The sequence below is a fragment of the Malania oleifera genome, chromosome 2, assembly GCF_029873635.1.
Source record: "Malania oleifera isolate guangnan ecotype guangnan chromosome 2, ASM2987363v1, whole genome shotgun sequence".
Lineage (NCBI taxonomy): Eukaryota > Viridiplantae > Streptophyta > Magnoliopsida > Santalales > Ximeniaceae > Malania > Malania oleifera.
This window is the reverse complement of record NC_080418.1, coordinates 133,820,097-133,964,275: the sequence shown is the minus strand read 5'-3', so window position 1 is coordinate 133,964,275 and position 144,179 is coordinate 133,820,097. Positions and strand designations below refer to the sequence as shown.

At 37.3% G+C, this 144,179-nt stretch overlaps 3 protein-coding genes and 1 non-coding gene across 4 annotated transcripts; 2 read left to right on the top strand and 2 right to left on the bottom strand.

Moving 5' to 3' along the window:
• Positions 1-26,247: 26,247 nt before the first annotated feature.
• Positions 26,248-26,320, bottom strand: TRNAA-UGC (transfer RNA alanine (anticodon UGC)). The gene has a single exon. It is a non-coding gene; the product is annotated as a tRNA-Ala (tRNA).
• A 33-nt stretch (positions 26,321-26,353) lies between these two features.
• On the top strand, positions 26,354-39,351 carry LOC131149267 (uncharacterized). The gene is made up of 13 exons (XM_058099570.1): positions 26,354-26,567; positions 26,676-26,771; positions 26,951-27,028; positions 34,805-34,885; positions 34,967-35,186; positions 35,286-35,344; positions 37,502-37,551; positions 37,653-37,740; positions 37,845-38,105; positions 38,206-38,298; positions 38,440-38,544; positions 38,741-38,857; positions 38,973-39,351. The coding sequence occupies exons 1-13, from the start codon at positions 26,502-26,504 to the stop codon at positions 39,042-39,044; spliced, it is 1,386 nt and encodes a 461-aa protein (XP_057955553.1). The 5' UTR covers positions 26,354-26,501; the 3' UTR covers positions 39,045-39,351.
• Positions 39,352-43,958: 4,607 nt separating this feature from the next.
• Positions 43,959-137,940, bottom strand: LOC131149407 (protein DGS1, mitochondrial). Its single transcript, XM_058099831.1, has 14 exons — positions 137,656-137,940; positions 133,549-133,663; positions 132,629-132,829; positions 131,638-131,775; positions 131,395-131,556; positions 104,943-105,137; positions 96,932-97,032; positions 81,694-81,783; positions 53,856-53,928; positions 53,751-53,779; positions 53,530-53,653; positions 51,691-51,801; positions 44,456-44,556; positions 43,959-44,358 (listed from the first exon to the last, which is right to left on the bottom strand). Exons 1-14 carry the CDS (start codon positions 137,871-137,873, stop codon positions 44,238-44,240), a joined length of 1,779 nt encoding a protein of 592 aa, XP_057955814.1. The 5' UTR covers positions 137,874-137,940; the 3' UTR covers positions 43,959-44,237.
• On the top strand, positions 137,876-139,811 carry LOC131149408 (pentatricopeptide repeat-containing protein At4g14170). Its single transcript, XM_058099832.1, has one exon. The coding sequence runs from the start codon at positions 137,876-137,878 to the stop codon at positions 139,616-139,618; it is 1,743 nt and encodes a 580-aa protein (XP_057955815.1). The 3' UTR covers positions 139,619-139,811.
• The last annotated feature ends 4,368 nt before the right edge of the window (positions 139,812-144,179 follow it).

The window sequence follows — 144,179 nt, the reverse complement described above, 5'->3', positions numbered from 1 at the left end:
TAGTGTGTAGGAAGTGTTAATACCTTCCCCTTGCATAACTGAACTCCTGATCCTAACTCCGATAAATGTAGATTGAAACTACTTGTTCCTTAGCCTAAGATTAGTATATAAACCAATCAATGAGTAGTAATTAAGTAAATAACAGGTTAGTGGTGGCTCTATTGAACCTTTATTATTATTATTACCCTTCGCCATTCTGAATCATCCTCCGGAAGATTGTGACATCATGTATTTTCATATTTTTACGATCTTATCATTCAATGATTTCATCTCTTTAAATATTTAGTGGTGGCTCTATTGAATGGGATACAAAGTCCCTATAAAAAATGCAAAGCATTACACTCAAGAGGCAAGCCAACTCATCCCCTCATAAAACGTTTACAAGAAACAAGCATCAAGAGCCAAGCTAGGCCATCAACACAACAGATTCTCAAATTCTAAAAGGCCTGAAAAAACTAATAAATATGAGTACATTTCATATTTGTCATAAACAATTCTATATGTATGGGTTTGAATTATCTTAACCAAGCTCTCTAGTTCTATTACCTTGCCTTCAAACTTCCTTTTATTTCTGAAATGCCATGGGAGGTAGACTGTAGTAGCCACAGAAATATTTTTTCCATAGGATTTTATACCTGTGCCATTTGCTTCCTTATGCAACCATTTTAAAGCTGCTTTCAGTGTAGACATATCCTTTGTTAGCCCCAACCAAAATCTGATTGAATCCCACACCTGTTTGTTCACTCTGCATTTAAAGAATAGGTGGTCAATAGTTTCAATTTCAGCACTGCAGTATACACAATTTTCATCAACACCATCCCCTTCCAGTTTATCAATAGTGAATAGCTTCCCTTTAATACCCAGCCACAGGGTAAAAGTATGTTTAGGTAAGCTCCCACACTTCCACACCTCCTTATGCCATACAACTCTGCTACCTTTATTTCTCCGAAAATTGTAAATTTTAGAGGTATAGATCCGCCCATCCACTGCCTACTGGTTTAGCATTCTCACAGCTGCATCTTGACCCCCACAAGCTTGTAAGAGCTGATTCTTGAGGTAAATGATCTTTTTAAACAAAGGCGAGTCTTTATGTTTTGGAGACACATCCCAAATACTAGCATCCTTCAGATAAATTTGGTTAACCCATTTAGACCAAAGAGAATCCTTTTTTTCATGAACATTCCACAAGGCTCTTGATAATAAGGCCTTGTTCCAGATTTTTATATCGAACACCCCCAAGCCTCCTTCAGATTTTGGTAGAAATATATCCTTCCAGGCCACAAGTGGCTTTTTCCTACCTCCCCATAGAAAGGTTCTACATAGTTTCACTACATGCTCTAACACTGTGACAGGGATAGGGAAGATAGCAAGCCAAAAACATTCAACTCCTTGAATTACAGATTTTATTAACTCCAACTTTCTAGCATATGAAATTGTATGTCCAAGCCATCCACTAAATAGACTAGAGATTTTGTTTATCAAAGGAGAGTAGTCAATCTTATTCAGTCTAGAAGCCACTAAAGGGATCCCCAAGTACCTAAAGGGAAACTCTTCATTTTGGAACCCTGTGGATCTTCTAATTTCCTCTAAGTCATGAGCCTTTATACCAGCAAACAATAAGTTAGATTTCTGGTTGTATGTAGAGAGGCCTGAACTGACTGAAAACTTTTCTAAGTAGCTCATAAGAAACCTAACAGAACTAGGGTCTCCTCTTGAAAAGAGAATCAAGTCATCTGCAAAGGCAAGATAAGTGATATTCAGTTGATCACAACTTGGATGATATATGAACTCAAAGTTTTCCTTAAGAGTTAATAGCAACCTTGACAAATATTCCATAAAAATCACAAATAATAGAGGAGATATTGGGTTCCCTCGTTTGAGACCCTTCCTGCCTTTAAAAAAACCATGAAATCCCCCTTTGATAGAAAGAGAATATAAAGTGGAGGTCACACATTCCATAATCCAACCTACCATTGTATTAGGGAATTTTAGGAGCTCTGGCACTTCCTTCAGGAACTTCCAAAAGTCATAAGCCTTCTTTAGATCGATTTTCATCATGCATCTCGGAGATACTCTTTTTCTTGCATACTTCCTCACTATTTCCTAAACTAGATAGATATTTTCGACCATGCTCCTTTGCTGAACAAAAGCTGATTAAGCTGGATTGACAATATCCACTAGACATGGTTTAATTCTAGCAGCAATCACTTTTGTTATTACTTTATACATTACATTACAACAAGCAATAGGTCTGTAATCTTGCACAGAAGCAGCATGATTCGTGTAACGACCTGCTTAATTTTTACATTTTTTTTCATAATATAATAAAATCAATATCACAAAACTCAACAGATCATAATCCACCTAAACCCATGGGTATCAGGGATATATCAGAACACATAACAGAAGCCTAAGTAGCAGGAAACATATAATCATATACATCTCATTCTACCATACATCACAATACCAGAGTTACTACGACTACTATATTTATATACACACAGTCCACAACCCAAAAAATATCTTAGGGTCATCCCACAAAATACATCCAACCCTATCAAAACACTTACCTTTCTGGAAAGGCAGATTAATCGTACTAGATCAACGAGGCTTTACCCGCTCTCCTATCAGGGGCTCCTGAAATATTTATGAAATTTGGGGTGAGACACCTCACAGTAAGGGAAATAAACTAACACTAGTATGTGGCAACATGAACATTTCTGTGATATATATACATAATCATGAACATAACCAGTAAAACTGTATGTATATTTCTGGGAAAACAAGTATAATCAAAACATGGCAAAACATAATGGTTTTCATAACATAATGCATCTCATATAAATAATAATACAAAACAAACATCCTTGGAAGGTTAGCTAGCTATTGTCATGTATTACCCCCACATGATTAGGTTATGTGATCCGAAGATGGGACCTGATAATGGTTGGTCGACCACTGTCAAGTCAAAAGTACAGTCTGTAAGTCCGATGGGTCTGCCAGACCTGATCCATACACTAGGGGCGCTCACACACTTCTTAAAACCACATTGATCATCCAATCTCACACCACTCCGTACAGCGGCGTTAACACAGATATCATGATCATGGACACATAGCAGCAGTACCGTGCAAGTGCTAGCCTAGACCAAGCCAACCAGGTTCTGATATCATATAACATATACTGAAACTGTGAGACATGGATATTTCATATAATTAATTATCAAATCAATCATATCATTTTACATATATACGTATATCATGAAAATCATCAGCCCGTATGCCGATATTTCACATTTTACCATAACTCGGCCTGTACGCCGGCAAATCATATCCATAACTTAGCCCGTACACTGGCAAATCACATCCATAACTCGGCCCATACGCTGACAAATCATATACATAACTCAGCCCATACGCTGGCAAATCACATCCATAGCTCGGCCCGTACGCCGACAAATCATATACATAGCTCAACCCATACGCCGACAAATCATACACATAGTTCGGCCCGTACGCCGACAAATATATCAAAATCTTGGCCCATACGCCGGTTTTCCTTTATAAAAATCCGTATCATTAACACATTCTCAGAAAACAATTATTTATTATCATTTCTACTTATGCCACACGAAATTGGTTTTTCATATATCTAACATACCATCATTTTCAGTAGTATTTTCCAAATATAAATCATATATAAATATATTTATTTTCTTGAAATCAAATGCTATAATATTATAAATACTTTTCATAAAATACTAACTTAATTTATCCCCTTACCTGAGTCCTGAGAAACCCCTAAGAGAAATACTCTTGCACCAGCAGGGTTCCCCGCTTAACACCCTGAAAACAACATTTCCTAGAACTAAAGTTCAGTATTTCTACGCATACTACGCTTTCTATAACTGTCAAGAAACCAAATACTGGGTAGAAATCCTTACCCTAGATTTGTGATGGTTTCTAACTCAGCCCCACCGATGATTCGCCCTGGTAAACTTGGAAAGAACTTCGTCAAAAGCGTCGTGGTGACTTCAGATCATCGAACCGACGAGAATCCGGCCTGAGATTGTAGAGAGAAGGTAGGAGGGGCGTAGAGGAGAGAGAAAGTGTGAGAATTTATGAGTTTTGTGCATTTAGACGAAGTTTTAGGCTATTTATACTAGGGGGATTCATCGACGAGCCACGTCACCTCGTCTACGAGTCCTTTAGAAAGTTCGTCGACGAACTTGAACCCTCGTCGACGAATTTCAGACTTCCAAAAATCCTCTCTTGATGTCTTCTCGTCAACGAGATCCTAAAGAACCCTCGTCGACAAAACCCCTATGTTCGTCGACGAGGCCTGGAAAATTTCTTGGGATTATCCAAAATGCAACGTCATCGACGAACGCTGAAGTCGGCTGCCCCCTTCTGTTCCTGTTTCCATTCCCATTTCTTTTATTATTTAAATACCATTATTCTTAGGGTCATTACATTCTCTCCTCTTTATTAAATTTTGTCCTCAAAATTTACTATTACATATACCTGCAAAAGAAATATTATCTAACTACTTACATTTTACCTGTTTAAACTTCTTGGAATAGATGTGGATGCTTCTGCTTCATCTGCTCCTCGGATTCCCAAGAAGCCTCTTCAACTGTATAATTCCTCGACAAAACTTTTACCTAAGGAATCTCCTTGTGACGTAACTCCTGCACTTTCCTATCCAGAATCTGTACTAGTACCTCCTCATACACTAGTGAATCACTGAACTCTAATTCACCATAACTGATTATATGAGAAGGATTTGAAACGTATTTCCTCAACATGGACACATGGAATAGTCGTGAATCCTAGACAACATAGGTGGCAAAGCTAGAATCTCAAATGGACCGATAAACTTAGGACTAAGTTTATCCTTCTTGCCGAACCTCATAACCCCTTTCAATGGAGTTATCTTAAAAAACACACGATTATCCACTTCAAATTCCAAATTCTTGTGGCGATTATTAGTATAACTTTTCTGTCGGCTCTGAGCTGCACTGATTCTATCTCTGATAAGTCGAACTTTATCACACACTTGCTGTATTAGCTCTGGTCCCACAACTCGCCACTCACCCATCTCATCCCAAAATAAAGAGAAGGACATCTCTTACCATATAGAGCCTCAAATGGTGTCATGCTAATACTAGTCTAATAACTGTTATTATATGCAAACTCTACCAACGACATGAACTAAATCCAACTACCCCCAAAATCCAATACGCACGCACGTAGCATATCCTCTAATATCTGTATCGTCCTCTCAGTCTGCCCATCTGATTGAGGATGGAACGTTGTGCTAAACGATAACTGAGACCCTAGAGTTTCCTGCAAGCTCTTCCAAAAACGTGACGTAAAATACGGGTCTAAATCTAACACAATCGATACTGGCACCCCATAAGAATGAACTATCTCCTGAATGTAGATCTCCGCTAAATGGTTAAGGGAGTAGCTAATCTTGATAGGTAAAAAGTGGGCAGTTTTAGTCAAACGGTCAACAATCACCCAGATGATATTCTGGTCATGTAACGCCATTGCAGTCCTGACACGAAGTCCATAGATATATGATCGCACTTCCACTCTGGGATAAATAGTGGCTGCAACTGCCTTGCCGGCCTCTAGTGCTTAGCTTTTACCTGCTGGCATGTCAGACACTGGGCTACATACTCAGCGATCTCTCTCTTCATACCACTCCACCAGTACAACTCTCGCAGATCCCTGTACATCTTCGTACTACTGGGATGAACTGTATACAAAGATCTGAGCCTCCTCTAAAATTGTATTTCTGATCTCAGTATCGACAGGAACGCATAATCTAGAACGGAACCGCAAAGCTCCGTTATCTGCAACACTAAATTCCTCCCCCTGACCACTATGTACTCTATCTATCACCTCTACTAACTCTGGGTCTTCCTTATAGGCGGCTTTAATCATCTCTTGCAGAATAGGGTGAACCACTAAACTGGCAATGCGAGCCTGAGAACCACTTTCAACTAATTCGATGCCAAGTCTCTCCAGATCCATCATGATCGGATACTGGATCTCCATAGTCGCCAACATTGCTTCCCTGGACTTCCTGCTCAACGCATCAACTACCACGTTTGCTTTCCCTAGGTGATAATTGATGGTACAATCAAAATCCTTAATTAACTCCAACCACCTTCTCTGCCTCATATTTAGTTCCTTTTGAGTGAAAAAGTACTTCAAACTTTTATGGTCGGAGAAGATCTCACACCGCTCGCCATACATGTAATGCCTCCAAATCTTCAATGCGTGTATTACTGCAGTCAATTCAAGATCATGAGTAGGGTAGTTCTTTTCATATTCTTTCAACTGTCTGGATGCATACGCCACCACCCTGTCATGCTGCATTAATACACAACCAAGTCCTTTCAAGGACGCATCACTGTAAATGACATAGCCCTCACCCCCTGACGGGATAACCAATACTGGTGCTGTGACTAATCTTTGCTTCAGTTCTTGAAAACTCTGCTCACAGCTGTCGTCCCACTCAAATATGACATTCTTCCTCGTCTGTTGTGTCAAAGGTCCTGAAAAATCTGAGAATCCCTCAACGAAACGGCGGTAATACCTTGCTAGTCCCAAGAAACTCTTGATCTCCTAGACATTCCTCGGTCTAACCCAATTCACTACAACCTAAACCTTACTAAAATCCACAGAAATACCATCTCCAAACACAACATGCCCCAAGAACACGACCTTCTCAAGCTAGAATTCACATTTACTGAACTTGGTGTACGACTTCTTTTCCCGTAGCATCTGGAGAACCTGCCTCAAGTGCGTCTCATGCTCCTCATAGCTCATTGAATAAACCAGTACATCATCAATAAAAACAACAACAAACTGGTCTAGGTATTGGTGGAAGACTTTGTTCATTAAATCCATAAATATAACAGGAGCATTTGTTAGACCAAACGACATAACAAGGAACTCGTAATGCCCGTACCTAGTCCCGAAGGCCATCTTCGAAACGTCTTCTGCTTTTATTTTCACTTGATGATAACCAGATCTGAGGTCAATCTTCGAATACACCTGTGTACCCTGGAGCTAGTCAAACAAATCATCTATATGGGGTAGAGGATATTTATTCATAATTGTCACTTTTTTAATTTCCCTATAATCTATACACATTCTCATCGACCTGTCTTTCTTCTTCACGAATAATACTAGAGCTTTCCACGGAAATACACTAGGTCGTATAAAACCCTTATCAAGCAAATCTTGCAACTGATCCTTTTATTATGTCAATTCTAATGGCGCCATTCGATAAGATACTTTGGAAATCGACGCTGTACCTAGAAGTAGGTCAATAAAGAAATCTACCTCACGATCGGGTGGTAAGCCTGTTAATTCATCTGGAAACACATCAATAAACTCCTTTACTACTGGCGTACTGGCAAGTTTCAATTCATTTTTTGACATCTCCATCACAACTGCCACAACCCTTGACAACCACTCAGCAGTAGTCTCCTAGCCTAGATAACTGAAACTAGTTGAGGCGAGGATTGCACATGCGACCCTACAAACTTATATTCCACTCGTCCCGAAGGTCTGAATATCACTTCTCGTGCTCAGAAATTTATGCTGGTTAAATTAGGTGCTAGCCAATCAATGCCAAATATAACATCAAACCTGTGCATGTCCAACACTTATCAAATCAGTAGACAGAATTTCCCATTGAATATCAACTGAACAATCCCGAAGTATCTTACTACATCTCACTACAGATCTAGTCGGTGTAGACACTAACAATTCAACATCTAATGGTTGTATTTTAGCCCCACATAATTTAACACACCCCGAAGACACGAACGAGTGTGTAGCTTCTGAATCAAACAATTCAATAAATTTAAAAAAAAAAAACATAATAATCATACCTGTCATCACGTCACCTGCCATCTCACTCTCACTTGGCGTCAATGTAAATACCCTGGCTGGAGCCATATTCCTCTGCTGGCCCCCACATGGCACCTGATAACCTCCCCAGTATGGTCTGGGAGCTGGAACTACATTTGGTGGGGTAGGGCAGTCTCGCACCATGTGTCCCGGTCTACCGCAGCAATAGCAGACCATACCCCCAACTCGACACTCCCCAGTGCCTCCTACCACAAGTCTGACAGACTGGAGGACCCTGCACTGCCTGAACCTCACGTCCTCCAGTCTCATGTCTCCGCCCTCTGTCATGGTTTCCTCTCCTCCACTGACCCGGTCTATGACCCTACTGATAACCTATGGATGCAGATCTCTTTCTCTGTCCCTGCTCCTCTGCATCCAGCCGCTCACCAATCTCTGCCAAGGCTGCCTTATCAACTAACACAGCAAAGTCCTGGATCCACAGCACCACCACCTACTTGAATATACTCCGTCTCAAGCCTCTTTCAAACTGCTTCGCCTTCTTCATTTCAACAGGAACAATATACGGGGCCAAACGAGAAAGCTCGATGAAACCCGCTACATACTGCTGGACGAATAAATGTCCCTGCTTCAGACTCAGGAACTCTTCTACTTTAGTCTCCCTAACTGTAGTTAGAAAATTTCTATCAAAGAACAATTCTTTAAACCAGTCCCATGTCAGGGCTATCGAGGTCACCCTCTGCTACTCCAATAGTCTCACCGTAGTCCACCACCTCTCGGCCTCTCCTATCAGTCTATAGGTGGCGAAGAGGACCTTCTATTCTTTCGTACACTGTAACATCGCCAAAACTTTCTCAGTTTCTTGCATCCAGTTCTTAGCGGCTGCAGGATCGACTCCTCCTGAAAAGGCCAGAGGATTCATTTTCGTAAACTTCTCGATAGTGCACCCATGGCCAATTGACGGATCACTCTGCTCCCTTGAGCTCCTAGCGATCTCAGCCATAACCTGCTGAACCATGTTATGTAATATCGCATCAGAGTCGGTCCCAGCTGCACCTGATGGCCCTGCTTCATCATTACCACTTGCATAGGCACTATTTCCTCCTGGATCCATCCTGAAAATAACAAACGCAACTTAGAAATCATATCCTTATAATTTACCCGCCTAACCTCACCACTTATCTTAACATTCCCAACTTATTCCTAACCCCAGTCCTACATTTAAGGAACACAACCCGACAATAACTTACTATAGTTTTCCTAAAATCACCACCCCAGGAAAAACACAGAAACTACCACGGAACTCCTGCCTCTAGTCTGTAGAACAACCTTAAATCATTTCCTATACTCTTGTTTCCGCTGCATTCTAAAGTTTACAGAACCTAACAACCTAGGTTCTGATACCAAACTGTCACGACCTACTTAATTTTCACATTTTTTTTTATAATATAATAAAATCAATATCACAAAACTCAGCAAATCATAATCCACCTGGACCTATGGGTACCAGGGATACATCAGAACACATAACAGAAGCTTAAACAAAAGGAAACATACAATCACATACATCTCATTATACCATACATCACAATACCAAAATTACTACAACCACTGTATTTATATACACACAATACACAACCCAAAAGATATCTTAGGGTCATCCCACAAAATACATCCTACCCTATCAAAACACTTACCCTTCTAGAATAGCAGATCAACCGTACTAGATCAGCGGGGTTTTACCCGCTCTCCTATTAGGGGCTCCTAAAATGTTTATGAAATTCGGGGTGAGACACCTCTCAGTAAGGAAAATAAACTAATACTAGTGTGGGGCAACATGAACATTTCTGTAATATATATACATAATCATGAACATAACCAGTAAAATTGTATGTATATTTCTGGGAAAACAAGTATAATCAAAACATGGCAAAACATAATGGTTTCCATAACATAATTTATCTCATATAAATAATAATACAAAACAAACATCCCTAGAAGGTTAGCTGGCTATTGTCATATATTACCCTCACATGACTGGGTTGTGTGGCCCAAAGACGGGACCTGACAATGATTGGCCGACCATTGCCAAGTCAAAAGTACAGTCTATAAGTCCGATGGGTCTGCCAGACCTGGTCCGTACACCAGGGGTGCTCACACACTTCTTAAAACCACATTGACCATCCAATCTCGCACCACTCCGTATAGCGGCATTAACACAAATATTATGATCATGATGACCATGAACACATAGCAGCGATACCGTGCAAGTGCTAGCATAAACCAAGTCAACTAGGTTCTAATATCATATGACATATACTGAAACTGTGATATATGAATATTTCATATCATTAATTATCAAATCAATCATATCATTTTGCATATATACATATATCATGAAAATCATCGGCCCGTACGCCGGCAAATCATATACATAACTCAGCCCGTACGCTGGCAAATCACATCCATAGCTCGGCATGTACGCCGACAAATCATATACATAGTTCAGCCCGTACGCTGGCAAATCATACACATAACTCGGCCCGTACGCCTACAAATATATCAAAATCTCGGCCCATACGCCGATTTTCCTTTATAAAAATCCGTATCATTAACACATTCCTAGAAAACAGTTTTTCATTATCATTTCTACTTATGCCACACGAAATAAGTTTTTCATATATCTAACATACCATCATTTTCAGCAGTATATCCCAAATATAAATCATATATAATTATATTTATTTCCTTGAAATCAAATGCTATAATATTATACGTATTTTTTATAAAATACTAGCTTAATTTATTCCCTTACTTGAGTCCTGAGAAGCTCCTAAGAGAAATACTCTTGCACCTGCAGGGTTCCCCACTTAACACCCTAAAAACGACATTTTTCAGAACTAAAGTTCAGTATTTCTACGCATACTACCCTTTCTACAACTGTCAAGAAACCAAATATTAGGTAGAAAGTCTTACCCTAAATTTGGGATGGTTTCCAACTCTACCCCACCGATGATCCGCCTCGGTAAATTTGGACAGAACTTCGCCAGGAGCGTCGTGGTGGCTTCAGATCGTCGAACCGACGAGAATCCGGCCCGAGATCGTAGAGAGAAGGTAGGAGGGACGTAGAGGAAAGAGAGAGTGAGAATTTATGAGTTTTGTGCGTTTAGATGAAATTTTAGGCTATTTATACTAGGGGGATTCATCGACGAGTCCTTCAGAAAGTTTGTCGATGAACTTGAACCCTCGTCGACAAATTTCAGACTTTCAAAAATCTTCTCTCGGTATCTTCTTGTTGACGAGGCCTGGAAAATTTCTTGGGATTATCCCATCTAAAATGCAACATCGTCGACGAACGCTGAAGTCGACTGCCCCCTTCTGTTTCTATTTCCATTCCCCTTTCTTTTATTATTTAAATACTATTATTCTTCGAGTCGTTACAATTAGATTTTAGGATCAAAGCTATAACAGTATGGTTGATCTGTTGGTATTTATGTGTGCAATGCCCACCTTTCACGAGTTAATTGGCACAATTACCCGACGTATGGCTCAGAAGAGGTTGAAGCGGTAGACTGCAATGGTACTATGAAGATAGAAGACGTTCTCCTCTGAGACACAGGGGTCCGGGGGCAGCGCCCTGGTGGGGGATTGCCCTCCCAAGACGACAAGGTCCAGGGACTGCCAGTAGGCCCCGGTGAGAAAGTATGACCTATCTAGTGTGAACGGTGGGTACGATATGTCAAAGATGGCAATTAATGTCAAAGACGGCCACTAATGTCAATGTCAACCATGGTAGATAAGCTACCACCACCTGCCATGATAGGTAAGCCACCTATGTGCTTCTTCCACAGACCAGAGGCTATAAATAAGACCCCCGCACCGGAGCACTACACACATCTCGACTGCAAGATTGTGTCCTCTTCTGGTTTTTCTATTTGTTGTCCTTCCGCCATTGAAACTCATTTAGTGAGTGCATGGTTGGACAAATTGTTGTAATCCCATTGTTATAATAAAACTTTGTGTTATCTCTTCAATCGTTTCTTCAAAGCAGATCTTGATGTTGTTATTTTATACTATTTCAGTAGTTTGTCTGATTGAAAAAATTCTTTGACAACAAGAGTGAATTCCTTCCCAATAATGCCCCATGATTTTTTGAAGAAGCAGGCTGTAAAACCATCTGGGCCAGTGGATTTCATGTCATCAATACCAAACAAAGCTAGCTTTATTTCTTCATCTGAAATGGGGGAAGTCATTAGGGCCCTCTGATCTTCATTCAAAGTCTTTCCTTTTGCAACAATTCTTGGGCCAACATAATCTGTTTCCATTTCCCTACTCAACATGAAACGCCCCGAACCCGCCAAGTGGGGCCCAAAGGTTACATGTTTCCTTCACATATTCTTACCATAAACTACAATCACGCAGCAAAAATAAATACACAATCTCAATTTAAATACTAGAGTCTATCTATAAACCCCAAAACAACTACATCCATCTATTTATATTACATCTTAGTATTTAAAAACATAAACTAAACAAATATTGTTCTTACAATCACTCTAAAATTTACCAAAAATACTACCCAAAGTTCTAAACTCGATCACCTGATGAACCTAAAAATATAATCATTTGCTAGGGTGAAACACATCTCAGTAAGGAAGAATAAATCATAACAGTGTGTGGTAGAGAGTTTAAATAAATACAAAATATAATCATTTAATATTCATCATCAATAGAGGAAGCATATACAAATTACATTCACACATACATAATTATTTTTAGTGATAGCTCCTGAGAATAAAAAGATTACCCGCCCATACAAATAGCTTCCATCTGCTCTAATACTAATATCATGGCACTCACCTTTCTCATCAAACTCTCGGTTTATGTATATAGACAAAATCTCCGAGAATAAGGAAGATTACTCGTTCATACAAGTAACTTTTCTCTACTCTTGTACCAATCTAAAAATTATCAGGACACTCGCCTTTCTCAGCAAGCCCTCGGACGGAGAGTTTTACTTTACCATAAATATACATACAATTAAATTCACATTCCATATATCCTATCATAACACATTCTACGTCAATTATTCATATAGGAAAGTACAATCCACACAGGACTCACATTCACATAGAAAACATGGTCCACACAAGACTCACATCCACACAGGATTCTGCACAAGTTCTTCCCTGCCAACCATCACTGTCATATTTTCACCCTGACCTATCCATAATATATTAGTAGAATAACCTGCTCAAGTCTGTCAAAGTTCTACCCCAATATATAATGACAATAGAACGAACTACTCAAGCCTGCCAACGTTATATCGTGATTATATCTAGGCAATATAACAAACTCCTCAGGTCTGCTAACGTTATATTGTGATACACACGGATAACCACACAAAATGACTCATTCACACACATCAAATTATTCATCACACAGTAATCACAAGTAGCCAGTAATCGCAACCAATCTATGTTCACAAATAAACTATACCCACGTTCAACCAATATTTACAAACAGTCAGTACTTATTAGCAATTAATATTCACAACAGCCAGTATTCGCAACCAGTTAAATTATGAAAGTTATATTCATGCCTCACAATTTTTCTCATGTATAATATATATCAAAATCATTATTTTTCAAATGCCTAACTATTCAAAAAATCATACCTACATATATAAATTTGTATAATCGAATTTAACCGGTTCAAACTTAATAAAACCTGCTATAATTAATTTCCCTTACCTGATTTTTGAAAAATCTGCTAAAATTCTAACCACACCCGAGGCGTTCAAAACTCCAACCCTGAAATTACATTATCCCTAATAAAATCAACTCAAACCCAATATAAGAATCATTTACTACCTTTCCTAGGCTAGCATACTCCAAATACACATATAAATCCCAAAATATCTCACTTACCCTGATTTTGGGATAATATCTCGAAACCCCAAATTGAAAATTTGCTCCACTTAAATTGCAAAGAATCTTTCCAAGGAACTCATGGTGGTTCCTAGTCATCAATTCGGGCTGAATTGGGTCCGAAATCGAAGAGAGAAGGTGAAGGAGCTGTAGCTAGAGAGAGAGTGGCACGAGGAGAGAGAAATTCTCGCTTAAAATGAAAGCCACCTTTTTATAGGCAGGGCTTCGTCGATGAGACACATGGATTCGTCGACGAGCCCAAGAAGACCGTTCGTTGACGAAGCCGTGAGTTTGTCAACGAATCTCAGAAATACCTAAACCTCCCTTGGTAAATCTTCGTCAACGAGACACGTGCCTTCGTCGACGGGTCACAAAAGGATGTTCATCAACAAAGCCAGTTGGTCCGTCGACAAATCCCCGTTGACTCTCTTTTAAAAATCCTTTTCCTTTTTCCTTCTTTCTTTTCCCTTTTCTTTTATTTATTTTTATTTTATTTTCTGGGTTTGGGTTATTACACAGCAGCTCCTTATAAAATCTTAGGAATTCTTCTACAACCTGCTGTTGGGAGATTGTCTGTTCACCATTGTTTTTAGTAATAGCTGTTATGCAGTTCCTGCTTTTGTTTATCCTCATCAAAGCATGAAAAAATGAAGAGCTTTTATCACATTCCTCAAGGAATTTAGCTTTGGCAAATGGCAAGCTGAGCAAGGAATAATCTATTAGCCTCAGCTAATCTTGTAGCTTCTACCTTCTTAGATGTCAACCTTCTTTGTATGTTCTCATCATTAGGGGAGTCATGGAGAAGTTACTGGAGTTCCATAAGTTCTGACATGGCATAATCTGTTCTGGAAGATATGTGAGAGAAATGTAGAGAGTTCAAGTTTCTCAAGCGGCTTTTTAGAGCCTGTAGTTTCTTTGCAAACCTGAACTGACAGCAGCCTTTAATTCTAATTTCCCATCCCATCCTGACCACCTCCTGGTAATTATTGTGATTTGTCCACATGTTAAAAAATTTAAATGGTCTCCTTCCAAGATTATCTTCCTCAAACATACATACAGCATGGTCAGAAATCCACCCAGGAAATTGGAAGACAGCATGTGCTTTAAACCCTGCCTGAATTCAATATGAATTGACCACTGCCCTATCAATTTTACACCAAACCTTGCCATTCAACCAGGTGAGGAAACATCCAGAAGAATTTAAATCCGTCAGGCCAGCTTCAGAAAAACGGTCACAATGTCTTTCACTTCATAATTTGTTACTGTCAGCCCATTCTTTTTCTCATCATCCGTCATAACACAGTTAAAATATCCCACTACTAACCAGGGATCAGTATGCTCAGTACTGAATTCAGCAATGTCCTGCCATAAAGGTCTCCTAGCTACAATAGAATTGAAGACATATACAAAACTCACAGAAAACTTTTTAGTAACAGAGCATTTTACAAAACAATGTATTACCTGAGCATTTTTCCCAACTGTCTGAAGCTGAACTTTTTGAGGGTTCCAGAAAATTAAAATTCTTCCTGCTCTGTGACAGTCAAAATTATTGTCCTGTTTCCACATTCTAAATTTTTTAAACATCAGATCCTCAAGAGTAGTTTCTGACATTTTAGTTTCCAGTATGCCAACAACATCCAATCTATTTCTTCTAATGAGATCCAATACCCCATTTTGCTTCAGGGGTTTATTAAAACCCCTGATGTTCCAACAAGAGCTATCTTCATTTAGCTTTAGAAGGGGGCTTTAACCCCTTTCCAAACACTAGAAGATTAAATTGTGGACCCTTACCTTTCTTCTTCTTCTTCACTGGAATGAACTCTTGAACCTTCTCCTTCCCTTTATCTTTCAGCTTCGAAGTTCCTACTTGGGCTGTTCTGTTATTGGCCACTTCAACCCCAGCTACCATTACCCTACCCACTGCATCTTCCTCAACTGGTAACTCAGTCTGTTTATCAAGCTGGGTATTTAATGAGTCATTCACCTGGGGTTGTAGGTCATTTGAGTCCCCTCCACACTCTGAGTTTGAGACTTTGTCATCTCCCAAGCCATCACCTTCAGGATGAACTGCAAGATGAGCTGCAGGTTTACATACATCTAACCCATCCCCAGTGTCATTCGATCCTCCCACCCTTTTTCCAGTATGTAGTTGGGTATGAGCCACCTCCTGACTACAATTTTCACCTTGGCCTGCATCCCCAATTATCTCAGCAAGGTCAACATGAACCTTCTTACCAGAAGATTTTCCAGTTACTTTCACTGGTCGATATTCCATCCTAGGAGCTTTAGTAACATGTTTGCCCCCTGAAACACCTTTAAAGCAGAAGGCCTCAGAGTGTCTGATGGTTTTGCATTTATTTTAGTATCTTGGAAGGCCTTCATACACTACCTCCTGCATAATAAATTCATCATCGGGAAGCCAAACTTTAATGCAGTGCTTAATCTCCTTAGCTATATCGACTTCGACCATTACTCTAGCATAAGAGACCCTATCCTGGTTCATGGTAAGCTTATCCATGTACATAGGACAACCAATTTCGAAGCAAATCCTAGCAACTGCCATAGGAGTCCAGAGCTCAAAAGGAAGGTCCCTCAATTGCACCCAAACTAAAATGATGGTCCTATGTGCATGACCGAATTGAAAATACTAGGGCATTTTCTTCAAAATAAGGGATCTTCCATAGATGGAGTAGGGGCCATTCTGGAGGATGGAGTCAAGATCTTCTTCCTTCTGGAATTTAAATATTAACTAGCCCCTGTCATGTTGGATGGAGTCAACCTTAACTTTCCATGATTGCATAAGGGTGTTGAAGGCAGCTTTGCCAGGAAATTTCTCAGTGAAGTAGCCCACCAAATGTTTGCTAGAAATACTCACTGAATCTTTCATCTCAGAGACTGGGATGCAAGCTCCATCACCATTAGGGGGAAGAGCTGGTAATGATCCACAATTCACAGGATTCCTGTTGTTGGCAAACAGTTCGGTCCAAGGCACCCTCTTGTTGTTTCTGATAATCGTTCTACCTTCTCGGTTCTCTGGATGAGAGTGAACATCTTCCCCCAGTTCAACCATATTTTCAATTGTCTGTACTTTGTCCCTAACCGATGCTACAACGTTACTCGGGTCTTCAATGTCCAGTTCTTTTGGATCCGAGGGATCCCCATCTCCCCATAACTTCCTAATCCCTTCAAAATGTTCAGGAATTTCTCCTTCACTTTGCGAATCACTGCTTTCTGTTAACCCCATTTCTTCCAAAGTTCTACATTTCACCATCGTTGGGTCCTCTTTCATCATCATACCCATCTGATTACAGCAGATGGAGACTTCCTTCGAGCAACTCGGTTCAAGACTCATCTTTGTACCCAACAGGTTCTAGACACTATCTCGAGATTCCGAAGGAATCTCGAGAACTTTCGAAGCACACAGAGATTTACCCATTACCTCTGCCGAAAACCTTTCAAACTCCGCCAGAATCTCTTTTTGCTTCTTGTTGACCCATTGATCTCTATTTCCTCCTTTAATCACTATAAATCTCAAAGCATATTCGACTTTTTCCTTCAAATCAGCCTTCATTACAGCTTTGCCTAAGTCCTAGCTGCAGATTTGAGACCCATTCAGCGCACCCAGAGATTCAAAAATCAAATCTGCAGTGGGCGGGAAACTATGAACCGAGCCGAAATTCATTCGACTTCAACTCGAAGCAAGCAACGAACCCACAGCCCACTCCAGTTGATCAAATCCAGCCCTGAAACCCAGAATCAGCGATGAATCAGAGGTTGACGAAGAGAAATTAGCACATAGGCATGCACCTCTCTAGAGAGAGGTGAGAGCTTCTCTCTCTAACATGCCTTTTCCCACCATTTACTCCTTTAGTCAGCACACAAAAGATGCGCCTTTGGAGTGTTTCATCTCTTTATATTTGAAACAACATCTCATGCATAGAATGTCGTTTACAACATTCTAAATTAAGGAAATCTCCAAAGCCCTAATTGCATCTAGGGTTTATAGTTGGAAGAAGTTAAAGGAATGATCCTCTCCTCCCTAATTACATGCGTAGACACCCATTTTGTTTGGAATTTATATAACATAATTTGGATTTTTAGGTTTAATTTCAGTGCTCATTTGGCTCTTCTCCTAATCCAATTTTGAATTTATACATAGGTATGTAAAAGTTCATTAATACAATGAAAATTAAAAAAAGTACATGAAAAAATTGAATATATGGAAATAAAAAAAGAATTTTACATGGAAAATAAAAAAATAAAAATAAACAGAAAATTTTAAAAGGGATCTAGCACCTAAACACACACACAAAAGAATTTAAGTTAAAAAATAAGAATTAAAAATTAATTAATTTATAAATTTATTTGAATAATCTAAAATTGATTAATCAATTTAATTAAAAAATTAATTTTAAATTTGATCGACATCAAATTTAAATTAAGGTTCTTTTCTTAGCCTATAGATAGAGAGATTCAAAGAGTTGTCGGGGAGGGGGGGGGGGAGAACAATTGGGAAACAATTGGGGGGAAATTGAAGAGAGGAATTGCTTATAGAAAAAATTGGAGAAAGAATTGTGAGGAAAATTTGAGTGATTGAGAATGAGGAAGAGAAGACAGATTTAAGACCAAAAGGTTTGAATTACAAAAAGTGGGGAAAGCTTGGTAGTGGAAGTTTAGAAGAGTTCGAGCGAAGGAAAAGTAAGTTAGCAAATTGGAGAGTTCGGAAACAAAAGTTGATTCTCAATTAAATTAATTAGTGTAATTTTTGTTTCAATTTCTCACATGTTTTTAATTATTTAATTTCAAAATCAAGATTCTATAATTTGAGTTTTAGTTTGAACAAACAACTAAATAAAGTTCAATAAACCCAAAAATTTTGCTGAAGTTCCCCAAACATACTTGGTAATTTGATCAAAATTTGGATTCATAAAAAAGCCCAAATCTGAATACCCCTTGATCTGACATGGAGACTTGGATCAATTTGACCTGGTTCCGACACCATGTGTAACAACCTGTTATTTAAATGGGTTTTTTTTTTTATACTATAATATTAAAAATGTTCCGATACCATACTGGATTAAATTCAATCATCAACCCAAACAGCAAGAAGTAGAAATCAAACAAACATAATCATACGTAGTTATATACCATACTAGAGTGTTAATTTGTTTCCCAAAATATACATGTACAACTGTTCCCCAAGATACCCTCAACTGGGCTTGGGCTATACAAAAATACTCCAAAAACATACTCACTATCTACTGACAGGGCAGTACAACAACCCCTCTATCTGCGAGCCTGATCTGCTCGCCTACCTGGGTCACCTGAAAAATGTTAAATTAATTGGGATGAGTTAACGCTCAATAAGACGAAATATGTTATTACTAGTGTGTGGCAAATGAGTTACAATATTATGAAAATCTATTTCTATAAAATCATGTATAACTGAATCTGTAAATACAATACAAGTAATAAAAACCACCACCATTTTCGTGTTGCTTAATGTAACACCCCAACCCCGGAGGGTTTGAGATATTTACTTTTTACTATTAATTTACAGCGGAAGTAAATAAACTCAATTATTATTAAACTAGAGCACTAATTATCCATATTACAATCATTTATTTCAAAAGAATAAAAATTACACAAGCATAAATATTTGGCATCATACTAATATTTCTAAACAATCTTTATTTTTCTATCCCCACCCGCATGTTTGTTAAGCCTGATTTCCAACATGCTCTTCAGAATTATTTGAAATAAAAATATGATTGGAGTGAGACGGCGCTTAATAAGTAAATAAGATTATTATTAGTGTATGGCCAAAAATGAGCTTTTTAAAAATTTCATAAAACAATATTTAATACTACAACTTCAAAACTGCTTCTAGAATAAATATAAATTTAAAAATTACTACATAAAACTTTTACCATCAATTACAACAGTAAAATTTTATAATCATATATTATAACTATTAAATTAAACTTTTAACTTTAAAACTATAAAAATATTTAATGATAAACATACATACACTTATACATATATGTTTTCCTTAGATCGTCATTTAAGCACCAGAATGATCCTTTTCATATAAACTTACACTTTTCCTTCAAATCATCAGTAATTTTGTACACGTAATTAAATATGTATAAACATATATTGTAAAAACCACCCTTAGGCCCATTTGTCATAAGTCATGTTTACCCCCATGACTGGGTTGTGCGGTTTGAAGACTAAATTTAACTGGCTGGCCGACCAAATTAAATCAACGTACGTAAACATTAAGTAAGATTTTCCTTATTAAGTCCTAGTCTGGAACCAAGTGTGCACTCAGGAAAAATCTACTAACATAAATAACCACTCTGTAAACAGTGTGAGTACATTCTGATCCGTATAAACTTTAAGCTGCGGTACTGAACATCTGTAACTTTGAACTTTCGTTGTCATAAGAGGTTTTAAAATCATCTTATTATAATTTATGTAATTTAAAATAATATCGTGAAAATCTCATATGTACTCATATTTTCATAAAAAATGCAACGTAAAAATAAACTCATGTCATACAATTTTTGTGTTAAAAATATATATAATTTTTTTTTTGAATAAAAAGAAATGCTGAAAATTTACCCGAGTGAATTAGAACATTTCTTAACCCAAAAATAAATGTAAGTATATTAAAAATAGAATTTGTATAATTAAATATATGTAAAAATAAACTCATGAAAATTTTATGGAACTAACTAATATAATTGAAATTTACTTACAAAATAAACTAGGGTATGAATTTTTTTAAATAAAAAAAAACTAACATAATCAAATTTACTTACAAATAAATTCAGGTATAAAATTTAAATAAAAATCCTAACATAATTAAATTTATTTACCTTCTTCTTTTACCTTGTGCTATGAACACTATAACTATCTCTAAGAAATGAGATCGGAAAGAGTAGGTGAGTGAGAACTTACTCAAAAATTCTCTCCACCACAAATTCTTTCACTCACTAATCATTCTCTTTCTTAGAAAATTGTCGTGAAAAAATGAAGGTTGAGAGCTCCCTATTTATAGGAAAATTTTGGGGAAAAAATGAAATTTATAAAAGTGTGGGGAGATTGGTGAAATTATAATTTTTTAAAATTAATGAATGGGTAAGGTATGAGTTGAGTATGGGATGGGGATGGAGGCCATCTGGAGTGCTTGCCACCATTTAAATAAATTTCTAATTACTTACTTAATTAATTAATTAATTAGTTAATTAATTATTTTTTTATTTTATTTTTTTTATCATTATTATCATTGTTATTACTTTTAAACTATTTTTAGTATTTATTTATTTTATTATTTATTTTTAAAAAAGAATTAAATTTGAATTTTGAAAACTCATGTGGGCCCCACATGGTCTTGTGGGCCCCACACAACTTCGAGACCCAAGTGGATCCTACGTAACTCCAATAATCCTCATACGATTATATGAGCCCTACACAGTTTCGAGACTCATGTAAACCTCCACACGGTTTCGGGACTCATGTGGGCCCCACACAGTCTTATGGGCCCCGCATAGGATACTTATATTATTATTATTTTATCATATATTTCTGCAAATTATGTCAGTCAAAACATTATTTTATGTACTTATTTACGTGTACAAACAGTGTCTATCCTGTTTATCCTATGAAATTCCATTTTGACCAGGTCGACCTCTAGGGAGCGACTAAACCGCAATGGTCTCTGAGTACTTGCTAAGACAAGGTCTTTCTTAGATATCAAATATGGAATCAAGGATCCTATAGAAAAACACTTCTGTATTGATATTAACTCAATGACCATTTTTATTATTTTATTATTATTGTGCTTTAATCATATATATATTTTTGGGTCATCACACTTAACATATCAATATGTTAGGTTACTATTCAAAATACTTCTAATGTACATAAGTATATTCTCTGTCTCTGTAAATCTGTATATACGTAATAGTAACTGAAAACTTTCCCTGTGGATAACTGTGTGTCATGATTTAACCCCTCCTGGTAGGGTTGTGCGGCTCATAGGCAGGATTTACACTGGCTGGCCGACCAGGGTAAGTCACTATACTCCCTCGGTCTGATCTGCCCCCCTCCACCCATATCTGATGGGGAGCGTGTTCACATCAAGGCACTATATGATCGACCTACTACCACGTATTATCTGAATAGGTGGTTGTACTCTGTAAACTATATGTAGCTACGGTATCGTGGTCTGTAAACTGTATGGTCCAACAGGGTCTAATACTATATATATACATATATACTCTTTTATTGCTTTCATCATGTTTCCAAAATTACCATAACGCTATCTTACTATACTGTAAATACTGTAATCTCTATATATTGTATCTGTAGCATCTCGATGCTATCTCTGTAGAACTGTCTATATGCTCTATCTGTACACTCTGTATGTTATGGTAATAGAAAACATGACATACTATAAACATGTATATACTGTTCTAAATAAAGTTGTGATATACTGATCTGAGTACAACTGTATAATCATAATACTTTGTAAGTACTGTAAAGCATAGCCACTGTATATATATATATATTCTGTAAAACATGGCATAGGAAAATACTGTAAAACATATTTCTGTACTATGTCTATATTCTCAAGCCACACAGTAATCTTAAAACATATTAATCATACTTAAATAAACTGTATAAATCTCCGCTGTGATTATTACTCTGGTATAACATTTATAACTTATACTAAAATCATACTTAAATAACCTAGCATAACATATTTTCCTTACCTGACTACTGGAAAGCCCCTATGGTATACTGGCCTAACACCCACAAGGCTTCCTATACAACACCCTGAAAACAACATTTGCCAGAACAGAATATCAGTATTTCTTTGCCTACACAATTTCCTATAACTGCTAGAAAGCAAAAAACTGAATAAAAGACCTTACCCTGGATTTGGGATGAATTTCAACTTCGTTTCACCAAAGATTCGCTCTGGCATACTCGAAGAGAACTCTGCCAGGAACGTCATGGTGGCTTCAGATCGTCGATTCGGCAACTGATGGGGCCGAAATCGAAGAGAGAAGTGGGAGAGACCGTAGAAGAGAGAGAGAAGCGCTGAAATTGGATAAAAATTCGAGTTTTCACTATTTATAGGGCCAGATTCGTTAACGAGACATGTCACCTCATCGACGAGTCCTTAAGTAATTTCGTCGACAAACCTTACCTCCTCGTTGACAAAATTCAGACACCCAAAACCTCTCTCGGCATCTTCTCGTCGACGAATCTTGTCTTCGTCGACGAGGTCCTCTTATGCCTTCGTCGACAAATCCCCTGTGTTCGTCGACGAGGCCCTTGAAAAATTCTCTTCCTCTTTATTATTCAAATAATATTATTATTCGGGTTGTTACACCATGGATCTAAAGACCTAGGATCCAGGCCTACTTTAACCTGGATTCGTTGATCTATTGATCTGAGCCCATTTGACTTAAAACCCAAGAGCTCAATTAATTAACCCAAAGATGGTGGCCCCATTTGGGTCTGGCTTAGCCCAACTTCGTCCTAGTCCAACTAGTTTAAACCCAACCAGTTATTAATTAAGTTTAACCAAATCTTGCCCTAGTTTAAATAATCAAATTTGGGTTCACACTTATTTGTTTCTCATGAAGTCAAGAGAAATTAAATAGATAAAATAGGAAAAGGGGTTTACCATAGGATTCAAATTTAGGTTTGGAAAATGGGGATCAATTTGCTTTTTTCTTCTTCTTCTATTTGTTGAATATGCAAAATAAAAAGAGAGTAAAGTTGAGAGAATGAAAATGAAAGAAATTAAAATGGAGAAATCAAAAAGAAGAAAATGATGGAAAATAAAGATGAGAGAGAACTGTGAAACATGAGTCCGGAGATAAAAACAGAAAAAAAGAGGCATAGGTTCGAAGATGATGAGAGAGAGATTTGTGAATTGAGAAGGTGAGATTGAAGAAAGATGAGAGAGATATGTGAGGAGAAGAGTAGGGGAAATTATTAGGTTAACCAAGTTATATTTTAAACAAGCGATCATACTATTGAGCCTAAAATGATTTTGAGTTATTTTATGGAATAATGACTTAATATCAATAATATGTAATTCACAATTATTCAAATACTATGATATGATTGGTTGTCTAAAATATAACATAATTATAGATTGACTAACTTAATAATTTTTTCTTTTAGTTACAAACTACTCCAATTCTAACATATGGACATGTAAAGGGGAGGGAATGAGAAAAAAGTTTAATAAATAAAATTAAAAAAAAAAATTGTGGGGCTCGCATGAGACTAAAAAGAAAGGAATTTAAAAAATGAATTGAAAATGATTAAAAAATTAGTGGGGCCCTGTGCCTATGCTAAGATAAAGGAGAGGAGAAAAAGTAAATATAAATGTTAGAAAAAACTTGTGGGCTTGCATGGGCCCCTTCCATTGTGCTAGAGAGAGAGAGAGAGAGAGAGAGAGAGAGAGAGAGAGAGAGAGAGGGACAAAAGCTTTAAACAAAAAAAAAAATTGGTGCAAAAAGTAAATAAATAAAAACCTAATGTCACATGTTAGCACTAGATTTGGTGCTATGGTTCAAGATTTTTAGGGGAGAAAGTAGGAAAGAGATTCTTTCCGGCATGAGCCTCACTCAAGAGCAAAACTCCATTTGTGCTCACTCTCTTATGTTATGCTTCATGGTTGGGTAAGCTGGTCCATTGCAAATCAAAATTTTGTTAAATAATTAAATAAATAATATGTTGATTATAATGACACACAATTTAAGATTCATGTTTCTTATGTTTTGTAAAAAAACAAGAAACTAATTCATCAAAGAAAACTTCTTACATTAATTTTTATTTATTAATTTATTATTTATGATATTAATATATCAATAATATAAATATATTTGCAAGCATCATTTTTTTTAAAAAAAGAAACATTAATAGTCACTAAAAACCCTCAAATATAAATTAATTCATTACTTACTTGAACCCCCATCTTCATCTTCCAAGTGCAACTCTTTTATGAGGAAGACCCTGGTAATAGTGTCCCTAGACATCAATTTATTAGAGTCTCCCTCCACTATCTTGGCGAGTCATTGGAAATAAATCACCATGCTTAGCTCTTTCTCTCTCTCTGGCTTTCGGGAAACGACATATGACTTCTTCAATAACGTGGTATTCAATAATCAATTTTTAAAAATCTTTTCATAGTCTCAACATACTAGTTTTTAGATTATGACCAAAATAGTCCTTATTGGAGACATCTAGTAAAACCAATTTATCTTGGTCTACCTAAGCTTAGGAACAACACCATTTAAACAGAGCTAAGGGTGCAAGCCTCTTTAACATTGTAGATCAATATGGTGGTTTGGAAGAAGGGGGTTTGAGATGGAAGGGGAGTATGCAATGAAATTTGGATTCAAAGGTGTACAATGTGTTAAAGATGAGTCATGCGAGGCATGTGTGGTATGCGACAGTAGGCATAAAAATCCAGACATTGCAAAATTTGGAAAACACAAAGATCAGTGGAAGCAACAAATAAGGTATAAAAAAGACTACATGTGAGGGGTAATTAATTCAGCATGAATATTACTAATTGGATTATGTTCGGGTTGGATAACCTATTGGATTTGAGTTTTCTTGATGATTTTTTGTTTTTTGTTTTTAACTAGTTAGTGTATGTGCGGTGCACGAGAAATTATGTATTTTTGTGCTCCAAAATTTTCATGGAGATTCCCCGAGGGACACTATGCCTAAGATCATGTTCTTTGCGCCACACCTTCTTGGAGAGTTAAACCAATAAAGAATGACATATTTTGTATGTAGACAAATATATTTTTTAAAACAGATTGTAAAAACAAGTTTATTTCTATTGTCAGTTTTCTATCTATGTCACAAATTTTCAGTTATTTGTCAAAAAATTGAAAACTAGATTTTATGGTTTCAATTTATTTTAGCAACTTATTGACAGAAATTTTAATATTCAAAAATAGGTTTTTTAGATTAAATTATTTATCTTATACGTTTTTAAATTAAAATTAAATGATAATATGAATATAAATACAATTAAATAAAAAAATATGCATAAATTATAATAAAACAAATTAAAAAATATTTTTACTATTTTTCAATTGTCATGTCCAATAAAATTTATATTGTAAAGTAAATTTTGAAAGTAAAACAATTAGATAAAATAATCATAATAAAATTTATTTTTATTATAGTAATTTTTTCGTGTATATTATTTATAATTTTATTAATTTTAAATTATATTTTTATAAATATTTTGATTTAAATAACGATAACCAAAAGATTGAAAATAAAAATCACGTTATAATGGAGATGCAGGGGCCAAATAACGATAATGGCAGCAACCAAAAAGTGTGAAAATCAAATTCATGTTATAATGGAGATGCACGGGATCGAACCCTGCACCTCTCGCATGCAAAGCGAGCGCTCTACCATTTGAGCTACATCCCCGCGTTGGTTGCTGAAATAAAGTTTATATAACAGAAAGAAACTCCATTCCTTTCGGCAGAGGAACGAGACGACCCTGCCGAGCTTGGGATTGCTAAAAACCTCTCCGGCTTACGGCTCTCCTTCGAGCTGTCTACTTCCCTCTGCAGTCCTCCCACTTCTTCTATCTTCAGTTCGGTCTCTAATGGATTTCCAGGTGGTCGTCTTGGCTGGAGGCACTTCCAAGAAACTCGCTCCTCTCGTCTCCAAGGTTCCCCTACTCCTTCCCTTCGCTTCGCTCAATTATGCAATCCCATCTTCATTGCACATTCTCCTCTCAAATTCCTCCGCTTTGTATTTTTTTTTTTTTTCACTGCAGGAAGTTCCCAAGGCATTGCTTCCCGTGGCCAACCGCCCCGTCCTCTCTTATGTTCTCGAGCTTTTGGAGCTCAGCAACCTTAAAGACATTATTGTGGTTAGCTCCTCTTTCTCCATCTGCCCCGTTCTGCCCAAATTTTTAGTATACAGTTGCATTTGCATTCCAATGTATCCATGCCCATACTTGCTCTTTCTATTTTTTTTTTTAAAATTATTTTTAAAATTTTTCTTGGTGTGATTTAGGGTTTTTAATTTGCTTACTAACATGGGTTGTAGGTGGTTGAAGGGGAAGGTGCAGTTTTACGTGTAGGCGGTTGGATTCCAGCGGCATATGCTGATCGTTTGCATGTGGAGGTAACAGGCTCGCTAAACTTGATGAGTATGAGGCAATTTTAACATGGTTAATTGATGCATAAGTTGAGAAAGAATTCTTGGAAAACAAAATGGCTCTCTTATCATTTTGCAAGTATTTTGATATTTTCTTTACTTATAAGAGTTAAAAATGAAAGTTTTGGTCTTTAAAAGAATGAAATTTTGGAACTGCTACCCAATGCGTGCCTAGGGAAGGTAATATCCAACATATTGTGTTTTGCCCCACTTTTATGCATCGTTAGACTGTTATGGTTTTTCATTTTGGGAATGACAAGCCTTGCACTTGAATCACAAAAGAGAGACTTTTGGAGACATTTACTTGGGATTGAACTGAAAGATGAAAGAGTATTCATTGTTTCTTTGGCTTTAGGCTGAGCTGAAGTGATTGCGGAGAGCAGCTTCTCTTCTAATCTTGTATGAAGCATTGTTGCCTCTAGAGGTTGGTTGTCTCCATATTGGATGCCAATAGTTGTTGGACCTTTCTGGGACATTTGTCAAGCACTTAAAAGAAACATATGTGATACTTGCATATAGCTAGTTTGACTTTGAAGATGAATAAAATATTTTTAACTATTAAATAAATATTTAATCAGCTAAATTATTAAACAAACCAACACTAGTGAAGAAATCAAACATCCTTTAAAATGATTACACTTTTATCTGAATATTTTTTATCATATAAGCCTTTGATTCTTGTTATATGTATTTGAATCGAATATGGTAAACTATTCATGTCTATGTTAAAAAAATATGCATTTAATTATAAACATATCCTAGCCACACCATATCTTAAATTTTCAAGAATTTACATATATGTGCATTTTCCTGCATGTAGCTTATGCCCTTGTATCCATATCTATGCTTTATATCTACTAATGGAGTATGGATTTGAATGATTTATCACTGTCTCTGGTTTTTTGAAGGACTTGTCTGAGGTGTTCCTTAATTCTTTGGCTTTTAGGGCTTGTCAGTCATTGATTGTTAAATCAGTGATATGCCTCTCTAGTTGTTTTGAATGTGATCCTCTGAGCAACCACTGCAACCCATTTTGGTGACCTTGACCTATTAAGCGTCACTGTTTACATTACCTTGTTTCTAAGGTGATACCTAACATTGACATCTTTCATAGTAGCGAGAAAGAATAAAGTACTAGGCTGTTCATTTGGATTCTCACATTCTAATTGCTTTCTCCTTCTTCCCATTGGTGTATAGCCAAAATCGCTGAAAGTTTTCTCATAGGCGAACCTCACATTTCCAAGTTGTCTACTTGCCGTTATATACAAGCTTGAAAGGTTCTTGGTTCTATTATGACATGATCTCAATCCCGTGGTTACATTCTATTGGGTTGGTTGTATGTGAGTTTGAGTTATTCATGCAATAGTTTATAACACGGGATTTTAAAAAGGAAATCATGTGGCTGGTGATAAAACTATAAGTTTTATTTATTTATTTATTTTTTCCAAAACATTCTACGCATGTGGGACTTGTTATTGTGATGCTCAGATGCCCCCTTCATGATCTAAGTTTTAGAAGCTTCTAAGAATTAGTGCTTCCTTTTAAGATATAGACATGTAACACTCATTTTAGGATTTTTTAATCCTTCAAGAAACCCAGTTGAAGTTTTTTCCTTCTTGGTGGTGACGTGGTGTATTGTTTGTTTGAAGTCAAACAGTGGCACTCATTTAAGGATTTTTTAATCCTTCAGAAATCTGGTGGAAGTTTTTCTTCCTCGTTGATGTACTATTTGAATGGATTCAATTTGGAGCATGATTTCATTTTTGATAAATGATTTTGTGTTAAATATAGACCCTTGGTTTGAATGTAATATTGGATTGTAATGTTATGTGTAGTTTGTTTTGATGTCTCAGTTTTGTCAATAGTCTTAGTTAGGTTGCCATGCTTCTACAATGCCTCAATTTTAGGTTATGTTTTTGATTGTGGTAGTTTGGAATTCTAATAGGGCTTGAGTAGACACAAATCTTTGATGAAACACAAAGATGCTATACATTGTTACAAAGATGCTATACATCTGCCTTCGAGCTTTTGGTGAATCCACTAAATTATCTTCATTTGGTTTTGAAGAAATAATCATTTATTGCATTTGTTAAAAAGGAGGATAGTTCTGGTTGGGATGTACTTGGAGCCTAAGACTGAAGTGAAGGCTGCCATGAGATAGAAAAGTTTACTAGAAACCAAGATTTTAAATTTGCCCTAAGATAGAAAGGTTTACTAGAAACCAAGATTTTAAAGTTGGCCTAAGATAGAAAGGTTTACTAGAAAGCAACTTTTTAAATTTGGCCTAGCCCAAAGACACTTAATAGCTCACTTCACTTTCAGCCTTTCCAATGAATTTTCCTTTCCTTCAAACTCTCTAGCATTCCTTTCCCTCCTATAATCCAAAACAGGGCTAGAGGAATGGCATTTGGCTGGTCTTTAAGCCTTATCGCACTTCTGGATCCCCATCTAGCTTGAGGCTATCATCCACTCCTATCCTCAACCAGCCAATCCATTCCTAGTGCAGTAGAGGCCAAAGATCAAAGTACTCTTACCCATTTGTAGTATAAGAGAAGATGGTTTATAACTTCACAGTTTCTCTTGCATAAGAAACACCTATTAACTGTACAAACACCTCTTAACATTGAATTATCAGTGCCAAATTCAATGGTTAGGATTCTTTCCTAGGTAGCGTCCACACAAATGAAGCCACCTTTGTTGAAACTTTTGTTTCTTTCTGAAGGAAAAAGTTTGCTTGTCCTACCTTCCCTTCCCTTCTTTCAATACATGAGTTCTAGGACTTCACTGAAAAACTTTAATTTTTTGAATGAACCTGCACAATTTGTTCCCTCCCATTCACCTGTCATTGAGAGACTCTGAGTATTCCTCCTTTGCTGCATCTCTAAAATTCCTTCTCAACCATAAGGCCCACCTTGTTTAATCTTCTTGGACTTGGTCTCCAAACAGCCGCTTACCATTGTATAATTATCTATAGAGCCTAAACATCTTTTGAAATTGACAATTTTTAGGGTATTTGATCCAGACAAAACATCATGCCAAAGGAGCATTTGAAGATCATCGCCAATTTCAAAAGAAACATCGTTGTAAAACTCTTCTCAACTCCGAACCATTCCTAGCTACTATGCAATTTTGGCTTAATAGTTCCCAATGTAACAATTTTGGATCCTTTCTGAATTTGTTATACATTTTTTTTTTCCCTTTTAGGTTTTTGAATGTCGTGTAAGTTTTTTGTGCTTGGTTGACTTCCCCTCAAAAAAGAAAGAAAAAGGGGGGGGGGGGGGGTGGGGAAGAAGCCTTGCCTTGGCTAGTTGGATCTATTTAATTGGCAGGGACAAAACACTTCCAAAAAACAAATTTTCATTAACTTGTGGTCAACCTAGCAAATCTAGGTTTAACTTGGCTGAACTTGACTGATCGAATGGATGGGTTAAGTTCACCTAGAAAGCTCATTAAAAAATAAAAAAAATAATGTGGTTTGTTGTAAAGGTTTGAAGCTTGCCCAAAGTGGAAGGAGAGTCAAGTGGCTTACCAAGTACCTTTTTTTTGGTGATAGAAAAGTAAATCTATTGAGAAAAAAAAGGAGGAGAGAATTTAAGAAAGGAGGACAATTTGTCCTTCAACAACAACCACCATAAGTCTTAAGTCCCATTAGGTAGGGTTGGTTACATGATTTTTTTTTCGCCAATTCACTTGATCAAGAACATTTTTCTCCTTTAGCTTAAGAGCTATTAAATCCTTCCTCACTATTTAATTCCATGTCATTTTATGCCTACCCCTATCCCTTTTCATGCCAAAAAACAATAACTAACTCTTTCCTTCTCATAGATGCACTATTAGGCCAACGTTTCAAATGCCCAAACTATCTAAGCCTCGCCTCCCTTATCTTGTCTTCGATCGGTGCTATTCCTAGTTTATTGCATGTATGCTTGTTCCTTAATTTATTTTTAATGTTATGCCACTTATCCACCTTAAGATTTGTATATTGGAAACTTTTTACTTTTTGTGCATGCTGTTTCTTGGTTGCCCAACATTTTGTTCCATAAAGCATAGTTAGCTGTCTTATAGAAATTTCCCTTTAATTTTAACATTCTATGATCAAAAAACACACCTAACGCACTCCTCCATTTTACCAACTTGCTTAATAGATGCAAGATAATGTAAACAACTAGTGCAATTAATTTCTTGATTATCAAGTTTAATCTTTTCTCTAATATTCCTTATGTTATTGAAATTTCATTTCATATATTTTGTCTTATTCCTATTTATTATAAAACCTTTACTGCTCATTGGGTTCGTGGAATAGCTGTTTCTTGAAATAAGATAGAATACAGTGAAAATTTTGGGAATGTAGCCATGTAGGTATAAGCTATTCCTTGTCTATTTCTTGTTATCATTCAACATGTAATAAGAAAATAGGCATTCTTATGCTGAAATTTGGGAATAGTTATTCCTTGTCTATTCCTTGTTATGAACTCAAATTGTTTTACATTGTTAATATAATTTTTTTTTTTTGTATAATTAGTTGTAACTAACCTACTGTAACTAATCTATTCTTAAGAATAGACATTCTGCAAACTGAACGTATGGTTAGACTCTAAAGTGTTTCTCCAAAGTTTCAACTTATATTCCGCTTCACTCTTTCATCAAACAAGACTATATCATTTGCAAACAACATACACCAAGGGATCTCGTTTTGGATATTCCTAGTGAGTTCATCAATTACTAAAGTAAAAAGCTTTGGACTTAAGTAGAACCTTGATTGTGCACATATTTTGATTGGAAACTCTCTAGATTCCCCTCTTACAGTCCTAATGCTAGTTGTTACTTTATCATACATATCCTTAATGATTTCAGAATATCTATTGCAAACTCCCTTCTTTTCTAAAGCCTACCAAATAACTTCTTTAGGTACTCCATGGGCTTTCTTTAGGTCTATAAAAATCATATGCAACTCATTCTTCTTTTTCCTAAACTTTTCCATTAGTCTTCTTAAAAAGATAAATAACTTTTGTTGTTGATCCTCCATGCAGAAAACCAAATTGATTCTTTGAAACCCTCGTTTCTAGTCTTATTCTTTGTTCAATAACCCTTTTCCATGGTTTCATCGTATGACTCATAAACTTAATTCTTCTATAATTATTACAATTTTGTATATTGCCTTTGTTTTTGTATACAGGTATTAACGTGTTTTTCCTCCATCCCTTCAGCATTTTCTTGACTTTTATAATAATGTTGAATAGATTAGTTAGCCATATACTTGCTTTATTCCCTAAGCATTTCCAAACCTCAACTGATTTATTATATGGTCCTATAAATTTCTCGCTTTTCATATTTTTTAAAGCCATCTTAACTTCAAGGATTCTAATTTTGTGAATAAATCTCCTATTTTTAGTCTTTTTCTCATTTGCACTTAAAGTTCAAGCTTTCAGTTTGGTTTTCATTAGACAACTTATCAAAGTATCTTTGCCACCTCTCTTTTATGCCTTTTTCTTTAGTTAAGATATTATCATTCTCATCTTTTATGCATTTCACATTCATAAATCTTTGCATTTTTTTTTTTTTTCTCTAGCTCTAGCAAGTTTATAGATGTCTCTTTCTCCTTCATTTTTATCTAGTCTAGCATATAAAGTATCATAAGCTCTATGCTTAGCTTTAGTAATGACATTTTTTGCATTTTCTTGCCTCTTGGTGCTTTTCAAGGTTTTTTATGTTCTTTCAATTTTGCCATGTTTTATACTAGCTTCTTTTTGTCTTAATGACTTTTTTTACTTGATTCCATCACCAACTTTCTTTACTACTGAAGTATCTTCTTTTGGACTCGCCTAAAATCTCTTTTGCTATTTTATGATAGAGTTAGCCATTCTAATCCAATAGTGCTTGCAGCTACCTTATCCCTCATTGTCCAATCACTCTTTGATCATTTTATCTTTGAATTTCATTATATTTTTCCCCATTATATATTTCCCCTTCAAGCTCCACAGCCTAGTTCTCTTGTGATGATTTATGTTGCCTTTTCTTTTCCATTTTTTATTTTGTGTGTGTGTGTGTGTGTGTATAATACTAGGACTTTGTTGTGTAGCCAAACTTAAGATAACTTTACAATCCTTACAAGATAGATGATCCCCTTTCCTAGTTAAGAAGAAATCTATTTGACTTCTATTTTTCCTACTATTGAAAGTTTAGGTATTCAATATAACCGAATCATAAGACAGGAAAATCTAAAATTTTTTCATCGGTCTCATTTTTATCTCCATATTTGTGGCCTCCATGTATCCTCTCATAACTTGCATCAACCTTTCCAACGTGTCCAGTAAAATAAACTTCTATGAATGTCTTTTTAGACGTTGGTATCCCTTGTAAACCACTATCCATGTCTTTCCAAAATTGCTTTAGGGAGCATATGCACTAATGACATTTACTATCTCTAGGACTAGAACTGTCTTGATTTTTATGTTCCTATCCCCTATTGTTTTAACATCTAGACCCCGCATACGCGGGAGCTTTGTGCGCCGGGCTGCCCTTTTGCACTGCCTTTTAGGTCTTACAATGATTCCCACGCCTTTTTATGTTTCTCTTTTCTAGTGTACCAAAGTTTCTTTTTTATTGAAGGATAAGTTATTAAAGGACAACTTGTCCTTTAATAAAAAAGAAAAAAATTAGAAAAGAGCTGCCCTCAAAAGTCTTAGAAAACTATTCAAAAAAGACACCCTTTGAAAATATTGGAATCCAAAACCCAAAGAGAAACTACAAAAAGCTCCCTATCTCAAACCAACTCGCTTTGAGACAAGTAGTTTGGTTATAGGATGTTTCTCTTTAGATTTGGTTTAGTTTTGTTTCTTATTTGGAAAATTTTATTTGTTAGAAAACTCTCTTTTTTAAGAAGTCTCTAATTTTGATAAATTTTCTAATATTTTAGGAGTTACCGTTTTAGTGAAGTTTCACTTTGAGTTCATTAGAACCCATTTTTTGAGTTGTTAATCCAGAGAAATCAGTGTCCTAGTTAGTTTTTTCTATTGGTTAGGTTTGTTTTCATGAGGTATCATCCTCTGTAGAAGTGTCTTAATCTTAAAACCAGCATTGTTAAGACCAAAGAGTTGGGCAGAAAAGGGGGAGAAGCTGTCCTTTCATGGAGCTGGATCCTCCAGAACCACTAGTCTTTAGATTCAATTCCTACTCACCATCTTTTGAAAATATCGCTGATCAGGGGGAAGGCGGGGGGGAGTTATTGCCTAATAAGCCTATTTATTTTTTTCACTAAATAGACTATTAAATTAAAATCCCTAGTCTGTCCTGCATCAACACTATACTGGCTGCAGAAATTTGTACTTGACAGAATGCGTAATTTGGCGGCTATGATTATCATGACATTGGTTTAGCAACTGGTTTGCTTGCTGATGTGGGCTGTTATTGCTTCAGCTGCTATACATGTCAGCATTTAAGATAATTTTGAATTAGTTTTAGGTGGTGAAAAATGGTTTATTAAACACCAATTGCTTTCTTTTGCAGAATACAAGAAAACCATCTTCTGTTTGCAGAATCTTCAGTTTTCCCTATTAAGAAAGGGACTTTATTTGCCCTTTTATGGAAGCTTGCTATACCTGCACGTTCTCATCACATATTGCATTTGCTAGAATTATAAAAACATCCCATTGCTGTGAATACTGTAGTTTTGATATTTTGACCAGAAAGTACATCTTTTCCCTGCTTGAGACATTTGTTTTTTTGTTTTCTTCACTGTCACAGGTTGCTGCAGTCCCGGAGGATGTTGGAAGTGCTGGTGCACTTCGGGCCATTGCTCCCCACCTGACTGCAAATGATGTTTTGGTTGGGGTCCACTCTTTTATTGTATTTTTTAAGTATGGAATATTTTTCCTTGACAGCCATTGATTCTTTATGTTTCTGCAGGTTGTGAGTGGTGATCTTGTTTGTGATGTTCCTCCTGGAGCAGTGGCAGCTGCTCATAGACGACATGATGCAGCGGTGACTACAATGCTTTGCTCTACTCCCATCAGCGGATCATCTGAGTCAGGATCCTCTGGTGGGAAGGACAAAGCTAGAAAACCGGGGCGCTGCAACGTTATAGGGCTGGACCCCACAAAACAATTTTTATTATATTTTGCTACTGGTTAGATTTATGTAAATTACGTTATTTTATTTTATTTTTGGGTGTGTTACTTGTTATATCCTTGTGCAGAATTATTTATAATTTTTTACCCCTTGTCAGGAGTTGAAGTTGAGAAGGACATTCGGGTTCAGAAGAGCATACTCCGTGCAGTTGGACGGGTAAATGGCTTTCCAACTTTTTATATTCCTTTGCATTTTATCTGGAAAACTTTTCCAGCAGATGCATCTGAAGGCAATATCTATTACATTTCATATAAAATGCACATTGCGTGGTGTGAGGATTGGTGTAATCCCCAGAGGGGGGTGAATTGGATTTTAAAAATTTTTTCAGAATAATTAAACCAATTCACCAAACAAGATCCCAATCAAAATATAAATGTGTGTATGTAAAACAATCACAATAAAATAAACAACATACACATACGGAAATTTAAATAGTGTAGGGAGAGAGAATAACACCGAGATTTAATGAGGTTCAGCTATACCTGCCTATGTCCTCGCTTTGGGCAAATCATCCAAGGATTCCATGATAACACTCTTTCAAATAGGGTGGAGCCCCTCTCTCCAAGTGATACCCCCTCGCTTGTTCCACTCCTTTTAGACAGAGCCACCTCTCAAGTGATGTCCCCTCACTTGGTACGGATCACACCGTAAACACTCCTTCAATAGGGTAGAACCCCCCTCTCCAAGTGATGTACCTTCACTTGGTACGGTTCACAACCTGAACTGCAAATATAAATTGAAAATGAAATTTTTGCGTACAATAGAATGCTTCTCCAAAGCCAATGTGTACAGTTGAAAAACTATATGCACTCTTAAATGATTTTAAGATGAAGCTCGGTAGAGTTAGGGTTTACTCTAAAAAACATTTCCAAGTAAAATGAGAGTATATATTATATATTCTTTGAGAAAATATGTATATTATAAAATGCTCCAAAGATTTAAACCCAATAAAAGATTTCTCCAAATAATATGTTTCAAAATAAGTGTAGGAGAAGTTAGGGTTTTTTTCTCAAAAATATTTTGCAAATCAATAAGAATTTGGAAAATGATTTTCTTTCAAGATTGACCTTTGATAAATTAAATGCAAGAAGTTTTTCAAGCAAGATATATATCAATGGATATATGCCCAAAGCCTTCTTGAATAACTCACAAAATTTCTCAAAAAATGATTTTCAAAAAGAAAGGAGAAATTTGATCTTTGAAATATCACAAGATTACAAAGGCTTTCAAGCAATATATATGAATGAGATATAAGTTCAAGCCTTTTAAAAAATAACTCAAAATTTTTTTTTCCCAAAAATATTTTCAAAAGAATGTAGGAGAAGTATAGCTTTGATCTCCAAAAATGAGTATAAAATACAAGTAAGAATCAAAGAATTTTCAATTAAGCTTTCAAAATAAATCTTTAACCTTTTTTAAGTTAATTGGCAAGATATTTATAGGCAAACCACAAATATGTCCGTAATATGACTGTTGGGAATTAAAATAATATTTTAATTCAAATTTTTCTGACCGTTGGAGCTCAAAATTGCCTGAACCCGAGAGGTCCAGTCGATTGGCCCTAGGGCGATTTCCATTTTCGCGAGGAACAGTTTGCTGGGCCTTATGATCCGCTCTGCCGAGTCATCCTTCGTATGAAGGACGGTTGACTGGGCCCTTTATAATTTGGCCAATCACATTGTCCGGTCGACCTGGCTTTTACAAAAACATGAAATTTGACCATTTACACTATTCGGTCGACCAGGCTAAACCATCCGGTCGATTGATCCCTTTTCAAAAAATGAGTTTTACATTTGTTTTAATTTCAAAACCCCTTTAAATCTTTTGAAATAAGTTTAACTTTGTAAATAAAAAGTTTTCATGAAAAACGTGGGTGCCTAGGGTCAATCTAAGGTCATATGATGAGCGTCAATTTAAATTCAAATGAAATGCATGCACATATGAAACCTAAAGTTATTACAACTTAAAAATGTAAGTCTTCAAGCTTTGCTCTTCTGATGTTCATGGAATACACCGAATGATGTGCGCGTTTAAGTGCTTCACGGCTTCCATTTGCTGTGATTTGTCATTATCAAAATAGGCTCAGTCCAAGGCTTCTTGAGTTCAACAAATTTATGACTGCCTGCATCTTTCCTCTCATTTTCATTTCCTTTATTTATTTATTTTTTTGATTTCTAGCTGAAGATTTTTTTTCCTCAGTTCTGATGAAAATAAGGTAATTAGAAAATGAGAGTCCAAGTTAGAAGTCTAATGCTAAAGTTGACAGGATTCTTTGGTTATTTCTTTATTTTTCCCCTTTGTCCCTCCTTGTAGATGGAACTCCGAGCTGATCTCATGGATGCTCATTTATATGCATTCAAGAGGTTTGAGGTTTTGCTTTTCTTCTTCCAAAATGATTTCATCTATACATTTTTCCAAATTGAACGTGTTTTATTAAATAGTTTTTCCTCTGATTCTCATCCAGGTCTGTATTACAAGAAGTTCTGGATCGAAAGGATGCATTCCAAAGCTTAAAGCAGGATGTATTGCCATATCTTGTCCGAAGCCAGCTGGTTAGTTGAGTTGATAAGGTCCATGCATAATAATGTTCGGTGTGTTTTGTCATTTCTCTGCATCAATTCTTTGAACTGGTTCATATATCTTCTGTGAAAATTAGAGGTCAGAAGTATTGTTGAATGGCACATCACAAGCAGAAGAAAATGGAAATGAGAAGGTTGCTTCCCAAAACAATCAATTAATGCTATCTAAAATCCTGGGTAATTCATGCACTCCAAGCTTTCATGAACTCTATAAACTGGGTTCTAATGGTTCTGCTCCTGCTCGACAAACACATAAATGCTGTGTTTATATTGCCAGCAATAACAAGTACTGTGCACGGCTGAATTCTATTCAAGCTTTCAGCGACGTAAATCGGGATGTGAGTTTCTACCGGTTGTTTTGGTTTTGTAACATTACATTGGCATGGCCCTTGTGAGTTCTGACTGATCTGATGGAGCTGATTTTCATTTAATGTTTAGGTCATAGGAGAGGCTAGTCACCTTTCAGGGTACTCTTTTTCTGTTCATAACAACATTATCCACCCCTCAGCAGAGCTTGGATCAAAAACCACTGTGAGTTGGAAATTTTCATAAGTAGTCTTGGTTACAGAACTGCTTATATAACATTCGTATGATTAGCTTATATGATTGAACACTATGGAAAGGTTGAGGTTATCTTGTTTGTATACTTACCAGGTAGTTTGATGGTTTTAGGTGGGACCACATTGTATGCTCGGCGAAGGTTCACAAATGGGTGACAAATGTAGTGTGAAACGGTCTGTTATTGGCCGTCACTGCAGGATAGGTTCCAATGTGAAGGTATGGTGGTCTTTCTGTCATAAAAAGCAAATATATTATTAATGTTATTTTTGGAAAAAAATTATTTTCTATCTAGTGGCACTGATCTATTGTAATTCTGTCCTCCTCATGTAATACCTTGTCCTCTTCTAGTCAGAAAAATTAACTAACTACAAGGAAAGTAATGGTTATTTTCTGACTTTCATCATAACTGCAGGTGGTTAATTCGGTGGTTATGAACCATGTTACCATAGGTGATGGTTGTTCGATCCAAGGTTCTGTAATTTGCAGCAATGTGCAACTCCAAGAGCGTGTTGTATTGAGAGATTGTCAGGTTCTCTCTCTCTCTCTCTCTCACACACACACACACACACACACACACACACACATGAACACATACGCACAGAGATTTGCTTGGCATCTCATTATAAGCTTGAACTTTATTATAGGTTGGAGCAGGTTACGTGGTTCCTGCTGGTGGTGAGTACAAGGGGGAGTCCTTGGCAAAGAAAGAGAGATGAGAATCTCAAGGTGTTACCTCTGAACAAAGTCCCTGGTTGGAGCAGGTTTTTAGCTGAATGGAGTTGGGGAGTGTAAGATACGTTCTTGGCGGTGAAAGTGAAATGCCACCTTGATTAGTAATTTTAAGCTCCCATTTGTACCGTGTTTTTGGGTAATGGTCGTCTTTGATCAACTCCGACCAATGTATTTTTGCTGGTTAGGGGAGAGTTCAAATATTAGCTTCAATTTGTCATACATTTTTGTAAGCTTTGAGTAGGAATCTTTTGAGATCTCAATGAAAGTTATAACATCTCGAGTGTTGATTAAGTTAATAGTACAAACATCAGCCTAAGTTTTTTTTTTCCCCTTATACGAGTTTTAAGTATTCTGTTCTGTTTCTCCATTAAAATAGTTGTGTGCACACATATGCTTGTGTGCGTATCTACAATCATCCTGATGCCTGTATGTTTCCTTAAATATGTTGGAGGATTCGTCGGGAAGCATGATGTTGATAACTTCATAGAAGAATTTTGCTAGGGTAGATCAGAGTCGGAATAAGAATGAGAAGAAGAAACTGATAATTTTTAGTGTCATTTCTGTTTAAATACAGCTTCCCTTGCATGAAACTCCACCATCTAGTGCTGCTATACCTTCTGCCTTCCAACCAAGTACTATTCTCACTTACAACTTAAACAACCCAACTAACCATTTAATTACCAACTGTTTTTAAGTTTTAACTGACTTGAGCTAACTTCCTCCCCCATCAGGACGAAGCCACAGCATCCAAATTTGACATCTGCAATGCATTCCCACCTAGTTGTTCCTTCTTACCATTCTTTTAGATAAACAACCTGAGAATCTGTTTCTCACTATGTTTCTTCATTGCTCTTTTTCCATGGAGGGTGTGGAGTACTTTGTTTTAATTTATTATTACTATTACTACTTTTTAAAAGAATATTGAATGCATCAGGAATCATTTTTGAGGATCTTTTCGCTCTCTCTTTTTCATTGTCAAAAAGGCTAAATGCAACAAAAACAAAATAGGAAAAAATGGATACAAAAGGAAAGGCACGCCGGGTGGCTTCTCGTGGCTGTGTAAATTGCCTCTGACCCTAATTTGGTTGGCCTGATTTCATGTTTGCTTATGCAAAATATTACTTTTTCTAAGGCAAAAAAAATATCTCTGCAAAAAGGAAATAATTATAAAATTAGTTTCTTAGGATGAGTGTGACCCTCTTTTTTAATTCAAATTTTTATTTTTAAAAGTAAAAGTTGAGTCTATCGTGTTTAGTAAATAGTTCTATAACTTTTAAAATTTAGATTTTAGATTTTTTGAGAAGCTTTTAAAAGTTAAGAATATAAACTTTTAAAAGCAAAAATCTGACTTTTTTGTTGGAAGATAATTCTATTTCATGGACTTCGCTAATAATTTTTTAATATTACAAAATTATCCATTCACCTCCTCTGTCCTCTCCCACTCATATATATATATATATATATATATATATATATATATATATATATATATATATATATATATTTTCTTTCTTATTTTATAACTTAAATTAGAAACTTAAGATCCATATTGGTAATGATATTGTTTTATTACAAATAATTTTTTTGATAAATAATTTAATAATCATTTAAAATCATATTATTCTTATATGTTAATTTTGAAAATTTACGTTATTAATATTTAAGGGTGTATTCGAGTCAAGTTGAATCAATACAATAAAATATTCGAATTCAACTCAATTATAAAATATTAAGCTTGATATTCAATTCAAGCTTGATCGATTTCATAATTTTTAAACTTAAACTTGACCTGGATAGTTCATAAAACTCAAGTTTGACTCAATTAAGCTCAATTTGATTATAAATTAATGTTAAATAAATGTAAAAATATACATAATATATATATATATATATCATAATATATATTTATAAAATACATATTATGTGACATATATAATATAAAAATAATAAAATTAAAAAATTCGATTAGACTTGAAACTCGACTCGAGTATTATTACTGAATTCAAACTCGATTCGAACTTGAGTAGAATTGATTTTCGAGTCAAGTTAGGGGATGAGTTGATTCCGAGTAACTCGTGAGTAATCTTGATTCACTTACACCCCTATTAATATTAAAGTTAGTTTTTGATAAATAATTTAACAAAAGCACTCATAAACTTAATCATTTCAAACATTTTATTAAGCTTATAACTTTTTTATCAAACACTTAACATAATTTTTTCTTTTCAATGACTCATTTTTCATAGAAGAATCAAATAACTTTTGCAGCTATTTGAAAAGTTCATTTTCATGAACTCCTTTTAAGCCTTCGTTTGGGAACACTTAAAAAAAAGTGTTTTATCTTCACTTAAAATAAGTATTTTTTAACAAAAAGTGGTGTTTGAGTTGTGCTGCAACGAACACTTGTTGTAGAACTATTTAAGTGAATTTTGGGAAGTAATTTAAGTTAGTTTTTCGATCACTTATAAGAGGAATTTTATAAATATAAAAAAAATTTAGTAGCTATTTTATAATTAAAAAATTACATTAGAAGATAATCATATATGATTTTATTAGGTGTTATAATATATTAATTATTTAAACATTATTCAATTATGAATGAAGTAGAAGAACCATCTATTAATTTAAATTAATGTTAAAAATTAAAAATACTAATTTCATTAATAAAATTATTTTAACATAAATCAATATGATAATCATATGCTATAAATATAAATTAAGAACAGGATTATTGTCAATCAAAAAATAATATTGTATATTATTTTTACTTAATAAAAATATTTAAATAATAATTAAAAATAATGGTTAACATAATTATTAATTATTTTAAAAATTAATTAAAAATAAAATTTAGTATAATTATTAATTAAAATATTAATTTAAAATTAATCATATATTATTTTATTATGCATTATAAACTATTAGTTATTAATAAAATATAATTAAATTTTTGAATGAATAAAAAGAATCATCTATAAATTTAAATGAATATTAAATAAAATAACAAATTTAATATATTTATTAATATTATTTTCAACATAAATTAATGTGATATTCATATGTTATAAATATGTATTAATAACAAGAATATTGTTAATTAATTCATAATATCATATTATTTTATTTAATAGAAAATAATTAAATGTTAATTATAAAATTAATATAATTATCATTTAAAATTTTAATTATAAAAATAATAATATTTTTATTTAAAATATGTTTAAAAATACAAATTAGTTACTATAATTTAATTTTGGATTGAACAAAAACTAGCACTAAATAAATTAAAATTTCAAATTTTAATAATATTAGTTTTATCATAATTTAATATGATAGTAATATGTTATAAATATACATTAATAACAAGATTATTATTAATTAAATAATAATCTTATATTATTTTTAACAGAAAATATTTAAATTTTAATTATAAATAATTAAAATAATTATTAATGAAACTATTAATTTAAAAAAAATTAATAATTTTAATTTAAACTATTTTAAAAACAGTCATATACTGCCCTATAATAAAAATAAATATCTAAATATTATTTATTTTAAATATAACCAAACAACACTTACAACTTTCAGTTCTTTTTCAGTTTAATACTTACTATTAGCACTTATTAAATTCAACACTTTGTTTTTTTTTTTTCAAAGCACATCTGCAAAACGATCCCTTAACTATTCCATTTAAAAAGTGAAAGGAAAGTCAAACTAAATCTTGGTCTTCCATGCAATCTAATATTGAACTTCAAAAACTATTTATTTTTAGGACAAAAGAGACTCACCTTCTTGAGATTTGGTAAAAAGACAGGGACCTCTAAAGTTTTAAAAATATTATGAACCTCCTTTAAGATTTAAAAAATGTTACAAACTTTCCTTGAGGAAGACACAGACCTTCCCTAAAAAAATTATCTTTTCACAAAATACAAAGAAAGACTTTGTCTTTTTGACAAATTTCAAGAGAGATTTTTAAAAATTTTATATCTTAGGGAAGGTCATTGTCTTTTTTGCCAAACCTTTGGAGAATTTAGTACATTTAACCCTTATTTTTAATCACTTTGTGGACCCAATGCATTCACAGGCTCAATAGGAAGTTAAGCCCAAATAAGTGCTAGTCCAAACGGGAGTGTCTACATAATGGACGCATGCTTTGTGTTTGCCCACCAATGAACATGAGTAAAGAGATGCAAATTTAGAAAACAAACTACTAACAAAGCACAAGCCTGAACTTGTGAGATTTTCATGTTCCATGGTCAATTATAATTTGTAGCTACTGCAGATAGCATCTATTGGCTACGACAAAAAATTACATAAGAGATTACCCTCTTCACATATTTTTAAATGTTAAACATGTGACAAACTGATCGTACATTCATCAATATCAAAGAAAAATTCATTTTTAATAAAGTATAACTTAAAAAATAGACACACAAACATGTGGGGAGAAAATCCCTCATATAATTTCTTCTAATTATACAACAAAAAATAATTTACTTTCTATCTCATACCCTAATTTCCAAAGTTAAACGATTCTTTGGCCTCTGTCATTAATCTCATTATCATTAAATACATTAGCGTTACATTTGATTTGCGAGATAACTATTTTAGTAATAGAATAGAACGATAAAAATTGTACAAAAATTTTTCTAATTTTGAGAAATTACCCAGTTTATAAAAATTTTTAGATTTCTCATATCTTTGAATAAAGACCACATTTTTCTTTTATAAAATATCAAATTCTATATTACCATGACCACTCCATTCTCAAGAATAAACACTACATCAACCAAACATAACCTAAATTGCAGTTGTAATATGTAGGGCTATCTAAATCAATCTGAGTTCTCATCCGTTAGCAGCAATTGCTTTTGAATCAATACCATGGCACTCAGTTTTAACCTAGAAAAGGAACCTGAAAATTTAAAAGAATAAGTCCTTGCCAACATAAAGCCATCCATACAGGGAAAGCTTTTTCTGTATTCCTATGTTTCGCAATTTTTATGCATTGCACTTGCTATGGAGGCAAGCCCATTACAACAGTAGTTTCTGGTACAAAAATCGGTGGCTTTCCTCAAATCCTTGGATGGTTAAAAACAAAAAAATTATATGCAGAATTATTAAGGCCGCCTTCAAAAGTTCAAGTGAGAAAACAAAAGAAAAACGAGGGGAAGCTATTGGCGTCTTGATGATGGAAGCAAGCAGTCATACACGCGCTCCATTCGTGCTGTCACAATGAGCTTATGTGCCGATTGAAGGCCTGGCTTTCCCAAATCAATAATATCCTGCCTCAAACTGTTCAGTACAATCACTCATTAGTTTGGAGAGAGAGTAAATGTAATTTTAAGGTAAATTATATGTGAAATATCATGACTTGGAAGTTAGAACTAACCATAGCCATTCGCCAGTTGCTTTGGCATGCCTCTCCACAGCACTGTATAGGCGATCAAGACTATATAAAACTAAACCAAACATGCACTGAGCATCCTTTTCCTGAAAATGCAGATGATAAAGTATTGCTCTTTCTCCATTAGAAGGAATAAAAGACATTGAAAGCCCATCAAATGGCAGGCAGCTGACCAAATAACGAGTATAAGACTAGAAAATGCAAAATGAAAAAGTTGAAAACAGGAGGAACCACGGATTAGGGTTTGACATTCAACAATTAAGTTATTTTATGTTTCTAAAACTGAAATTGTAATACCTGAAACCTATTCAGCTCTCAATCATGCAACTAGCTGGAGTGATGGTTTTAAATCGTGGTAGCGGATAGAGTAACGTAATGGTAACGGGAAGCAGGAGTAGCAGGAGTAACGACCATGAATTTTTTTCAAACACGCACAACCTTGTGCATATTAGTTTAGTTGCATGTTTTAAACTTTTAACCTTAGAAAGAGTTTTAGTGTATTTTGGATCCTTTCGTTCAACTAAGTTGTTTGGTAAGGGCAAGAAATTTAAGTTTATTTTAAACCACCACTGATAGAAAAATTATGTGTATTTATAATTTCTCATTATTCTTATGCATGATAAATTCTTATGTGTGACAAATTAATTAATAAAACAAAATAAAATTATACACTTTATTAATCTATTAGACACATAAGATATATGATTATATGAATAATAGAAATATACAATAAGTAGAAAAAAAAAGAAGGTTGAAGTTGAAAAATATAGAACATAAATATCAAATTGCTAATTTTATCAAAATAAAATATTTTCTAAACAAATTAGTATTTTAAAATTGTTAATTAATGCATCTCTTGGAGTATTTAAAAAAATAGTAAATTTTGTATCATTATCATCCTCATTATAATCTTTTCTCCTTCTCACCACATAGTGTATTTGTTGAGAATTCCACTTGTGAGCTTGTCTCACATTGGAAAATTTGAGTGGATGATGGGTGCTTATATACATGGTTGGACCCAAGACCCAATAGGCTTAAACTTTTGGGTCAAGTTGGTGTTCATCCATGTGTATCAAACTTACCCAGAAGCTCCTCCAATCCTAACAAGTGGTATTAAAGCCGACGGTCCGTAACTCTAGGTCAGCGACATCGAAAAAAATTTGAGACATGAAACTAATTCTCCTGACATGCCAACAGTTGGAGGATCGAGTATGTGACTGAGGCCAATAAGGATCATCTAGGCTTGAAATGGATCCGAATAGGGTCAAAACGTGGGAGATAGGATTGGTTCGGAGGTACGTGGAATGCAATCCGAGGCATGTAAGACACCAGTGGTAAAACCCACTTGAGCAACTGTTGGGGAATTGGACTTACTCCCATAAGGGAGATGGTTTCCGTTCAAGGAGGAGCGATTGGAACTCACAAGTGAGGGAGAGATTGTTGAGAAATTCCACATGTGAGCTTGTCCCACATTGTAAAATTTGAGTGGATGATGAGTACTTATATACATGGTTGGGCCCAAGACCCAATAGGCTTAAACTTTTGGATCAAGTTGGTGTTCACCCATGTGTATCAAGCCCACCCATAGGCTCCTCCGGTCCTAACAGTATTGAGAATAGCATTTATGTAATGGTTGCGGTCAGTAACAACAGCTACGGCCATGATTTTCCTTCCCACCAATTTCAGAGTGTGTAACAATATCGGGAATCAAAAAACCAGTTACATAATGCCCGTTACATAACTGTTGCGGCTGTTATTTAAAACCATGGCTGGAGTTGGGCAGATGGGCATTTCACTTGTGCATTTACATAATCCTATCATACTTGTAATTTTGCATTAATATATATTTTTTTTGCTAAAAAAGGAAAAGATGCAATTAGAAGATAAGGTATGTGTATATAGAAGGATAAGAAATCCTCCTACAATAAAATAAAGGTGAAAGAATAAGAAGCACCATGATGACAAGGCCTGTCAATCCCACTGAACATCCGAAAAACAAGTTCCCTTAATACACCAGCTGCTGAAGCCCCAAGAGACATCAACTAATGTATCCTGTCCCAAAGCAAAGATACATTCAACACCTTTTCATTCCGTTCCAATGAAATCCCCTACAAAACAGAAAACACACATCTCCACAAAAAGCCAGCAACCTGTCTCCTCCCAAATCCTCTAAAAGAAATAGTCATAAAATCTTCCACCATATTTGGAGAAACCAATTTTCTCCAAAAATCCAAAGTACTTGCTCCACACACTAAAGGTAAATGAGCAGGGCAAAAAGTTGACACACAAAAAGAAAATATCTAGGGGCAGTGCCTTAGAGGGAACATTGCAAGAGATTGTTGGTGTCAATTCAATTAAGAATTACCAACCAAATGGGTCCTTTAATCTTCGCAGGAATTTTGGCCTTCCAAACACAACAGTGATTTGGAAAAGATATATTAGATCCAATCCAATGATCAAAGAAGCATTTACATGAAAAGCTGATGAATCCAAATCCCACACCCAAACAACGAATGGGATAACCTTCTAGGAGGAAATTTGTAAGAGTAAACTGTAATGAGGGAACTAAGGCAGTGGGGATACTTTAGGAAGTGGGGATAAGCATATTCACTAACCAGAAAAATATGAGTAATTAGTCCTTGATGAGGGTGAGGTTGCGACCAAGCAATCTTGCTTTCCTCCTCATCATAATTTTCGTCATAAATCTCTCCAATTCTTCTCCCCCTTTTTCCATGAGCACCACCCCAGAACACCCACTCCATTTTTTGTGAGCTTCCTCATGTTCTCTCCTCCCCTTCTTCTTTTCTTTTGGTTTACGCATCATCCCCCTTGATTTCTCCACTCAAATGCAACATGTGAACCAGCAGTTTCTACTCCCTCTAAGCTATCTAATCCAAAAACTTGACTGGCATGGGAGCCCCCCATGAGCCCACATGCTTAGTCACAAGCTGGAAACCCTCATTTTGCCTCTTGTATTTTTGGTTTATTTCTCAAATTTTCAATGGCAATTGAGGCACTCTCCTTATCAATCATCTCTGATCCCATTTTGAAGTCTGGGACAAATTTTCAGTTATTTTTTTCTTACTAATTTTCATTAATTATTGTTGATTATTTAAATTTTTTATTAAAATATAATTTGGGTATTTCCATTGGTTAGGAAGCTTAAGATAACAATAAAGCTGAGCTGGTTACTTCTAATTTTGGCAACCTTTTTATTGATTTGTTGGTGTTAGACACACAACAAAAATACCAAGTGCAAAAAGCTCTTACACTTGGGCCATATCAGCAGGTTTGGTGAAGAATGTACTCAACCTTACCCTTTGCCTTTGGCTAGGGTTCACGCCACTCATGCTGCTCACACCATTCACCCCCAACCTCCCCACAGTCCACAACATGCACAGAAGTGAAGGGGAGAAAGAGAAGGGAGGAGGGGGAGGTGGGCATGATTTGTGAGCTTGACATGAAGAAGACAAAATCATGTAATTTGGGACTTCATTCTTATGATACAAGAAAAAATGGATTCCAAAGAAAAATGATTTTCTCGGATAAAAAATACAGACCCACCTCAAGTATTCAATTTTCATTAATGGTAGCCAAATGGGCTTCTTGTAAGTCTTCGAGAGGCTTAAGACAAGGAGATCCTCTATCTCAAGGCTTTGAAGCTGGGCCTTCTGAAAGGCTTCGAAGTTGTAAGAGAGGCCGTGCCACATTTGTTGCTTGTTGATGATACTATGATTTTTTGTGGGGCAAAGGCAAATCGAATCATTAATTTGAGGTGCACACTCTTATACTTTGAGGCCATGTTGGGTCCAAAGGTGAATTAAGCATGGGTAAGCCGATTTCAGTTGAGATTGTTAAAGCTTGATATACATTGTTGGCCCACAACCTAATAGCTTAAGCTTTTAGGCAAAGTGGTAATCTAACAAAGATTAAGGTGGATGGCGGTCACTTGGTGGACATTTTAGAATGTAAGATGGGGATCTTCCTTTTTATTTATTTGCAGGTGCCACTCTGAGCTACATTTGTGGAGAAATCCATATGGATTCCCATTCTTGAGAAATTTAAGCAGTGGGTTGTAAGCGCATATTTTTGGCCAAGGGAGGAGGGTTTACCCTCATTTCGAGCACCTTATCAAACCTACTGGCCCACTCAACATCTCTTTTTTCCCATTTCTAATTCATGCTGACTAGCTAAGATTTCTTTAGGGTTCCGTGGAAAGAAGGCTTAAAATAACATTTAGTAAATTGGAAAATTGTTAAACAAACCTTTCTTCGAGGAAGGATTTGGGTTAAACATCTCTCCTTCAATGAGGCCTAGTTGGGAAATTGAATTGGTGTTTCATGGAGGGAAAAAAGAGCACTTATGGAGGAAAATCATCGAAATCAGGGGGGCTGACAGGAAAGAGTAGATCACCGGGGAGAGTAGAGAACTGTATGGGATGGGGTTTGGAAGTTGGTGAGGGAATGGGAAGAGGTGTCCTTTCAAACAGATTTTATTGTTGGCAAGGTGGAAAAAATAACTTCTGAAAAGATTCGTGATGTGAATGTCAACCATTAAAATATGTCTTCCTGGATGTCTTCTTGATGGTATTGGATAGAGAAGCTTTATTACCTTATTATTATTACTTGATATACCTTGAATAGTGAAACTTTCTAGAATGTCAGGTTTGAAAGAATTGACACTAGAATGGGAGCTGGAGCTCTTATCAGTTTTTTTTTTTTTGGGTTTCTTGCATGGTTATGAGTTCAGAGAACAAGGAGGTGGCAAAATAAAGTGATACTGGATGCTGGAGGCAGGCACACTCTTAAATCTTACTAACAGAAGATTTTTGTGGACAGAGGAGACAGCTGTACTTTCCCTAGGATAACATGGAAAACTATTAGCCCAAGCAAGATGGTTTTCCTGGCTTAGGAAGTACCGGGAGAGTTCTAATTTCAAATGATTTTGATAAAAGGGATTGGATTTTGTCAAACAGATGCTACAGGTGCATAGAGAAGCTAGACACTATTCACTTCTCAACTGCAGGTGGACGAGGGAGCTATGGAAGATGGCTTTGAGCATGATGAAGCAGAAATGACAGCTCAGTATTCAGGAGCTTCAGGCCTGGTCAGGTCTTAAAGCAAACAAGGAGAAGAAGAGAGCCATCAATCTGATTCCTCTCTCCATATTTTTGAATGTTTGGATGGAAAGAAATAGGAGAATCTTCAGTTAACATGCAGGAATTACACAGATGGAGATAAACAGTTTACATAATTAGTGCAGCACGGACAGAAATGTGTTTGTATAAGACCACTGATTTTGGGCTTCTTGTGTTGTAAATGATTCATTGTAAATGATTGGCACTTGGCATTTCTCAGAGCCCTCTCAATTTAACAATTGCTAACTCATTAAAAAAAGCAATAACAAAAAATTAATTTTGTGCATGCCTGCATGGATTGGTACCCCTTTTGGTGCACTGTAATGATACTTTTACCCGTGCAATGATAGAAAAAAGGATGGAATATGGGTGATCATACAGATAAATATTTGGGTCATGAGTTTAGATAAATTGGGAAGAAAGAGCTAATAAAAAAATCTATAGCATGGGCGCTTCTTTGTTATTTTGTAGTTTCATACTTTTTGTACTCTTTTCCTCATAGAAGGATTTCTTATTCTCCATTTTGTTCATTCTTTCTTCCTTAATGAAATACTTCTATTAAAAAAAATCTATAGCAAAGAATCTACTGTTCAGTCCTTTAAATACCATAAGAATGCTGGGTTAAAGGAAGCACGTGCATCTTATACTCATTCTTATAAGCATATAGGGTTGGCAATGTTATTGCTTTGAAATTTGAATAAATAGGGGAAGGAAGGATGCAAAATAAAGACAAGGCTTCAATGGAGGGTTAGCTTCTTCCACTTGGTGCTTTAGACGAGCTTCCACATTATTCCTTGACATGATAATGTCTATATATGTGTGTTGCAGCATTGATGTTGATGTCTAGTGGACATGAAAGCCTCTGGTTGTTGCAGTCATGTAAGCACTGTATCTGTGCAGTGGAAAGGCTTTGGACTGGAGCAGTGGATAGGAGACAGAGTCACACTAGAAATATGTTGTGTGCACACACATAATATTGTGATGTTTTGGCTTGAGTATTGAATTCAGTATTGAAACATGATCTGCTGCATTTGGTAATATGGATGTTTATGATACATTGCAATAGTTAGACTCGCTCAGCGATTTTTTTTTTTACAAAAAAAAAAAAGGCAGCCCAGTGCACAAAGCTCCCATGTATGTGGGGTCTGGGGAAGGGGTGGACCACAACGGGTCTATAGTACACAGCCTTACCTTGCATTTTTGCAAGAGGCTGTTTCTATGCCTCGAAGCCGTGACCTTTAGGTAACATGGCGACTCACTCAGCAATTGAGCTTTGATATTTATTTTCCACTTCAGATAGCCAGGCAATGTTCATAATCAGCAGTTATTATAGAGGATCTCCACCATTGAAGAGTTGATATAACTAGTAGGCCATGGTCATAGGGTACTAGAATTTCTGATGTTTTGTAATAATGAACAATATTTTGTGGATATGCTAGATGCAGATTTTAGTACCTTATCTGGTTTATTGGGATTAGAGATTTGTTGCATGATGATTGTGTTGTGTACTTGTGTGCAAGATTTTAAAGTCTACTGCCCAACTGCGACAATGACACATTGGGCTTGCCTGGGCTGGGTCATTACAAATACAGAATGAATGGAAGAAAAATGGGATCAGTGTACATGTGCCTGTATGGATGACAAATGACACTAATGTTGTATTCAATGTTAAAAGAATATTGTAGTGCCTGTTTATGCAAGATACATGTGCATGCAGGCATGAAGCACATGGGCATTTGATATGTTCAAGTTTCAAAGTATATGGTGGATAAGTTGGCGATGTTAAAAACCTAAATGAACAAAGCAGACTCCAATAGGAAAAGATGGTACAGGACATGAATGGCCCAAAATGAGTAGTACAGTAGTACTAGTCATTTAATCAAGTTTTAAAGATGAGAAGTTTGAAAAATAAAAACACTATGTTCCCAGATGCATTTGATAGTAAATGCTCTGACATGTCAGCCTCAAATGTACATGATTGTTTCGCAGCAGTATTTGCTCATATGAACCGTCACTTCAGTTTAGTAGGATAAAGAAAAAATCTGAAAAAGAACAATGATGACACTGAATTTGAATTTTTTACCAGTCCCTGATCAACACAAGCTTGGTACTGCATAATCCTTCTCTCAACCTCCACAATAAGCAGCCTCCTTTGGAGCCGAGCAATCCTTCCTCTACCCTCTGCTCTGGTATCCTGCTTTAGAATAACTAAAAATAAGATAGGGAGTGGGTAAATATAAGAAACATGCGTGGCTTAAAAATATATAAAGCAAGAACACAGCAGTCGTCATAATAAAATGTGCAGAGGTTTTTAAGTAATCTTAGTGCTTTGTGCAAGCTACATTCTCACTCCTTTCAAAATTGTCAAACATTCGAATTCAGTGGAGATCTACAAGTTGTGCTGAGAATCTCTAAATTCAGTGCTGTAATATCCACACTCAGCCCCATAAAAAGAAAATGAAACAGGATTTTTGAAGCCTAAAAGCCAGAATGCAGTGGTATACAAAGAAACATTCACATCTGGAGAGAGTAACATTAACAAAAACTGCTTTTAACTTTCTGTTGTTGCTCATTATTGAATATTTCACACCATGTCCAAATTGGTCAAATTTAAGCAGAGTAAAATAGTAGACAAACTTAGATCCAATATTGTACCCATCTTCATCTTTATTAGGGATAATACATGATTTGGAGCCTGACTTATCATGTTATTGTCAACTCAATAGATGAAAAATTATTCACAAATTATTTGCAACAATTTCATTATTCCAGTAACCCTATTATTACAAAAGCATGCTGCCTTTACTGTGAGAGGCAACCTCCTCTCTCTTTCCCCCACCTACCTTTTGTTCCATCCCTTCTTTCTCTTTTGCGTCCAAAGTGTTTCCTAGTATATGGCTTTATAAATGTGTCTAGGCATGGTGCCCACTAAATTAAATATTATCCATAAAATTTATCATTCTAAAAAATACCATTAAGATAAAATCATGCTGCTTTTATTGTGGCAAGAAACTTCCATCCCTTCGCCATCCCCTTTTCCTTCTCTTCTCTCTCTTCAGTCCAAAGTTCAATTTTCAATTTTTTAAAAAGTTTTTTTATTTTTACTTATTTACTTTTTACAACAGCCCTCAAAGGGACAACCTAATTGCAATGTATCCCTATTTTCTTACCAGTTCAACAAATTTCCATTTTAGCAATTTGCACCAATATTGTTTAAAATATTATTTTTTCAATTATTTCTAGGCAAGTAAACAGTTTGAAAACATTAATTGAGTTTAGGAAAGACTTTAGCTTAAAACAGAATACATCCTTTAGCAGAAAGACCTTAGACATTTGATTATGCTCCTGCTCTAGAACCTCAAATCCTCAATGCAGCCATTTTCACTTGAGAATCTTAATAAAATCTTGCACTCTGCAAGATAGAACCCTTCTTCCATCATGACAAAGCCTTAATTCCACCATTACAAAATCTTGAAGTAGCTCGAAACAAACTGAAATACTAATTTCCATTCATAAACTAATATATTATGATGAAAAGGAAATAAAATTCCAAAATTACCATAAAATTCTAGAAAGTTACTGAAAATGATATTTCTTAAAATTTTTTTATCAAAATCTGAAAAAAAAGAAAGAAAAGAATTAAAACTTGTTATTCTTTAAAGTAGGATTTTCTAGTCCGTCTGTTTAAAATATGCTTCCGGTAAGCACCCTGCCTACTGATCCTGCCCGAATGTCCAATTTGTGCATATTACACAATTCACATGACTCCAAATTTCCCAATGAACTGTGAACCTTCCAAACAATATTGCTGGCAACTGAATGGCAGATTAGCTAGACACACGTGCACACGCACACATGCACACAAGAGAGCATACGTAATTATACCAAATAAAATATCAGAAGGGCTCCATGGTTCTCCCACCTGTTTAAACCAGGCACGTACTAACATAAGCAAGATAAGAGAGAGAAAGAAAGCCGGCAATGCAGCCAGAATGGCAAAGTTGATTTCATTGGCTTTTAGAATTTGGTCCAGTTCAAGCATAGCCCTGTAAAAAGATATGGACATCAGGAACTACAACAATGAGATAAATTTTCATCTTAAACAGATCTGAGTACCAAGGATAAACAATTCATTTGACTCACGTCTCAATATCAAGTTTTAGCTTCTGAATCTGTAATGGCACAAAGACATGTGTCAGATAACCAGAACCAGCATAGCAAATCAACTATAGAATGAATGCACACTACCTGAATGAGCAAAGCACGAACTAGCTCCCCTCCTACAAGATTCTGAATTGGATGCATAACTTCCTTTTCATACCTGTGTTGGAGGGAAAGTGAACTCACATATTCAGTTCTCAGATAAGATTACAAAGGTTACAAGCTAAAGTGCAATGTGGTGATGGATACACATGATATCAGGAGCCTCATTCCTTATTGGCAGTCATAAGGAGGCATCAGTGTGTCTATCTTTTTCAATGAAGTTATTTGATTGGACAAAATACCCTTGCTTTTATCTTAAATGCCATGAGAATCCCTTGTTTTAAAGGTGGGCCTAATTTATATCCTATGTACAAAACATTTAATTGAACCATATGTCTGTCTTATAAATGTAATTATCTTCAAAATTTATCTAATCTAAACACTGTTGAGCTAATGAAGGAAACTTAGTCCTAGGGGTCAAGGTTAATTTGATTCCATCACAATTTTTTTTTTTCGTGTGTAACAATATCGTCCTCAGAAAGTCTAATTCACACACGAAGGGTTAAAATTTAGTGCTATCCATATCAAAATCAATGATTTAAGTTTCGCCTGATATATGTCCAGCCCATAAAATAAGAAATATATATTTCAATCTTTATCAAACTCTTATTATTCTATCCTATGTAAACTTTTTGCTCATGTGATTTCTTATAACTAAAAAATTCTGTCAGCATATTTTTATTTTATTTTTTTGTACTTTAATGTATTCTTTGGTTTTTTGTCTACTTCAATTAAATTCAAAATTTGAATTATTTGCCATTTAATTTTTTTATTCATCAAAATTTTCAAGTACAATGCATGTGCATGTTGACCATCAATTTATCGAAACTCTTGGGTCAATCCTCAAAACATAGAACCGCAGTTCTTTAGAGCCTATAAAGATGATGAGATACTCTGGGAGTTTTAAGAATGAACAGAAATAAGGTACAACAAATTGTTCCAGATGAACTTACAATGGCCCATGGTTCATTGGCTATTCCCCCATCCATATTTTTGTCTCACTGGAATTCGAAGACAGAGAATTAGAAAATACAAATTGAAAAACTGCCCATATAATATTCCCTTGGTTTATTTGACTTCCTTGGGGCTGAGTTATATTGCCAGCTCTGTTGGTAATCCTCTCTTTCATGATTCATACACTAAGAAGATGAAATTTTTTTCTTATGCTAGAATCTGTATAGAAGTGGATTTTTTTCAATGACCCTCTCCCTGAATCTTGGAAGTAAATAGTCCATCTGGTGAATTTATAAAAATTGTAATTATGTGTGGAAGCCAGATAAGTGTCTAAATTGCATGACCTTTGGGCACATGACAAAGAATTGTGGAATTAAGGCCCAATGGGTTAAAAAAAGGGAAGGTTATTAATGAATCTGAAAAGATTGAGCATAATGTTTCAATTCCTGTGATGGATAAGAGGAATGATGCAGAAATTAGTAGGGGAATTGAACCTTACCTGAAGGAAAAGGAAAAGAAAAGGTTATATCTATAATAGTTTTAGTAGAATCAGAATTAGAAGGATGGAATTCTTGAAAATCTCCAGTTCAAGTGGAATTTTCTTATCAGATTGGTGAAATAGTATTTCAGCTAACTGTTTGAGAAAGTACAAATGCATTTTCTGCTCTCAGTGAATTTGAGAATGTAGTTGATGATCAAACAGGAAAGAGAGATCAAACTAATGAAAAGAAGAAGAGTTCAGAGAATATTCAGCAGAATTCAGAAGAAGGAAAGGGCTCAGCGCAAAAAGATATTAGCAGAAATGGAGCAAAAAAGAAGAAGAAATGTAGGTCTTTGAAAAATCAGGCCAATAATAAATACCAAATGCCTTTTTGATAATGAGGACAGCAGCTTGGAATGTTAAGAGTTCTAAATGACCTAGTTAAACAAAAGGAGATTAGAAAGTTTATAGCTTCCATTAATTTTCATCTTATGGGTCTTTTTGAAAATAAGATCAAGATTGAAAACTTCAACAAAGTTTCAAAAGCAATAAACAATGAGTGGGGTTTTATCCACTACAGTAGTCAAGAAGACAGAACTGGGAGAATTTGGGTTTGCTATAACCCTTTGGATATCAATATAGTAAATGTGGTCAAGAATTTGCAGCATATTACTATCAGCATAAAGCAGAATGCAGAAATCAAATGGATTACTTTCATATACAACTTGAACAACTCATCTGAAAGGACATCTCCCTGGTATGATCTTACCTATCTGTCTAGATGTCTGAAAGAGAGCCCATGGATTATTTTGGGAGATTTCAATATTGTAAAGAAAGCTTCAGAAAGTACAAATGGGATAACAGCAGGAAATTCTTCCAGAGCAGAAGATTTTAGAGAATTCTCCTCGCCCTAGGGCTTGAAGATGTTCAATTCTAAAAACATAATGAAATTTCTGTATTTCTTAAATAATTTTGTATAGACCAATTTACAATATTTATAATACAATCAGAAGATCTAAATATGAAAATAATCTCCTAAACAAATCTCTCTCAATAATACACAATATATACTTCCCTAAATTACTCCAAGATATTCGAAGATACTTGAGATTTCTACACTCCCCCTCAAGTTGGATCATAGATATTGATCATATCCAACTTGCAAATGAAATCATCAAAGCTCTAGCGGGCTAGCCCTTTAGTAAAGATGTCTGCAGTTTGCCTTGGTAGGTACATCAGTCAGACAGATGGTTCCTTCTTTAACCTTCTCTTTGATAAAATGTCGGTCCACTTCTACATGCTTAGTCTTGTCATGTTGAATTGGATTGAAAGAGATATTGATGACTGCTTTGTTGTCACAATAGAGTTTGATAGGGAATTTCACCAATATTTGCAATTCTTCCAAGAGTTTTTGTACCCACAGTCCTTCACATATCCCTTGTGCAACCGCCCTGAATTCAGCTTCAGCACTGATTCGAGCCACTACATTCTGTTTTTTGCTCCTCCAAGTTACCAAATTTCCCCATACAAAGGTGCAATATCCGGTGGTAAACCTTCTCTCTTCCGCTGATCATGCCCAATCCGCATTTGTGAAAATTTCTACTTCCTTGCTTTCACATTTCTTGAAGAAGAGTCATTTGCCTGGAAAACCCTTGAGGTACCTGAGGATCTTATACACAACATCTAGGTGAGTCTTTTTCAGTGAATGCATGTGTTGACTTACCACACTTACCATAAATGCAATGTCGAGTCTAGTATGCGATAGGTAAATTAGTTTACCAACCAATCTCTGATACCTCTCCTTTTCAACTGGTATTCCACAGTCTTCGACCCTCTTTACTGCTTCAATTAGCATTTCACTAGGTTTGCATCCAAGCATGCCAGTTTCGGTTAGGAGATCAAGGATATACTTTCGCTGAGAGACACTGATACCCTTTTTTGATCTAGCAACTTCCATTCCCAAAGTATTGCATTTGTCCCATATTTTTAACTTCAAACTCAGTAGCTAGGACTTTCTTTTATCTTTCCATCTCCATTGTATCATCTCTAGTTAGGATTATATTATCAACATACACTATCAGAATTGTTTTCTTACCACTTTCAAACTGTTAGAAGAACATAGTGTGATCTGATTGCCCTTGTCGATATCCTTGATTCTTTATCACTTTCGCAAATGTGTCGAATTATGCTCTGGGAGATTGCTCGAGTCCATACAAGAACTTCTTGAGTTTACATACTCTGTTTTCTTCACCTTTTTTACTGAAACCTGGTGGTATCATCATGTAGATTTCTTCTTTTAACTCGCCATTTAAAAATGCCTTCTTAATGTCGAGTTGCAATAGTGGCCAATCTAAGTTAGCTGCCAAGGACAGGAGGACCCGAACTATATTCAATTTTGCCACTAGTGCAAATGTCTCTATGTAGTTAATGTCATAGGTCTGTGTAAACCCTTTTGCAACGAGTTTGGCTTTATATCGTTCAACTGTCCCATTGACTCTATATTTCACTGTGAAGACCCATTTACAACCAACTGGCTTCTTCCCTCCTGGAAAATTCATAACGTCCCAAGTTCCATTCTTATCCAAAGCCTACATTTCCTCCATGACAGCTTCCCTCCATTTAGGAATCTCCAAGGCTTCCTGGATATTCTTTGAAATTTTTATCCTATCAAGGTTAGAAGTAAAAGCACGATATTCTGTAGATAGACTTTTATAAGACATGTATTTTGACTAGGGATATTGAGTACATGACCCGGTTTGTTTTCTAACTGCAATGGGTAAATTGATGTCATTAGGTAGAGGCTTATCAGAAGGGAGCTCATGACCATCTATTACTTAATTGGGATTGGGCATGGACTCATGGTTGCTCAGAGATATCACTGGTTCCAACTCTCTTGGTGCCTCAGGTATGAGATTCTCCCTATTCTTTGTGTTTGGATTTCTTGAGTAAACAAGTATTTCTGTTTTGTTTTGTTTTTCTGCATCTCCCCCTGAGGTTAAGTGATCTTTTGTACATGACATGTTAGGAAATGATGCAATGGTAGACTCAATGTATGACACAGATTCATCAACAAAGAAATAAAAAAACCGATCTTCACTCCATTTCTCCCTGTGAAGAGAGAGGGCTTTGGGAAGTAAGGAGTGGTTTAAAGAACACGACATCAAAGCTGACAAACAATTTTTTTGTGATAGGATCATAACATTTGTAGTCTTTCTGAGTAGGAGAGTAACCAATAAAAATGCACTTAATGGCACGAGGTTCCAATTTATCCTGATTGTGAGCATGAACATGAACAAATGCAGTACATCCAAAGATTTTCAAAGAGAGATTGGAGTGGAGCCGAGTGTTGGGAAACCATTCATGGAGTTTTTGGAGAGGAGTGGCAAAAGAAAGAACTCGACTAGGCATTCGATTAATGAGATGTGTAGCTGTTAAAATGGCATCGCCCCAAAAACATTTTTCATATTTGTAGTGAGCATCAATGCCCGAGCTACTTCAAGAATATGCCTATTTTTACGTTCAGCAACCCCATTTTGTTGAGGGGTATCCACATAGGAACTTCAATAAACAATTCCATTTTCTTGAAGATGATATCCCAAGATATCATTGAAATATTCCGCACCATTATCAGTACGTAAAATTTGAACGTGAGTTTGGAATTGTGTTTGAATCATGGAGTGGAAACTGGTGAAAATAGAACGGACTTCCGTTTTATCTTTCAACAAGTAAACCCAACAAATACGAGTATGATCATCAATAAAAGTAACAAACCATCTCGTGTGAGTGCAATTAAGAGAGCGTGAGGGCCCCCATGAAACACAGTGAATCATAGTAAAGGGTCTGGATGGTTTGTATGTGGATTTTGGAAAGGAATTATGGTGGTGTTTTGCAAGTTTTCAAATCTCACACTAAAATTCAGAAGACGTTTTATTTGAAAAAATGGAAGGAAATAAACGTTTTAGATATTGAAAATTTGGATGACCCATCCTAAAATGCCTTTCATTATCACTAGAAAAACATGCGGAATCACAAATAGTAGTTTTACATTGTTCATCACATTAGCCTCCTCAAAGTAGTAAAGTCTCTCATACTCCTTAGCTTTGATACAACTTGTTAGCACCAGAGGAGCCCATGGGTGGGCTTGATACACATGGGTGAACACAAACTAGACCCAAAAGCTTAAGCCTTTAGCATTTGTCTCTCTGACGTTGGAACACTTCGGAGCCATGGCTTCTCGCAGGCTATTATCTTCTCTTCTCTAAAGATCCATACGCAAATCTTCTTCCAGCAAGGATCTTCCTTTGGTCTTATTTCTTGTCCTACATCAACTGTCTCCCAATTAGAAAAAATTCGGCTCGAATTTCGAAATGTTAGAGAATCAAAGCGAGAAGCAAACTTGGATTCTTTGAAATCCAGCACTTGATTGATACAAGAAACCAGGATCCTTTGGCAGCATCATAGACTTGAATTGAGATTTGGTTTCAATAAACACATGGGGAGTGACAAATTCAACAATTGGAATGTCTGAAGGACTTCGGATGTCTTCAAACACATTCATTTCCTTCCTTGTATTGTCTTCAAGCTGAGTAATTATGATTGATTCTTTGTCTTGGTTCATTGGTAGAGCAGACTTCAAAATGATTTTCTTCCCATTATAGTGAATGACATGTGTTCTCATGTCCTTGAGTCACACCTAAATCATCCATCCAAGAAGAACCAAGAAGTACATGGCCAATCTTCATAGGTAGGATATCACACTAAACATTAGCCAAATATTTAATTCACCCATTTGGATGGGATCCAAACATCTTTCATAAACATGTACAATAGAGTTATCAACCCAAGATATCACATAAGGCTTTGGGTGAGGTTTCAGAGTCAGATGCTTCGTTTGGTTTTCTTAGACCATTTGCAATCTTCAATCATGGTTACTTCTATCAATATTGATAGGAAAGTGTCTTCCTTTGAATGTGTCCCCTATTCGCATGTGCTCAAAATAGGGAAAAGGTCCGGAGCTATTGTTTTCATAAACACGTACAATAGAGTTATCAACCCAAGATATCACATAAGGCTTTGGGTGAGGTTTCAGAGTTTGATGCTTAGTTTGGTTTTCTTAGACCATTTGCAATCTTTAGTCATGGTTACTTCTATCAATATTGATAGGAAAGTGTCTTCCTTTGAATGTCTCCCCTATTTGCATGCGCTCATAATAGGGAAAAGGTCTGGAGCTAGAGTTTTGGAATGCACTTTGTTGGCAGATGAAGTGAAGTAGACTCAACAACAGTTCTGCGGATTCGGGACACAAAATTATCTTTATCCTTGGCTGAAAACCAGGGGGATCACTGAGCATGCACCTGATATCTAATAAATTTGTACGCTTGATTGTCATAGAGAAATTCTTATATCCCAGGGGAAGATTCTCACTGAGAATTTCAGAGGGTAAGGGAGGCTTCTGGTTGGTGGTCTTTTTGCATAACATTGTTAGAAGGTGAAGGAACTGCCATATCAGAATCAAGGCCTTTCTTGCAAAAACTGTGGGTCAAGATACATAGTGAAGAATGAGGACAGAAATCTCGAGTTTAATGGGTTCACAAGTGAGTGCAGCTTTGCATAGATGGTAATGTATGGAGGTTCTGGTGGTCAGAAATGGGAAGCTTCCAATGAAACTAGCAGGGAAACTCAACTAGGCAAGTCTCTGGAAATGGAAAGAGTATACCTGGCAGGGAGTGATTCTTGAACATTATTCAGACCTAAATCTGGTTCAAACTTTAAATTTTATTCTCCAAATAATGGGCTGAAAATCATTAACATAGAGAATAAATTTTTACACTACACAGTTTGGGCCTGGGAGTCTATGTTTGAAACCAGTCAATCCATTAGGATCAAGGAGGGGTAAATGGGCTGCTCTAGCTTGGGTAGAAAAGGAAAAGCCCAGTCATTAAAAACCCAGGCCCTGAGGGGGCTTTTTCTTATGATGGGGGCCTGAAAGTAAACAAAAAGGGATCTCGAGAGCAGTAACAGAAAGGAAGTCAGAGGTGCAGCTGTGCAGCTGAAATTGAGCAGGGAAAGCAATCAACTTTTGCCAATTATAGAAGATTCACAGGTTTTTATAATGCTGAGGGAGATGTCAGGAAAGGTTCACTCTTCAATCACCTATCAGTCGCCTAATCAGATCAACTGTGACTGTATTGGGGACAGCAGAACCCTCAGAGAAATTGACATGTGAAGACCATACAAAGAAAGCTGGATGTGCAGAAAATATTATGGAAAGTGAAGTAATAGCCACCAAGATTTCAGGCAGGGATTTGGGCATGGAAAATACAGATTCTTATAAGCAAGGAAGCAGCCAGGGGGGTAATGTCGGATAACCAACAAATGGATCATATATCTGATTGGGATAATGAAGTGGAGAACTGCTATGAAGACGACAATAATCTTTTACTGGAACATATTCGAGGATATGAGGAGATGGGCTTTCCTTCGTCTCAACTGAAAGATATTGTTGAGATTTTGATTAAAATGAATGACCTAACTTGAAGAAAGGTCTCTCCCTCTATTTATAATGCAAATTAAATACATTATAATGACAATAATACCCTTACTAACTCTCATTAATTAACATACTAATACACAATAATAATAATACTAAAAGACATAAATAACCTCTTAACACTCCCCCTCAAGCTGGAGCATAAATGTCATATGCTCCTATCTTGTTACAAATAAATTTAACAGGAGCACCTCCCAATGCTTTGGTAAACAAATCAAAAAGCTGCATATCAGATTTCACATAAGCGGTAGTAATGAGCTTCTGCCCAAGTTTCTCCTCAACAAAGTGGCAATCAACATCAATGTGCTTCGTCCGCTTACGAAAGATTGGGTTGGAGGCAATATGAAGAGCAACTTGATTGTCACACATCAACTTCATAGGCTGAGAATACGAAAAACCCACTTCTTCTAACATGTTCTTCAACAGACTAGTTCACAAGTTGTGTGAGCCATAGCTCTATATGCTGATTCAGCACTTGACTTACCACCGCAGTTTGTTTCTTACTCTTCCAAGAAACCAAATTACCACCAACCAAGATATAGTACCCGGATGTGGATCTCTGGTCGAAAGGCTACCCAGCCTAATTTGCATCTGTATATCCATGGATATAAGTGTGACCTTGATCACGATATAACAGACCTCTCCTAGGTGCACCTTTGAGATATCTCAAGATGCAAATTACTGCATCCCAATAACTTGTCCTCAAAGAATCTAGAAATTGACTCACAAAACTTGTAACGACCCGGTCCTTTATACGGACCCAGGTGTCACTCTTTCATTACATAATATCTATACTTGTTCAAGATATGGAAACAACCCGCCCTAAACAGGGACATACGGGTGTAAAACATACATAATAATGATGTAAATGTCGCGGAAAAATATAAACATCCATTGGGATTTCTACTAGACTTATACCAGAGTTCACTAATACATCCATAATTTACATATTTCGGACTTAGAACAATTCTCATTATTACAACCCTCCAAAAAGGAACTTCATCTAAGATTTACTACATGATTTAGATGCTTACGTAAGTTGTTCAAAAACAATCTCCCAGTCCTTTTAGCTATTAGGACTGACGCACTGATGGACCTGAAAACAAAGGTTGTATGATAGGGTGAGACACCTCTCAGCAAGGAAGAAGGAGTTACAACAGTGTGTGACTGCATACATGCATATTTTCATTCAACATCTGGAATATAAATCAAATATTTTCAATACAGTAATGCATCAGTTATATCATTATTCATATTACAAAATTCCCACATCTGTCTTTCGACCATTTTATGATTTATCAGATGACCAACAGCAAAATATCCCTATAACCAGTTTTACCCCGTGGCCCGGGTTGTGCACTGATACTCGTCCAATGCTCTGTTCGTGGAGGCACTGTCGAGTACCTACTTATGATCCAACTGCCTCCATTGACCCAATATCAACCAATGGTTTTACCCTGCTAGCCGACCATCTTGGTACCCACATCGTTTAGTACGTGTGGTTGCACGTGTACATCTAGCTACGATATCGCGCCGTATCATATAACAGTAGTTTATTTCAACTCTACAAAGAAAGTATTTTTCAACCCTCCCGGGACTCTCAAGCTGTGGTTCCGTGTATCATAAATTCAATTTATACAAATATGATAACCTGCGCAATTCCAGTATTTTTCACAAATTCACATAATAGCATTGGGTTCAAACCGGCGTCTTTCCACTTAGTTTACCCCTCTTTGTTTACTAATGCGGCTCGGTGTATCACCAGCCTCTGTTTAATCACATTTTCAGTATAACAAATTTGGAACTTTGTTCCCATATTCTATATCAATAGTATAGAAAATCCATTCATTCTCATATCAACATATATCACACAAGTTTGATACAAAAACCCGCTAAATGATAGAAATTCAATATACATAGTTTAACTAAATAAATAAAGGAATTGAGCCTCTCCTACTATAGTATAAACACAAATAACGATGTTTGTAAAATTTGGAGATCATACATCGAAATCTTCGTTTTTACCAAAAATCGTAAAATCGTCAAACCGGCATTTCTACTCGGTAGAATTTCACAAATAAGCAGTTAAATCATACATAATAACATAAACTAGTTTTTTAGCGGTTTAGTTTTCCAAAATTAACTGTTGTAATCAAGTTCCCCTTACCTCATACTCGAAATGAAGCTTCGTACGAAAACGGTCCAAAACGACAACCCGAGATCCCGAAAACCTAAAACCACAGAACATAACCTTACTATGTTTTCTACTGCTATCCAAATATCCAATCAAAATTAGGATCAGATTCCTACCTCGATTCTTGGGAAAACCCGAAACTCTACGAAACGACGATCCAATTCACTAAAAGTGTAGAGTTTCCTATTCTGATTCACGCAGTACCCTCCGTTTTTGGAAACGGACGACGAACGGGGAAGGATCTTAGAGAAAGAGGGAGAGAAAATGAGAGAGAGAGAGAGAATAAGAGAATTTATAGAATAAAACCTAACTTAGCCCTTAAGTAATCTAAATAAATATCTTCTCCAAGATATTTATATATAAATATCTCAAAATATCTTCTCCAAAATATCTCTTTATTTATTTATTTATTTTATGTTTATTTATTATTTATTATTATTATTATTATTATTATTGTTATTTATTTTATATTATTTTTTAAAATTTTATTTATTTATTTATTTATTTTATTATTATTTTTTCTTGGGGTCGGGTTACTACAAAACTTGTTGCAAAAGATATTGCTGGTCAATTGACTGTGAGATAATTTACTTTCCAACAAGTCTTCAGTATTGTCCAGGATTAGGTAGCAAATCACCCATATCTGGCACTAACTTGCTATTAGGATCCATGGCCGTATACACTAGTTTAGATCTCAACATCCAGTTTCATCCAACAGATCAAGACCATACTTTCTTTGTGACAAAATAGTTCCTATATGAGATCTAGATATTTCTATACCCAAGAAGTATTTCAATGGTCCCAAATCTTTGGTTTGAAACTTTGTCTGTGGAAAAAGTTTGAGACTCTGAATACCTTTATCATCATCATCTGTAATAACAATATCATCCACATAAACAACAAAAAGGATCCTACTTGATGAAGTATGAAGATAAAACATGAAATGATCCACTACACACCGTTGAAGACCAAACTCAAGTACTATAGCACTGAAACACCAAACCATGCCTTGGGAGACTATTTTAAACCATATAGAGCCTTCTTGAGCCGACACACTAAGCTTGACTCTCCTTGAGCAACAAATCTAGGTGGTTGCTCCAATAACCCTCCTCCTCAAGGTCACCATGCAAGAAGGCATTCTTCACATCTAATTGATGTAGAGGCTAGTGACAAGTAGTAGCTAAGGAGATGAATAGATGTACAGATGTAAGTTTGGCAATTGGAGAAAAAGTATTCGAATAATCTAGACCATACACTTGAGTATATCCCTCAGCAACAAGAAGGACCTTTAAACGAGCCACATAACCATCAGGATTGACTTTCACAGTGTAAACCTAGCAACAACCAACCACAAACTTGTAAGGAGGAAGAGGTACCAAGTCCCAAGTGCCATTTTCATCTAAAGCATTCATCTCTTCAACCATAGCATTCCTCCACCTAGAGTGGGCTAAGGCTTATGAAACATAATTAGGAAGGGTAGTAGATGACCGAGCAATAACAAAACAATAATAGGAGGGTGATAAGAAGTCATAACAAACATAGTTGAAAATGGGATGTTGAGTACATGCGCCTTTACCTTTCTAAGTAGCAATGGGAGGATCAACATTATTGGGAATATGATCATTAGATGAGGAAATCAAAGGCGTGGTAGTAGAAGCTAGAGGGGTCTCACTTACTTGGAGCTGCCAATACACCCGCAAATTAGGATGATTAAGATGATGAGAAGGACTTGAACTACATGGAGACTCAGATGGTTGGTTGGGCAAGATAGCAAAGTAGAATTTGGAAGATTAGGCAAAGGAAGAGACTCATTGAGCTCAGAAGCACTCAGGGACTAGGTGTAGTAAGGTGTAGACTCAAAGAAGGTAACAACAACAAAAACAAAGAAGTGATGCAACATAAGACTATAACAACAATATCCCTTTCGAGTATATGAATAGCCCAGAAAGACACATTTTATAGCACAAGGATCCAACTTATTCACCCAGAAGTTAGTTGATGAACAAATGACACACACCCAAATATACGAGGTGGGAGAGAGAATAAAGGTGATTTAGGAAAGAGAATAGAGTATGGAATTTTATGACTAAAAAAAGAGGATGACATCTTGTTGATTAGATAACAAACAGTAAGTACAACATCATTCCAAAACACTTTAGGTACATGCATTTGATAAAGTAAGGCGCAAGTGATTTCAAGGATATGTTTACTATTCCTCTCTGCAACCTTATTTTGTTAAGAAGTGTGGGCACAAGATAATTGATGGACAATACCAAATTGAGTCTTCATTTCAGAACAAAAGGCACAAAATACATGAAATAACTCAGAACGATCTTTTATTAAATATAATCAACTCATTCTTGAATAATCACCTACAAAGGTTACAAAACACCGGAAACCCAACTTGGACACAACTCTACTAGGACTCCAAACATCAAAATGAACTAACATAAAAGGGTTTGCAGCCTGTTCATTAACTTTTGAAGCGAAAAAGACATGATGGTGCATTCCCAACTAACAAGACTCACAATCAAGACTTGACACAAAACCCAAACTAGGAACAAGACATTTTAATGTTTCCAGTGAAGGATGACCAAGAAGGCAATGAATTTGCAAAGGTGTGGCAGCAGCAATGCAAGCAGTAGAAGGAGATAGCAACTCAAAGTGATAGAGTCCACCAGCTTCACACCCTCTGCCAATCGTCTTCCTTGTCTTCAAATCTTGAATAGCCACAGAATCAGGGAAGAATGTCACAGAACAATTTATGGATTTAGTAATCTTGCTAACGGACATAAGATTGAAAGGAAATTTGGGAATATACAACATTGAAGGAAGAGAAATAGAAGAAGTGGGATTTATAGTCCCAATTCACTTGATTGCAGTGGTGGATCCATCAGCAAGAGTAACACAAGGTAAATTTGCAGGATATTGAAGAGTGGAGAAGAAGCTCGGTACACTTGTGATATCATTAGTGGCAGTGGATTCCATGGCCCAAGGACTAGGATAATAAGTACTGGATGATAGGCATACCATGGGATTACCTATTTAGGCAAGAGATGCAATGGGAAGAGAAGTTTGTTGCGACGCTTGATATTTGCTGGAACTTGGAATCCTCTTCCTCTGGCATGGATACAATACATTCCCCCCACTCAGCCCCAAAGGTGAGGAGTCAGTGGTGGCTGCATTGGCAACACATGAAGGTCTATCATGGAGATCCCAACACTGCTCAATAGTATGATTACTCCATCCACAATGAGTGCATTTGCGAGGAGTAACTCTACCTCGTCTGTCTCTACCGCCACAACCATTCGAACCACCTAAATAACTTTTGCAGTTGTTTGGTAGAGAACTAGAATCACTTTGTGTAGCAAAGGCTATCCTCTCAAAGCTAGATGCAAGAGTAGGAGAATGCGTGCTGAAGGAAGAATGAAGGGCACGAGAATAAACATTGGAAAATGATGGCAGCTCGGAACTACTAAGTATTTGGGACCGGACTGCCTCAAACTTGGGTCTCAAGCCCGTTAGAACCCGAAGGATTTTCATCTGCTTTCTCTGCTTCTGCATCTCACGAACGTCTGTAGTTATAGGTTGCATGACGTTAAGCTCCTCATCAATATGCTTCATCTTTCCAAAATAATCTGCAATACTCCTATCTCCTTGTTGTAACTGAAAGTACTCCTGGGATAAATCATACATACGTGTATTGTTACAAAAGTATAGATGCTTGACATATTCCCAAATCTCCTTGCACGTATCTATATGCTTACACATCTGTGCCATCTGTGGATCCATCAAATTCCATAAGAGGGAAACAATCAAGGCATCTTCTTGAACCCACACTTCTTTTCTCTTCTCATCAGAAGGATCAGATTGGAGCAAGTGGTTAGATTTTACTAATCTTGCTAAATAAACTCGAACAACTTTAGACCATTGAACATAGCTCTTTCCATCCAACTTTTGAGTCGCTATCTGTGGCAGCAATGTAGGAAACTGATTTTTGGGATTCATAAACTCCACCCCAACACTCACAAACTTGCAGCCACACCAATGTCAAACAAGAAGAACAATCAAAACTAATCGGGACCAGTGTTTTAAAAGGCTCAATCGAGGCTCATCTTGAGATTTGCTTCAAGGCAAGGCATGTCTAAAACGCCTTGAGGCTCAATCTAAAACACCAAATTCCAAAAAGGCTAACGCATTACATGCCAAGGCTTATGCATTTTTACAAAAAGCAAGACTTTTGCACCTTTTTAGTTGAGGCTTAAACATTTTGGGTGTGTGATTCTCAAGTTAGAATTGGTTAGAAAATTTTAACTACATGTTTGTATAAAAGGAATGTCATAATATGGGTTTATTTCTAAGACTCTTGAATCTCAACGTTTCCAAAATAACTGAGAGTTGTATCTTATATCATGAAAATAGTTTGAACTTTGTAATGGTATGGCCATGGTATTAAATGTAACGGTCGTTACGTAACGGAAAAACAGGTCACCGATTCTGTTATAGGTTGCATTAGCGGCGAGCCAAAAATTCACATGAGTAATGGCCGTTACGGAGACGTAACGGCTTGTAACGGCCGTTACACTAACATTACGAAACGTAATGTCCGTTACTCCACGTCACGGCCAAAAGCCCCTCACAGCGTACCTTGTCTCCTCGAATCTGCTCTACTTTGTGCGTCTCTCCTTCGTCTGATATCGTCATTTGAATCCTCCAAAGTCCAAAGAACCGAAAAGCAGCTTCGAGCCTTCGAACCCTTACATCTGTCGTCTGCAAGCTGAGTTTAGTTCCCTCTTCACTTGAATTACACTTCGATTCTTCGTCTCCTTTGTACGTACAGCTTTGATCTACTGATCTGAAGCTTCGAAATCCCTAAAATCCCCAAAATCTGCTTCGTACAACTTCGTCTTCCTCGGTCCGTCATTCATCTCCTTCGTCCAAGAACACAAAAATCAGCAAGCCTTCGATTCCTCCAAAATTTGGAGGCTTGCGGGTTGCAGCTACAGCAAGCTAGCAGTTCTCTCGCAGCGCAGGCTCACAACTTCCGTGGGAGTGGGAGTCAGGAGTGGGTACTGGGTAAGTGGTAACCATGGTCTTAAATTACCACAAAATTGTCGAAATTTCCGGTTTCCGTCACCCTCGAAATCGAAATGGCAGTCGATTTCCGTCTTGCATAATTTCCATCGAAATCTCCATGAATCTTCCCAAAACTTATCGAAATCTCGAAATTTCTGCGAACTTGTCGAAATTTTAACCATACAATGAAATTTCCTTGAAATTAAAATAAGAGATTTAGGAGTGAAGTGAAATTTCTCTCTTAATTTATTACAAAATATCATTACAAATGCTTTTGAAATTATATGAAAAAATAAACTTACAACAGCATTTTATTTAGCCATTTATGTCTAAATTATCATTATTTGTAAAATAAATAATATTTAAATGATTTATGAATTTCATTTGTATTAGTTGAATATGTTAACTGTATATTATCTTACAAATATGCTTGATACACATACTGTATTCCAACTTTTCCACCTCATACACAACATAGATGTATTTAACTTGTAATATATTAGTCCTAAAACTTACATGATTATGTTTGTTAACCATTTCTAAAGTTTCACAAAGAATTCCATGCTTTACTACCGATTTCCGTTATTTTTTCAAATTGAAATCAAAATTGACATCGAAATCAAAATTTCCGTCAAAATTTCCATATTATTGGAGCTTCGAAATTTGAGTTGAAATCGAAATTTAAGACCTTGGTGGTAACTGAGTAGTGGGTGGTGGTCAGCGGGTATGTAATTTATTATTTCAATTTATGCTTTATTGCTTAATAATTTATTCTGTTTTATTATTTCAATTTATGCTTTATTGCTTTATATAAATTGTAAATTTCAGTTTATTTAATTAGTATTTAAATTGTAAGTTTCAGTTCATTTAATTAGTATATAAATTGTAAATTTTAGTTTTAAATTTAGTTTGTTTTATAATTTCAATTTATAGTTTATATAAATTATAAATTTCAGTTTATTTAATTACTAATTAGTATATAAATTGTAAATTTTGTTTTATAATTTCAGTTTATAAATATAATTAGTATATAAATTTAGTTCATTTATTATTTAATTAGAATACAAATTAACAATTGTAAATTAATAATGATTGTATAAGTAGAATTTATTAATTAAAATAAAAAAAATAGTATATAGTTTTTAAAATATAAAATTTATAGAGTTACTTAGACTCTTAGAGAGTTAGAACCTAGAACTTAGAACTTAGAAACTTAGAGTACAGATTTAGTAAAAAAAATATTAACTAATATTCAACATATTTATTTTTTTTAATACCTTGAGGTCCTTGACAATTAATAATTTAATATTAGATCTACAATTTATAATAAATTCTAATTTGTACACAATTAGTCAAGTCTCAACTCTTAAGTGACTCAAGTTCAAGTCTATTACCATATAAATAATTAAATTGTAAGATTTACAATTCCATATTTATTTTGTTAAATTGTAAATTTTAAAGTAATGTAAATTATAAAAAAAAATATTTTTTTTTTTGTAAACAGCGCACTAAAATTAATCTAAAAATCATAATGCCTATTAAAAAACATTTGTAGGTTGAATGAAGACCTTTAAAATTCATTAAAAATCATGTATTAATGGATTTCATGCTTATTTTTCGATTTTGGCATGGTTATGCATGCGTGAAAAAAATTCACGACCGTTACACCCGCTTCCTGTTACGTAACACCCACGTCTCCCGCGTTCCGCAACACTCGCGACCGTTACGCGACGTTACCCGCGACCGCGATTTCGAACCATGGGTATGGCTATCTCTTGTCATGATTTATGTCATGTATTCAAGTTAGCAATTTTTGAATGGCCAACCAGTATTTTGCGAAGTACATCTAGTTTTTTCTTTTTTACATTATATTTGTGATTTTCTTAATTTTTATTTTATTTTAAATATATATAATTTATTTAACATATTTTTATCTTAAAAAAAATTCTAAAAAGGCTTATGCCCCAACACTTTAAGGCTTATGCCCTATCTTACGCCTTCACCTTTTAAAACATTGATTAGGACAATCACAAACTATGTGAAGCACCAACACAACCATGGATGAGGTGAATGACTCACGGACTAATATAGCACTGCCACAGCCTCACAATTGGACATACGAACACTGCCACCGCTCCGAGAAACTCGCAAAAAAGCCTCCACAAACCCTGAATAGAAATTAACGGAGTGCCACGAGTGCATGGTCGAAAAAGGTTGGATTTTTAGCAAAGAACATGCCCAACAGCTTGATAATATTGTCTAGAGAAGGAATCAGAACTTGTCAAAACACGAAAAAAAAAAAGGTGCTGGAAACTCACTCACGCACCGGTACATGGGGTTGACACTTCCGGCAATTGGCAGGCGCGTGGCAGCACATGGGACATTTTCTAGCGATGAGGTTTTGTGGGGTTAGGCTTTGAACGGTTCTGTGTTTGGGTATATGGTTGGTTTTGTGAAATAATGAGGGGTGGAGGTGGATCTGAGAAGGACAGCAATGGGAATTGTTTTTCTGGAAACAACCGAGTATTAATAGGGTTTAGGTTGGATCATGCTCTGATACCATGTTGAGATTTTGATTAAAATGAATGACCTAACTTGAAGATAGGTCTCTCCCTCTATTTATAATACAAATTAAATACATTCTAATGACAATAATACCCTTACTAACTAGAAGATAGATCTCTCACTAATTAACATACTAACACACTCAATGATAATAATACTAAAAGAGAAAAATAACCCCTAACAGATATAGTTAATTTAGAAGATGCTGAAAATCCAAAGAACTACTTGAGGAAGTACCCAACTTCCAACTCAACACAAAAGGCACTCTCGAGGGAGGAAGGGACTCTTGTCAAGTCTTCTTATTTTGATCAATCTAGTAAGTTTCTTTCAAGTTTTTCCATAGTTTCAAAAATTCTTTTTGATGAGGAAGCTTTGGTTGCTGATAACCTTTTGGGGAAATCTTTGTGCTGCTCTTCTCCTCTCAATCTTAATTCAGGGTATGTAACTGTCAATTTTGGTCTGAATGCCCTTTCCATAGGGTTTGCTTTCATTATATAGAAGAAATTTACATAGTTGAGGCCATATTTTCAGGCAGATTTTCAGCACCTAAATGCTGCCAGAATTTCAGGAACATACAGCCTGGTTTTCAGCCTTATTTACAGCCAAATCTTCTGCTATATACAGCATAAAGGTAAACTAAAACATTTCAACTAAATTATTTACATCCTAAAAAAATTCTGCTAACATACAGCACATGTAGCTGTCAATTCTGCTAACATCCCCTCTCAAATTGATGCTGGGAGATCAAGAAGCATCAATTTGGCAAGCAGGAACTGATGGCGAGGACGAGAGAGAGCCTTGGTGAAAACATCAGCGGTTTGGTGTTCAGTGGAAATGTGTGGAAGAGTAATCTCCTGATGAGCAAAGGCTTCACGAATGGAAAGACAATCCACCTCAATATGTTTGGTGCGCTCATGAAAAACAGGATTGGCATCAATCTGAACAGCACTGATATTATCAGCATAAAGAGTAGGAGTAAGCTGTGGAACACAAAGTTCTCCTAACAACCCTTGAAGCCATATGATTTCAGAACAGGCAAATGACATAGCCTGATATTTAGACTTGGTGGATGACTTCAAGATACGAGCCTGCTTATTACTCTTCCAAGAAATGAGGGCATCGCCAAGGAACATACACCAACCCGTAACAGAAGGACGAGTATCCGCACATTCAGCCCAGTCGGCATCACTGAAACCCATAAACTGTAAAGAATTCCCTGAAGGGAAGAACAAGCTGCGACCAGATGTCCCTTTGAGATATTGAAGAAGACAACGGACAGCAGCCACATATGATTGGCACGGAGCCCGCATAAATTGACTGACCTGCTATACAGTAAACGAGATATCGGGTCAAGTAATGGTCAAATAATTTAAACTACCCACCAGCTGCCGATACATCGAAGGATCAGATAAGGGATCACCATTCGCCTGATGCATCTTTAAATTGACCTCCATAGGTGTAAGAGCCAAATTACAGTATTGAAGGCCGGCTAATGAAAGAAGTTCTTGGGTATACTTATGCTGATGTAAAAGTGTGCCATTCGGACAATGTTGAACCTCAAGTCCAAGAAAATACTGCAGTGGACCAAGATCTTTCATGTGAAACGAAAATTTGAGGTGCTGTAGGAGCTGCTCAATTAGTTGGGGATCATATACTGTAATCACAATATCATCGACATACACAAGAAGTATAATGATCCCAAGGGTAGTCTTGAGAAAGAATAGAGAGGAGTTATACCGACTCTGAGTAAAAGTGAAATCCAGTAGAGTAGTACGTAACTTCTCAAACCATGCCCGTGGTGCCTGCTTCAAACCATACAAAGCCCTCTTCAAGCGACAAACCTCAACAGAAGAGGAAGGAAACAAGCCAGGAGGAGGAGACATAAATACTTCTTCCTTTAGATCACCATGTAAAAATGCATTCTTCCCATCCATCTGGCGAAGTGACCATCCTTTCGAAACAACAATGGCCATAATAGTGCGGACAGTAATCATTTGGCCACGGGAGCGAATGTTTCCTCATAATCAAGCCCATATCCTACCATTTCCCAAGTGCCACCAGACAAGCTTTATGTCTTTCGATAGAACAATCAGCACATAGCTTGATGGTGTAGACCCATCTGCACCCAATAGGCTTAACTTCAGCAGGACAAGGGACAATGTCCCAAGTGTGGTTGTCCTGAAGAGCCTGAAGTTCGTCCTGCATAGCTTGCCGCCACACTCATGAGCAGAAGCCTGAAAATAAGACTTAGGCACGGAGATAGTATTAAGAGTAGCCTGAAGAGCAGAAGGAGAAAACCATACCAATCTGGAGATCGGGAAACCCTAGTAGACTGGCAGGGCACATGCAAGACAGGATCAGGTGGCGGTTCAGAAGAAGGAAGAGGTAGTGGGCGATGTCGTTGATACACAATACCTAGCTTAAAACGAGAAGTAAAACTAGACACGTCATCAAAAAGAGGAAGCGAAATATAGGAAGAAACATGATTAGTACGAGACGGAAAGAAATATTTATTTTTTTAAAAAAATAACATCGTGAGAAATACAAAGATTGTTAGCATCTGCATCATAACACACAAACCCTTTATAAGAATTACTATAGCCAAGAAAAGCACATTGAACAAATTGAGCAACAAGTTGTGACGTTCAATGGGAGGTAAGTGAACAAAACAAATGCAACCAAAAACATGCAGAGAATTATAATCAGGAGAAACACCAAACAAACGAGAATATGGAGAATCAAGATCCAAGGTAGGAGAAGGCAGACGATTAATCAAATATACAACCGTAGATAAGTTTTCTACCCAAAATCTAGAAGGAACAGAAGATTCAAGCATCAATGTACGAACATTTAAAAGGTGATGATTCTTACGCTCGGCAGCGCCATTTTGTTGAGGGGTGGAAGGACACGAACGCTGAGAGAGAATACCCTTCTATTGGAGAAAAGATCGAAAAGGATGAGACATGTATTCGCCCACAGAATCTGAGCATAAGATCTTAATACAGGTAGAAAATTGGGTTTCTACATAGGCAGCATAAGTTTGGAAGGTTGAGAACATATCAGCTTTAGAATGAAGAAAATGAAGCTATGTGAAACGATTGTAATCGTCAATAAATGTCACAAAATATTTGTATTGAGCATGAGAAATAACAAGACTCATACCCCAAACATCAAAATGAATAATTTCGAAACACGTAGAAGCACGACTACCTTGTAAAGGAAAAGGTAAAGATTTGCTTTTTCCAAGTTTACAAGAAGCACAATCAAAAGATATCGAAAAAGACGCACTTGTATTATTCAAATAACCATGTTTCATAAGATGTGTCAAAATTATAGAGTTTGGATGACCCAATTTCTTATGCCAAAATTGGCTGTTATTATTAGCAATAGCAGAGCAACCAAGAGAAATTGAACGAGGAATGGTAAATGACTGAAGAGGAAAAAGACGTCCCACTTTAGGCCCCTTTGCTATCTCTTGTCTTGACGCTTCATCTTGCACACGACAACCAAAACGATCAAAATGAACAAAGCAATTTTCTTCTACTAATTGTCCAACCAAAATGAGATTGGCAGATAAATCAGGAGACACAAAAACATTAGTAAAGGAAGACCCAGATTTCCAACAGTTGTAATAGGAAGAGTACTACCATCAATGATCTGAATATGCAGCTTACCATCATACATACGAACATCATGTAAAGCTGCTTGACTGCCAGTCATGTGATTGGAAGCTGCAGAGTCAATTAACCAAGGAGAAGTAATAAGATTTTTCTTACCTTGGAGACCAAGAGTAGAGAGGGCTGAAATAATCATATGTTGAACTTGCTCGAGAGTATGTTGGAAGAAGGACACGGAACCGTAGGTTGTGCAGAAGATGTAGGCACAAAATTGGACTGTACAACAGTATGAAAAGCAGGAGCGGATCGATTTTGAGGACGTACACGACAATCCTTAATGATATGATCCTCCTCGCAATAATTGCAGAATTTCTTGCTGCAATGTTTTGCAATGTGCCCAATTTCCTTGCAATTATAACACTGTGGCGGAGATCTGGATCTTCCTCTGCTTTGAGCGGCATAGGCCACATTACCACCAACATCTTGAGAAAGGCCAAGCTATGAGGCGAGACGTTGTTCTTCACAAAAGAGTTCACCCAAGAAAACCTCTAAATATGGGACATGTGTGCAATTGATTAACCTAGCTCATGCACTTTCAAACTTGGGTCGGAGCTTCATTGAGAATTGATCCCGGTGGCTCTTGGAGTGAATTGCTTGTAGTGCTGCTAAAGCTTCTTTGGGAACCTGAGAATGCACCAACCTAGAATAATCATTCCATAAATTAATAAAATCAGAATAAAGTTGCTCAATGGAGAGATTCCCTTGGCGATAGTTTCTGATGTCCAACTCCAATTGAAACTTTTGGGTAGAATTATTTTGATAATAAATTTGCTGAAGGTAATCCCACATCAACTTAGCAGTAGTGAACCCACGAAGATTGTTGACCATATGAGGTTCAACAGAGCTGAGTAGCCAAGAAGCAACTTTGGCATACCTACTTTCCCATGAACTAAGTTCCTTGGAGTCAGTTGAAGCCGTAGAAGACCCATCCAAATGACCCCATAACTCCTTCCCTTTCACAAACATTTGGAACTAGAATTCCCAACTAGCATAGTTCTTGCCATTAAGGCGAACAATAGAATTTTTTCCTAACATAATTACCAATTCACCACAAAAAAAAATTGGGTAGAACAAAGAAATCTCAACAGTTACTGGAATAAGAATTTCAACATCCTAACAACACCAAAAAAATATTTGCTGATAGCCACACACCTAAACAGAATTGCTACAAAATTATAGTCATAGGAACCAAGCTTGCAATAAAGATATAATCAGAAAGGATAAATAGATTCACCGGGATTGCACCTCCAGAATATGTTGACAGCCACCAAGAATTCGCTACAATTAGAAGCAAAACCTCCAAACCAGAAAAACACTGTACTAGGACTTCACAAAAATTCCCAACACCTTCAATAGAACTACCGAACAGTAGTTTCGAACCCACTGGAAATTACCGATCTCCTTAAGAAACTACTGCTACCTAGAACTCTCTGCTGCTACCAAAAAAAAAAAAAATTACCGAGAAACCAAGAAACCAAGAATTCAGCCAAGCTGAGAGATAACTATGAAAATAATTTGGGGCTCTGATACCATGTCAATTTTGGTCTGAATGCCCTTTCCATAGGGTTTGCTTTCATTATATCTATGTTTTTAAAGGCGTAAATGAGGCGCGCCTTGAGGCGTTTTAGGGCAAAAATGCACCAAGGCTTAAGTTAAAAGGCGCAAGTCCACAAAAGCGTATGCCTCAGGCAAGAAGGCATACGCATCAAACAAAAAACCTGGCCTTTTTACGCCTTAGCATCCAGGCGTACGCCTTTCGGTATCCTTGGCCAGAACCCGAAATGCAGCCTCTGCCCCCTCTCGAAGCCTCTGCTATCTCCGACGAAGCTCAACGAAGCCTCTACTCCCTCTCGAAGCCTCTGCTCTCTCTTGAAGCCTCAACGAAGTCTTTGCTCTCTTCGACGAAGCTCGATGAAGCCTTTGCTCTCCCCAACGAAGCCTCCGCTCTCTCCGACGAAGCCTCTGCTCTCTCTTCGAAGCCTCGATGAAGCCTTTGCCCTCTCTTCAAAGCCTCCATTCTTCTCCTCTTTCAACAATTCCTCTCGACGAAGCCTCCAGCCTTCTCTTCCCTCGACGATTCCTTCGTATGAAGCTTTAGATCACTAGACGAAGCCTCCAATCTTCTCCGACGAGTCGACGAAGCTTCTGTAGCTTTCCTCCAACACCTTCTCCCTTTCTAACGATTCCTCCAACCTATCGTGGACCCTTCAATTTGATCTGCCTCTAATTATTTAGTTTTATATTCTTAGAAATTAGTGGACGACTTTAATTTGGCTTTTTCTATTCTTTTGGATGATGCTTTAATTTGGATTTTTTTCTTATTCTTTTGGTAATGTGGCTCATGTTTTGAACATGTATTATTTGTGTGTTTTTTTTTTTTTAAATCTAAATTGGCTTATATGATATTTACAAATTATATTTTTATTTTTTTCTCTATTATTCTAAAATTTTTCTCATTTTTTTACTATATATAAATTGATTTTATTGATTAGTTATTTTAAAAAATATAGTCCCAAAGTGCTTACGCCTCAACGGCTTGAGGCTTACACCTCGCCTCAAGGAGGGTAAAACGCCTCGCCTTCACCCTTTAAAACACTGTATTATATAGAAGAAATTTACATAGTTGCTGCCATATTTTCAGGCAGATTTTCAGCACCTAATTGCTGCCAGAATTTCAGGAACATGCTGCCTGGTTTTCAGCCTCATTTACAGCCAAATCTTCTGCTATATACAATATAAATGTAAACTAAAATATTTCAACTAAATTATTTACATCCTAAACAAATTCTGCTAACATACAGCACATGTAGCTGTCAATTTTGCTAACAGTAACTTCTGATGTTCAAAATAAGTCATTTAATTCTGGAAAAGGCATCCTACCTACACCTGGGGTTGATCTAATTGGAACAAATTATCTTTCTGGCCAAAGAGTTTTAGATTCTGTAGGAGGGACTTTAAGACTTGACCCACTGGGAGGAGAGAGGGATAGCCGGGACCCATAGGTCCTTTTGGATGAATTGGGGTGCTCTGTACTTAACCCATTAGGCCAGGTTGTCAAAGTGGCTGTGTCCCCCTAGAACCTTCGAAAAGAAAGGGAAAAAAAAAGGTGTGGAAAAAGAATTGTAAAAATTAGCCTTTTATAAATTATGGAGGGGGAAGGGAAAGAGGGTTAGGTGCAGCAAGTTGGTAGAATGAAGATTCTGAGTCAGAATGTTAGAGGTTTGGGTGGTCTTGATAAACATCATCAGATTAGTGATATTATAGTCAAGGCTGCCCTTGACATTGTTAAGATCCGAGAATCTAAATTGGAGATGATGGATGGTTACTCCGTAGAGTTGTTTCTGACAATTGCCCCTTGATTCTTGAATCTAATACTGTTAAATGGGGTCCAACACTATTTCGATTTGAAAACATGTGGCTTACTCATACTGATTTTCGGAGTTTGATTAGGAGTTGGTGGGGGGAAGTACACAATGGAAGGATGGGAAGGCTTTTGCATTAAAAATTGAAGTATTTGAAAGAGAAATTGAAAAAACTTGGAATATTGAGAACTTCGGTGATGTTAGATTTAGAAAAAATAATATTCTTGAGGGGGGCAATTGATACACTAACCGAGGAGGGTCTCATTTCTGAGGACATTGTTGGAAGATGTATCTAGTTGTCCAATGAGTTTGAGCAAGTTGTTTTAAGGGAAGAGATGAGTTGGAAGCAAAAATCTAGGATAAATTGGGTCAGTAGTGGGGATTGTAATTCTAGACTCTTCCATAGAGTGGCTAATGGAAAGAGAAGAATGAATTTTATTAAAGAGCCTGAGGATGATAAGAGGAGAGGTTATTAGAAATTCGGATCGTTTTGCAGGGCCGATTATTGATTTCTATGGGAATATCTTTTCAAAGGAGGATAAGGGGAGAGTGATGAATGAAGGCTGGAATGGGGTCCTATACCAGCTGATAAAGCAACCTGGCTAGAGAGACCTTTTAAGGAAGAAGAGATTAAAATTTCGGTCTTTGAAATGGATGGAGATTGTAGAGAAGGCCCTTGGGCTGGATGGTTTTACCATGGCTTTCTTGCAGGATTGTTGGGATATTTTGAAGGGAGACCTTTTCAAAGTTTTCCGTGATTTTTTTGATAATGGGATAGTAAGAAAGAGCATAAAACTTTTATCACCCTAGTGCCTAAAAGGATGTGTGGTTGAAGTCAAAGACTTTAGACCAATTAGCTTACTCACAAGGGTGTAGCTTTTGACTAAAGTGTTATCTAAGACATTGGCTACTGTTCTGGAGGATACTATCTGTATTTGCCAGAGTGCTTTTATGGGTGATAGATCCTTGATGCTGCTTTGATAGAAGTGGTTGAAGATGTTGGTAGGAAAAAAGGGGTCTAGTGCTGAAACTGGATTTTGAAAAAGTCTATGATAGGGTAAACTGAAGTTTCTTGGACAAGGTTATGGGTAGAAAAGGCTTCGGTCTGAGATGGAGGAAATGGATTAAAGGGTGCTTATCTTCTGTGGTCTTCTCTGTTTTAGTCAATGGTGAGGCTAGGTCTTGGTTTCATGTGTACAAGGGGTCTTAGACAGGGGGGATTGATATTGTAGTTGATGGTTTGAGCAGGATGTTTGAGAGAGGAGTTGATAGAGGGCTGGTGGAGGGGATTCAGGTAGGAAATGAGGAGTGTGTCATTTCACATCTCTAATTCGCAGATGATGCTATTCTCTTTCTCACAGATAACATGGGTTCCTTTTCTAATTTGCTATCCTTCAGGTTGTTGAGAAATCTTCTGTTTTGAAGATTTAACTTTTTTGAGAGTGGTCTGGTAGGCCTTGGCATTAATGTTGACCCTTTTGTTAGGTTTGGAGGCAGTATGGATTTGAATTGGCCAATTATCTATTTAGGTATTCCCTTAGGTGGTAATCCTAATGCTGATTCTTTCTGCGATCCTGTTTTTGAGAGAGTGGCTAGGAGACTGGATAGGTGGAAAGGAGCATTCTTCACCTTAGGGGGTCGAATTACTCTTATCTGTGCGTGTCTATCATCCATTTCATTGTATTATCTCCCTTTTTTTAGAATTCCTGTGAGAGTAGCATGCGTGCTTGAGAAATTAATGAGGTATTTCTTGTGGTTGAGTGAGGGAGACAGTCAAAGAGAACACCTCGTAGTTTGGGACTGTGCAAGTCTAAAAGGGAGGAAGGTCTGGGTCTTGGTAAATTGGTGTCCAAAAACATTTCTTTACTGAGGAAATGATAATGGCACTTTATGCAAAATCTAATTCTTTTTGGCATAGGGTAATTTGTAGTAAATTTGGTCTACAACAGAATTTTTTTGGGGGGGGGGGGGGAGGATGCTAAGGTTGGGATTAATATCAGTCATGCAAGTCCTTGGAAGTTTGTATTTCAGATTTATGATTATTTCTTTCCTAAAATCCAGTACATGGTAGGTAATGGGGAGCGAATTCCTTTCTTGGAGGACCTTTGGATTGGGGAGATGCCATTGGCTACTGCATGTCCCCATCTTTATTGAGTCTCTAGTCTTCATGATACCACTATTTCTGATTTCTTTTTTTATTTTGCAAGGGGATAGTCTCTCTTGAATTTCAATAATCTCAGTGATAGAGAGATTGTCGAGTTGGCTCTTTTAACCAGTTTGCTTGATTCTTCTCACGTCCAATGGGGAATGATAAAAGGGTTTGGAGTTTAGATCCTTCTGGGGATTTCTCTTGTAATTATTCATTATATGCAGTGAAGACTGGATTTGCCCTTCCACTTTGAAGGCTTTTTGCACTATCACATTTAGAGGTTTTGGAAGAGGGAAGGATAGGAAAGCCTCGTGGCAATGCACAATTATGGCTGTTATTTGGTGTGTGTGGTTGGAGAGAAATGACCGATTTTTCAAAGGGGTGGCCAAAGGTAATAATTTGGTTTGGAATTGAGTGTCTATCTTGCTTCACTGAGGGTGTCAGCTAATGGCTGTTTTTGTCATGTTTCTCAGGAAGACCTGCTGCAGGGAGGTTGGCTCTGGTTCATTGAATTGGTTTTCAGATTTTGATGATCACCTGGTGTGATTTTTTGTTATTGTTGTAAAGAGAGGATTTTTTATGCCCGCAGTTTTTCTTCTCTTTTCTTTTCCAATTTTTTTTTTCTTTTGTTGTAAACTTTTATCTCTTCTAATAAATTTATTTGTTTAAAGAAAAAAATATTAAGCCTTAATAATCATTATAACCAAAATTCATGATAAACACTTGCTCTATTGGTGTTACACAAGAATGTCTATGCTTCTGCTTGTTCAAATATATTTTAAGACAACTACCTACAAAATACAAGAAGATCCCACCTGGCCATAACAATTTCAAGCATTTCCTGGTCTGATGCATTCTCTGGAAATTTTTGACCTTTTGTCTGCTCACTGAAAGCCAACAACATTCTGCAAGCAAGGAGTTCAACATGTTAAAGATGACTAAATATCAAAACTAAGTGTAACATTAATCATGTTTGATGTCAACTCAAAATGGGGACACGAGCAAGATATAGGCATAGGGCCACAACAAACTCCAGAAATGAAGGATTAACATGGAAAAGACACAGCAATTTGTCAATATACAACAATATATTTATGAGACGGGAGCCCAATTTGGGCGTCTAAAACTATACACAATAAACATTGGACTTAAAAAATTTAAATAAGATTTTATCTAAATAAATTCTCAATATACGATTTTTATTAGCAAAAATGTCTTAAAATACAGCATGCCACTTATTTCATTTAGTGTATATTAAAGAAGCATTGAAGAGATTCAGAGTGGTGTTAGTTCTGTTGCTGTAGTATACTACTAATCTACTGTATGGTCAAGAATGCTATATTAGTACAACAACTATTGGATAAGTTGGGATTATGAATGTCTGGTCCTGGAGAAAATATAATTTTCCTGGATGGTGGGACAAGGAAGATTAAAAAGGCTGGCAGGAATTAGCGAACTTGCAATGTTCGGAGGATCAGAATCACAGAGGTTTAAAAAAGCGGTCCTCTTAATTAGATCCTTTTTCTTTTTTCTTTGTTCTTTTTCCCCCCCTTTTTTTGGCACTTTGTCTCCTTTCTGAAGATTTCTTGTACTCTTCTAGGTTGTAATTCTATTTATTCTTCTTCCTTAATGTTCCTTTTCTGTCAAAAAGAAAATGCTAAGAATGCTATAGCAGAAATTGTTGAATCTAGATTCATTAAACAAAGAGAACAAAAAGCTTGAAAGGGCATGTAAACAAATTAAAGATTTCCATAGGCAAGAAGCAATTGTTGTTGTGGTGGTAAGAGTTGAGAACAGTCCAACTCATATTGCCTTATCAAGGGAAATAGAAAAACCCATAGCATCAATTAATCATAAAATTTCACAAAATTTGTATTGTTCAGTTGTCTCAATAAATTATGATCATTTGTCAATAAATGATGAAACAATGACAGATCAACCTTGACCTTTAACACCCATATGGGTGGAAGTGCCTAAAAAAATATCCTTGAAACAAGAAAGATCCAAATTACAAAAATGAGCTTTCAGTTTTGTATTGTGGCTAACATAAATATGACAGCACTCTAACTTCCCCCAAAATTGAAACATGAACAAACTCCACAGCGGACAGAAAGAAGCCCTAGAACCTTCTCTAAAATAGAACAGTTAAACTAATGAATTTGCATATCCTAGGAGTTTACTAGTGAATTATAGAATTCTAAGAGTATGTGGTCAAAACATTATCTATATTTGGGAGTCTGTAGTTCAGACTTTAGATTTGGATTTCTGGGGAATTGGACAAAATGCAACACAAAAGTGTATATAGTCTTATTCATATCTGTCAGATTTTAGGGTCTACATCTTTTGGTCTTAATGCCTTACCCTTCCATAGGGTTTGCTATCATTATATATAAGAAGTTTACATAGTTGGTGCCATATTTTCAGGCATATTTTCAGCACCTAAATGCTGCCAGAAATTCTGGAACATGTTGCCAGAATTTCAGGGACATGTTCAGTGCCAGCATGTTGCCTGATTTGCAGCATTATTTACAGCTACAATATAAATATAAAATAAACATCATAGAATACAAATTATTAACCATGTTTTCCCACACTCCCCCTCAAGCTGGGGGATGGGTATTTTCCATTCCCAGCTTGGATACAATACTCTGAAACACTGAACTACCTAACCCCTGCCTGGATATTTTGCAATTTGTTGGGATCGAACAATCTCCTCCGATTGTGTTGTAGCAGTTGTCTCTGCAACCTCCTACATTCTTCACAAACAATGATCTCTTGGTGATTAAGGCCGATCACTTGAAACTACCAGCAATGAAGGTTGGTAAGAAATGCTCTAAGAAATTCAGCAATGACGGCTGATCACAAACAATGATCTCATGGCAATTAAGGCCGATCACTCGAAACAACCAGCAAAGAAGGCTGGTGAGAAATGCTCTAAGAAATTTCAGCAATGAAGGCTGATCACGAACAATGATCTAATGGCAATTAAGGCCGATGACTTTAAACCACCAGCAATGAAGGCTGGTAAGAAATGCTCTAAGAAATTCAGCAATGAAGGCTGATCACGAACAATGATCTCATGGCAATTAAGGTCGATCACTCGAAACCACCAGCAATGAAGACTAGACTGAAAGTAACGGAAACCACCAGCAATGAAGGCTGGCATCGGTAGAAATAAGAACAAAAACTGCTCCAATAAATTTCAGCAATGAAGGCTGAACTGAAAAGTAACGGAAACCACCAGCAATGAAGGCTGACAACGGTAGAAATAAGAACAGAAATTGCTCCAATAAATTTCAGCAATAAAGGCTGAACTGAAAAATAACAGAAACAACCAGATAATAAGATCCAAGATTGATAACTGCACCAATTTTCTGCCAACCGCATCCTCTAGCAGCCCCTGAAAGAACACCCTGAAGTTGGATGATGCAACAAAAGGCAACTTGATTGCTACATATCTGGCAACTTCTGTTTCATTGCTATAAGCATAGTCCCAAATGTTGCGGATCAATATCAGCACTGACCCAACCAAAACACCCTCAGTAATGGCAATTACTAACACAACACATACTGCCATTTGAGCTGTTCGTGGATGCCCAGCTCCTAGTTCATTTGAAACTCGAGTGCTCATAGCACCACTGAGTCCAAATGGGATCATCCAAACAATTGCAGCATTATTGAGGCTGATAGAAAGCACCAAGGTTTCTAACTTTGGATTAGGAAGAAGACCAGATAAAAGAACCATCATTTCAAATTACCACATTTCCAAGCAGACCATAAGGGCAGAAGGAACAGCCAGTCCAAGAAAAGGGAGAATATTATGTAGGGCTACCTTTGAAGTTTCAGGATCTTGGCCGAAAGTCATGAGAATGGATCCTGTGTTTGCCCAGATAACAGCAAGGGGTATGCTTACAAGCAAAAGAACAAACACGGATTTCTGCATGTGAACTCCAAGCATGTGGTACTGATTTGCCCCATAGGACTGGCCACATAATGTATCCATCACACTGCCATTCCCATCAACAAGCTGAAACCGGTCACAATTGCCAAAGAAGTGGCCATTGAAGATCCAGAGAGAGCTAATTCACCTGGATGACCAACAATCAAACCAATGAAGACCTTTGGGGTCAAGACATCAACTGTTGAAATCCTGGCACGATTCACAAAGGCACAGAACAGCGCCAAAGACACCAGTGCAGCAGATCCAATGGCAAATCCCTTTCCTATAGCTGCAGTGGTGTTTCCTGCAGCATCAAGGGCATCAGTTCTCTCACGGATACGGTGGCTCATGCCGGCCATCTCAGCAATGCCTCCAGCATTGTCACTGATGGGACCATAAGCATCAATGGCCAATCCAGTAGCAATGGTGCTTAGCATTCCAAGAGCTGCCACAGCAATACCATACATGGCTGCAAAGCTGAAACTAACAAAAATACTGATTGCAATGGCAAACATAGGACTTATGACAGACTTGTATCCCAAGGCAAGTCTAAATATAACATTGGTGGCAGCTCCAGTCCTGCAGGAATCTGCAACCTCTTGTACGGGGCTGTATGCATTGCTGGTGTAATACTCAAGTCACAAACCCAATAATAAGTCCAGCCCAAAGACCAACAGTCACACACAGGAACAGCTGCCAGTTCTTAACAACCTTCTGAGCACCAAAATTGAAGATTGTGAATGATGGTGGAAGGGGAATCCAGCTAACAATTCCAATTCCCAGTCATAAGAATGGTGGAAATAATAAGTTGTTTCTTCAATGATGGTTCCATTTCCTTGACAGCATTGATTTCAAAGAAATCAGTTGAGAAAAGGGTGGTGACCAAACAAAATACCCATGTAACTAATAAGCAAAGGATAACACATTGCAGTGAAATCATGATGAATTCCAAAGGATGATATGGAAGCAACAACAAGAGCTGCACAAGATGATTCGGCATATGAGCCAAAAAAATCAGACCCCATTCCAGCAATATCCCCAACCTTGTCACCAACATTGTCAGCAATCACAGCAGGATTTCTTGGGTCATCTTCTGGAATGTTTCTTTCTACTTTTCCCACAAGATCAGCTCCAACATCAGCAGCCCTAGTATAGATACCACCAGCAACTCTCCCAAAGAGAGCCATGGAAGAACCACCAAGACCATAACCAGAAATAGCCTCAAAAAAAGGCCTTCCCAGTCATCACCATAGTATAGCAAAGTAAAGCACCAAGAGACCATTTGCAGCAAGGAGAAAACCCATTGCTGCACCAGACTGAAAGGCAACAATAAAAGCCTTTCCAACACCCTTCTTGCTTCTAAGGTTGTCCTTGCATTTGCGTATGTAGAAATTTTCATGCCAAGGAAACCAGAAAGTACTTAAGTGACAGCACCAAGTAGGAAGGACAGAGTACTGAAAAGAGCTGTGGCAAGGGACACTAGCACAAAACAGTGTTCTCAGGACTTCAAATATCCAGAACTTACAACACTTTAGACCTTCCAAAATCCAAAACTTCAAGAGGCAGCTATGACTGCAGAACTGAGTTTACAATATCGTAGGAGGAATAACTTAACCACAAAGAACAGGGCAGACCACAGAAAAGTACTGCAGGCATTTAATAAACAACCTGGCAGCAGCTACAGGCATTATGCTGGCAGCAACTGGAAATGAATGCAGGCAAGCACAGGCAATAAGTATTTGAACACCAATCGAAACCAACCAGAAATCTGTGCAAGATTGTAAGCAATCAATCATGAATACATAGCGTTAAAACAGGATCATCAGCTAACCGCAAATAGAGTACAGCTGATAGCAACCCGTGGAACAGAGGAACAGCAACAGGCCAACAGCAGCATACTAGAAACAGAGTATAATTGACTTTACATCAGCAAATCACCACGAAAACACGCAGCTTCCTACCAAGGATGCTGCACAACCTAACAAAGAGGAAGTGTGTCCCTAAATGACTCTCAAAACAACCAAATCAGATTTGAGGACTGTCAGTTTTGGCTCCTTGTGCTAAAGCTCTCCACAGAACCCAGGAAGAGAAAGATCAAAACTCCAAAAGACGTCCTGCTCTGCTTCTCCCCAGAGCAGAGCAGAGGATGAACAGAGGATAGGGAGAGAGACAGGCAGTAATAGAGGTAGCTAGGAAAAAAATAGCAGTAGGCTCTGATACCATGTCAGATTTTAGGGACTACATCTTTTGGTCTTAATGTCTTACCCTCCCATATGGTTTGCTATATATAGAAGAAGTTTACATAGTTGGTGCCATATTTTCAGGCAGATTTTCAGCACCTAAATGCTGCCAGAATTTCTGGAACATGTAGCCAGAATTTCAGGCAAATGTTCAGCGCCAGCATGTTGCCTGATTTGCAGCATTATTTACAGCTGCAATATAAATATAAAATAAACATCATAGAATACAAATTATTAACCATGTTTTCGCTGCAATATAAATATAAAATAAACATCATAGAATACAAATTATTAACCATGTTTTCCCACAATATCTATAAAACCAATTTGAGGCCTGAAATCGTGCCAAAACATAGTGTAACATCTGAGATTTTGACCACAAGCCCTCCCAAAAAAAAGATCTTGAAAATGAATGCAGTGCTACTAAGTTCCAAGAACTGACATATACCTCAATCTCCCTGCAATCCATTGCCATGAAACTGTAATAATTCAATGATACTTCCTAGGAAACTTCATTGCAAACAATTAAGCTGAAAAAATAAATCGACTGTTGACAATCTAAGGGAACAGAACATTATGATTTTTGGTTGTGGTTTTATACGCAAATGCAACAATGAGTAAGAAGATCATCCCTTACTCCACTGCCACGTACCTATTAATTCTACGTTTATCACTTTAGTGCCTAAGAAAAGTAGGTCTATAAAGATTTCAGATTATAGACTGATTAGTCTAGTTTCTAGTGTTTATAAAATAATCGCCAAAGTGCTAGCTAAGAGGTTAAGTGTGGTGCTTGATGAGACTATTTCAAAGGCCCATAGTGTCAGTTGGGGGAAGACAAATTGTGGATGCAATCCTGATTGCAAATGAAACTGTTGAGGATATTGGGAGGAAGAAGAAGTGGCTTGTTTTTAAGTTGGATTTTGAAAAAGCTTACGATAGAGTGAGCTGGAACTTTATGGATAAGATTTTTGTGAGGAAGGAGTTTGGAGAGAGATGGCATGGATGGATGAAAGGTTGTACGGTGATAGTGAATGGCAAGCCCAAATTTTGGTTTAAGGCCACGAGGGGGATTAGACAAGGGGATCCTCTTTCTCCGTTTTTGCTTGTAGTGGCTGATGTTTTGAGTAGGTCGGTTGATATGGTGGAGAATAGAGGTTTAGTGAAAGGCCTAAAAGTGGGTAGGGAGGAGATCATGGTGTTGCACCTCCAGTTTGGGGATGATATAATCTTTTTCCTGGAGGATCATAAGCCTTCTTTCCTTAATATTTTGGATCTTCTTCAAATTTTTGAAAGCGTCTCAGAGCTTAAGATTAATATGAGAAAGAGTATTATTGCAGCTATTAATGTGCCTGCAGAGTGTGTTACGGAATTAGCCTTGGATGTTGGGTGTGCTGAGTTGGGGAAGGGAGCCCTTTTTCCTTTGGGAGAGAGGATTACTCTAATTCAGAACTGTCTTTCTAAAATTCCATTGTATTTTCTTTCTATCTTTAAAATTCCAATGGGAGTCACTAGTAAGATTGAGAAAATTATGAGAGATTTTCATTGGTCAGGGTAGCAGGTTCTAGGGATCATTTGGTGAGTTGGGAAGTGGTTTGTAGGACTAAGAGGGAGGGTGGTTTGGGTCTTGGAAATTTGATGTCTAAGAACATGATTTTTCTGGCTAAATGGATTTGGCGGTTCCCACTAAAGGTTTCTTCATTGTCACATAAAGTTATCAAAAGTAAATGTGGACTTGATGGGAATGGATGGGATACTAATTTGGGTTCTAGATGCTCTTCGGAAAGCCCATGGAAAGCTATCTCTTTATTCCCTATACAAAATTTGTTCTGGATAAGGGCTGTAATATCCGTTTTTGGAAAGACCTATGGATGGGGAATGTTGTTCTGTCCATCTCATCTCCTCACCTTTTTCGCTTGAGCTCACGGAAAAATGATCCCATTTCTTTGTTTAGTGTAGACTCGGGCCATCCTTTTCCTTCTTGGGATTTTCATTTCAGGAGAGCCTAGAATGATGGGGAAACTAATGACTTATCTTCTTTGTTGGTTATGTTGAATAATTGTAGGGCTGAAAGTGATAGTCTATATTGGTTGTTGGATTCTCTGGGAGTTTATCCTTGCAAATCTTTCTATGAATTCTTGGTTGGGACAAATTTCTCCTTTCCACTCTACAAGGTTATATGGAGGGTCAAAATCCCCCCTAAAAATCAACGTGTTTCTTTGGTTGGTTGTGCTTAATAGGATAAATACTAATGGCTTGCAGCAGATGAGGAGACCTTTAAAGGCTCTCCTTCCTGATATATGTATGCTTTGCTTTAATTGTTCAGAATCTGTTTCAAATCTTTTCTTGCAGTGCGATTTTGCATGGAAGGTTTGGAACAAGTTATTCAATTACTTTGAAGAAAGCTGAGCTTGTCCTAGAACAGTGGAAGAGTTCTTGGTGATTGCTTTTGAGGGGTTTGGGTGGAAGAAGGAAGGAATTGCATTATGGAATTGTGTTTTATTTACAGAGTTTTAGGGCTAGTGTAAGGAAAGTAACTTGCATATATTTTCAGGGAAGAAGTTACCATATTGGTTGGTGTGGGAAAAAGGTTCTTTTTATGACTTCTTTATGGTGTGTGGGATATAGAAATTTCAAGGGGATGTGTATTTCTGATGTTCAGCGTGACTGGCAGTCTCTTCTTAGGGCGTGCTGATTTTCTTTTGTTGTCTTTTATTTTTTTGTGTTTTTTCTTTCTTGGTTTTCCTGGGGATTCCCAAATTTCATTAAGGACATGTCTTTTCTTCTGATTGTACATTCTTTCTTTATCTAATGAATTTCTTTTTCTATAAAAAAAAAAAAAAATGTAGCTGGAAGTTAATGGAGCCAGTATTCTCTTTTTATTTTGGCACTTCTTGGTCTATGTCAAGCACAGTTTCGGAAATGTTAATTTCTTGGCTGATAGATTGAAGATGGATTTAGGTTGGAGATGCAATTGTCCCTTTTTGCCTCTTTTTATGGATTTTATTTACCCAAAAAGAAGCATTCGTTAATGTCAGCTTCATATCCTATGTTAAAACCTGTCATAATCAATGTTGTAGTTAATAATGAATAGGGTCTATAAGACTATTACCTTGACGGAAGAAATAATCTACACAAATTATCAAACACAACAATAAAAGAAAACAAAGGTCGAACCAGTACAGGGTTCCCACTTATAGCAGGGGCTAGGGACTTTTTTGGTGCATATGCTTTAACCACTATAAACATTTATGCAACAAAAAGCAACAAAGATAATTAATAATGGGCCACTCACAGGGCACACAGCATGTATTTGTATTTTTTTTTTGGATAACAAAAGAAAACTTCAATCATAGGAAGAGAATTTAACGCGGGAGAATGAGACATCTCTGAAAGAAGGCCTGGAATTATCCAGTAAAAACAGCTAAAAAATAATAAATCAGCATTCCAAAACATTCCTCCAATCTCTATGTAACTCGTGGGAACTAATTCCTCTGAAAAACCCAAATCAGCACACCACAATGAGGCCAAATACTGAATTTTTTCCCTAACCAGCACCCCATTTAATTTCTTCCCATTAAATATCCTTGCATTACGCTCCAAGCCTCCAACCATAACCCCTATAAAACTGCAAATATTCCACGCTTCTATAGGACTGCCTTGACCTTTCTCCTACCAAAGCCTTTGAAAGAAATAGAACTAGGAATTCACCAACCAAAGAAGGGCATACCCAGCTCTCTCCAGAAATACCAAAAAGTATATTTCAAATCCTCCAGGAAAATTCAGAGTGCAAAACAAGATGAAAATCTGTCTCAGAACTTTTGTAAAAAAGCACACATACATCGGGAGAGAGAGCCTTCAAAGGTCTCCTAATATGCAGCAAGTTACTAGTATTAATTTTATTGAGCACAACCAATCAGATGAAAGCCTTAATATTTGGAGGAGCCTTAGCATTCCAGATGAAATGATAGAGTAGGAAAGAAGAATTGGAGTGAGTCAAGAATTCAAAAAAAGATTTACAAGAAAACATGCCTGACTGATCTAAAGCTCAGGACCATACATCCCTCCCTGATGAAAGATTACTCCCATTCAATAAAGAAAACAAAGAAGACAGCTCTACCATCTCCCTATGATTAAGAGGTATCCTAAAGTGGAGATTCCAAGAAATCATTGGACTACTCAAATCCCCAACAAAGAAAGAAATAGCTTTATTTTGCTCGGAGCTTAATCAAAAAATATAAGGGAATGAATTGGATAAGGATGCGTTACCCAGCCAAGGATCTTTCCAAAAACGAATTCGAGAGCCCCTTACCACCTCCCTCAAGTTTAGTGTGAGTGATGAAAGAAGGATAAATCTGAGAAATGAACCTCCACGAACTACTCAAAGAACATCTTAAACTAACATGGGTATCCAATCTTTTCTCATCCCACCAGAACTTATTTCCTATTACCCTATGCCAAAGGGATGATTCTTCAAGGGGAAAATGCCATAGCCATTTAGCTAAAAGAGCCGTGTTTTTAGCCACCAACTTGCCTAGACCAAGCCCTCTTTCTTTGACCTACAAACCTCAACCCAACTGACAAAGTGGTCCTTGTCATCCCCCCTACTAGATCACAGAAAGTCTCTCATGATTCACTCGAGCTTGCTAGCAATCGCCATCGAAATCCTAAATAAAGACAGAAAATATAATGGAATGCTAGAAAGACTAGCCTAGTTCAAGGTTTATTCTACTCCCTAAAGAGAAAAGAGCCCCCTTTCAACCATCTAACCTCTTAGTCACCCTTTCCGCTACTAGATTCCAAAAATCTGCTACTTTAGGGTTACCCCCAAGGGGACCCCTAAGTAGGTGATAGGCCAATCTAGAATGTCACACCCCACTTCAGTGGCCCTTTCCCTCACTTGCTCCATGGGCACATTCAAAGCTGCTAATCCACTTTTCCCCATATTAATTGTAAGGCCTGACACCCTCTCAAAAATTTGAAGAATGCCCATAATTCTACTAAAGGAAGGGCTATGATCGTCCAGGAAGAAAGTCGTGCTGTCAGCAAACTGAAGATGAGAAAGCACCACTCCTCTCCCTACTTCTACACCTTTAACTAACCCCCTCTCCACAGCCTTATCCACCATTCTGCTCAACGCATTAGTTGCAAGAACAAATAGAAATGGGGATAAAGGGTAACCTTGTCTAACACCCCTAGACGCTCTAAACCAAGATTTTGGCTCACCGTTAATAATCATCGAGAACCATACATTAGACAAGCAACCCCTAATCCACCAATGCCAACGTTCGCCAAAGCCCTTCCTATTAAGGAATTTTATCTAAGAATCTCCAACTCACTTTATCATAGGCTTCCTCAAAATCATATTTAAAGACAAAATTCCTCTTCTTATTCCTACGAACATCCTCCACCACCTCATTGGACACAAGTATAGCGTCCACTATTTGCCTACCCCCCATGAACACACTCTAGGCAATAGAAATGGTATCAACAAGCACCTTACTTGTCCTATTAGCTAATATTTTAGTGATAATTTTATAAACACTAGAAACAAGGCTAATAGGTCTATCTAAAATCCTCAAAATTAATAAATATGGACCTTTTAGGCAAGGCAATAAAAGAGGAGTTGATGCTTTTGCTCAAAATCCATTCCCAAAGAATTCAGTAAAAACTTTCAACAAATCGCCCTTAACAACCTTGAACAATCTTGAAAAAACACTATGTTAAACCCATCTAGGCCTAGGGCCTTATCCCTATCCATACCAAAAACCACCCCCTTCACTTCCTCCTCTTCAAAGGGTCTCTCTAACCAACTTTTTTGATCAACGGAAATAGGATTCCAATCCAACCCCTCTAACATTGGTCTACATTAATCCTCCTTCAAATACAAGTCTGAAAAAGGTGGTAAAAGCAAATGCAATCTGACCTTGATCACTAGTGACTACCCCTCCCCCTATGTCTAACTTCCTAACCAAATTTTTACTCTCTTGCCCTTATTTAACCTGTGAAAGAAAGAAGAATTACAATCACCTTCTTTAACCCATTTAAATTAATATTTTTCCTACAACTCCTCAATTCCTAAAGGATCACCTCTTCCAACTCGTTCTTCAAATAAAATCTTCTTATCTCCTGGCTACACGAGAGAATAGACTCTTCCTCCTTCCTATCCAAGAGGGCCAACTCTCCCAAGAGTCTAGATTTTCTAATTCCAACATCCCCAGAGATCTCCTTATTCTGAGCATTTAACTTCTCCTTCAAAAGTTTCAATTATTTCATGAATCTAAAACCTTCCCAACCCCTTTCCATATCCTCCCCAAGACTCCCTGACCAAAGGTTTAAAAGTCACATGATCCAGCCATATGTTCTCAAACGAGTCAAACCTAAAGGGAGTGGGATCCCATGCGACCACGCCACCCTACTAGATTCCCACAAGATACGAAAGTGATCAAATGTGGTCCTAGAGAGAGTACAATAAGTGGTATTCTGAAACTCGTCCTTCGATTCCCTGCAATAAAAAAATCTATCCAATCTACCAGCAACTGCTCTAGCGTCACTCCCCCCCCCCCCACCTCCCCCCCAAAAAAAAAAAAAAAAATAGACCATGTAAAAGAAGAGATACCCAGTGGGAGGTCTCTCAAAACACAACCCCTAATCAATGAGTCAAATTTATGCATACTTGTAGATGCATTCTCGCACCCCCCCCCCCCCTTTTTTCTCTTTTTGTCTTCTTTATAGGAAATCTTACCACATTAAAATCCCCTCCCACTGTCCACCTAGGAGGACAGAATCCATAAACAGAGTAGATCTTGGATAAAAAACACTCCTAAGATTTGGTCTAGAAGGCCCATACACTTACGATACCCTCCACTAACCCCTCCCTCTCACTTAAAACAGCACCGCACGGGACCCCCACTAACTTAAAACATCACCGAAAGGGACCCCCCCCCCCCCCCACCTTCTCCTCTCCTAATGCGTCCAGTCTAGATATATCATGAGAATTCAACATGACAAGGATATCTCCAGAGGCACTAACAAGGGTAGATATTCCCAATCCCTATAGCAACACCCTCAAACACTCCAAATTACCCTCTATGGTTTCCAATTTGGTTACGTGGAGGAGGACAATGTCCAGGGAGTCCTTGACCAACAATTCCTCAATCAAAATCCTTTCCATAGTCCCCCCCTAGTCCCCCAAAAGTTCAAGCTAACAATCTTCATGACTTAACGTGCTTTCCCCCCTTCCCCAGCACTTTACCTCCCTCATAGTTAATCGAAGAAACAAGGTTCTTTAGCTCTTTATGAACTTCCTTTTTCCTTTTCTTGTAAGTCCTAGGGCTTAAACCCACTCTCACCAAAATTCCAGCATAGTATAAAAGTTCTAGACCTAAGTCCCCAAGGAGTTTATGTGGGTCTAGGTTGTCTCTCTCACTACTCTCAAAGCAAACCCCATAGCCCTCCCCTTTATTACGTACCCCCTGTGGCATAAAGTGTCCTAAGAAAGAGAGAGTTGAGAAGGAAGAGGGAGGATACCTTTACTGGTTCTAGATGGACCAGGATCCACCGTGGAAAGATCACCCTTTGCAGACACATCACCCACAACACCACTGGAAGGAATAATCGACTTCAACACAGGAGAAATATTGGGCCCAAGGCTGGATTGGAAGACAAAGGCCCCTCATTGTTTAAAGCTAGCAAATTATCAGAATAATAGTTAATAAAATTTATACCTGCTTGTGCAATCTTAGGATCCAGCTGAAGACAATCTCTCTCAGAACCCTGTGGGAGCTTAACTAAATTTTTGCTGTTAAGGATCTCCTTCCCCTGAGAATCTCCATTGTTTTCAGCAAAAAGCTGAATTAAACTCTCCTCTTCTATGTCTTCTAGATCTGCTGTCATCTGATCTACCAATAGTTCCTTCTCAGACTCAGCCATACTGCCATCTCTTCTTCCAAGTCAAAGTACAACTCTTCTACTTCATTATCCTCCCTTGTTCCTAATAAAAAAGGAGACAACTGATTGCTGGTCTCTGCTTGCTCCCTGCTGATCATGGGGATCACTGTTTCACTGCAATTGGTCTCTGGGCCTTTGCTTTCCATAGAGATTGCTGCATTCTGCAGACCCAACGGGCTTGAGAAATTTACTCTAGGTTGTTGCTTCTCTTGGACTATACTCCACCATCCCCTGTTGGTACAGTAGCTTTTTCATTGATGACCCACACTGACTTAGATGTCTTATTCCCATAAGTTTTGAGCCTTAAAGTCTCCAGTCCACCCTTCTCATATCCTTTCTTCCTGCCGAAAGGCAACCCAATAAATTTAGTACCTCCCCTGCGACCTGTCCAGTTTCTCGTATGGTGTTGGGATTTCTATTAGGATAGATCCCTCCCCCCCCCCCCCCCCCCCCCAAAAAAAAAAAAAAAAACTCTTTCCTGCGAATGAGAGCCATATCTGGATCAAACCTTGTCGCTGAAAAATTTCTGGTAACATCAACGAAGGAAAGTCTTTGGAACACGCTCTTACTCTTCTCCTCTGGCCTAATGCTCAAACAGCCACAATCTAAGCATCTCCAGTTGTCCTCGTTGGCTTTGAAGGCCTTACCCATGGGCAACGAGAATTCCCAAAGAGTAGTAAGGCCCTCCATCCAGTTTTCTAGTCACCCTCAGGAATAAGAACATCAAGGAGACACTTTCAACTATTCTTCTCAATGCGAACAAACCTGCCCATGCCATTTTCAAAAAACTTCAGTCTTCCCTGTTTCCATCCTTTGTGAAACAGGCACCACGATGATTAATAGCAGTCCCATCGTCAGCCTCACAGAGGACATCCAATCTTTAGGACCCACACGAGTTCCTCCCTCTTTAACACAATGTAAGATACATGTTGTCCTGCATATTCTGTGATATGATAGGTTGCTGAGCTCAATTGTATGGCTGAGATCACTTTTCTCTCAGTTTTGAACATAGCAAACTCCCATCCCTTGCCAAGTTCGAACAAGATGGAGGTGACGAGACAGAAAGTAGAAAGGACTGGGTTAAGGGATATATACAGAGACCACAGCTGTAGATTAGCTCTCAATCTCTCTGGTTCAAAGAGATGGGAATCGAGTCCGAGAAAGGGTTGCAACATTGAAAAAACTGAGGATAAGGTGGGTCCTCCCAGGTGACAACTGTAGCATAAACCTATGTGTGTTATCAGAAATCCTGATGGTTGAGCAGGAGAAGTCCGAAGGAGAATATCGTCGGAGGAGAATTGACTTCGATTCAGCCGACTGGATTTCAGCTTTGCAAGTGATCTTGAAGGAAGAAGGATGTTGGAGAAGAGTCGACTTTGATTCAGTCAATTCAGTACTGGTTTTGATAATAGAGAATGGGGAGGAGGATGAATGGCGATGAAAAAATGTCTTCGAGGAGTTAACAGTTGGCTAGGGTTCAGATTCGAGAGCAAGAGCTGTACTTTTCCAAGTATACTGGAGTCGAAGAGAACTAGGAAGAGGAAGGGAGAGAGCGACAGGGAGATGTTCGGCATGTTCAAAGACTCGAGGGACACTATCGCCTCAAGGAGAGCATCGCACTACAACTCTAGTTTAGATTATTTTTAGGATCATCTCGAGCTTGTATTTGTATTTGTGACTGGATTAAACATGCAATGCTAGTGTTGTTTCATAATTGTTGTGTGCGCTAATAAAATGGACACATTCAGTACTGAATACTTGAAAAAAATGAAATATTAAGTATGTGGAACTTATTGAAGACTAAAAACTGAATTTCAAGTTTTCAGCAGCACTAAATATAGCCAGTTGTTAAATTTCAATTCTGTCTAACCTAAATCAGGATTAAAATTATTTGAGTGTCATTGGAAAAAAAACAAGAAATGTAACCTGTGCAAAGAATTAGCTGTTAACTGCACTTCTTCAAGCTCCATCACCCCTTTGTCCCTCTTCCTGAATGTCTCAAAAAGTTCATCTCTAATGGACAAAAGCTGATGAACAAAAGACCAAAAATTAAGGTTCAAAGTATTCATATAAACTTTTCTGCACTCTACAAATATGCACAGACAAAATACTCCGAGATGCCTTAATTGGACACAATAAGATAGTAATACTGCAACAAACCAATTATTTCCGGGGTGTATACACATCCACAAGCACATGCATGCATGTAACCACAGAAAGACAGAGATAGAAACATGTGCATGCACATAGCATTCAAAAGTTTATCACCATCACTTTAAAAAAAAAATAGGGCAGCTCGGTGTACAAAGCTCCCGCATAGGCAGGGTCCGGGGAAGGGGCGGACCCATCATTTTCAAGAAATAATTTCATACTTTAGTAAAGCAGCAATCTAAAAACAAAACCTAAAAACCCTACACGTTTATAATTGTAGCAAAAACCTCCTTATGACTAATTAAATTATTTCAAGTACTGATTTGTACTAAACATATTTTATTTTTCAGTCGGTGAGAACAATAAAATTTTCTTTAAAAAAAAAGGGCAGCACAGTGCACAAAGCTCCCGCATATGCAAGGTTTGGGGAAAGGGCGGACCACGATGGGTCTTTTGAAAATAGTTTTCTTTTTTGGTGAATTAGTTGCTTTAGGATTTATTTATTTATTTAGCTCGAAAGATTCCATGTCCTCCTTTATCTTCTACTTTGTACTCTTTTTCTTAATAATTTTTCTTTTGCTGTTCAAAAAGAAAAATTGACCTATAGTGAACAGCCCTCCATCCCTTTGTATATCTCAGTGAAACATCCCAAAACACTCTGAAGTTAAAACCAAAAGAGAAGCAAGAACAAACCATTCTAATCCACAATAAGGGAGGCATATGTTACACTTGCATGATAAGAATGACTAGACTTAACTCTCAAGATAATTGTGCAGAGATACAAAGACAACCTTAGGGGTGCTTGTTAGAGAACAAGTACATTAAGCATAACCATGTTAACAATATCTAAAAATTTAGTCTTACTGCCAATCAATTGGTTGTTCTTTGTACAAGATCTATCATTTTTAGTGAAAAGAGAGAATGTCCTCCGTTACTGATAGATGTGACACAGAGACATCCTTAGCCAAGGGTGAAATGAGGATTAGAAAAAGTCGTTCTAATCTCATTTATAGAGTCATGCTCATAATGATGGGCAATATGAATGTACTATGTATTTGACAATAATTCCATACCCTATTAGTTTAATTCAAGGAATTAAATTACTTGGCCTCTTCATTTACTAAAATATAAAAACCATAGACAAGACAAGAGACACCCCCTAATCCAATTCCTCGACCTCATCCCAATGTCCTTCTTATCCAAAACCTTACCCAAGAAACACCAACTAACAAATCACTAGATTTTTGAAGTTCAATTTCAAAAAAGCACCTTTGCCACCTCTTCTAATGGTTACTTGCATAACCACATTTACTGCCAAAGCTGCATCTAGAATCTGACAATCACCAAGAAAAGCATTATGTTTGTGAGAAATAATCAAAAAGCCAGCCACCCTCTGAAAAGAACTCCAATAATTGCTGGGCAGAAGATCCCTACGTCTATTAGCTCAATCCTTCTTACGAACAAGTGAAAATAAAGTTCAAAAATTCAAATTGATACTTCTCCCAATCACACTATTATTATTATTATTATTTTTTAAATCACTAAACACCTTTAAAATATTTCTCAAATATTCCAGTCATGGGGGAAAAGAAAAGCCATTGTAAATATGTGCTTTATCTCTATACATTTCAACCAGTGCTTCTGAAACATCATCTTCCTCAAAGGCGTCTTTAACCAACACAACGCCAATCGCGCTGAATATCAGAAAAGCTCACCCCCTTAAAACTCCCCTGCCCCACAAACCAAAGAAAAGCCAAATAGTGTATCTTTTCCCAAAACAGCAAAAGAGCGCTTCTTCCCTAGAAAAATACGTGCATTACGCTCCATCCAGCCCCACAAAGACTGCAAAAAAAAAATCACATTTCCAGAGTGCTACCCTTTCCTTTTTCCTGCCAAAACCAGCAAAAGACACTGCCAAAAAGTCCTCCCCTGTCTCGGAACTCACCCAACATTCGCCAAAAATACCAAATAACTTGTTCCAAACACTCCAAGAATAGTAACAATGAATGAACAAATGTGAAGAAGATTATGAACAATTAAAACAAAGAACACGGATGTCTGGAGAAATAGCCTTCAAAGGACTCCTAACTTGTAGCAAGTTTTTGGTATTAATTCTATCAAGCACAAACAACCAGATAAAAGCCTTGACCTTAAAGGGGAAATTTTTCTTCCTAACGAAACTATAAAGAGCAAAAGGTAAATTAGACCTATTCAAAAAATCACAAAAAGATTTGCAATAGTATACCCCCAAAGGATTCAAAGAAAAAGACCGTATATCCTCTTGTAAAGAAAAACGACAGTTATTCAACAAGACTAGCAAAAAGGATGGCTCTGCCATCTCCTTATCATTTAACAATCTATGAAAGTGGAAATCCAAAGAAGGCAAAGGACCACTTGGATCAACAACAAAAGGAAAAAAGGAATCATCTTGCCCTAAACTCAAGCGAAAAAGGCATGGAAAAGAGGTAGACAAAACAAAATTCCCCAACCAACGGTCTTTCCAAAAATGTATCTTAACACCTCCAACCACTAGGATTTTAATATGGGGGATGAAGAGAGGGTAAATCTGAGAGATAGCTTTCCACGGACTCTCCGAAGAACATCTAAATCTCAAATTAGCATCCCACCCATTTTTGTCTAATCCATACTTACTTTTAACAACTAAATGCCACAAGGAAGACTTCTCTAGCGGAAAGCCATTTAGCCAAAAGAGCTGTGTTTTTAGACAAAGAATTTCCAATACCCAAACCACCGTCCTGTTTAGACCTACCCACAACTCCCCAACTTACCAAATGATCCCTAAAACCCCCTACCCAACCATAAGAAATCCCTTATAATCTTCTCAATCTTATTAGCAACCCTCACCTGAACCTTGAAAATTGAAAGAAAGTATAAAGAAATACTAGAAAGACAAGCCTGGATAAAGCATGGAAATTTCAATTTTGATGTCAATTTCGATTTCGATTTTAAAAAATAACAAAAATCAGAAGTAAAGCATGGAATTCTTTGTGAAACTTTAGAAATGGTTAACAAAACATAATAATATAAGTTTTAGGACTCATATATTACAAATTAAATACATCTATGTTGTGTATATGGTGGAAAATTTGTAATATAGTATGTGTATCAAACATATTTGCAATGTACATTAAACGTATTCAATTAATACAAATGAAATTCATAAATCATTTAAATATTATTTAGTATACAAATAATTATAATTAAGAAATGAATGGTTAAATAAAATGTTGCTATAAGTTTATTTTTTCATATAATTTCAAAAGCACTTGTAATAATCTTTTGTTTCGATAAAATAAATGAAGAGAGAAATTTCACTTCACTCCTAAATCTTTCATTTGAATTCCAAGGAAATTTCATTTTATAGCTAAAATTTCGACAAGTTTCGCTCAAATTTCAAGATTTCGATAAATTTTGGATGATTCGTTGAGATTTTGACGAAATTATGCAAGACAAAAATTGATTGCCATTTTGATTTCGAGGGTGACGGAAATAAAAAATTTTGATAATTTTGTGGAAATTTAACAATGCTCCATATATACCTCCTCATGAAGATCACCGTGTAGGAAAACATTTTTCACATCTAACTGATGTAGAAGCCAATGACAAGTGGTGGCTAAAGAAATGAACATATGTACTGAGGCAAGTATAGCGACCAGAGAGAATGTGTCAGAATAATCCAAAGCATACACTTGATTATACCCCTTAGCAACAAGGCAAACCTTCAAACAAGCCAGAGAACCATCAAGATTGACTTTCATAGTGCACACCCAACGACAACCAACCACAGACTTATCAGGAGGAAGCGGTACCAAACCCCAAGTATCATCATCATGTAGTGCACACATCTCTTCAACCATTGCTATCCTCCACCCAGAATGACATAGGGCTTCAAAAAAAGATTTTGGAAGAGCAACAGAAGACAGAGCACTAACAAAATAGTAATAAAAGGGTGACAAGAAATCATAACAAACAAAATTAGAAATCGGATGTTGGGTACAAGTGCGTTTACCTTTTTGAACAACTACAGGAGGATCAACATCGTGGGAAATAAGATCATTCGACAAGGGAACTGAAGGCACAATAGTAGAAGCTGGAGGAGGCACTTCCCCTTTGAGTCGCTGTGTGTATACTTGCAAATTTAGATTATCTAAGCAATGAGAAGGACTCAAACTGGATGAAGATGTAGGAGGACTGGGCATAGATACTAGGTTTGGATCTGGAAGGCAAGGCAGAGGAAGAGACTCATTAAGGTCAACAGAACTCAAAGAATCAGAGTAGTATAGGGTAAACTCAAAGAAGGTGACATTAGCAAAGACAAAAAATCGATGTAAAGTAGGACTATAACATTGATATCCTTTTTTAGTATAGGAATAACCTAAAAAGATATATTTGATAGCATGAGGATCCAACTTATCCATTTGTGGAGTTAACTGATGGACAAAGGATACATAACCGAATATAGGAGGAGGGCAGGAGAACAAAGGAGCCTTAGGGAAGATAACTAAATATGGGATTTTACCACCAAGGACAGAGTATGGCATTTTATTGATGAGGGTACACGCTGTGAGGACAGCATCACTCAAAAAAACTTTAGGGACATTCATTTGATACAATAGGGTATCGGTGATTTCAAGAATATGTCTGTTTTTCGGCTCTACATCCCCATTTTGTTGTGGAGCATGGGCACAAGAGGACTAATGGATCATACTAGAGCTAGTCATATAAGTACTGAATTGGATATTGAAGTACTCCTTAGCATTATCACTACGAAGTATCCTGACTGGCATATCAAATTGAGTCTTTATTTAGGCATAAAAGATACCAAACAACTTGGAACGATCTTTCATTAAATATAACCAGGTCATCCTAGAGTAGTCATCAACAAATGTAATGAAGTACTGAAACCCCAACTTTGATATGACACAACTAGGATCCCAAATGTCATAATGGACTAGCACGAAAGGACTAACCACTCGTTTGTCAACTTGGGAAACAAAGGGAACACGATGATGCTCGCCCAATTGACAAGACTCACACTCAAGATTAGACACAGAACTCAAAGTAGGAACTAGCTATTTCAACTTGTCGAAGGATGGATGACCAAGGAGACAATGGATTTGAAGTGGTGTAGTTGCGACTGTGCAGGCAATGGATGGAGAAGGCAACTCTAAGTAGTAAAGTCCACGAGCCTCACATCCTGCGTCAATTGTGTTTCTCGTCTTCAGATCCTGAATAACCATAGAATCAAGAAAGAAAGTGATAGAACAATTTAGTGACTTTGTAAGCTTACTAACTGACATGAGATTGAAAGGACATTTTAGACAGTATAAAGCAGAAAAAAGAGAGATGGACGGAGTAGGAATTACTGTTCCTATTCCCTTAACAGCAATAGTAGACCTCACCCATCGGCAAGGCTAACTTGATGTAGATTTTTTGGATGCTGGAAATCAGAAAAGAAGTTGGTTGCATATGTTATATGGATAGTGGCAGCAGAATCGATAACCCAAGGATACCAAATGACATAGATTGTAGGATTACCTTTCTAGGCAAAAGACGCAATTTTATAAGATGCTCGTTGAGACGATTGATACTGTAGAAACCTTTAATACTCCTCCTCTAAAATGGTCACAGTACGCAATTCACTCAAACAAGTGACAAACGAAGGAACCATACTTTTGGGATTTGCAGACTCCATCCCAACATTCACAAACTCAGACCAATGACCATAATATTAATTGTTTGAACAATCGGAACAACCACAAACAAGGTGACCAGCCATGAACAAGTCACAAATAAATCAGTACAAGACTGCCACAGCACCAGGAAACTCGGACACGGCCCCAAGAAAGCAACTCCAGCATTGGAACAATTGGAGAAGTGAACCACTGAAGCTACCATGGAGAAATCACCAACTAGCTTATATAACACTGCCACAGCCTCACAATAACAACTTATGAGCACTGCCACTACTCCAAGAAAGTCATCAATTACTGTTACTAACACCGAACAACAACTAACGAATTACCACGAGTGCATGGTCACAACAAGGATTGGATTTTTGAGCAAAACACATGTCCAACAGCTTGATATTTTGATATATGAAAGGAATTAGAACATTGAATCAAAAAACACAGCAAATCCCACTTTTTCAGACCCAATAAACTCAATAACCATTGATATACTGCTTCACGAAGCATCAAACAACCATTCCTTGGGTTCCACACATGAGCAAGTAAAAAAGGTGAGATCTTTGGAAAAAAAACATCACGAAAAACAAAGCCTGAAAGTGGCTTCACATGCTGGCGCATGGTGTCAGCCCTGGCAGCCTTTGTCCAGAACGTGCATGGGACACTGCCTGGAGGTGGGATTTCAGTGGGAAGCAGATCGGCAATGTCTGTGGGTGATTATGGTGTTGGTTTTGACAAATCTATAGTGGAGATTTGATGTTCTCAAACTGGCAGTGTCGCCCAGAAAGTTCCAGCAACTGCTCTAACTTTCTGCTGCTGCTGGCTGTTTCTAAGGTTATAGTATCGCTGAAAAATCTTCTATGATGGTAGACATGCAACTGATTTTGGGTTTTAGGCTTCGGTTTTGATGGCAGTGGTAACACTTAGGGTTTAGGTTTCAAAATCATGCTCTGATACCATGTTGAATAATTTGGTAAAATGGAAGACCTAAACTCAATGAGGGGTCTCTCCCTCTATATATAATATATGTCAAGTACAATAGGAATGACCATAATACCCTTACTAACTCACACTTATTACAAACCAAACTCTAACAATTAATAATAATGCTAAATGACTAAATAACCATTAACAGTTACTTCCTCATTAGATTATACAGAACAAACAAATCATTTAAGTGCTACGTTCACTCTAATTCCTTTACATTTCCAAAATAAATTAGAATTTTATTTACTGTTAGTGACTACCCATATTAATATTCGATATTACCATCAAAATAATTACATTTTTTGGTTATAATTGGTTTCAATTATACAGCTGTGCCAGCTAATATTTGAATTCTTTTAACAGTTTCTTCAAAGTCCAAGATTTCTGTCCTAATGCTAAGAACTTCATCACATTAGACACTTTTATCATTTTCTTTGACCATTGATATATGTTAAGGCTTGATATGCATTGTTGGCTCACAACTTAATAGCTTAAGCTTTTAGATAAAGTGGTAATCTAACATGGTACCAAAACTGGTTACCAAGAGGTCCTAGGTTCTAGTCTTGTTGCCTGTGTTTGATGTAAGTCTGTCAAAAAAAATAAATATTGTTTCCCCAATATGGGTGTTGCTCATTGTTTGTTTATCTCTCCACGTGCTGTCGGGCTGCATGTTGGGGAGTGTTAAGGCTTGATATACATTGTTGGTCCAATCCTAAGAGCTTAAGCTTTTAGGTAAAGTGGTAATCTAACAATATACAAATGCATATCCAACATTTTTGTAAAAATCTTAAAGTTGCCATCAAATACATCAATATTCTTTCATTTTATAATTATTATCAAAATAATCTTTCACATTAATATTTACCATGCTATCCCGTCTCCCCCCATCCCCTCCTTTGATGGGTAAGTGGTAATAACTACCAATGTTGATTGATAGGCAACATCATTTAATATGTAGAGGTTCTGACAGATTCAAAGTCATAATGACAAGTAAAGCATGTGACAAGTGGCCTAGCATCCTATTTTTTTAGAACAAATTTTCCAAAATTCAAAAGTGGAGGAAACTAACAAATGAAAAATCAAAAACTCACCGGTTGCTCCACGTGGTCATTCCAAAAGCTAACTGTTGAGTCTTTTGCTTCGTGAATCCAATTGTTAATATCAGAACTTCCCATTAAGCTGCTGTGACGTAAGAGCCACATTGAACAGACAGAGAGACCAACAGCCCCGCACGTGTAACGGAACCAATATAAAGTTACTTTCCTTGGCTTTCGGTATTTGGTGACCTAAGATATGAAAGGAGACATGAATCTTAAAAAATGGGCAATATCATTGCATGAATAAAATCTAATGGTAAATATGCATATCCATGAAAAAGGTAGTGATTCAAACAGAAAAACAACAATATTGGCAATTGTTTGCTACTCAATATCCCATTACTATAAACTGAATTCAGATAAAATAACATTCCAACCAAAATTTCAGTGTGGATTTGTGTGTAATTGCTCGTTGGTATTCTATACACCATTAACTATTTCAAGCTTGGATAAAAGCTTTGCTTAGTTGATTTGCCTGGATATGGCTTTGCATATGCCAAATAAATAGTTATGGATGCTTGGGAGGAACTTGTGAGTATTTATATCAGGATTGTTCGTTTGCTATCCCGTTGATTTCTTTTCTACTTTGATATTAAACAGCTAAAATCTTGTGGTACCTCAGAGGTTGGTAGTACATGGCAGTGTAGGCCATATGCATAAATCAGCAATCGTTGGTTCAAATTATCAATAAACTTGGTTCACTTTGATGGATTCATTCCCAAAAACCCTTAACCCTTGATTCCCAGATGGCCCTATTCGTCTCTCTCCCCCCCTCTCTTCCCCTGATGCCCAGATGACCCTATTCCCCACCCCTCGGTCCATTTCCTGCAATGAAGATTGTTTTAGGTTATGATGAGCCAAGCAATTCAGATCGAAGGAAAATCCTTCGATCTGCATCTGGACAATGGTGAGGGAAGTTCACATATGCTCGTGGAATGCTGTTCATAACAGATGGGTTAGGTAATCGGAAAAGGTTGTTTCATGATTTGTCGAAGGGTTGTCAGTTTTTGGTTGGTTGGAGAGGGGTTTTTGGAGTTTTCGCAAGGGTATTACAAACTATTGGCTGTCGATTAGGTGGACAAAGGTGGGAAAGTTCCTGGAGTTAGGGTTGTGCTGGAATCAAAGGAGGTTTTCTGTGTTCATTCCCAGCAGTGCAAAAGGAGAGAGATGGCAAAGCTTCACGAGTGTCTTCTGTGACTTGGCAAAGGAGTTAAGAAAAGATTTGAGTGAGACAGTTGCAGATGGTCAGCCACGTTTCAGATCGTGGAGGCAGGTCGTGCTGGAAGGTAATATAGATGGAGGTGAGAATCTCGATTGTCAAGTTCTCACTGGAGATCGAGTTATGGTTGCTGATAAGGAAGATAGGTGTTGTCCGTGTGGCAGATGGGTTCAGATGGACAAGGCTGAGCTTACAGTCGCTGCTAATCTGCCAGAACATACCATGGCTAACCTGTTGCCAACCAGTCAGGAACCTCCAAAGGCTGCAGAAGCCAAAGCAGTTCGATCGAAGAAGAATGTCCATAAGTCCAGGTTTCTAGGGTTTTCAAAGGAGCTTGGAAGCTAGCAGAAGCGGCAAGGGTTGTTCTAGGAGAAGATGAGACGAAGAATAGTCGGCCAGGAAGTCTTGCATTCTTCTTGCACCTAGGCCAGGTGATTGAAAAAGGAGCAGTTTCTTTTTTAACTAAGTTGGGACAACTTATTGAGCAGGCCCATAGTCTTGGTAAAAACAGATTCAGCCATCCTTTGGAAACAAAGGAGGTTTCTTCTGAGTTGGATCATTCTCAGAAGGTCCAGTCCTTTAAACAGGCTCATTTTTAAATAATGTGGATTGGACCATAGAGGCTGGTGAAAATGCTCAAGGAACTGTTCAGTTCTCAAATAACACCCAAGAGGTCCCTTCCAGTGGAGTTTCTAAAGACCAGGGATGTTTGCTTGGGAGTGATGAATTAAAAAAAGAGCACTTGCGTGAAGCTATTACGGAAGGATCTTCTCAGCTAGAGCAGCAGCCACCAGTAGTTGGAGGCCAAATTGAGGAAGATCAGAAGTCTCCGGTATTTCAAACCCAGAATTCTCCCATTAATGGGCGTGGGCAGATATGGGACATAACAGGTATGCTGACTTCCAAGCAGATTCCAGGTACAACTTCTAACTTGCAATGCTCAGTTTCTAAGCAGATTCTTGATGGCCTAAACGACCTGCCATCTTCATTAGAAAAAAGCAACAGTACTGAAAGGGTTAAAGAGAAAGAGGTGATGGAGGAAAGTCTTGTTTCAAACTATTTGGCAGTTTTGGTCAATGATCATGTTCTGGAGCAAGAGGATGCTGCAGCAGAGGTTCACAACAGTGATGGTGTTTTGGGTAGGATATCTGATGCCTCAGACCTTAAGCCAAAGGAATCTACAGGTCCCAAGGTTTATACTTGTTGGAAGATTGTGCAGATGGGTGCAGATATGAAAAAATCATCCAAAGAACAAATAAAGAACTCTGTGAGGTAGTGCCAAAGATTTTAAAGAGGAATTTAGAAGGAGAGTTAGTTATTGTGGAAGACAAAAATGCTAAGAAAAAGATGAACAATTCTTGTGATGGGGTTAGCAAAGGAAGGAGGTAATGAAATGGAGGGGATTTATCAGATAATGAAAGTGATGGTCTTAGTGAGTTTGAATGTAGTGGAGGTTTACTGTTGGATGAAATTAGTGAACAATATGGATATGTTTTTGACTCCAGTGACGTTTTAGGGGACTTACCATACACCCATCCCCTTTGGAAGGATTGGAGAGGGTCTTTATATTTGAAAATGACGATTCGGGTAATGAGTTGCAGCACAAGGACAATATTTTACCAACACAAATGGAGGTGATTTCAAGTAAGGATTTTGAAATTCAAGAACTCGAGGATGAATTGGATTTAAAGTTTTGTGATCTTGGGCGAAATAAAGTTTGTTTTGATGGGTGTAAAAACAGAGGTAAAAAGGGTCAAAGGGAGTAAGCTAACTTGAAGAGTTCAGTGAACAATGAAGGAAAAGGATTGAAGAGGGTGTTCCACTGTTCCTTGTTTAATTGTTAATTTTCTTTTTTATTTTATTCTATTTTTTGGGGTGGACTTCTTGTCCTCAATTCGTTGTAATTTCTCTTTCTCCATCTAATATACCTTCTTTTATTATCAAAAAAATTTTTTATAAATTCTCACAGCTTCGGACTGGCTATTTAACAACTAACAAGGAGGATGTGAAGAAATGGGTTCTAGAGTCATCCAGAGAATTTTCTTGCAATTCTTTGTTTGAGTTCTTGACCTGAGAGAATATGTCCTTATCTTTTTTTCATATGATTTGAAAGGCCAAAGTTTCCCTCTAAAATTATGACTTTTATTTCATTGATTGTTCTTAAAAATGGTTTAACAATATGTTGCAGAGTAGGAAGCCTTCTAAGGCATTATCTCCAGGCGTGTGTTCTTTGCTTTGATAGTTCTGAATCTGCCTCTCATTTTTTTTTTGTGTTGTTCTTTCTGTTGGAGGATTTGGAACAAGTTGTTTGGTTTTATTGGTGAAAGTTAGGCTAGCCCAGAGTCTGGAGGATATGCAGGCTATTTACTTTTAGGGGTTCAGAAGGAGCCGAGACAAGGCAGCTCTATGGAGATGCAGTTTGTTTGCTGCATTGTGGGTATTTGGATGTAATGTAACAATGGCATTGTTAAGGGGAAGAAAATTTAGCATAAAATTCAGCATTTTGCTTCTTTATGGGCTGCTGCTGCTGGTTGTTTCAAGGGATTACATCTTGAAGATGTTCAGCGTGATTGGTATTCTGTTTTGTATTTTTCTACTTTAATTTTTATGTTTTTCTCTTCTTCTTTTTTTTTGGAGTACCTCATTCTCTCGTATCACATATTCTTTATCCACTATTATACTTCTTTGGCAATTTAAAAAAAAAAAAAAGAGGCAGATAAAGAATCCTAAAGAAAGAAGAAAAAGAATACATTAGAATAGCACTGAACCCCCCTCCCTCCCAAAGGCACCCAAAGAATAACAAAGCAAGAACATTTCCACACGATTTCCCCTTTTCTACTTATTCTATAGCATCAAAACTTCATTTCCACATAGTTGTTCAATGAAATCTGCCAATAAAGCTGGTCAAACCAACATTTAAACAAAACTGGCAAAAAAATTACTCAAAAGAGATGCTTACTCTGATAAACGGAGAAAGAGGTGGTCTGTCATATTACAACACTTATGAATCATGCAAATATATAGACCAAGTGTCCTGTAAGGGCTTCTCTCCTACAACAAGCTACTAGTATTTATCCTGTTAAAAACAAAAGTACATGCAAATGACCTTAAGAGGATATTTTTTACCTTTCAAATATCTTTGCCAGTAGAATAGGAAAAGTGAAAGCTGTCTACAGATGTGACAAGAATTTACAAGAAAAAAAAATTTAGTATTGCAACTACACTTTTGCTTTGTCCTCTTTGATTTTTTTTCTTGTTTTGGAGTTGCTCGGGGGTAGGTTTCAGAATATCCACCATACAAACAAGCGCCTCTGTTTCTCTCATTAAGAACTGTGAAGTATTGGAAATCTCATGAAAGAAAACCCCATTCATAGAGAATATACACATATACATTTATATGTGTGTGCGTCAATGTGTGTGTGTATGTATATAAAGAAAGCAAAGAATTCTGATAAAAAATATATATAAGGCAGAGAAAAGATATAGAAAGAGGACCATTCCCAGCCCAAATATTTCCCACAAACAGGCAAAAGACCATCTAGGTAAAGTTGAGGAACTGAGAGAGGACTTGCCTATGTAGCACGGATACTGATATGAACCGAACAAGAAAAATACAAGTGATACAAATAGAACAAGCTGAAAATACTGCAATTAGTAAAGTAGCACCCCAGTTTCGCATAATCACAAGCTGTGATACATACCTACAGAGAATGTGGAACAGCAAGAACAGGAATTTCTCTAGGAAACTCAAAGCAAAACCTAAAACCCTGTTAAAGCTTGATGTACATTGTTGGCCCACACCTAACAGCTTAAGCTTTTAGGTAAAGTGGTAATCTAACATGGTATCAGAGCTTGTCACCAAGAGGTTCTCGGTTCTAGTCTCCTTGCCCACATTTATTGTGTGGTATTTAAAAAAATTATTGTATTCCCAGCAATGACTGTTGTTTATCATGTGTTTATCTTTCCATGAGCTATTGGGCTGCACATGCAGGGGAGTGTTAAAGCTCGACATGCATTGTTGGCCCACAACCTAACAGCTTAAGCTTTTATGTAAAGAGGGTAATCTAACACCCTCCCTTTGTTAACCCTGTCCTGCAAGCAAACAGTGGCAATCTAATGACCCCATGTGCAAAAATGCAGTGAATGAGGGACCAGAAGCTGCACAGAGCAACTCCTTAAACCCAAGCTCCCAAATCTTCAAACCCTTCAGCCAGAGACTGGAGTTAGAGCTACAACTCACAAATTCACGACTTTTCTCTGGAGAAGCAGAAACCAAAGGCCCTGTCTCTCCACACAAACCCCTATATGGACAAGACCGAGCTTCTTTAAGAAGCCACACACAAATGTCAGCATTTGCAACAGCTTTGTAGGCTTCTACAGAATCCTGCTTATTCCTAAACAGCCTAGACATTTTTTTCTTGAATGCTTTAAAGACTTGGATTAATGATGAAACCCAAGACAAATATTATGGATTTAATCATTAGTGTCTCTAATCTGGTATCTAAAAATCAGAGCTACATGCCTTAAGCCGTGAAACTACCTTATTATAGAAACATATGGAGAATACACTAGCTAATACTCAATAGATAGAAATCACGTAAATGTTTTTGATAGCAAAGGAAGATATCATTAATAGATCAAGAATATACAAGAGGGAGAATGAGATATCAGATATCTACTGAGACAAACTAAGACACTCCAAAAACTAAACAAATAAAAATACCCAATCAAAAAAGAGATTATCAAGTCAGAGTATTCCTCCAACCTCTTTGTAACTCCTGGAAGCTTGCCTCTTTAAAAAAATCCATAACCGACACATCACAGTTAGGCCAAGTAGTTAATTTTTTCCCAAACCGGCATCAAATTCAGTTTTTTCCTATAAAATATCCAAGTATTACGTTCCATCCATAAACCCTATAGTAACGTGAAAACCACACTTTCATAAAGTTGCCCTTATCCTTCCTTCTACCAAATCCTACAAAGGATATTTCTTAAAAATCTTCCACCAAAGGAGGATAAACCGAGCTTTCTCCCACAATGCCAAAAGACATTTTTCATATACTCCAAGCTAATTCACATTGCAAAAAAAGGTGATAAGTTATCTCAGGATTCTTGTGCCAGAGCACACATGCATCGGGAGAGAGCCCTCATAGGTCTCCTAATTTGCAACAAGTCATTAGTATTTATCTTATTAAGCTCAATCAACCATGTGAAAGCCTTTATTTTGGGGGGAACCTTATCCTTCCAAATAGTAGAGTAGAGTAGGAAAGAAGAGTTGGGACGAATAAAAAATTCAAAAAAACATTTGCAAGAAAACACTCTTGACTGGTCCAAAGACCAAGAATGAATGTCCCTCCCCGAAGAAAGATTACTCCCATTCAGTAAAGATAGAAAAATGACAATTCCACCTTCTCCCTACCATTGAGAGGTCTCCAAAAGTGGAGATTTCAGGAAACCAAAGGACTTCTCAAGTCACCAACAAAAAAATAAATAACTTTATATTGCTCAGAACTTATAAGAAAGAGACAAGGGAAAGAAATGGTGCGTTTCTCAGCCAAGGGTCTTTCCAAAAACAAATATGAGAACCCCTCCCCACCTCAAGTTTAGTGTAAGGGGTGAAAAAGGATAGATCTGAGAAAAGAACCTCCACGTACTCCCCAAAGAGCATCTTCAATTAGCATTAGTATCCAACTCATTCTCATCCATCCCAAACTTACTTCTTATTACTTTATGCCAAAAGGATGATTCTTCTAAAGGGAAGCCCCATAGCCTTTTAGCTAGAAGAGAGGTGTTTTTAGACACCGGCTTACCAAGACCCAAACCCCCTCCTTTTTAGATCTAGAACACTCATCCTAAGTTCTCAACTCACTAGATGATCCCCATAACTCCCCCTACCAACCACAAAAACCCTCTCATAATCCTCTCAAGCTTGCCAGCAATCCCCACCAGAATCTTAAAAACATATAGGAAATATTATGGGATGCTAGCAAGATAAGCCTAAATCAAAGTAATCCTACCCCCAAGAGAGAATAGGGCTCCCTTCCAACCATCTAATCTCTTTGTCACCCTTCCCACTACTAGGTTCCAAAAATCTGCAGCTCTAGGGTTACCCCCAAAGGGACACCTAGGTAAGTCAAAGGCCAATCCAAGATACCACACCCCACTTCGTTAGCCCACTCCCTAACACGCTCAACTAGCACATTCATAGCTGCTAAACCACTCTTCCCCATATTAATTTTAAGCCCAACTTTATTTTTCTATATTTCAAATGGAAACACTTAGATATTCTTCAGGTAAGACAAACAAATTACTAACAACTTCAACACCCATGTATAGAAACCATATGTAATATATAAAAAACAAGCTTTCTATAAAAATTGGGAAAAATTTATTGAGTCAAAAAAAGACACTTTCTCAAAGGTCCATAACGGAAAGCCATTGGCTCTTCACTCCAGAGAATTATCCATTCCTTCAAAAAGCCTAGCATTTCTTTCCCTCCAGGCGATCCAGAAAAGGATTAGGAAGTTGGTGTCCCATATATCCTTAAAGCTTCTAGAACATCCACTTCGTTGATCCTCTCCAAGCCTTCACTTCCTTTATTAGGTTCTCTGCGGTGACCCATTTCACACCCAATGTTGCATCAACTAAACTCCAAAAAGTTTTTGGAAAGGAAGGAGACCAAAAGTACAATCAAGAAGCAAATTGCTCATAGGCACTTCCTGATTTTTACACATAAAACACCTATTACAGTGCTTCATCCTCCATTCATCAAATTATCAAGTCATGCACAAGATGTGGAAAATAAAAAGGTGCTCTAAGAGGGGCTTGGTACTTCTAGATTTCCAATGGAAGCCTATTCTGTTGGATTCCTCATGCTTTTAATTCAACTTAGTACAAAGGATTCTATGGTGACATTAATTGACCTGCTGTAGGTCCAAAGTCCAAACCACCTTATCCAATTATCCTCTCCCCTCCCTTTCACTCCACTTCCAATGTAGCTTTCACTCAAAGCTAAGGATAGACCTATCTCAAATTCATTTGAAGTTCCTTCTGAAGCTGACATTCCAAGTAACATGGTTGTTATGTATCTTTAAACAAATGCAACCATTGGATGCCAACCCGAAGAGGCTAGGAAACTAAATCCTCAATAGAACTTTGTCACGGATCATTCCAAAAAGAAATGGAGATTTCATTTTCTACTGAGAAAGTAATGCCTAAAAAGACTCATCCCAGCCCCTATGTTCCTCCATGAGCCAACCCCATAAGGCTTCCTATTGCCATCCATCCATTATGAACCTCACAAAATTTGGAAGCCACCATTATCCTCCATAAGCTGTCATTTCCTAGCATGAACCTCCATAGCCAACTTCCCAAAGAGCCTTGCTTGGTATCAAAAGATCCAACACCCCCAAAATCCCCCATTTCATAGAAAGCATGACAATCTCCCAATCTAAGCAAATGATATTTATGGCCACCTTCAAAACTGTCTGATGTAGGATGCCAACGTGGGATGGACTGTTGGAGACAAATTTCAAAGAATGGGGTCAAGGGATTGTTCGATCCTAAACCCAATTATATTTTCAAGCTATCCAATTCATTTTGTTGAAAATCATCCTTGGTGAGCAAATTGAAACTTCATGTTATCAAAACATCGGGATATATAGGCAACCATGTCTATAATTGAATAAACGATTCTTCCATCTGTGCCCATTAAAGGAATGAGTTCTAAATTTCCCTGAGAAAACTAAAGGGAAGGAAGAGTTTCCTTCCACAGGAAAGCATTTTATAGTCCCAACCCTTGCCACTCTTATTTAGTAGGTCGGTCAGCTAGTCTTTCATTTATGAAAAGTTCTCCTCGCTCCAAGCTAGTAGTCCAGCTAGAAAGCCAAGCAAGATAGAGTAAGAAGAGGCAGTTTCAACTGGATCAGAAGGCAAATCGGTCTCGTGAGCCAAGCAAAAGAAAAGAGCTTCCTCTAGCACAACTGATTGTGATTTTATTCCTGATGTCCATGGTTGTGGCTATCTTAACTACTAATGAAATGAATCTTCACCTCCCCCCAGCTTTCATTTTATGTCATCTTCTTTACTATTTTGGCTATTGGGGTTCCGTGGTTGTGACTATGGATTCATTTCCTTCACCCCCTTCATCTTTCTATTCTGGCTATAGAGCAAGGAAAGGGAGAACGGAACCCCACTTCGACTCACCAAGGAAAAGGCAAGTACTACTATATCGTTTCTTCTGAAGTGATATAGATCAATGCCTGGACTTTTGGGGGGGGGGGGGGGGGGCGAGGCATCAGCCCACGAGAAAACATTTGCAAATACGACCATGATCAAACCAGATCGAAACATTCAGCTATCGACGGGCAAAATTTGCCGAAATGTCGACCGCAAACGAAGAATTGCCAGGCCCTAATTCCTAGGGTTAGGGTATTCCCAATTATGAGCCTACTCAGATAAGAACCAGTAGATGATTCTCTTTTTTCTATCAACCAGCCAGTTTTAAGCAACCTTCGCATTTTCTACTGAGATCTCAAGTCTCCATGTGGGCCCTCTTGGCCACCCACTATGACGCCCCGATTTTTCATACCATTTTTTTTCCCATTAAAATAAAACATATAATCACATATCGGCCACGTCAACACCTCTAATACCACACAAACGTAACCATACCCGACGAGGGTACCGGGTACACAGTCATTATCATATTCAAAAACCTAACAGCGGAGGTCATTTTAAATATATACATACCACAGCGAATACCAGAGTACTAATTCATCTATAAATACATGTCTAACACATTCCCAAAAAGAAATACAAAATGCTCTAGGGGAATCCTCCATCCCTAGCTTAGAACACTAACCCTGTCTACGCAGGATATCAACTCCCCTCTATCTCGGAGCTCTATCATTAGGTCTATCTCGATTTCCTGAAATATTTAGATGATTGAGTGAGACACATCTCAGTAAGACGGAATAAATTATCTACAGTGTGTGGCAGTATGAATTTCATTATATCATAACATATATTCATTTCAATGATAATATCTTCTGAGAAAAATATACCAATTCCACATTCATAATCATATAGATATAAAACACAAGCTTTCATAAGCTTTTAATTCCATTTCCAAATCCATTCACACGCAATCCATGTTTACCAACAAAGTTCCTGAGAATAGGGAAGATTACACGCCCATACATGTAACTCCCCTCTACTCTGATATCGTTTGTAATCTTACCCGATTAACTCGAGTTTGGCTACAACTGATACTTATCAGGACACTCACCTTACTCAGTAAGCCCTCAGACAGAGTGTTTTACTTTGCTTTAATAATTTATGATATTAACTCACGCTATTCCATTTCCCATTTTCATTCTCTTTTCCATTCTCATTTCCATTTTCATTTCCATTTCCATTTCACAACTAGCTCATGAGTGTCCTCAGTAACCAATACATCCGTGTCTGTAACTCATGGCTGCCCTAAGGATATTTTCTACGCCATGCTTCACCCCATGGTCGAGGTCGCTCTCCATACTCCACACCATGTTTCCCCCATGGTCAGGGTTGTGCGGCCCGAAGGCTGGACCTAACCGCAGTTGGCCTATCCGGTTATATCAAAATAAACATACCATATACTCGTCTGTAGTACGAATGGCCTGTCATATACCCTGATCCGGACTCAGGGGGCAAAACTACCCTTCTCACTGGCTCATTCGAACTATCACGCCACACGCTCCACGAGCCCGTGTGGTTGCACTTAATCGCTACTAGCAACGGTACCGTGCTCATTTCAATAACACATCCATCCATCAGGGTTTCATTTCCACATTTCAATAATTCACAATTGCAGTATTCACAATGCAATTTTTTTACATTTCCAGTATTCTCATTTCACATTCATATTGCAGTATTCATGTTGCAATATTCACATTTCAATATCCATATTGCAATATTCACATTGCAATATACACATTCTCATATTCACATATCAATATTCACATTTCATCATTCTCATTGTAGCATTAACATTGCAATTATCACATTTTCAGTAATCACATCTCAAGATTTACATTGTAGTTTTCACTTTGCAGTATTTCATTTTCTGCATTCACAACTAATTTCATCATTTCAATGATATTTCATCAATTCAATACTCATTTCTTCTCATAGTAACAAATACATATCTCATTTCACGTTATTCAACATTTCTCAATAAAACATTTCCACATTTCATATTTCATCATTTCTCAGGAGATATTTTTCAGTACATATCACTTTTCATCATTTTTTCACATTTCAAATCTCATATTTTAATACACATTCCATAATCTTATTATTCTCAATATAAACCATTTAACTCAATTTCAAATACATTTCAGTATAAATCATAGGCCACATAATTTTCATCTGATATTCATATCATAATAAATTTCAGGTAAAATATCATATTTCCATTTTCTCATATTTCTCAACAATAATTTTTAGAAAAGAATGCTATAATTTATTCCCCTTACCTGACTTACTGAGAGGTCCACTAACACCCTAAAACATAAGCTCCTCGGTGTTCGTAGCTCAAAAGCTTGAAATTCAATTTTCCCAAATTATTCAATGCAACTTCCACAATATTGACCTTTAATATCCCCTAAGTTCTATATACTCCAAATTAACTTTAAAACTCTAAAATACCCCCACTTACCCTGATTTTGGGATGGTGCCCCAAAACTCCAAATTAAAAATCTGCTCCGCTTAAGTTGTAAAGAATCTTCTCAGGAACCTCGTGGTGGTTCCTGATCGTCAATCCAAGCTTTAATGGAGACGGAATCGAAGAGAGAGAGAGGGAAAACCGTAAGTTTAGAGAGAAAGAGAGAGAGAGAGGGAGAGGAGAGAGAAAATGACATTGAAATGAGGATTTTCTTACATATATAGGCTAGCATTCGTCGACGAGTTCAAGTTATTTGTCGACGAATTCATGAAAGCACTTCGTCGACGAGGAGGTTGGTTCGTCGACGAACCTGAAATTTCCTAAAATTTCCCAAACTCTCGGTATCTTCTCGTCAACAAGACACATGTACTTCGTCGACGAGAACTATAGACTTTGAGTTCGTCGACGAATCCCTGCTATTTTCCTTTTAAAATTTTCTTCCTTTTTCTTATTCTTTCCCTCTCTCTTTCTTTATTACTTTTATTAATTTAATTTTCCGGGTCTCTACATTCTCCCGTCCCTATAAAATTTCGTCCTCAAAATTTGCCATTTATCACATTCTCATTCTTAAGAAAGAACACAACAATTTTATTAATTACCCTCACTTATGGCGGAGGAATACCGTGGTTACATTTACAGTCCTGGGAGATTACAATAACACAAATAAACTCTCCCAAAACCATTCATAAACCAAATCAAACACTACCTATCCTATACTACATTATTTAAATCAAAATAAACACCTCAACCCAGAGTCCCACTAAACAGGTGCGGGTATCTCTGGCACATATGCTCCTCTAATTCCCAAGAAGTTTCCTTTATTGCATGATTGCACCACAAAACTTTTACCAGTGGTATGTTTTTTGTGCGTAACTCCAGTTCTTTCTAATCCAAAATCTGCACTGGCACTTCTTCATAAGATAAAGTATCGTCGAACTCCAGTGTCTCATAACTAATCGCATGGGAGGGATCTGGGACATATTTCCTCAACATGGAAACATGAAATACGACGTAAATTTTGGTCAAAACTAGCGGTAACCCCAACCTGTAGGCAACTGGACCCACTCTTTCAAGAATCTGAAATGGTTCAATATACCTAGGGCTCAGCTTACCCTTCCTCCCAAATCTCATAACTCCTTTTAACGGTACCACCCTCAGAAACACATGATCCCCAGTGTCAAACTCTAACTCTCGCCGGCGAGTATCTGCGTAACTCTGCTGCCGACTCTGTGTTGTTCTGATTCTGTTTCTGAAGAGTCTGACTTTATCCTAAGTCTGCTGTAATAGCTCTAGCCCCAATATCTATCTTTCCCCAATTTCATCCCAGTACAATGGAGATCGGCACCTCCTGCCAAATAATGCTTCAAATGGTGTCATCCCAATGTTAGCCTGATAACTGTTATTATACGCAAACTTGACTAGTGGTATATACCGTATCCAACTGCCTCCAAAATCCAGCACACATGCACGTAGCATATCCTCCAATATTTGTATCATCCTCTCCGTCTGTCCATTAGTCTAAGAATGAAATGATGTGCTGAACAATAACTGAGAACCCATGGCTTCTTGCAAACTCCTTCAGAAACGAGATGTGAACCGTGGGTCTCGGTCTGAAACTATGGACACTGGCACACTATGCATTCTAACTATCTCTCGTATATACAACTCTGTCAATTTGTTTAAAGAGTAATTAACTCTGATAGGCAGGAAATGGGCAGTCTTCGTAAGTCAATCTACAACTACCCAAATGGCGTCCTGTCCATGTAGCGCCGGCGGTAATCCTGTGACAAAATCCATCGCTATATTTTTCCACTTCCACTCAGGAATGTACAACTGCTGCAATGACCCCGCCGGTCTCTAATGCTCAGCTTTCACCTGCTGACATATCAAACATTGCGCTACAAACTCGGCAATCTCTCTTTTTATTCCGCTCCACCAAAAAGAGTCCCGAAGATCCCTATACATTTTAGTGCTACCAGGATGTACCATATATAGGGATCGGTGGGCTTCCTCCAAAATCACTTTCTTAATCTCAGGATCAGCAGGTACACACAGCCTGGTACGGAACCTCAAGGCTCTATCCTCTGAGATACCGAAATCTGCCTCCTGACCATCCTGTACTTTCTTTATAAGTTCTACCAACTCTGCATCACTCCTCTGAGCCACTTTAATTCTTTCCTATAGAGTTGGCTGCAGCACCAGATTGGTAATAAATGCCTGGTGATCGCCCTCTACAAGTTCTATCCCAAGTCTCTCCAAATCCATCTGGACCGGATGCTAAATCGCCACTGCAGACAATGATACTCCCACTGATTTCCGACTCAAGGCATCAGTTACCACATTAGCCTTTCCCAGGTGGTAACTAATGATACAGTCGTAATCTTTTATGAGCTCCAACCATCTCCTTTGCCTCATGTTCAATTCTTTCTGTGTAAAAAAATATTTTAAACTCTTATGGTCAGCGAAAATTTCACACTTACCCCCATAGAGATAATGCTTCCAAATCTTTAGTGCATAGACCACCGCTGCCTATTTCAAATCATGGGTAGAGTAATTCTTCTCATACTCTTTCAACTGTCGAGAGGCATACGCTATCACTCTCTCCTACTGCATCAGAACACAATCGAGTCCTTTACGTGACGCATCACTGTAAATTATGAAACCTTCTTCTCCTGAAGGAATCGTCAACACTGGTGCAGTGATGAGCCGCTGCTTCAACTCCTGGAAGCTCTACTCACATTCATCAATCCACTAAAACTTCACCCCTTTCCTGGTCAATCTCGTAAAAGGACTCGACAGTTTAAAAAAACCATCAACAAATCTGCGATAGTACCTAGCCAATCCCAGGAAACTTCTAATTTCCTGCACATTCTTCGGTCGTACCCAGTCTACTACCGCCTCAATCTTGCTCGGATCTACTGAAATACCATCCCTAGATGTCACGTGTCCAAGGAAGGTAACTTGCTTTAGCCAGAACTCGCACTTCTTGAGTTTCGCATACAATCTTCTTTCTCTTAGCAACTGTAATACTATCCTCAAATGTTCCTCGTGCTCCTCCAGACTCTTTGAATATACCAGTATGTCATCAATGAATACTACCACAAACTGGTCCAAGTACTGGTGAAAAACCTTGTTCATCAAATCCATAAACACTGCAGGAGCATTTGTCAGTCCAAACGGCATAACCAAAAATATGTAGTGGTCATACCGAGTCTTGAATGCTGTCTTTAGAACATTCTCTACTCTAACTTTCACCTGATGATACCTAGACCGCAAATCTATCTTCGAGAAAATGTGTCCCCTGCAACTGATCAAATAAATCATTGATGCGGGAGAAGCGAGTACTTATTCTTGATAGTCACTTTATTAATTTCTCGGTAGTCGATGCACATTCTCATCGACCCATCTTTCTTTTTCACAAACAATACCGGCGCTCCCCAGGGCGACACGCTGGGCCGAATAAATCCCTTGTCTAACAATTCCTGCAACTGGCCCTTCAATTCTTTTAATTTCGCCGGTGCCATTCTGTATGGCGCTTTCGAAATCGGCACTGTCCCCGGAACTAGATCAATAGTAAACTCTACCTCACAATCAGGAGATAGTCCCAACAAATCCTCAGGGAAAACATCGAGAAAATCCCTCACTATCGGGATATCCTCTAACTTCAACTCCCTTTTTGATATCTCCTTTACACAGGCCATATATCACTGACAACCCTCGAACAACAACCGCCTTGCCTGAATGGCAAATAATAACTATAGTGGGGTGCGCACACAAGACCCCACAAATATGTACTCCTGTCCTCCTTGAGGTCAGAGCACTACCTCTCTCTTATAACAGTCAATACTGGCAAAGTGGGTAGCTAGCCAGTCCATTCCCAGTATTACCTCAAACCCATGCATATCCAAAACCACCAAATTAGCTAATAAAGACCTCCCCTGAATGCATACTGGACAATTCCTAAGTACCTTCTCATATATCCCCACAACCCTTATCGGCGTAGCCACTAACAAACTGACACCCAACTGTTGTGTTTCAAACCCATAAAATTTAACAAACTCTCAAGCGATAAAAGAATGAGTCGCCCCTGAATCAAACAAAGCAGTAACTGTAAATGACAGAATTGAAACTGTACCTGTCACAACATCCCCTACCGCCTCAGCATCCCCCGGTGTCAACGTGTAGACTCGTGCTAGGGTGATATTCCTCTGATGTCCGCCTCGGGGTGCCTGGTGACCTCCTCAGTATGGTCTATAAGCAGACACAACAACTGGCGGTGCTCGATAGTCCCTTGCCATATGCCTAGATTGATGGCACATAACAAACAATCTCCCTGACCTGACACTCTCCTGGGTGTCTCCTGTAGCATATGGGACAAAAAGGGGGCATCTGTCTGCCTTGCTCTACCCGATCTCCCACTACCTGTCTTCGTCCTCCTCTGCTATCCTGCCTCCTCCAAGGCCCTCAACTGGACCCTACCTGAAAATCTGAAGGCACGGACCTCTTCCCCTAACTCTGTGCTGCAGCGCCTCTCTAAAGGCCACCCTCAATCATTGTAGCTCTATCCACTACCTCTGCAAATATCTGGGCCCAGAAGCCTATAACCAGCTTAAATATACTCTGTCTCAGGCCCTCCTCCAACTTCCTCACTTTCCTTTCCTCATCTGGTACCAAATACGGAGCGAACCGAGACATCTCAATGAATATAGCTGCATACTATTGTACTGTCATCAATCCCTGCTTCAAGTGCAGAAACTCCACTACTTTCGCACTTCTAATAGTAGCAGAGAAATATCTCTCTAAAAAGATCTCCCTGAAGCGGCTCCACGTCACCGCTACAGGGTCGGGTCTCTGCTCCTCTAACGGTCTCGCTAATCTCCACTAGCACTTTGCCTCCCCTGTCAGCTTAAATGTCGCAAACAATAGTTTCTACTCATAAGTACACGGAAGAACTAGCAACATATCCTCTATATCCTGGACCTAGTTCTCAGCCACGGGTGGGTCAGCTCCTCCAGAGAATGATGGGGGTCTCATACGCGTGAACTACTCAATCGTGCAACTCCAATCCCCTGAACCTCTAGCCATCTCTACCTTCACCTGCTGAGTGACTCTACGTAGTATAGCATCAGGATCTTCGCCACCCATACTGGAAGGCACTGCATCATCACCCCCAGCATGTGCACTACTACTCCCTAGATCCATCCTGCAAATGGTATAAAACGATTTTAGAACTCTTTCATCATAACTCACTAACACACCCAGCATACTAAAATCCACAAGGTATTCTGCTATAGACATTTCTTTTAACATACTCAATCCCCATTTAAGATTCAATCCTACCACTTAGAAACAAGAACCAGAGATAGTATCCATAGTTTTTCAGAAGTCGTCACCCCAGAAAAAACACAGAAACAACCACGGAACTCCCGCCTCTAGGTCACAAGGCAGAACCCTAAATTCCAATCTCATCCTCTAACAATAACTAACTCATATCTCAATCCATCCATCCACTATTCTCATCAAAATCCATTCCTATTCTCTAGTATTGTATTCTACTGTTTACTAAAGTTTGCAGAACCTCGCAACCTAGGCTTTGATACCAAACTGTGATGCCCCGATTTTTCATACCATTTCTTCCCATATAAATAAAACATATAATCATATATCGGCCACGTCAACACCTCTGATACCACACAAACATAACTTGACCCAAAGAGGGTACCGGGTACACAGTCATTATCATATTCACAAACCTCACAGCATAAGTCATTTTATATATATACATACCACAACGAATACACATACCAGAGTACTAATTCATCCATAAATACATGTCTAACACATTCCCAAAAAGAAATACAAAATGCTCCAGGGGAATCCTCCATCCCTCGCCCATAACACTCACCCTGCCTACGCAGGGTTTTAGCTCCCCTCTATCTCGGAGCTTTAGCACCAGGTATATCTTGGTTTCTTGAAATATTTAGATGATTGGGTGAGACACATCTCAGTAAAACAGAATAAATTATCTACAGTGTGTGGCAGTATGAGTTTCATTATATCATAACATATATTCATTTCAGTGATAATATCTTCTGAGAAAAATATGTCAATTCCACATTCATAATCATATAGATATAAAACACAAGCTTTCATAAGCTTTTAATTCCATTTCCAAATCCATTCACACGCAACCCATGTTTACTAGCGAAGTTCCTGAGAATAGGGGAGATTACAAGCTCGTACATGTAGCTCCCTTCTGCTTTGATATCATTTGTAATCTTACCCGATTAACTAGGGTTTGGCTACAACTGATACTTATCAGGGCACTCACCTTACACAGTAAGCCCTCAGGTGGAGTGTTTTACTTCGCTTTAATAATTTATGATATTAACTCACGCTATTCCATTTCCTATTTTCATTCTCTTTTCCATTCTCATGTCCATTTTCATTTCCATTTCCATTTCCATTTCCATTTCACAACCAGCTCATGAGTGTCCTTGGTAACCAATACATCTGCGTCTGTAACTCATGGCTGCCCTGAGGATATTTTCTACGTCATGCTTCACCCCATGGTCGAGGTAGCTCTCCATACTCCACACCATGTTTCCCCCATAGTCAGGGTTGTGTAGCCCGAAGGCTGGACCTAACCGCAGTTGGCCTACCTGGTTAGATCAAAATAAACATACCATATACTCGTCTGTAGTACGAATGGCCTGTCATATACCCTGATCCGGACTCGGGGGGCAAAACTACCCTTCTCACTGGCTCATTCGAACTATCACGCCACACGCTCCACGAGCCCGTGTGGTTGCACTTAATCGCTACTAGCAACGGTACCGTGCTCATTTCAATAACACATCCATCCATCAGGGTTTCATTTCCACATTTCAATAATTCACAATTGCAGTATTCACAATGCAATTTTTCACATTTCCAGTATTCTCATTTCACATTCATATTGCAGTATTCACGTTGCAATATTCACATTTCAATATCCATATTGCAGTATTCCCATTGCAATATACACATTCTCATATTCACATATCAGTATTCACATTTCATCATTCTCATTGCAGCATTAACATTGCAATGTTCACATTTTAAGTAATCACATCTCAAGATTTACATTGTAGATTTGACTTTGTAGTGTTTTCATTTTTTGCATTCACAACTCATTTCATCATTTCAATGATATTTCATCAATTCAATACTCATTTCTTCTCATAGTAACATATACATATCTCATTTCACGTTATTCAACATTTCTCAATAAAACATTTCCACATTTCATATTTCATCATTTCTCAGGAGATATTTTTCAGTACATATCACTTTTCATCATTTTTTCACATTTCAAATCTCATATTTTAATACACATTCCATAATCTCTTTATTCTCAATATAAACCATTTAACTCAATTTCAAATACATTTCAGTATAAATCATAGGCCACATAATTTTCATCTGATATTCATATCATAATAAATTTCAGGTAAAATATCATATTTCCATTTTCTCATATTTCTCAACAATAATTTTTAGAAAAGAATGCTATAATTTATTCCCCTTACCTGACTTACTGAGAGGTCCACTAACACCCTAAAACATAAGCTCCTCGGTGTCCGTAGCTCAAAAGCTTGAAATTCAATTTTCCCAAATTATTCAATGCAACTTCCACAATATTGACCTTTAATATCCCCTAAGCTCTATATACTCCAAATTAACTTTAAAACTCTAAAATACCCCCACTTACCCTGATTTTGGGATGGTGCCCCAAAACTCCAAATTAAAAATCTGCTCCGCTTAAGTTGTAAAGAATCTTCTCAGGAACCTCGTGGTGGTTCCTGATCGTCAATCCAAGCTTTAATGGAGACGGAATCGAAGAGAGAGAGAGGGAAAACTGTAAGTTTAGAGAGAGAGAGAGAGAGAGGGAGAGGAGAGAGAAAACGACGCTAAAATGAGGCTTTGCTTACATATATAGGCCAGCATTTGTCGACGAATTCAAGTGATTCGTCGACGAATCCATGAAGGCACTTTGTCGACGAGGAGGTTGGTTTGTCGACGAACCTGAAATTTCCTAAAATTTCCCAAACTCTCGGTATCTTCTCATCAACAAAACACATGTACTTCATCGACAAGAACTATAGGGACATTCATCGACGAAGACTCTGAGTTCGTCGACGAATCCCTACTGTTCTCCTTTTTAAATTTTCTTCCTTTTTTCTTATTCTTTCCCTCTCTCTTTCTTTATTACTTTTATTAATTTAATTTTCCGGGTCTCTACACCCACGACCTTGGATTTTTAGAGAATCCTGCTCAATTGCTCCCTAATCTCTTGCATTCATTTCTAGGACTATTCCATACAGTTTCCTAACACCCAATGCTTCTCCAAGCAAGCCAAGCCATCTAGTTTTAGTCCTTAGGAAAGCAACTAGAATTCGAACAGGTTTTCAAATAACAAAACAATTCCATTAAAAATAAATATTCACAGGAAAAGAAGGATAAGAAATCCTCCATAAAGGTTTAAAGAAAAATAAAACAAAACAAAATTACAACAGTGCTGCCTTCCCTTTAAAGATCCAATGGCGACAGACCCCCAAAACACCCCAAAGAATGCACTCAAAAGGAAGCAAATAAACAAAAAAATATCCCACAGAAAATTCAAATAAGACTTCTGATCTTTGAAAATTCTTGCATCCCTTTCAAACCAAAGAATCCAAAAGAGCATACACTACGCAATTCCAAACCACCCCCCCCCCCCAACTTTTACTCTTCCCAAACCCCAAAATTTCACCATCAGAAATTCATAACATTCTGTGGAGCCACCCAATCCTCACCATAACAAGAAAATAGTGTTCTACAGACTACTTGCTACCCAGCAATAAAGAAAAAGATGAACTTCAGTCTCGCTTGCCTCACAGCACAGTATACAAGTTATGAGGTATCATTATCTATGGAAACTAATCATGATTTTTTTCATTCTTTTAGGACATCCATGGTTGTTTGATAGCAGGGCTAAGCATGATGCTTGTTAAAATTCTTATACTTCCCATCAACAAGTAAAGGTATAACTTGTTGCCATATCAAGTTCTTCCACTATCCAACTTGAAGCAAACTGCTGGTTCCTTCCTTTTTTAGTGCAATTATTCCTGTCATGGTGATGGACTCTTTGGTGATTTTCACAACTAGATGGAGATGAATTCTTTTTGGTAGGGGGGTTGACATAGGATGGGAAGCAGGTTCTTGGATGAATCACTTTGACCCAATCTGAAGACTGATTTAAAAAGAATATGTCAATGTGTTGTTGGGATTTAAACCCAAATATGTTTATTTAATTAGAAGTTATTGTGTATGTTCAGTTTAATTTGTAGCAGAATTATGTGTACCACAGGTTTGTAATAGATGTGTATTTTAGGAGTCTATTTTCTATTTCCAGTATTTTAGTCTCTCCTTTAAATTATTGTGTGGATACCTATGTAAAGGTAGTCGGTGAAATTGAATTGAAGAAACTTAAAACGTCTCCCCTTATATCTCCTTCCTTCTTCTTCCCCTTCCCCTCTCCTCTCCTCTATTTCTTTCCTATTTCTGTCTTGGCAGTAGTTCCAACAACTGTACAGAATTACTGTCTCATAATAAATCATATGCTTTCCATTTTCTTAATAACTGAGGAACTGAAATAGGGCTCCATAAAAGAGACATAAGGGGAATTGGTTGAGCTGTCCTTGTTGATTTTGTTGAATATTTGTCATCTTTCTTTGGGAATGGATGTTCATTGGGATCATTCAGGGGTATATTCTAGAAAATCATTTTGTGAGTACTCGATCCATTCTATTTCCTCTTTTCCTCTTTATTCTATTATTTTGAAGGCCGAAGTACCCCCCAAAATAAGGCTTTTATCTGGTTGGTTTTGTTTAATAGAATCAACACCAATAACTTGTTGCAGATTCGGAGACCATTGAAGGCACTTTCTCCAGATGTTTGCATGCTATGCTATAATAATCTAGAGACAGCGTCCCATCTCTTTCTGCATTGTGATTTTGCTAAGTTATTTGGTGTTTTGGAAGAAAACTGGGTTTCCCCAGAATCGGTGGAGGAATTTTTGGCTACTTCATTTGTGGGTTTTGGAAGGAGAAAGGGCAGGGCTGCATTATAGATATGAGGTTATCTTACAGTGTTGTGGGGGCCATGGTTGGAAGTTTGGAACGTAATGCATGTATCTTTTTGGGGAAGAAGTTGAATTGGTTGCTGGTTTGGGAAAAGATTCACTGCTTGGCATCATTGTGATGTGATGGTTTTGGGTATTTCAATTGAGTGAGCTTTCTGGATGTTCAGTGAGATTGACATAAGCTGATGGTTTGATTTTGGGAGTTGCGGTTTTGCTTGTTTACTTTTTCATTCTTTTGTTGATTTTTCATTTTCTTTCTGTTTTGTCCCAGATTTTAAATGGAGATGTCTTATTCTCCTCTATGCAAATTCTTAATCTCTTAATGAATCTACCCTTTTAATATCAAATAATAATAATAAACAATTAAATAGAAAGGACATAAGGTAGAAAGGTTCACCAAGGATCTTTTAAGCAAGGCTAATCTACCTCCTTTGGAAAGCAACTGTCCCTTCCAACTTGTCAGCCTCTTCTCAATTATAGGATCCTACACCTGCTTTAAGAAATGCTCCCAATGGCAACCCAAGGTAAGTCGGAGGAAGTGAAATTTGTTGCAGAACTTGCAGGGCATTATTCCTACTAGCCTGCACACTCACAACCTTCTCCTAATCTATATTACTTTTACACACATTCAGCTCTAGACTTGGAACTGCTTCACAGGCAAGTAAGATGCATCAAATTTAGAATTTTCACCTCTTTCACCTCATTAAAGTTTATTATTATTATTTTATAGCAAAAGAATATTTCATTAATGGGAAAAGAACTTACACGAGGGATAATGAGACATATCCCTAAAAAGGCCTGGAACAACCCAGGAAAAAAAAAAAACAACTAAAAAGTACCAAAAAATAAAAAATCAGCTTTCCAAGATGTTCCTCCACTCTCTATGTAGCACATGGAAACTAATTCCTCTGGAAAAAAACCAAACCAGCACTTCAAAGTGAGGCCAAATACTGATTTTTTTTCCCAAACCAGCACCCAGTTTAATTGCTTCCCATTGAATATCCTTGCATTACGCTCCAACCATAACCCCCATTAAACTGTGAGTATTCCACACTTCCATAGGACTGCCTTATCCTTTCTCCCACCAAATACTTTGAAATAAATAGCTAAGAATTCACCAATTGAAGAAGGGCAAACCCAGCCCTCTCCAGAAACCAAAAAGCATACTCCAAATTCTCCAAGAAAATTCACAATGCAAAAGAAGATGGGAAGCTATCTCAGAATTTCTGTAACAGAGCACACATACATCAGGTTTCAAGAGAGAGAGCCTTCAAAGGTACCCTAATTTGCATCAAGTTATTAGTATTAATTTTATTGAGCACAACCAAGCAAGTGAAAGCCTTAATTTTTGGAGGAGCCTTAGCCTTCTTGATGAAATGATAAGAGTGGAAAAGAAGAATTGGAGTGAGTCAAGATTTCAAAAAATGATTTACAAGAAAACACTCCCAACTGATTCAAAGACCAAGATCAAACATCCCTCCAAGATGAAAGATTACTCCCATTCAATAAAGATAACAAAGAAGACAGGTCAGGCTTCCCGATTCCTCAACCCCAGATCTCAACAACAGCCAAAATGATAGCAGCAGAAATGATCCGATCCAAATTTAGCCCACGAAAAGGTCTGGGCAAAGACCTGCAGGGGACCCCAATTCCAATACACCCCCACTCTTGTCTAGAGCGCCTCTCGGGCCCAATATCCTTTGATTAGTGGAAATCCCAGGGCAAGGGAATAGTTGGGTGATCTTATGACGGGTAGGAGAGCGCTTCGGACTAGGATATGTTCCTACCTTTGTGGAACGAAAAAATATGATTGAGGAAAGGAAAGAAAGGAGAATGGCGTGTCTTACAGGACAAACAGCTGGCTCAGAAAAGATGAAGATTCCTGCTTTGTCCGAAATGTTCCAGAGCAGGGGAGTGATGGATTCAGACGACCGGGCGGAAGCCGGGCTCATTAAGAGATCTCCTAAATTGGAATGTCATTAGCAAATAGTAGATGGGAAATTGTTATCTGATAGCTACCAGCACATCCCACATAGCCATTCACCATTACACCTCTGCTTTCTTAGCGTGAGCCTAAGCATTTCCACCATCAAAAGAAAGAAGAGTGGGAAAAAGGATTGTCTCAGCCCTCAGCTCAATGCAAATACACACACACACACACACATATCTCAAGGCACCATGCTAAATAACACAATCTGACTGTCACAATGTGTCTCTCTACCCATTTCTCCAATGTAGCCCAAAACCAATCCACTGAAGAACATAGTCCAGAGACTGCCACTAGAAAACTGATTCTGTCCCAAAGATGCGGGCATCCCCCTCCAACCAGATACTCCAAAGAAACGTAATAACAGCACAATTCCACAACCCTGCTAGCATCCTTTTTGAGAATCTCTAATGTAGAACTTTGTTCATGTTTTATAATTAAATCCCATTCCATAAATGCACAAATTCCCAAAAAGCTTTCAACACTGGCTTCACCATTCCCATTGTAAAAGGTGGGTATTCAGATTCCCAACCTGGGAGAATTACATAAAGTAAAAAAAAAAGAGCCTAGTTACAATTTAAAATCGAAAAATACCCTAGTTATGAAATAACCTGCACATGGTTTAAAAGGCATAGCTTGATATACAAATATAAATTAATTGCATATTCATTATTGTTGTTGTTGTAGTTGTTATTGCATATTTGTTGTTGTTGTTGTTGTTACAATATTACAATTTTAAAAATAGTCGCACTATTGAATTAGCCTTTGAATTATGTAGTAGTTTATAATCTTATTTTAACTACTGTTTTTGATATTGCATCTTCAATGAGTTGGTAATCTATCAATAATATGCTTCTAAACCAAATGCAGGAATCCTATAAATTTTCTATCCCGAGTCTCAAGATTCCCAACCAAGAATCATAATGCCGGAGGGCATCTAAATTCCACAAACCAAATGACACATAAAAGACACAAGTCAAAAAGCCTCCAAGTATCCTAGACACACCAAGCATCTCCAAAGAAGCCAAACAATCTGTTTCACAATCTCTGGGCTACAAAGCAATGCCCCCCAAAAAAAAAAAAAACAGAAGAGAATGTGTCTCATGCAGAACACATCACACAAAAATCATGTAATAAATCCTTGTAAGATCTGCTAATCTGCAATAGATTGTTAGCATTAACAATATTAAGGACTGTAAACCAAAAAAAAAAAACCTTGACCTTGGAAAGTACCTTGGCTATGAAGCTCTCCAGATTTGATTAACAAGAGGGAATGAAACAGAGGAGTGAATCAAATGAAAGACACATAGTATATAAGAAAAGGTCCCAGAATCATCCAAAGCACAAGCCTTTATATCCCTCAAAGCAGTAGGCCAAAATGAATCCGAAAAACCAAGCAATGAAGAAAGATCAACAGCCTACCTATCAATCTATCATTAAGGTTTCTACAAAAGTGAAGATCCCAGGAGTCCAAATCCCATAAAATTCTTTGGCTTCTTTATGGGCTTTTTCTTCTGGTTGCTTCAAAGCAGTGTACTTTTGGATTTTCAACATGACTGGCAGGCATTGTTGGCTTGATATCTTCCGATTTTTCTTCTTTCTCTTTGTTTCACTTTTAGTTTTTTTTTGTTACAATGCAAGAAAGCCTCAATTTATCAAAAGAAGGGAAAAACATGATCTCGCAACATTATTAAAATTTTTTTGAGGCTCCCTCTTATGATGGACGACCAGAAGCTGAAGTTTCATGATTTCTTGAGCACATTATTAAAATTATTTTGAGGCTCCCTCTTATGATGGACGACCAGAAGCTGAAGTTTCATGATTTCTTGAGCTTCCACAAGCATTGTGACAAAAGAAACTAAAATTAAAATAGTGCAGTACAGTAGAACATCAAATTCTTTTTCAGTGGTGGGAACCAAAAGGAATGGCATGCTTGAAAATATTCCCTATTTAATATAGGTGGCTAAAACTAAAGATATTGATCAGAGTAAAAGGAAAAAATAATTTATGACCTAGCAAATAAATACCACTGGTTGGCACATATGTTATTATTATTATTGGATAGAACTATGGAAGCACATATGTTAAATTAATAAAAGCTAATAAATCATTATCAAAATAATACCTTGAAACAACCAGATTCATGTAAGCTTATGTACATGTGAAACAATAGCCCATCAAACAAAATACAGACTAATTTTGAAACGATTTAGAAAAATATGTTTTTAGAGAGACCAACATTGGAAGGTGCCTAGGCCTAGCCTATTACATCTCCAATAAAGTCTTGTTTTGCTCTAAAAGACTCCATTTAACATGACAAAATGAATAAGAAAATATATATCTATACATATGATTGTAGAAAACTCTTACAAGGATAGACAAATAAGTGTCAAGCTTGTGTAAATTTTGGTAAATCAAGTTGATTGCATCTCTAATCTCACAATCTTTCCATTGGGATCCTTCCTGGTTTACTTCCGGCAATTTCTCAAACTGTAGAACAAATGAATAGCTCCCACCAACAGAAAAATCACTCTGCAATATTAAAATAAAAATTGAAAACACACTCAATTAGAAACCTATTAAAGCACTATCCTTAATCACTTTTTTATTTACCCGGCACATTGCATGTGGCTGACCAACTGCCACCTCCAATTCGGAAAATAAACCATTAATAGTAACCATTAATGCAAACAATGACTTCTCTGGATCCTTGAGTAATTCCTCCCCAAATTTATCAACTTCCATGTAAACCTATAGCCATCAAGAAATTGGTACAGTATTAATTATATAACTCAAGCTATGTTCATACATTATATCTGTCCATGAACAGCATAAAAAGAATCCAGAAAGTCCACCATTGAATCAAAACCACAAAACATTACAACACGACAATAGGAAATCCAACCAAAAAACTGTTTTAGAATGGTATTCTTTGCACTAAAATGCCCCTTGGTGTACAAATCCTCAAGCTAAAACAGCTTCAATATAAGAGATTGAAAAAACATTGATCTGAACCAATACAAAAAAACTTCATTGTAAGTTGGAGTTATGGCCTCACAGAAGGAATGAGGATGCTTGGATGCTACACAAAGTAGCACTTTTGAAGCTGAACGCTATCTATACAGAACTAACATCAGCACTAGTCATTGCCACCAACAATTTGTTTCTTTGGCCTGCTGGGTTGGACTTCTACTGCTTCTTGGCTACTTTGAGTGAAAATAAAACCAAAAACAAAAGAAGAAGAAAGGAAAATATAGGAAAAGGAAGAAACAAAAAATAAGAACAGAAAAGAAAAGAGAATGAAAACAATTAAGATTGGTTGCTCTAAGAACATTAAGGTTTAAAATGATGCAAAGAGAGACAAAGTAAGGAATAAGAAGAATGAAAGGGAGGAAGAAAGGAGGTAGCCACTAAACTTGGATTGGCATCTCCCACTTTGTAAGTTGAGCATTAACTTGCAAAAGACTAAAACAAATTTATCATACTGTTCACACCCATGCACATACAGGCAGAACTTATAAAAATGCAAACCTTACTGAATATGAATGAAATAACATGAATATTTAAATACATTATATGAAACAAAGAATGAGATATAACTAACCTGTGCCAAAAATGTTGCAAGTGAATATCTTAAGCTAGTTAAGATAGATATCCTCTCAGATATTTGAGCGGATGCTGAATGGTAGAGATGTAGGGAAGAACCCTTAACAACACATTCACGTATTAATTGCAGCATTCCATCAATAAAAGCCCAAGGCCCTCTCTCAAATATCATAAAGTATACTTTTTGAGCATTTGAACCCTGAAATACACAATCCAATTACAACCATTACAAGTTAAGAACATAGAGAGTGTGGCTTATAGATTCTTAATTATTGCTTTCCCATTATAAGGATTAATGTTTTTTAAAAGTAAAGGTGTACGGTGAAGCATTTTAACCCTTATGAGGTGAGGTGTAAGCCCTAAGGCTTTGGGGCATAAGCCTTTTGAGAATTTTTATATATATATATATATATATATATATGTAAATAAACTACATATATTTTAAAAATAAAGAAAAATAAAAAAAAATCACAAATATAATTGTAAAAAAAAAAAATATAAGTTGCAAACTACTTGCTGGCCATTCAAAAATTGCTAACTTGAATATATTATGCAAATCATGGCAAGATTCAAATTATGTTCAAGATCTAAGATTCAACTCTCAATCATTTTGGAATGGTCGAGGTTCAAGAGTTTTATAATAAACTCATATTATGACATTCCTTTCATATAAACATGGAATTAAATTTTTCGAGCCAAATCTAGCTTGAGAATCACACAACCAAATTGCATAAGTCCCAACTAAAAAGACGCAAAAGCATGCTTTTTGCTCAAATGCATAAACCTCAGCATGTAATTCTTTAGCCTTGTTGGGATTTGGTGTTTTAGATTGAGCCTCAAGGCATTTTAAGCATGCCTGGCCTTGAGGCAAGCCTCGATTGAGCCTTTTAAAACATTGATAAGGATATAGAGACTAACCTCTGCTCTAGACTGCCAAAATAGTAAATTCTTTTGGATGTCATGCAAATTCATAAAAATGTTTTCCAAAATGTCCTCCAAGACATCAAACACTCTTGACGCCTCCGTCGTAACCCTGAATTAGTGCAGCCCTTGGTTTAGAGTCTAATATGACCATAACTAATAAATTAGAAGCAGCATTCAACACAGAAACGAATATTCATGCGTGAACAAAAGCATCACTTGCTGATAAAATATATTAGCACAGTTGCATAAGCATGGCCTTCCAACCAGAATCTGAACATATAAAGGCATATAGCTTACAGATAAATAAAACCAGTTATACTGAGATTAAATTTCTTTCTTCTTTTTTTTAAATGAAAAGTGATGCACCACTCATGGGGTTGATAATGCAACATCTAGTTCATAAGGCTCCCATCAGTGATCTAGAGAGGACATGATGTATAAAGCCATAGGACCACATTTGGGGAGGCTATTTCCATGACCTGAACTTGTGACCTTCAGGTTTGGGTTAACACCCTAGCCATGGTTCACCCTCACCGCCAGGGTAGATAAAAACCCAAACAATAGAAAACAATGAAAGAAAAAATAATTGAAATACATAATAGAGGAAAAAAAATTTTATGTAAATTATAGCATAACTTACTCCAATCACAGAGAAAATTGGCCAAAGTTTCCCTTAGCTTAGCTTATCACACATACAAAAAATATCACCAAATAGCTACCTTAAAAGCATGATACTGCAGACAGTCCTGCAACACATACCTGCAAAACTGGAATAGTTTTACATACAATAAACAGGCATCAACAGGTTTTTTTTCATTTAAATAAACAACCATTTTCAATTTCAAACAGAGACTTTAGAAAAATCTGTAAACCCATCACAACCCAGCTATCAAAGGCTGTTGAACTGACTTTCAATGATGCTCAAGAGAAAACATGCTTCCAAGAAATCTATTTCATAAAATTATGGGTAATCGCCCCCCAAAAGGGATTCCCAATTCCCTTTGGCCATATGCTCCTAGGATTCAAATATGGAAAATGTTTCTAAATCATAAGGAGAGCAGATGTGTCTGTTGTTTCACATCTAGGTAAAATCTTCAAACTGTAGATGCTAAATGTGTTCTCTTTACACTTCAGCAACTTCGCAGTTTTGAGTAATTCCATTTTACGTTTCTCTTTCAGGTTTTACAGCATTTCATATAACTCCAGTATTTTCATTATGAACTACAATTTTCTCCTTCCAATAATATGCATTCCGCCATTGCTACTACCCTCCCAATGCCATGCATTCACCCATCGCTATCCCCAGATCCCAACCCAAATAGCAGGTGGCAAGTTATCTCAGCTACTGAGCCTATCAGGAATAGCCAAATCCATGAAGGCCATGTATTTTTATCCCTTATTCCATGTGGGAAGGGTTGCCTACCCATAGTGGAAAGCCAACAAAAGATGCTTATGACCTGTGCCAATAGAGCCTCTTTTACATGTTTACCACATATGCTAAGATGGTTATGAAGCATAATTCTAAACATTTTTTTATAGCACCTGTCAACACCCCAGGTCTTTCATCTGCTGGCTATGCATTCTTAACAGATTGGGAACCTTGGATCAAATTTCAAAATGGAATCATGCTATTCATCCTTGCTGTGTTTTATTTATGCAACTGCTCCTTTGAATGGAGAATTCACCTTTTTTTCCCAATGCCAATTTTCTGAAGGAGTGATGCAAAAAGTGTTGGCCTCAAACTCAATATCCAAAAACCACTTCTAGTTTGGGAAACTAACCTTCAATGGAGCTCTTCACTCCATAATTCCTACTACTCCAGAACAGTTAAGCTGGTTTGGGCTGCAGCAATCTATCATCTCTGGAGAGCAATGAACTTAGCAATCTTTCAGCATTCTACTCCAAATCAGGGATCTGTTATTGTGTGCATTTTACAGGATATCAGAAGCAGATTATATAGCTTATTCTGATTGTTTAGTTTTCTTTTCCTTTTAGTTAGTCTGTTGATCTTCTTACTTTCTCTTCTTCATATTACTGTTCTGATTGTATTTTTTTTCCCATCTGCTAATGGATTCTCTTGCCTTCTTCTGGAAAAAAGAAAAAAAAAACACCCCAGGACTTGATGACAATCACAAAATATTTGTAAAATTGAGTCAAATACCAATGAAGATCTCTAAGTTTAATAATATAGGAAAATTAGTTTAATTTCTAAAAAAGAACAATGAAAAGAAGAAACAATCCGTTTTTGGAGTACAAATGAAGACATCTCTTAAGTCAAACAGCGTCATTTTACATACATTTCAACATATTTCATGTCAAAAGCCAAAAGTCAGATTCAGGCCAGTTATTATGTTTCGCATCTAAGACATTCATAAAATCCTAAGTCCTAACAAGAAGATGCTCAATGATGTTGCTACATGTAATAATGATATAAGTTAAAACATCCATGTCGCCAGTATGACAATCATGATAACACAACATGGAGCTTGACACATCATTGAGGTAGCTCTATTCCTACCTAAGCATCAATGATTTGAGTCACGGAAACAGACTCCCTGCATATGGGTGTAAGGAACACATGTGACCCTCTCAAGCAGTACATTCAGAACAGCCTTGTGCGTTGCACTGCCCTTTAGTATTTCCACTCAAAATAACATTTCTATTAGGCTTTGTTTGGATCAAGGATTTTGTTTCTAAGAAGAAAAGAATAGGAAAAGGCGATAAGAAGAAAACACATTTTTCATTTTACTTTGTCTCAAGAATGAAATTTTATTCAAATATGATTGCAAAATAAGGAAAAAAAACAAACGTTGATGAGATGTAGGAAAAAAATCATCAATTCAATATATATATACACATGTATTTGTGTGTGTGTGTGTGTGTGTGTGCATATAAATATATATATATATATATATATATTTCTTCCTCATCTTCTTTGATAACCAAACAGAAAAATGAATTCCTTAATATTTACCTTAGCTAAAACACTAACTCTCAAGTTCAATGCCAATTCCAATCTCTCAAGCAATATGTTTTAGGACCTCTTTATAAGCCAGACTGCTTAGGAAAAAATGAAAAACACATACCAATCCTAATATGGCTCGAGGACTAGCAAAATCTACTAATCTAGAAATAAGCAATTATTCTCGAAATAATATCTTAAAATGTTGTGAAAAAAACCTATGAAAATAATTTTTTAAAAAAACTGAAAATAGAGAAATTATACTTTAGTACTAAACTAGTAACTTAATCTCAAACACTCAAACTTTGAATATTTGGGCTCCTTGCATACTACATCAACAGGTGATGACTAATCTCTTTTATAAATTTTCACTTCTAATATTGTCCAATGAGTAAAATAGAGCTTCTAAGACACCAGCTTGACACCTTCCTACAGTTTTAAGATTTCAAATTCCATTTTAACCTCAAATATTTAACATAATTAGGTCACAACACAATAAGTGCTTAGATACACTTACCTTAAATTCTGTGGGTGGCATAGCTACATATATGAATGCAGTCAGTTGTTTTTTCTCTTAGAAGTAGGTTGGCTACCTCTCATTTAGTCTACGATTCTTCCTATTTGCAGATCAATTGACTTAACGTGGTCGTAGGAAGAAGAGGACTTCACAACTTCCTCAAATACTTCAATTCTTACTTGTCATTTCACACATCCAGTTGGCCAGTAGAGAAGAGCCTCCAAACCAAAGGCCCAAAAATTCTTTAAAATTGTGGCTTGATTCCATTCTAGATGCTTCTGAAATATTTGAACCAAAATAACCTTATTTAATTCATACAGATATGACTAAAAGTTTATGACGAATTCTCCTTCCTCAAATACATAGCCAGACAGACACATATGCCGAGGCACAACACTCAAATGCCACAAACAATTTCACATTTTTATGGAATGCCTACGAGCACAAACAACTTCAGAGTGCGAATTTATATTGGGAAATAATTTAAGAAACACGACCAGAAAACGCGCAACATCGCACCTTTCAACGCGCGAAGCTCTTCATAGCATAAGAGAATAGACATAAATATATAATACGCACACAGATATGCACCAAGAGAGAGAGCGAGAGAGAGAGGTTTTACATAGAAGCATCGAGAGAATTGGAAGGCAACGGGAGAGGGAGACAGGTTCGGCGTCTGCGAGATGTGGCGCGATTAGTACGTGAGTAGAAAGTCGAAATTTTCCCGAGAAAATTCGCGTCGGAGGGAAAGAAACCGAGAAATCGATTCCATAGCCGATTCGAGTAGGCAGAGACTAGGGCTTTGACGCCCATTGATTCGCTTTCAGAAGGTCCCTCCATGAATGTTACCTGTCAAGTTTCGCAGCTTTCAGCTAGTTTTCAGTTGGGGAAAATGGCGCGGGCCGGCGGCCAACTTGTGCTCGAGAAGGACTTTTGGCTACTGTCAAATTACGGAAGTACCCTCATTGCAAGCGGGAATGGAGTGGGCCGGGCATGCTATAAATGGGTCCCATGTGCAGCCCAGCTACACTCTTCAGGCCCATAAATCTCCTCCGGGAGATTGGTGGAACGCAATCTCTCGGTCTGATCGTTACGGGGAGATGAACGCAACGGTCATTTGCGGAAGGACAAAAGCTCTCTGCAACATCAAATTCTTCTCAGCCTACTCTTCTGCAATTCCCCACAAATCCAACCTCGCTTCCTATTACTTCTCCCTCCTCCACTCTTCGCCCGACCTCACACACCTCCGCCATCTCCATGCTCGCTTGCTGCGGACCCCTCTCTACGCCGACGTGTTCCTCAGCTCCAAGCTCGTTTTGATGTACTCCCGACGCTCCAAGCTCTTCCCGGACTCCCTCTCCGTCTTCTACCATATGCCGGAAAGAAACATTTATTCCTGGAACATCATCATTGGCGAATTTTCTCGGTCTAGTTTTCCCGAGAAAGCGATTGAATTGTTCATTCGGATGCAGGGGTCCGGTATTCGACCCGATGACTTCACAATGCCCCTTGTTTTGAGGGCCTGCGCTGGTTCTGGGTCGGAAATTGGCGGGCTTTTGGTTCATGGGTTGTGCGTGAAAACGGGTATGGAGGGGAATTTGTTTGTTGCCTCTGCTCTGGTTTTCATGTACGTTACGTTTGGGAGGGTTTTTAGTGCGAGAGTGGTGTTTGATGGAATGCGTAAGAGGGATGCAGTGTTGTGGACGGCTATGCTGGCTGGCTATGCGCAGCATGAGGAGCCTATGTTGGGGTTGGGAGTGTTCAGGGAGATGGTCAATGATGGGGTTGAGCTTGATGGGGTGGTTATGGTGAGCTTGCTCTTGGTTTGTGGGCATTTGGGATCATTGAAGCATGGTAAGAGTGTTCATGGTTGGAGTTTGAGAAGATGTCTTGCTTTAGAGTTGAATTTAGGAAATGCCATTGTTGATATGTATGTAAAGTGCGCTTCGTTGTGTTATGCACATAGAATGTTCGATAAAATGCCTGAAAGAGATGTGATTTCTTGGAGTTCAATGATTGTGGGATACGGGTTGGGCGGTGGTGCAGCAACTGCTATCGAATATTTTGAGAAGATGCTTGTTGGGGGTGTTAAACCCAATGATGTAACATTTCTTGGTGTTTTATCTGCATATACACACAGTGGAATGGTGGATAGAGTGCGTTCTTGTTTTGGAATGATGAAGGATTATGGGGTTGAACCAGAGTTGAAACACTATGCTTGTGTGGTTGATTGCTTGGGGAGAGCAGGGCTCCTAGAAGAGGCAGAGAGGTTTGTTGAAGAAATGCCGATTCAACCTGATGGAGCTATATTAGGGGCTCTTTTGGGCGGATGTCGACTTCATGCCAATGTTGAGGTGGGAGAAAGAGTGGCAAAGAAGCTAATAGGGTTGGAACCTGAAAAGGCTGGGTATTATGTGCTATTGTGTGACATCTATGCAGCTGTAGGGAGATTTAATGATGCTGAGAGAGTTAGGAGCTTTATGCAACAGAGAAATGTGTCTAAGTCACCTGGGTGCAGTCTTATCGAATCAAAAACTTGTTTTCCACTACAAAATGAGGTTTCATTTGGTTTTGAAGTTGGTTGAGGTGGTGGACAATGCATACTCTGCACAAGTTCCACAAAATGTGACTGGCATTGCGACTAGATGGATCGATCTTAAATTTGCTTTCTATGATGAAAGGAAGCCCATTTTGTTTTAACTTGGTTGAAGTTGTTGGGGCATGTTCATGTGGGTGAATTACCATCATTTTCTTTAATGGGAAAGTAAATTGATGGAAGGAAGTGTGTGATTTGCTAGTGTGCTACCCTTGAGGTTTGTGGTTATTGTTTGTTGTATAATATATATGCAGAAACGATCATGCAATGCAGCAATCACAATGAAAAATACGAAAACACACACAGATAATGAAAGTAATAAACACATGAAGGATTTAACATGGTTCGGTAGAATGCCTACGTTCATGGGAGCAAGCGGTGGCTGAATTTCACTATCTATCAAAGTTAGGGTTTTAACATTGTATTTATGTTAACCCCACACATACAGAGGGATCAGAAAATTTTCCAAATACCCCTCGTATCAATCCACGAAGGATTTGCCTCTATATCCCCAACCTATTGATCTTCCCAGTTCATATTTCAAAAATAGTGCCAAAATCGTTGATAATTTTCCCTAATTAGTTTATGCTTGAAACCGTCAATGTAATATGCAAATCGTCAACGATTTTCGTCTTGACTTGGCTTCTGCCTGAAACTGTCGATGTAACCGTCGATGTAACCATCAAATCGTCGACAATATTTCTTCAAACTAGCTTCCTTGTTTTTCCTCAGCCTGCTTTCTTTGTATATGTGTTCCACTCGATTTGAGTCACACTCTACAACAATCTCCACTTTGGTGAATATTCGCCCTTTAGGAGAAAACGAAAACATGACCTGCAGCTCCACTTGGGACAATAGGTTGGGACGCCTCCCATCTAGCATCTAGAGACGTTAATCAAGTCCAAGCGGTGCTTGAACTTGTCCATGGTAATAGATTTTGTCAATATGTCTGATGCATTCTCAAAAGTGTGAACTTTATCAAGTAATAGTTAACTTAAAGAAACCAATCCCCTAATCCTATGAAATCTCACATCTATGTGGTTGGTTCTCGCATGATACACCTGGTTCTTTGCCAAATAAATGGCACTCTAACTATCACAATGTAACTAAACTCTACCTTACTGAATACCCAACTCATTGACCAATCTTGTAAGCCAAAAAGCTTCATTGGCAGCCTCAGCCACTATCATATACTCTGATTCAGTAGTAGATAGTACATCTAGAGACTGAACCATGGACCTCCAACAAGAGTGAATACATACCATGTGGTAGACCTCCTATCATCCAAGTCCCCTGCATAGTTTGCATCCACATATTCCATAGCTGAATGATCTCTCTATTGTCTGCCAAACATGATATCATAGTCTGCAATACCCCTAAAGTATATGAAAATCCACTTGGCTGCATCCCAATGTTGTCGTCCTGAATTTGAAAGAAACTTACTCACCACGCTGACAGCTTGTGCTAGATCCGGTCTTGTACAAACCATAATATACATCAAGCACCCCACTGCACTAGCATATAGAACCTTTGACATGTCATGATCATCATCTGTCTTCGGGCACTAGACTGTAGACAATCTAAAATGATTTGTCAACAGTGTACTCACTAGTTTTGCATTGTCCAGGCTAAACCACTCCAATGCCCTCTCAACATAATTACGTTGAGATAACCACAACCTCTTGGAAGCTCTGTCCCTACAAATCTTCATCCCAAGAATCTTCTTGGCCGCACCCAAATCATTTATGTCAAATTCTTTGCTCAATAGGGTTTTCAACTTATTGATCCCGGTTATACTCTTCGCAGCAATTAACATGTCATCCATATAAAGCAATAAAAAAATAAATGAACCATCATCAAGGCTCTTCACATAAACACAACAAACATACTTACATCTCCTATGGCCAATCTGGATCATGTAGGAGTCAAATCGCTTGTATCAATGCCTCGGAGACTACTTCAACCCATAAAGTTTTCTCAATTTACAAACCAAGTGTTTTTATTCGGGCTAACTAAACCCTTCTAACTGTACCATGTAAATTAGCTCCTCCAAATCACCATGGAGAAACGTTGTCTTTACATCCATCTACTCCAAATGCGCTACCAGTCACAACACTGCCTTGATAGAAGTGTATCTAACCACAAAGGAGAAGATTGCATCATAATTAACCTATTTCCTTTGCAAGTAACCCTTTGCTACTAGATAAGCGTTGAATTTTTCTCCTTCTTTTTCTAATACTGTTTCTTTCTTCTTATACACCCATTTGCATCCTATCGCTCTCTTCTCCTCTAGAAGTTCCACTAACTCCCACGTCTGGTTCTTATGCAGAGACTTCATCTCCTCCACCATAACACCCATCCATCTACTCTTCTCTTGGCTATACATTGCGCTTCTTGAAAAGTAGTTTGATCTTCGCTACTAGTAATGAGTGCATAAGAAATCAGATTATCAAAAACATACCCGGGGGGTGGCCTAATAGTGTGTCTGGGCCTGTCTATAGTTATATTGTGATGCTACTGATCTCTTGAGCTATGACTCCATCCATTTTAAGCATTATCATCTCTACCATTAGTCTCTAACTCCACTTGCACCATATGCTCATTGCTGCTGTAATTTTCTAGCACCTGTTTCTTGTATTCCTGAGTACGCTACAATATGACTTTCTCATCAAAAACTACATCTTTACTGATCACCACCTTATTTGCCTTCGAATTTTACAATTTGAAACCTTTCACCCATTTTCTAATGTAGTGACCCAAAAAATAATGGTATTTAAATAATAAAGAGGGATAGAAATGGGAAAAAAAAAAGAAACAGAAGGAGATGGCAGACTTTGAGGGTAATAACCGAAAATTTTACCTTGCTCCTCGTCGACGAATACAGGGGATTCGTCGACAAGGGTATACCAGGACCTCGTTGACAAGGGCGAGCTTTGTCGACAAGAAAATACTAAGAGGATGTTTGGGCTACTCTGAATTTCGTCGACGAATGGCAAGGTTCGTCGACGAATTGTCTCTTGACTTCGTCGACAAAGTGACGTGGCTCGTCGACGAAGTCCACAGTATAAAGCCTAAACTTGGTTTATACGCATAATTTTCTGCGTAAATCTCTCCTCTCTCCTAGACAGTTCTTCATCCCTTTTTTCTTCTATTTCGGTTCCGTTAGTGGTCGGATCGACGATCTAAGGCCACCACGACGCTCCTGGTGGAGTTCTCTTTAAGTCTGCTGGGGCGAATCGCTGGTGGGATTGAGTCGAATTTATCCTCATAATCAGGGTAAGGTCTTTTATTCAGTTTTTGACCTTCTGGCAATTGTAGGAAATGATGTAGGTCAAGAAATATTGATATTCTATTTTGACAAATGTGATTTTCAGGGTGTGGAATAGGAAGCCTTGCGGGTGTAGGATCAATATACGATAGGGGCTTTTCGATAGTTTGGTAAGGGAAGCATGCTATGCTAGGAAAACCTAATATGATTTCGGTATGAAGTTTATGTTTTTACCAAATTATTATTCAGAGCAGAAATTTGTGCAATTTATTATTGATGTTAAAATATTTTAAATTATTGTGTGGCATGAGTATGAATACAGTATAAAAACATGTTTTTACAGTATTTTCAGGAATATGTTTTACAGAATATACAGACAGTAAAATGCGTTCAGTATCTTTCAAAATATCATGATTTTACAGTTTTACAGCACCATAACAGGTAGATCTACAGTTTATCTCAGGAAAATACAATTGATATAGTTACAGATTATTACAGCGTCATGGTTTATACAGTTATTACAGAATCATGGTAAAACAGTTAGTTGTATATAGAAACATATTATATAGTATCGGACCCTGATGGATCAAACAGCAGAGCACGGTACCGTAGCTACAGATATACAGATATTCAGTTCAGAGTGCAACCACTTAACTTAGATAGTAAGTGGTATAAGGTCGATCGTGCCTAGTTGTGGACTGACTCCCCATCAAATATGAGTTAAGGAGGGCCAATCTGATCGAGGAGTAGAGTGGTTTACCCTGGTAGGCCAGTTAGGATAGATCCAGCTTTCGGGCCGCACAACCCTGTCTGAGGGGTTAAATCATGACATACAACCATCCAGGAAAATATTCTCAAATATTATGGTATTACCAGATTTTCTGAAATAGTAGTATTATTATGAAAAGTAATTTCATACAGTTTGACATGTTAAATTATGTAATTAAAGGTTTTATAATATCTTATGTGATATCAACATTTTCAGTTTTAGTTATTTGTACTATTCTTAACTCGGATTAATTTTTACAAATCTACATCTCAGTAGCCACACACTAGTGATAGCATGTTTCGTCTTACTGAGCTTTGGTTCATTCCAGTGTTGAATTATTTTTCAGGTGAGCCAGTTGGGCGAGCGGAGTAGGCTCGTAGATAGAGGAGTTGTTAGTCTGTCCTTTTTTAGGGTGAGTGTTTTTGGGGTATAATTTTGTTAGTCCTGGTATTAGTAAGAGTAGTTCTTGAGAGTACAGTGAAATATGTAATATTTGTGGAATATTTAAACACT

What these genes read in the sequence shown, in the direction of transcription:
- LOC131149267 (XM_058099570.1), top strand. Translation starts at nt 26,502, where the DNA reads ATGGATTTCCAGGTGGTCGTCTTGGCTGGAGGCACTTCCAAGAAACTC. An exon ending in TACTCCGTGCAGTTGGACGG is followed by an intron (nt 35,345 to 37,501) that starts GTAAATGGCTTT and finishes CCCTCCTTGTAG; the next exon opens with ATGGAACTCCGAGCTGATCT. An exon ending in TTGTATTGAGAGATTGTCAG is followed by an intron (nt 38,858 to 38,972) that starts GTTCTCTCTCTC and finishes ACTTTATTATAG; the next exon opens with GTTGGAGCAGGTTACGTGGT.
- LOC131149407 (XM_058099831.1), bottom strand. Translation starts at nt 137,873, where the DNA reads ATGGAGGGACCTTCTGAAAGCGAATCAATGGGCGTCAAAGCCCTAGTC. An exon ending in ACACTTATTTGTCTATCCTT is followed by an intron (nt 105,138 to 131,394) that starts GTAAGAGTTTTC and finishes TTCATATCTTAG; the next exon opens with GTCACCAAATACCGAAAGCC. An exon ending in CTTGTGTTGATCAGGGACTG is followed by an intron (nt 44,557 to 51,690) that starts GTAAAAAATTCA and finishes CTGCATTTTCAG; the next exon opens with GAAAAGGATGCTCAGTGCAT.
- LOC131149408 (XM_058099832.1), top strand. Translation starts at nt 137,876, where the DNA reads ATGTTACCTGTCAAGTTTCGCAGCTTTCAGCTAGTTTTCAGTTGGGGA.